We start from the raw sequence: 127,042 nt of genomic DNA on the forward strand, positions 1-127,042 counted from the left end.
TTTTTTTCATTTCCTTAACACTTTTTAATTTTTAGTTATAGCTCCATATTTCAATAATGCCTCAAGAAATCTCCTATATCCAGGATGTGCCATGAGGAAGCTGCAGTGTCGTTGTTCCAGAATACAACAGGAGGGGGAGGACTTACACTGTTCCTTGGGATCATCGCCAGTTTGTGACTAGGCTGTCGCGCAGACAAACCAAAAGCACTTGTGAACAGTGAAGTTCTAAAAACTATGGGGGAAAAAATATAAGCCATCGTGAAGTTTCATGCCTTGGTATACCGAGATACGGTTTAGCTCGAGATCTAGAGTCGTGCTTAAATGTTCGTGTTGCTTTATGCTTATTCTTGACCTTGGTTTCTGACGAGAGATTTCTCACACAGTTTAAGAATAAAGGAACAAGAAATCTGAGTTTTTGCAGCGTGCCCTTTCTGGTACAGGATTTCACTAGCGAGAGCTCTTTCTGTGCAGCAAGACAGAACCGGGTGTCAATTTACAGGACGCTTTTTTTCCCAGAGCTTTGAGTAGCTAGACCGTCATAGATCCACCCATAGAGCTCCTCTGCTGTAAAGCAGTAATTCCCTGCCTCCTCTTCCTGCTAGCATTTCAGTCCTGAAGTTAAGGACTGTGAAACTGAAGATTTAATTCCTTCGGTAGTAGTCAACATTTAGGCAAGACGGGAAACAATGCTTCGGGTGATTGTGGAATCTGCTACCAATATCCCTAAAACCAAGTTTGGGAAACCAGATCCTATCGTTTCTGTTATTTTTAAAGGTAAGCAAAACTGCCATAAATGTAGTCAGGGAGGAAGTTTTGTAAAAGATGTGCCCTTTGTAAGTATTTAAAAATCTGGGAAAACATGTTTTCTTGAAATTGCATCTGATGTAATTTTGGGGAAGACTTTTTAATTAGAGACAGGAGTTACCTGAACAAAGTCTGAACTGGGTGGAGCACATTGGTCTGTTCTGACCAGCTGTGCTTCTGTTTCAGGATCCACATTTTGCAGATTTTTGCAAAGGATTAGCCTGTTGCTTTAAAAACAAATCCAATTGCGTAAATGAACCACTTTTAATTCTATTGAAGATTACCTTGTTTTCCATCTGGAAAATCATTCCTGTCTTGATTACTTTGAACAGGCACTGCTCACTGTCCCACACATACAATAAAAATGTGATTTATTGTTGTTACAAGTAGTACACTGAATAACAGTAGTACTATTTCTAAGGGATTTGATTTTGTTTTGTTTTAGTTTGGTTTGGGGCTTTTTTGGTGGTGGTGGTGGTTTTCTTTCACAGACAGAATTAAACAGAAGTTTGCCAGCTGAGATTATTTAATTACAAGATTTTGGAAGGAAAGTGGATTTTTCACTTTCATTGCTCATCAGTTATATATGGGAGGAGAATAATTAGCTTTACATATAAATGCTAATTTTATCACAGGAAAACTGTGATAAAATTAGCATTTATATGTAAAGCTAATTATGTTTTACAGTATACTTTACCTGTTGCCATCATTACCTCACTTGGCTAGACTAGAGGAACTCAATTTCTAGTATTGATTTATCTTTAAGGTAGTAAAACCTTTAAGCAATTTTAGATCATGTGATACATCAAACCAAACTGACAAACAGGCATCTTCTCCTGGTGACCTGGTTTCCTAACTGTGCACTGAAATCCATACGGTATTTTAGAGTGGGAAAAATCCTTGCAGGGCTTTGTCACCTTTAGAAGCCAAATCTGAAATCATGACAGCTGTAGGCTGGGAAAGGAAAGCACATGCAGAATCTTAACTTTCAAAGTAACAAGTTTTCAGATCTGTTTATTTCAGCATCAGAAAGATGTCAAATCCTTCAATTTCCTTCAGTGTCCTCCTTTTTTGCAAGATTTGTTTTGTTGTGTGTGGGTTTTTTTGTTTGTTTGTTTGTTTTGTTTTGTTTTGGGGTTTTTTGGTTTTTTTTAAACCACCCTATGTGTTAGAACAAGTGGCAGAGCTTGTCTCAGTAGCGTTTGGAACTTCATAAGTACTAAAATGAGATTTCTTGTCCTGCAAAAAGTGATTATACTGTAATTTCTCTGGTTTGCTTCACATTCTGCTGCTTTTTAAGTATCTATTTTCTCTTTCCACTTCCTTGTCTTTCTCTGCTTTCCTGCCAGTTTTGCCTTTCTGTGTTGCCTCTGTTCTTGCAGTTTCTGATTCCAGAGCTGGTTTATGCCTTCCCTTCTTCCCTGTTTAATCCCTCCTTGTAAGCTTTGTTTCCTTCTATGTGCTCTAATGCAGTTCACTTTTACCTAGTAAATATAAACTACAGTTTGGTGGGGTTTTTTTCTTCTTTGCTGGATTTGTTTTTCAGTCCTTCAGTAATCCAAACTCAGTAATTGGACATCAGACATTAAAGGAATGAAATTATATTTATCCTTTATATACTCTAATTGGGATTTTTAATGTTCCCAAACATGCTTAACCAGTGTCAGCTTCATAACTGTGACAGGTTTTTAGTAGGATATTCAGTTTCTCATTATCGTGCCACTTCTATTCATGTGATGTTACTACATACCAACAGTCTGATATTTTGCTTCCTGTCCAGAGTGATTCAAGTGGGACAGAAAATCCCAGGCTTTTACCAGCTATTAAGCAGCTCTGATTTAATTTGTAAGTGGAGTGCCTGGTTACCAAGTGCAAGGGCATAAAGCAATATCTGAAATATGTTCAACTTCTAGCTGTTTATGTTTATAGGTTTATATAGACACACACACACACACACACACACACATACATACTGCTGGTTCTCTCCTCACTCTGTTAATATGTAGAGATAGGACACCAGTCTTATTTTGGGAAGATTATGTCAAAGGGCATTAATCTTTAACTTGGATCACTACCCAGTGTAAATCCTGGGAAACATAAAAAACACTTTTGGGAGTGCACATTCTAGACTTGGAAAAATTCAAGTATTTGTAGGACTGTGGCCATGGCCCTGCAGCACATTTTCATGTTCTTGTTTGACTCTGGAGTCTTGGTGAAGTCTTAGTGAACAGCACTCATTTGACAGATAATGGCTGTGGAAGTTGGCATTTCGTTAAAACAGTATTTTGTTCAAATTTTAATTTACAGGGCCTTTGCTGATGTCAGGTTCAGTAAATTTAAGCCTCCCATGGAAACGGAGTCTTTCAGTCTCAGCCATGCTGTGAAGGAAAAGCTCCTGATACCGCAGCTGTTAGTATGAAAGTGGCTGCAAATGTTTTATATGTTAAGACGTGCAAGTTAATATGGTTTCATCTATGAAAAGACTAGATTTCATCCAATTTGTTTAACTAAGCTGGTTACAGACTAGGCAGTTAATGTAATTGTTACAGTGATGTATATTAGCTGCGTATTAGGAGGAAATAGACAGTTGTTTCTGTTCTGATGCAGCAGGAGTTTTGTGCAAGCATTTCCCTTTTTATTTTTTTTTTTTTTTTTACACATTTATGTCCAATTCAGTGGGATGGAGCTTTTATTTACTTTAAGAACAGCTCACAGTTCAAAGAGAACTACACCCTGAGAGTAAACGAATATCGCTCTCTGGAATTGGGTGCTGTTCATGCAGAATTCTGAGTTTGTCCCTCACCGTGAGACAATTCATTGGTCAAATTAATGTAAAAAAACTTGCCATTTGCTAAACTGACACTAAGTGATAATGATTAAATCAATGCAATTGTTTTGTTTGTTAGATTCTTATCTCAGCCTGTAAAAATTGATTCAATTGCTTGTATGGGCAGTCAGTGCTAAGATACTTAGTCTTTGATCGTTCATGCTGGCTGCCTTGTAAGGCATGTTTTATTACTGCCTTTATGCAGTAAAAACTGAGGTGAAATGTCATTTAATTGGATTGATCCAACTTGATTCCATTTGTACTTAATCTAAGAGCTTTTCAGCAGGCCTGGAGTAGTTCAAAGCTATTTTAGTTTATATTTCATTGTATGAAAGAAAATAGTTTTAGAGTGTAATTATTCACTAGATTTAAATGTTCTGTTTTGCAGAGAGGTAAGTTATCTAAATTTAATTTCCAGGATTTTGGAGGTCTGCCCATTTGATCCTGCAGTTGCTGCTGCCATGCAATCTTAATTCTCCTTTGACAAAATTTTATGGGATACTTATTTAACTGAAATGAGATTCTCTCTTGAATCTTAGACTTAGGACTGTTATAAAAGATGTTTGCTTCTGCTATTCACCACCTGCTCATGTTGATTAAAACACTAGTTATAACAGAAAAAAACCAGGATGGGAACATTAAATATTTTGATATACTGTAATCTTTGTAATGATGGAACAGTTATTATTTAAACAGCTCATCCTAATTTGTTTTTGGACAGTGAGCCATTCAGTTCTTATTACAGTAGTTTCCACCTGAGAATATTAACTAGCATGTTAAAATATAAGGTAATATACCTCCATCAAGATAAAGTAAATAGTAATTTCTCCTATGGTACCACAGTTACTGTAGTTAGTTTTTAAAGAAATGAGAATAGAGTGTTCTACCTGTATCCACCATAATTTCTTATTTCATGGTAGGGCCACACTGAACACGGTGACTGGCCTTACTGCACAGTTTATCCTGCTGTGGTTTAGTCTTGGTTTTTATACCTGCAGTCATTACCAGCAGAGGAAAACAGCCTGAGGACCTGAAACTTTTGTGAGCTCCAGGAATAACTGAGCAATCCACCTCACCCTGCTTGGCAACGGGGATTTTTGATTGGGAAAAGAAAGAGCTTTGCCAAGAGCTTGAAAACAAACACCACCACCACCTAGTGCATTAAAATACTGATAAAAGTACAGTGAAAAGGAAGTCAGCAAAGAGAATATATGCAAAACATTTCCTCGAGGAATGTGAATGTCGCACTCTGGCTGACTAAAATTACAACTAAAACCCAATGTAAGCTGTGCTTCCCAGGGTTTTTTTCATTCAACTTTCATATAGTTGCATAACAGAAGAAGGGTTTTTTTTTTCTCTCAGTGTAATTTAGAATATGCATATTAGAGGAAACATAAATCTTGATTTTGTGAAAATGGATAATTCAGAGTGGAAAATTTGGCTCAAAGTCAAGAATTGTTCTGACTGTTGTTCAAGCCAGGACTCACCTTAGAGAGTTATATTTTAGTTTAGGCAGGATCACGGGACTTTTATCCATTACTTCCATCAGAATCAGGTCTTTGCAAACAGCGGTAGCTGTTCATTTTTTTTTTCCACTGGCAGTGAAAATGTCTTTTCATCTCCCAGCTTCCAAGGGAACTTGGAGTATCAGTGCCCAACCTCAGATATTCTGGGATACCCAGTTTTGAAAATGCTTTGTCTCCTATTAGATGGCATAAAGTTGAATTTCTTTCACTAGCTTGTTAATGAGTGCTTTGTTCTGCAAAATGTCAGGCCACAGTACGGGATGGTATGTTATGAAAGCGCTTTCCTTTGTCCTACAACGTGAGTCAATATCCTGTATGAAATGGAGACAATTGCTGTTACATAAATGGGAGCCAGTTCTTGTCCTTTGCAGCATGGGCTGAGTCCTTCAGTGCGTCCCACTCTCGAAGAGCCCCCACAGTCGGCAGCCGGGCTGGTGGGGATGTGTCCTTCCCATGGGGCATATCTGTACTCTTGCTTCCAAGGCCTTTGCAGCATTTTCCAGGCCAAGTACAGTCATAACTTCAAATACCAAAAGTGCAGTTATCTTTACTGGAATCTTTAAAGATGTGGAATGTGTCTGAAGCTTGGACTTCTTGCGGTGGCTGAGCGTTTGGGAGATCAGCGGCTGCTTTACACCCTGTACTTAAATATGCTCATTTGTTATCACTGTTATGTGCAATCTCTCTTTACAGAGCTGTGTGTGCTCTTTCGTGCTTCTGAGTGTCAAAAGACTCATCCTCATTGGAGCTATATACATATATTTTAATTGCACAGGGAAAATAATGCCAAGCTGTGTATAATTTGCACCACACCCCACGTTCTCATGATTTGTAGCTTGCCCAAATGCAAATTTTACCATGAAGTACGGGAAAATTGCAATTTTGGTCATTTTTAGGCCACAGTAAGTTCAGTGAAGTCATATCTTCATAACCTCTGGAAACCATGTTTTCAGGAAGGATTGCATTTCCTCTTACATGCGTGTGTATTTCCTCTTAATATTTGTTCATTTAAACAAGACAGTGCTGATACTGTAAGCATATCTGCTTAAGATTTTTTTCCATGTGATTTTATTCCAGAGCTAATCGTTCAAAAATATTGTGTAACTCAAATATCATAATATTTAACCCATTTTCTTTACTACTTTCGAAAGTAGTTCTTTACTGCTATCGCCTAAAAGTTACTCTTTGGTTTGATGTCTCCAGGTCTTTTAGTCTGTCTTTTTTCATCATTATTGAAGGTGAAGCTAAGGGTCATAAAAGGTTGCAAAGCCTAAATATTTATTTTTTATTTTGGAAATACACCTAGCTATGCTTAAACAAAACAATAAAAAGCCTGAACTACTAAAATTGCCCAGGGGACTTCTTGATTGGAAAACATACAACTTCTGGAAGAGATAAAAAAGAATGGGAACATTTGTTTTAAAGTTCAAACCTTCTTTAGAAAAGTGAAAGGAAAAAATATGATGTTTTTGTAGTGCTTTAGCAAAAACAAATAATCATGCTTTGTTTGTCTTTGCAGATGAAAAAAAGAAAACAAAGAAAATTGAAAATGAACTCAATCCTGTTTGGAATGAGGTAATTTTTAAAAAAATAAATCCTTGGTCATTTTAAAACGGTGCTTTTAAGGTCATTAAGGCAGTTTCAACAGCTCAGCATGTTGTGCTCTGTGTTCTTTCAAGGTGTTAGTAAATGCAGGGGAATGAATTCATCTTGCACCATTTATTACAATTCATTAGTAATGTGTTAAGGAAAAATTAGATGGATAACTGCTGAGTTTGTGGCCTGGTTTTGTTCCCACTTTTTTCAATTAAAATGATACTCAGCCATTGTTTAACCACATGTATGGGAACATAATGGGATAATTTATTGCATACCAGGAAAAACCATACAGAATTAAATGGAATTATGTATTGAAAGTCCTCATGGTTTATTTGTAGGCTTTGTCTTCTATTGCATCTTCAGTAATATTTTTCTTGGGAAAAATGTTTTTTTAGCAGTGTTTTTTCACAATGATAAATGAAAGTGAAGATTCTTCTTACATTTTTTAATTAGAATTGTAAAGAAAGGGAACACACAACTATTGGTTTAAATTCAATGGCAACTGAGTTCAGCCAGTATTGGAGTGGATTAATATCTGATATTATGGATGACAAAACAATATGTATGCCAGTGTAAGGAAGTGGAACTGCAAAAGAAATGATGGCTCACTGTTAAACAATTTAATTGTGCTATTGTTGCTAGGAATTAGCAAATCAAGTACATGCTATGAGCATTCTTTACTTTACTTTTGCAAATGGAGCTGGACTTGGTCTCTCACTAAATGCAAAATTTATTTCAGAATCATTTTGTTGTATATGCTACTCTGTTGTTAATTTTTACATAACTTGTCATTATAATTTGGATTTTGTTTGTCTGTTTGTTTGTTTTTGTTCAGATTGTTGAATTTGACTTGAAAGGAATTGCTCTGGATAATTCGTCTTCCCTAACAATTATAGTGAAGGATTTTGAAACAATTGGACAAAACAAGTATGTTCCTTCTTTCCCTCTCCCTCCCTACTCCCGCCCCAGTATTAAACACAACTTTCAATAGAGAAGTACAGGAGGGGAAATGGAACCGATAGCTGCTGTTTGCTGTGCTCTCTCTTTTCTGTCAATGCCAAGTAGTGTTCTCTTTGTTATTCTGAAAGGAAATGGCATCTTTTCTGGTTTATTTCATGGCAGATTTCATGTCTGTTAGGCAAACACTGATGTTTACTCATAGTAGCCCAATTCCATTGTTAGCTTCTTTTTTACTGCTCTCTGCCTCTTCCCTACCTGTGGATTCTGGTTTTTACAATACTCTAAGAGCTCTGTCATAAAATCACTATGAATCAAGCCAGTGCCCTCAGGTCTCTCATTCCTGAGATTCCTGCAGGTCAGTTAGGCAGGAATATATTGCATGCTTCTGACTTTAGGGAGATCTCAAAACTTGAGACAGGAAAGCTTATCAGCAATCAGAATTTTGTAATGGACTTTATAATGCATCAGAAAATAAAGGAAAGTGATTATCTAAAGCACCTAAAATGTTTCACTCTGTACATGGATTCAAAGTTAAACAGTCATGTGTTTGGTTTTCTTCAAATTGTATTTGTATATAGCATCTAGACTCATATTTGTAACTCTTAACCCCCAGCTTGTGCAAATGCCTGTTTGTTTTGCTTGGGTTTATGCACAGAAAGTTGTTCCTACCAAAGCCAGAGTAACACATTCGAAGTAATGCCCTTTGAAAATAGATCCTCAATAACATCCTCATATTTGCAATGTGTGATGTGTTTGGAAAGCATATTGGCAGGGAAACAGGATAAGGGGGTGACAAGTGAGAAACACATGGCATCCTGATTGTAACATGGTAATAGGAAATTGCATCTTGTACTTCTTTTAAAGACCCAAAACACTGTAACAACAGAAGAGATTTGATATGTGTGAACACTCACTTTAAGATGAAAGAGTACATGAAAGGAGGGAATGTGGATTAAGTTTCTCACCTAACAATTGCATGTATGCATAACCTGTATTTCTGTAGAGTTACTGATTCTATTTACTGAGTTAGAGAGAGATTTAGGACTATCATATCATGGTATCCTCTTTTAATACTTAAGAAAAAGTCTGTAGTTAGATACATGTCTGAAGTGCTGCAGCATTTCAAAACAGTGCTACGTGGAAGAGTGCAAATAACACTTCCATGGGTTGTCTGCATGCTAGTTCAGGATTGGAAAGGTGGAGCACAATGCCTGTCTTAACGTCTTTACTACTGAAAGCTATTCTAGTGATAGTTTAAGAAACCCAGTGCTTGCTTTTGACATTCACAAGTAGACCCATTAACTTGGGAGGTGTATTAGGTGTCTAAGCTAAGTGGGATTTGAGTTGAAATGAGCAATCGTCCCTTTAGATGTTTTATGTTTTTTAATATTTTATTTTAAAATCTAGATTGAATTTGGATTTAGTTTTTGAGTGTGAAGATGTGTCTAGGGGCCTCTGTTGCCTGAGAACCAGCGATGAAAAGAACCTATACCATGCCTTTGGCTTTATTTTCTTTTTTCTGAGGGAAACAAGCGGTGGGGATTGCTGTTGTCACATTCAGGGTAGTGACAACCTTCTCTGAAATGTTCTGCTCCTGCCTGTCTGTAGGGCAGGAGCAGAGCACTGTGTTTCTGAGCCCAGCCTCCCTCTCTGGCTGCTCACTCACACAGCTCCTGTACACTCTGCTGTTCCATGCGCTCTTAGTCCTGATTAGTTCCAGGCACCTGGTCTGTTGTTGTTATGCCCAAGATGTGACTGCAGAACCTGTACTACCCTCTGGAGCAACAGAGCAGAAGATTGCAAGACGTGATTTGTTCCAGCTCCTAAAAGCTGATATAACTGTTCATCCAGTCTGTTTTTAAACATGCTGGAGGAGGAGTACAGTGGATGTTATTCTGCTTTTACACGGTGCCAAGGCGCTGAACTCATTGCTTTGGCATGCTTCTGTAAATTAAGCCTGAAAGAACATTTAGATATTTTTCCATTTCTTTGTTTTCCTGGAGAGAAAATTTACTGCTTCATTTACAGGATTGCTAAACTTTTGCAGATAGGTTAATGAGTGCTCTTCATGGTGAAAAGTCACAGTAATTGGAAAAGATAAACAAAGCAAACCACTGTATACAGACAAAGCATCATAGGAATAAACCGGAGGACTCATATGATTCATGCTTAGTTAGATTTTCTGGCATAAAGACGTTTGAAAAGAGGACACATCTGTTTTCTATTACATCTAATACCATTAGTAGAAAGATTTCGAATTCTCAGAACACAAATCTTTATGCAGTTAAAAAAATCTCAAGAAAACCCGCTGTAATGTCAGTTGTCCCTGTGAAGTTAAGAGAATGAGCTGGGATTATGTGTTTCCCCATGTCCTTTGTGTAGTTAGTAACCTAGTGAGACAGGAAAAACAGACTGGGCACACCCTTTGCTCTAACAGAAAAATGCAGCTACAAGTGAGCAGTGTGGCAAATTATTTCATCATTACTAAGGATTTCTCATAGTTAAATAATTTCCAGATTGTTTAAATCCTCCTACTGCTGTACCCTTTTGTGTGGATTCTTTTCCACATCATTGTGACTGTTATAGTTGCAGGTTTTTCTTGCATCCACTCTATGCAAGATCCAGACAGTTAAAATTCAGTTTTGGGCTTTTCATCCTTGTTCAGATCAGTATCCATGTTTTGTTTCTTTTTTAAAGTATGTTCTTGCAAAGAGTATTCTCAAATAAGTAAAGATAAAATACAGGTTTTTCGTAATGAAAATAGTTAAACATAGCATGAGTAAGAGAAGGTGGGTGTTGGGTCTTGTAGTATACTTTATAATGAAATATACACTCTGAGAGAGAAAGGTTGAGTATAATAATTACAACTGCAGCAGAGAATCAAATTTGCTGATGAGAATCATAAATATAAACCTCTGCCAAAATAAATCCTTAAAAACAGATGAAAATAATATAAATGCCTGGCTCTTGAGTAATTTAAACCTTGGGGCTTCCAGTAGAAGTAGCATGTAAGCAGCTAAAGGACATGATAGGCTAAAGAATTTAGTATAGATTGCTACTTTCAAACCAAGAGGAATAATAAAATGGTTGGTACTGTGAGTTAGCGCTTCCTGATCCAGACGTGGGTGTGAAGTTTCACTTCACTTGGTTATTTAGGCACCTAACAGGAAGTGCTAACCACAGCACTAACCGATTCATTAGCTTTGGCACAAATGCAACTCAGTGTTTAATAGTTGGTCATCAGTAGTTCATTGATTTCATGCTTAAAAACTAGGTATTTTCCTTTGATCACTGTGGGGAAATTGTCATAGGCCTGGTAAGGTTCAAAATCACCTTCTGAATAGGGACTTTGCATTTATTTTTGGTGTCATTGGCAGTGGTAGACTAGGATCTTTAAACTGCTTGTGGCAGGACAGGGTTTTTGCTTTACTCCAGCAAAACTGGAGAAATTTAAAAGACCAGATTGATTGGCATTATCCCTGTAGAAGCCTTAGGGATAGCCAAAAAGGTACTTAAACATTTAAGAAACAATACTCACATGCTTTGGTCTTCTGCTAAAACAGCTGATGAACAAAGGGTCAGAGGATGCATTAAGCTATTCCAGTAGCAGAAACTGTCCCACTTGATGGTGTCAAGAGAGTAGTGTGGTCTGGAATTAAATGGGCAAATGCTGATCTGCTCAGGCAAGAGGAAGAAAGCTGAAATAGGTCAGCAAAGAACAGTGTCCTTTGACAGTGAACAGGTGGTAGAAACTCTTTTTAGCTGTGCTGGAAGAAAAGGATTCCTTGTCATCTTGTAAGTCATGACTTCAGATGGAGTTCACATACAATCCTGCCTGAAGATAAAAAGTCTTCAAAGTTCAGAGAAACCCAGGAACTTCACAGCAGCCATGCAGATAACTGGAGTCTAGTTACCTGTCAGAGGGAGGTACAGGAGCAGACCTTGCACCAAACCATTAAACATCAATGAACTGGTGATGGACGTGATCCCACAACAGCTCCTGAGATCTGTCTTAGCTGACTTAGCCCAAAGATTGAAAACCTGAGAGCAGCATGTCAGAAAAAAGAGTTTCTCTAACACTTGCACAAGTGACAGAGATGAGACCTAAGGATAACTTTGAGGCATTCCTTGTTACTTAGGAATGTATTACTTCATTAGTTGAGTAGATGTATGATCAAAACCAGACTGGACAGAGTCATGGGTAACCTGTTATAGCTGACTAAGCTTGAGCAGAGGCATTGGACTAGATGATCCTGAGTGATTCCTTCCAACCTCATCAGTTCTGTGGTTCTGAAAAGGGAGGGGTGAAACATCCCAAATCCAGTGAACAGGGTGACTTTGGGAAAGGCACAATAATGCCCAAAGCTGAAGTGGACTTAGTTTATAAACTGAATATTAAATTTCTCAGTCTTTTTAGAGTGGAAAAAGACTGGACACTGTTGTTGCCCAGCCTGCTAAAGGAGGGGGAAATAAAGGCATGTAGATATAGAGGCAGCTGGTTGCAAGCAGGAAGTCTGTGTAACTGCTTCCCTCTTGAGTCTGCTGAAGGTGATCACTGTTTTAAAAATGGTTACTCTGCATTCAGATGTGTGCAGTTACCAATTGTACAGGGCAGATGAGGCTGTAGAAATGGAAGTGTACAGTGGAAAATTTCAAAAGCACTACAGGTGAACGGCAATTCTTGAGTTAATGTCACCAGATAGGAGGGTGTGGTTGCTGAAACATTCATCCTGATGATTTGAGATTACTTTGAATGGCTTCTGAATTGATGATGTTTTTGAAATTAAGTCACTCCAGCTCATATCAAACCAAAAGGTCAAGTCTACATAAATTTTCTACAAAGATGCATAGGAAAATATTTTCTTTCTCTAGAATCAGATTTGGCCTACCTGCTTGTGAGTAATCTTGTTGGGTTTTTCCCTTCTATGGCACCTCAAAATATGTAAGTTTCTGCAGCTAAACAGAAGTTGTGATGTGTAATACCTGGAAGGTACGTTTGCAGGAAATTAATTTTTTATTCTTAGGTATCCTATTGTACTTTGCAAAAAATTAATTTATGTTCTCTTGACACAGTATGCAAGAGTAGCTATAGTAGTGCTCTTTCTCTGTGTCAAAAAATACCCTTGCATCCTTAGCTACTCCATGAAAAAGCTCTGTAACTTCAGAGGACCTCAGCTGCGTTCTCTGTGTACAGATCTTTTTTCTGCTTTGGCAGCAAGCTGGTATTTTATTTGTAACACATGTTCTTTGAAATATTTACAGGGTAAAATGATCTATTTTTCATTGAAAAAAAATCTCAGTTATTCCAGTAATCCACTTCAGTATGGGAGTAAACTGCTACTACATACCATGGGAATGAAATGCAGTGCCAGGTATCATGAGACCAGTACCACACTAAGAAAGGTTGCCTAAACTAGAGGTAGTCTCTGCAGGGTACTAAAAACACCTGAAATTTTTGTCTTTCTGGGAGGTGGTGACAGTGACAGTGACAGGTGCAGTCCCAAAGTAGGCAGAAGCAGCTCAGGAAAATCGACCGCAAGTCAGACCCCTTTGAAACCTTCCTTTGGTAAACCGCTCTAGGACCTTTAGAAACATGCTGAGATCTTAGAAGAAAGATGAACCTATTCCAAAATGCAGAGTATGGGCAAGAAGATTAATTTGGTAGTTCTCTAGTAAGCGCATTGATTGCATTTGTTCTGTTTCACTGTTTCCAGTACAAAGACGGGGATGTGTCTGGTTTTCGTGTCTCTTTCTGTGTAGTGCAACAGCTGTTACACCTAGTTTATATTCACTGCTTCTCACCTGAGAGTTTGCAAATCTGTGTAGGGAAAGAAATTTTTATATTCTTTAGTTTATCAATGAGAATTCAGTGGTGGAAATAAGTGACATGGCTGTTGAAAGTTATACAGGAGATTATTTTCAAAAATAGACAAAAAATAATTTAATTTTTAACCTCTTTTAGGTTAAAGCTGTAGCTGCCAAAAATATCATCCACACATTTGAGTGCAACGAAACAGAAATTAAAAATTAGCAGTAAACAATCATTACATGACATTTGCAGTGGTCTTTTGTTGTGCTTTGAGTTTTCAAGTCATGGCTGGAGCTACTTGGCAGACTAACAGATGCTAGCAAAATAAAAATGGGAACTTCTGTTTGATGTATATTTGCATTCTAATAATGATTTTTATTTAATTTCAGATTAATTGGCAGTGCATCCGTAGCACTTAAAGATCTTGTAGGTTACCAAAGCAGATCTTTTCCCTTCAAACTCATACCTCTGCTGAATGAAAGGGGACAAGAAACTGGAGTGAGTGACTTATGTTTTCTTATTTTACTGTATTCTTGATCAAAATGCTCCAGCAGCTGGGCTAATATCAATTTAATTCTTGGAAATTTCTAGCAAAAGTTCCAGACGGAGGAAGTTTATAACCAGACATATATATGTATATGTCTATACAATTTTGTTTTCTCTGTATATATTATGTATTTATATATATGTGTTATAAATACTATGGGCCACAGAGTATGCGTGAAAACCAGCCTGATATTGAAAAAGTGCATTTTCCAAGTTCCACATGAGCCTTTTTTGCCCTGTGCTTTCTAACAGCTGCCTGTGCCACAGCGCTGGTTCTGGAACTCACGGTCAAGCCCACGTTCACTGCCAGCTCCGTTCAGAAAGTTACACAAGAACTTGCTTAACTTGATTTAGCACATGTTTAGATTTAAATGGTTATTAACCTAATTAATAACTAAGTAGTTTTTGGAACCTGGGACCTTACTGTGTTTGTGCAGTGTAGCTGTTCAGGCACTTCATGCTGCATTCTAGTGCACTTCAGTAATGAGAGACTTGAAGCTGCAGTTTCGGTCTCTCATCAGCTGCAGTTTAATATCATGATTAGTTGGTCACAGGGTTGGGCTTTTTTTTTTTTTTTTTTTTTTTGCTGACTGCTCATGTTACTCTGGAAACTAGGAATAATAATGTTTTTTTCAAAAATCCAAAACCACGGTCAGGCACAAAAAAAGACAATTCTATAATTAGAATGGAAAATGACGTAGTGTTTTTCTTCCAGGATGGAGTTATGAACAAGCAATTTAAAAAGCCAGATAGGAAATTTTTCTTATGGTTCAGACTTGTTGGGTTGTTGATGAGATAGTGTTTTTTCTCTGTTGCCTTTGTTTTCCTGTCTGCAAAATTAGGATGCCATGTCTGTCTGCCATGAATATTGTGGAACTAAAATTAACATTTGTAGAACATCTTATATGCTTGTGTTGTGACAGATTTTTCTAGATATAAATGCAGCAACTCCATTTGTTAGATATTATTTTAGAACCTAGTCCATTAGCTTCAAGTTGTGTAATCTGTATTGTTTGTATGTGTATATAGCTTAATAATAGTTTATTAATTTATTAGTAGCTGAAACTTTATGAAACTGTTATGCCCATGAATAGCTAACTGTTCATGCACAGTGTGAGAACAACTTGCTGCTTTAAATTAACTGTTGTGAATACTGTGGTCTACATAAAATACTATTTCTGTATAGGCAACAATTGATTTGGTAGTTGGATATGAGCCACCAGCTGGACCTGCAAATCCAACTGATCCAGGAGGGACCAGTGCACAGGAAGGTATTTCAACCTTTTCTCAGAACATTATTATTGAAAGCTCTAAGAGCTGTTTAAGATAAAGAAAGAAAGTCATTCAGCAGCGCTGTTCACCAGAAGCAAGCATGTCAAGAGTGCCAGGTAGTGATTTTGAAGAAATTAAGGATGATTCAGAAGCTGAGGAAAAAACTGGCATTTCCTGACATAAAATGGATTCTAGCGTAATTTTCTCTGTTTGTTTAAAAACTTTTCGAAATGGCTTTTGCTTAGGAAAGAAAGGTTTTTGAATGCTCAAGGAAACAGCAATTATCTGCTGCAATTCTAGGGCTGACCAAAAAGCAGAGATGTCCCATCTATTGCTTTCAAGGGAGCTTGGTGAAAAAAATGTCTTGATTATTTAAACCTCATTTTCCTTGTAGAACAATTAAGTTTTGGAAGACATTGTTTTACATTAGGTTAATACTTGACTAGGCAATAAATTACTATGATCAGTAGGGAATATTCTTTGGTCTCACTCTCTATCATATTAACCAGGCTTTTGCTGAGAGTATTTTTGAGATCTGGTTTTCCAGACTCTAAAAATAACTGTGAAATAACAAGCTTTTGTAATTGATTGGAAAATAGTAAGCCTAATATCAAGGCTGTGTTTGTGGAGAAAGAAGTAAGTTTAATAAAAATTTTGTATTTGAGAAGAAGTAAATCACTTTGACCACTATTTGGTGATAGATAATAACATAAGAAGGAAAAAACTGTAATCAGAAGTCTTCTTGAGGGAAATTTTGATTGCACTGGCTTCTGTCATAGGTGCACTTGGAGAGTGTAAGGATAAGTTATATAAACACAAAAGCGGTGTGTTAAATTACTGCTTTTCAAAATAATTTTGTAGACATGGACTTGAAGGCTAAAAATACAAATTCACTTTTATGAGATTATTTTGATTGCTTTTATTTTTTTTTAATTGTAATATACAGATAAAATAAACAACGGCAACTTTTTATTGCCTGAGAATTATTTCAGTGTGAATTATCAAACACACCTTAGTTATTGTAAATACTGATCTCCCCTGAAATGAAATCACTTTTCCTAAGAGAGCTACAGCTCAATTTCAGAAATTAAAAATTAACTGCTAGGGTATGTAATCTGTTAGCTGCATGGATCCATTCAGGCAAATGCTAGAGAGGTGGGTAAGGTCTTCTGCTTACAGAATATGTCAGTCTCTCTGGTTTTATACATCTCTTACAAGGACCATGGAGGACTTTGTTGTAACAAGTGATCATCAGCCTGTAATTTTTGAAGTCAGTATACGTTCTGTTAATGCCAGCCACTGGGGACACAGCTCATTCTTCCTCTAAATTTTACCATAGTCACTGTCCAGTTAAGAAGCGCTGGAAACACAAGGAAGTGACCACTTTTGTGGTCTAGATATTTATGTATCCTATTTTGCAATACTGGAATCTCAGAGTGTGATTCAGTATTACAGAGTCATGTGGTTGTAGAACTGTCTTCCACTGAGGTATACTGATTTCAGAACTGTCAAAGAGCCGTACTGAAAAACATTCCGCATTTAAATGTTGTGGAGAATGATTCAGTTCTATTTTAGATTGCAGACCCTAAATGTATTCATGCATTCAAGATTCTGAACTAAAAACCAGTGGTGTCTTGCTGATGGGAAACAGCAAGATACATTCAACAGCAATGTTTATTCAACTGGCATAAAATTAATCCCTTGTGGTGAATCGTGAACTACTTGGAGGATGATTGCAGATGAACTTTGCTTCAATCGGTTGATTAAAAAAAGTATGGGAATTGTGTTAGCCACTCTGCATCCAGAAGAGAAACTGATCTAGAGTTAATTTGGTTTGGATGTAAATTTGTTCTTAAGCAAGCTGAAACAACTAGCTTTCAAAAGGAGTTGGAAGAATGTAGTTGGCAAAAAAATTGTTGATGTGAGCTAATAATAGAAATTTAGTGGAACTCTTGGATATCAGACTCTTACTTCTGTAACTTTTAACAGAAAATTCTCCTATTTGTTTAATACTTGCACTGTTTTTTTGCTGTGTGAGATGGAGAAGATGATGGAGGTTATGAGGATGGGTTGGATGGTCCAATTAGCGGTATCACACCAACAGTGCCAAGTGACACAAAGGAAGCCCAGCTAGCTAAACGCATCACCAAAGGAAAGAAAACACGGAGAATCCTCTCTAACAAACCACAAGATTTTCAGGTAATATATTTATTAAATACTGGATGTTTCCTTTTTCTGCTGAGCGTGACACTGCTCATTTTACACGGCCTGAGCATAATATAATGTCAGCACCACAGAGAGAATTAACCTCTTCATTTGAAAGCCAGTATTTCAAAATTATCCTCAAATGTTCCTGTTACTGAGATGTCTGATTTTGTACAGTTTTGACTGAAATAGGGATGAACCATATTTACTGAATAGTTGCATAGATTTCAAACTAGTGTAGCAGCTTTAAAAGTAAATGGTAAAGGCAAGTGAAAAAACTCTGATGAAATAATTAACCCTAACTTGGCTTGTAAAATTAGTTACTGTCGTAATTAAGCTTGCAAAGTCTGGTTCATATCTGTCAGTTACTTCAGGTATTGGCTAACATTTTTGGTGGTATAAGGAATTGTTGTGATCAGGATCACAGACAATATAGAGAAAGAAGTAGTACAAATATTTGATTTTATTTTTTTCAGATCCGTGTTAGAATCATTGAAGGTCGTCAGTTGCCTGGAAATAACATAAAACCAGTTGTCAAAGTTCATGTTTGTGGTCAGACGCACCGGACAAGAATCAAGAGAGGAAATAACCCATTTTTTGATGAAGTGAGTGGTGTAAGAACACTCTAGCTGAAATGTTGAAGCTATCAAATGGAGAGAAATAGTTAATACAGCTTTCATTATGATCAATTAATAGGAAATTACTGATATTTATGGGTAATTATGCATTATGCTATTTCCAGTCCCTTTCTTTATGTATTCACATCACTAAACACATCTCTGTCACCGACAGTCTTAGCAGATAAAACCATCTAGAAGGAAGTCGAACTTCATATGAAACATATGGAACATTTTCTTTGGTGCAGTTGGCCTGTGAGAGAATCACTTAGAGTAGTTGTGTGCTGTTTATAAACATCACAGAAAAATTAATCAGAAATCATTGTAGACGTCTATGGTGTGTGCAGACAAGTGCTCAGTGCAATGCCGTAGGACTGCTGCAGAATCTGGAAATGTCTCTGCCTTGCTACCCATGATTTGTAAAAGTACAACTAGATTTCTCTGTCTGGACAGGGGGTCTGTGCATCAAACACACTGAAATACAGGAGAGAATTCAAAGCCTGAGGGACACACGAATGATCCCATAGCTGGAAGACTAATGTTGCAAAACTAAAGTGTAATGCAGAAGATGCTGGGGAGAACTCTCATTGTCTGGGCTTATATGAAAAATTCAGGTTTTGGAGCTGCGTGGCAAGCAGGTTTAACACACACAGGCAAGACCAAGGAGTTTATAAAACACTGAAACTGGAACTAAGCTGTAGGTAGCAGTCAAGATTTATGAAGCCATGGTAAAAACAGGGAGGGCAGAAAGTCGGTTGCGCCTTATATTGAAACAATTCCTTGGCAGTCTCAATATCCATAGTAGTCTAAAACTGGAATAGGAGGGACCGTGTTTACATACCCTTCCATTTTTTTGTATAAAATACTGAATGGAATATAGCTGGGATCAAAAACCAAGCTTGGTGAGGCATGATGTATTATGAAAACAAGCTAATAAATAGCATATATATCTTCATGCTGTCAAACTATCAGATTTATTACCACGGCCTTGATTTTCCAAAATTCAAATCATTACAATCGCTATCACCACTAACCCTAAACAAAGCCTCTTTGACAACTACAACAGAGATGTTTAGACCAGGATTTAATGTTCTGGCAAATGAGCTTTATAATTTCTGAAGTTGTTCCCCTGAGAAAAATACAAAGTACAGAGCAAGGAGCAAAGGGCGCTGCTGGAAGTTTCCAGCAGAGTTTTGCTGACAGAGTTTGTTCAGATGGAAGTGTGATTGTCTTGTCTGTGTTGTACTGAGTCAATTTACTAAATTCAGTTTTTCACTCTGCACTAAATTACCACATAATATGTCCAGCAAGGAGGCAGAGTACTGCACCAGGCATGCTTCACATGCCTCTTAAAATTACGCTTTTGCATTTTATGTTCAAGTAATTATGTGTTTATCATTTTAAGACGGGGTTTTTTGTTTGTTTTTACCTTGACAGATATTTTTCTACAATTATGTGTTTATTATTTTAAGACGGGGTTTTTTGTTTGTTTTTACCTTGACAGATATTTTTCTACAATGTCCACATGACTCCTTTAGAGCTGCTTGATGAAACAGTTAGCATTCGGGTAAGACAAACCAGTGCGTATTCATTCACAAGGCTGCTGGATACCTGCAGCATCCTCTGGCCATTTCACCAGGTTGTTTGGGAGCATTCCTGTTTCATGCTCCTCTTTCTTTTTAGGCGTATGATTCTCACTCTCTACGAGCAGACTGTCTAATGGGTGAATTTAAGGTGAGTATGAAGTAAACATATCTGGGCTAACGCAAATAAAATGGGAGAAATTTTTAAGTACTAGTTTTAAATGTTTAAATTTATGCTCCTTTTCCATGGGGCCAAAGAATTACATGATGATGTCTTGCTTCTCAGGCTAGAGACCATTTGTTCAAAGCACTAGTAAGCAGGTTTTTTTATTTGAGTAGAAGACTATTGTTAAAGAAATTTGTGTGGTTTATGTACCAAGTTCTCTAATTTGCGTCCAGGTAACTTTTTCTTCTTTTGTGGTTAGGTGATTATTTGGTATGAGTTAGGGTTTGAATAGATAGTTTTATCAGGCAGAGTAGTGCTCTGTGTGGTGGCATAAAGATACACATTCTCAAATGATGTGGAGAGGTGGTCTTTTGGTCAGAAGTTAAGTAAAAATGATGGTGGAAAATTCACTTAATTGAAGTAGTTTCTGTGGTTCTGATGATACTTGTGAGATGCTCTTTGGATTTGTTATTGTCAGCTCTGAGAAATAGACATCTGCCTGCCAGGAATTCCCATGGCAATTGTAATGGCTACTGGGATCCACTGTTACCCTTCCAGTATCAGTGCTGGCTGTCTTTTCTGCTTGTTTATTTGGTACTGCACGAATTCAGTTGGTCTGTAGACCAGCTTATTACAAAAATATGCAAAGAGGGAAGAGCGCTCTTTTCTAAATGAAGCACTTTCTGCCACAAAGCTGGTAGCTTTTTGCTTCTCACTGCTTACTCTCTTTGTGATTTCTAGTGATTCAGTCAGTGGTGTACTGCTCTGTGGAAGATTGATTATTCACTAAGCAGGTGACAGCACGTCACTCAGCTTCTTTCTGTTCCTGCAGGCACACGTTCCAACAGGAAACCACAAGGGTAATTCTGTCTAGAAAACCTTTCAGACTGTACCTGCAAGGAATACAAGCCCCAACTGCCATGAGCAAACATACTTACATTCCTGAACATCTATTAAATCTGATTCAATGAATGAGGCAATCCTGTCCAGAGTTGACACACTGGGGAAAGAAATTGTCTTATTCTTAATAAAGAAAAGAATATTATTAATTTTAAAAACCTGACAAGTTTCACTTCTGGAACTGAAGGATGAGATGCTGAGCAGGAAGAAGGAGCAAAAGTGTTCTGAAAAGCCTGTCTGACCATAAAATAATGAGTGAGCGTAGGGAATTCAAGAAGCAGTAAACCAGCCCCATCTTGTGTCTCTGGTAAATGAAAGAGTTTGGGATCCAAGAAAACAAGAAAATAGCTGCAGGTGTTAGTTGTAATACATCTTTTCTTGCATTTTCTTCTTGGCTGCTCTATCCATTTGAAATTCCTCATTTTTCAATGTAAGGCATTTTGTCTTTCTCCTCCTATTCCAGTTCCAGGTAAACTGTCTAAGAGAGCAATGTACTGCCCATGAAAAACATGGGGGGGTGTTGCCCCAACCCTTTTTCTGTTTTGGTATTTCTTCAGAGGTAATACCTTTGATTTTTATTTCAGATTGACATTGGCTATGTTTATGATGAGCCTGGTAAGTGATGGTACTTCAGAACTTCTTTCCTTGAAACTACAGGTTGAAACATTTCATTGAATTTCTAAAGTAAAAGAAGAAACTTAATGTGAAGTTATTTATGTTTGCTGCTTTAAGTATTAACCTCAAAAACCCTACAATGTATAGCTCTTTTCAGTGAAATCACAATGAAGTACAAGCCTCTTTTTTATCAAAGACCTAAAATTTGAATAATAATGCAAAAACGTTTGATAACTATGTCCCTGAATTAGTGTGCCAAAATAGTTTAACACCAGATTTCTTGTTTTGGATGGCACTATTAAGACCTGTCTACAGCAGGATTATTTTGTTAAATAATTAGGGTAATTTAGGATAAAGCATACTTTTGAAAAAACTCACTACTTATATGATGTCTGCCGTTTTGTAATGCATATTACTGGGGCCAGTGGTGATGTTTGTTTTATTTCAGGCCATGCAGTCATGAGAAAATGGCTTTTGCTGAATGATCCTGAAGATACAAATTCAGGAGCCAAGGGCTATATGAAAGTCAGCATGTTTGTCCTGGGAACTGGAGATGAGCCACCTGTAAGTTTAATTTCAATGTTTTTCTTCCCCTTTGCAACCCATGGATATTTACTTTTGTCCCCCCAACATTGTTTTAATACCGTGTGGTTTGCTCTGTGAGCAGTATTTCTAAGTAAGACAGAATTTACTAGTGGTTTCAAGGGCATCCTGTACTAAGTGGCTAACTCAAAGCTTGTTTTGTTGCTCTGCTCAGTTAAGCAACCTCCACTCTTTGTGGATGCTCCACGTACTGGAAGCAGAGATGTGTTAGCCTGGTTTTGCATGTAAGCTAGTATGTGATTCTCCTTAGCACAGCTGAGCAGGCAGAGTAACTCCGATACCAGGACTAAGTCAGGAATGTCTCCGCTACTACAAAACAGAGACAAGCCCATAGAGAAACCAGAGCACCAGAAAGCTCCAAATGTTTCCTGGTAAAGATCAGACCCCTCAATAATTACAAGTCAAGCCCAAGTAATTTGTATATGTGTATGTAGATAAAAGCAGTAGGTAGTTTTTACAATCCAATCCTTCACTGTCTGCTGTTCTGTCAAGGTGAAAACAGGGATTTTTTCTTGAGATGCTCTTCTTACATGACCATTGCCTTTCTTCCTGTGTGATATTTTTGCATACTGTTACTCCTTAGTTAAATATAATGTGGACCCCAGAACCATGGCAGATTGCCTTTTAGTTTCGTATTAACTGGTCTTCTCTTCTGTCCTCATGATTCTTGAAATCACAAGGATATGTCTAGTTATTTGTGGTGTGTTTATTTTTAAATGAGGAAGCAGTGAGTTCTGGTAAGTTATATCAGACCTGTAAGCCTTTTCTAATTGTAGTAAATGCCTTCGCTTGAGATGAGTATGAAATTTGCATGAAGTTGGCATTTTACATGTACCATAATCTTCATTGTCTGACAATGATTATTTTGAAAATGTAATTATAATGGGCTCCTGCAATTGAGTACTTTAGAGATAAAACTGAAAGAAAAATAGTTTAGCTAGAATTAAATTTTTGTGGCTTGATAATTTGATACAGTCTCATTCTTCATCATGAAACTGACAACAGTCTTTAGCTAATCAACAGAAGTTTAGCTAATCACCTTAATTCGAATTCTGTACATTGCCTTGTCTTTTTTATCTGCAACTGTATTCCCCAACAGGTTGAAAAAAGGGAGAGGGATAATGAAAGTGATGATGTGGAGAGCAATCTTTTATTACCTGCTGGGATTGCACTTCGATGGGTCACTTTCCTTCTCAAAATCTACAGAGCTGAGGACATTCCACAAAGTATGTAGCTGCTCCCTACTTGTCCATTGGTGTTTCAATACCGTTAGAAATAGTTACTTGTGGTAGCTGTTGAGAACAGAATATATAGGTGACCTTTTATTCCTTACTAGTATATTTTCTCACCCATATCTGTACCAAATAGCAGTGTCTTCAAATAAATACATGTATAATGTTTTTTAAATACAGTGATGCCTTTTAATTCAGGAGCACATCAGCACTTCTTATGATGTTGAAAAAATCTGTTCTCAAAATTGCTCCCAAGCCAAAATTCTCAATTTTTACTTGCAACACTTCAGAATTTTGTTTATCAGGTTAGACAATTTATGCAATTTATTAATTAGGAATAATAATAGTAGTAGTAATAATATTAGTAATAATAATAATGCCTTAATTTAATCTTTGACACCTCTCCAGTGGATGATGCTTTTGCACAAACTGTCAAGGAAATATTTGGAGGAGAAGCAGACAAGAAAAACCTGGTAGATCCATTTGTAGAAGTTTCTTTTGCTGGGAAGAAGGTAATTTAGTAAATATCTGATCCTTTGTATTCTTATTGTAGCCCTGAGAACAGATTTCATATGCCTACATGAATTTTTAACTTTACTGGAATTATGGAAATGAAACATGAATGAAAAAGTTGACTTTGTAAAATGACAAACTTCAAGATACAATAGAAAGGGTGTAAAACTGATGACTAATGAAAGGAATGTATGACTAAAGGCTAGAACTGATGCATGCCAGATTGCTTGCCTATCAGTTGTTCCTGATTGCTTTTAGGTTTTGGTGACACAGATCTTTCTGGACAGATTAATCACATTTGTACATTTAAATAATAATGTGTTCCTTAGAATGCCTAATTTGATCTGGAGCACAATTGCACAACTTAAATTCATTGCTAGTCAATTTTTTTGTCAGTCATTTAATATGCTCTATTGTCAGGTTACCACACCCAGTAGTGCAGAAGGTCTTTAGAGGAAATGACTAGCAAATAATGCAGCCTCTCCCCTATGATATATTTTTAATCTACCCTAAAATCTGCATGAAGAAAGCTGGAATCAAGTAATTTCTTCACCTCATTTCTCTGCTGTCATAAATGCACATTCAGTTGTGGCTTGTTGAAATAACGAGCTTTATTAATCTCATTTAATTGTAGCTAGTGAAAATAAAAAGTAGTGTAACACAAATCTCATGTTTAAGCACTGTTTCAATATTTTCTTTTCCTCCAGAAGTCGTTAATGCTGTATATGCAGATTACCCTAACAGTAGTTATCAGTGGAAAACTCATTGAGCATCAATGGTTTATTGCAGCATTAATCCAGGATTCATTGACTACTACTCCTAATTTTTCCAATCAGATGATGATGTGTCCTAAATCATAATTAGTAAATACTTTTTTTTCTGTTTTATCTTTGATGTGTTGTATATATGATTTCATTTTTGGTAGGTTTGCACAAATATAATTGAGAAAAATGCTAATCCAGAATGGAATCAAATTATTTATCTTCAAATCAAGGTCAGTTTTTTTACACTTGTTTCTGTAGTAAACAGCCATTTTTTTGGAACTCGGGGCATTAACGTTATAGAGGTGAAAAAAGTAATGAGTTGTTTTACTTTCATTGCTTTTTCTTTCAGTTTCCCTCGATGTGTGAAAAAATAAAACTTTCAGTTATTGACTGGTGAGTTACGACTTTTAATCAAATTACTTAAGAAACTAAATGATAATAAGTGGAGAAAAGTATGGTTCTATAGACATCAGGTATTTTTACAGTGCATGCGAGTATTTAAACAAGTGTTTAAGTACTTTTATGGTCTCTTTACAAGAGATCTGACTAGTGTAACATGAGATAGTTTTTAATTGTGTGCAGTGAGAACTGGGCACCGTTACTGTTTAATGATAGCGTAAAAATCAGGTGACGTCTTCATGGTCTACAGCCCACTTTTGTAACTTGGCATTACTTGTTTCGTTAGTAGTATCAAAACATTTCAGGTCATAGAAAACGTGTGTACTAGTAACTTGCCATGGTGTGTGATGACCTGCATTAAACTTATATAAAACCTTTATTTTTTCCTTTTTTCTAGGGATCGACTTACAAAAAATGATGTAGTCGGAACAACATATTTAAGTCTCTCAAAAATTGCTTCTTCTGGAGGAGAGATTGAGGGTAACTGCTTGAATAGTGTGTAACACACTATCTTCTCTTGCGTTACACGGAATGGCAAAGATCAGTGTTCTAAGAAAGTATATATTTATCTACAGTTTATCAATTCCCTGGCAACAGGATTGTCTGTTCCTGAAATTTTCAAAACAATGCTCTTAGAAAATATTCTATGGGGCTTTTAAAAGTAAAGCATTAACATTTTCATGACTAAACCACATCGTTGTGGAAATAGCAGTAATTCAAGATTTGGTTTTCCATTTTATGTAAGTTAATGAATGAATTAAATTTGTGAGCGCTTTCCCAAATTCAGAAAACTATGTAATATCACAATCTACCATGTGTAAAGTATGCAAATTTACTTAGATGCTTAATAAGGTATTTAATTTCAAGCCAATCTGGAGTCACAGCTTCAGAACCACTTCTTCTTCAGACGCTGGTAAACAAGACTCCTTTTGCTACCTTGTAAGAGTATCTGTTCTGTCTCTGAGAAGGGAGCCTAAAAGCTGTGGAATCCTGAGTAGTTGGCCTAAAGGAACTGTCTAGAACCACATACTCATTTCCTGGATACCACTAGGCTGCTTTCAGATGCTGGGGGAGCTTGGGTCAGTCTCTGCTCTGATCAGTGGCTGACTAGAAGCAGGCACTGCATCTTATTGCATGAGTGCTCCATATTCCTGTTTTGTAACTCTGATTTTGATTGCACTGCTATGATTGCAGACAATTGATTCATGTGCTTCAATCAGTAGAGATGGCTGGATATGTAATTTCATAGAGCTCAAACCCAAAACTGATTAATTACACGAAAATTAGGCAAGATATGAGGTGCTTAGCATATTGTTCCCATTGGAAGATAGTTTTGTAATAAAACTATTCTTTAAAATATTCTAAGAAATACTTTTTGTGGCAATATTTTGGGAAATACTGGAAAAAATCCAACTACATTTATATTCTAATATGATCTTGTGATTACTGATCATTTCTTTGTGATCTATATCTATAATCACCTCTTTTTATAGCAAGATCTTTCGTGCAATTGGGCTGGTGCCCAGACTACAATTCTGTGTTAACTTGCCAGAAAAATTGTTTTAGCTGTTTAATGAACATAGCTTGGCATATTAGTTATCCATGCAGAATTTAAAGCTCAAGGTTAAACAGGCTTAACATGTATTTATCTGACTTCCTACACTAGTTTGAAGGACCCCGTCTCAAAACTGTTTTCACCATTGTTACAATAAGAATCTAAACTACTAATTTTTCCTGTTGTATTTATAAAATCTGCATGATATGTACTTGTCTGAGACAGAGCAATTTGTTCTTAAGTTGGTGGCCATATTAAGTGCTTAAAAACAAAGTTAGTTGAGGCAAGAATTGGATGGAACTGTATTCCCAGTCACATAAAAGCTTATAAAGTAGTCCTCTTAGAAGGACTGCTGTTGAGGTAAGACTTCGTGCAAACATTCTTTTTATATATCCTGTGCACAGCCAGAAGCAAAAGAAAAAGGCAGTGGGAAAGCCAAGACAGAAGGGTTGGGCTGTAGGGAAAATTCGGCTCTGGAGAGATCACTTGCTCTCCCCATATGAGTGTGTATCTCACACTGCAGCTGAGTCACAGAGCATTTACACTTCAAACCCAGGCACTCAGTAACTGGGGAGATTGGTCTGGTTTGCCTCTCTGCTCAGGTACTGACGTTGGAATAGCCATTTCTGTTATCTTCTCTTTAGTGCTGTGCCTGAAGCCTGTTCTGGCTCGTAAAGGATTGTGAAACCAAACTAGTCTATAGCCCTCAGTAAATCTAAATGTAGATACCCTAAGGAGCCCTGCAATACAGTGGGTTTTTTAAATGACCTTAAGATTTTAAAAGTAGTTTTAAAAATAAATCTGTATTTTGTGTAGAGGAGAATTTTACAAAGCTGAAAAATAAGCACCAAAACAAGATATTTTGTCAGATACATGCTGTTTCTTTCCACTTTGGAATTTGTACAGGAGAGTAATACCTTCATATATTAACCAGAGGCAAAATTCTAGCCTGTGTGAACTTTATTTTTTCACAGGCTTTCAACTTTATTTTAAAAGGAGATTGCTTTGTGATGTGAGGGGTTTTTAAAATACTATTGTCACTCATCATATAACTGCTTCTCTTTTCATAATATAGATTTTTCATCTTCAGGAACAGGGGCTTCATCATATGAAGGTTTATATCATCACCTGTTACTGATTTTGTCTGCCATTGCCCAAACTGAAGAGTATGGCCTAAGATACTCCCGTCAGCTCAAAAATACTTTTAATAATTGAATGTCTAAAAGATTTCACCATTGTGATTAAGGAGTATCAAACGTAACTAACTCTAGAAACCAGTTTTGGCACTGGAATTGGTTTGAAGATATTTCTGTTTGGCTGGTGCTTCAAGCTGTGTGTTAGAGATGAGCATGTAGTTGCTTCGATTACAGAGTGCTTAGACTAACAATGGCCTGAAATTTTTAACTTAGCTGTGAGATCACAGATATATTTGCACCTGCAGAGTCCTGCCTAAAATAATTAGTGGCTGTTTTGCTTATGCTTAGCAAGCTACATAAACAAAATCTGGAAAATAAAATCTGATTCTGTTACTACCTGAGGAGGTGACTTTTTCCATAGCTGTCTAGGTTGACATCCAGGTTTGAAAGACTTTCTGGTAAGTAGTTAAATAGCAAGAAATAAATACAAGTGGAGTGCAGTTGAAAGGTAATCAGCATTCATCCACATGGTACTTCATTTACTATCCTCCTTTCTTAATAAAGTAATATTAAGTCAGGCTGAAATAATTTCTCAGAGTCACTTTCTATTACACATGATCATTAGCCTTCTAAAAGGAAACAATTGAATTTTAAATTGAAAAAATAGAAAATAAATTATTTTTATTCCAGTTTTTGGACAGTTTTTTGTTGTCCATATGTTGTAAAATTTCTATTCTGTTTAATTTCTTGGCATCAGCAAGTAGTGAATGCAGTAATTTAACACATATCTGTATCTTAAACTTAGTCATACTGAGGTCCAATGTTTAGTCCTAGAATTTTTTAAAAATTGGACATTATTCCAGTGATTTTTTTTTCATTCAAATTTTGATCTGTTTTTGATTCAGAGGTAAGGATGTGAAAGTAGCCGAAGGCAAAATAGAGAACTGCAAATCTGTATTTTGTATCGTTCAGGTTTGACGTGACTTTGTGTTAACAGGAAATGCCATCAAGAGCTCACATTCACGTTTACCGTCCCCTTGTGTCACTCAGTAGTGGCATTGTCACACAGGGCACAGCCCTTTGCTGGCACTGGCTTACCTCAGCCTTCTTCTCCTGGGAGAAATCAGTGTGACTCTCTGTGCTGCACATCACTCCTGGCTATTGCAGCTGCAAAGTTGATCCGTTTCTCATCTTTTTTTCCTGCTAGAGAGTGCATCTTTTCTGTGGCTGTTTAGTTTGATCTTTGACCTGTGCATTTAAGTGATTGCAAGTACTATTTTACTCAGTTTCTTTTTTATTATTTTTCTAGAAAACGTGTTTTCTGTTAGCATAAGAGCATATTACCCTTGCACATAAATTCAAACCGTATTTTTGGAGTGGGGCATAAATTCTTATTCTGTGGGATTTTTGCTGCATGAAGTAGTATTTAGTGTAAGTGCTGTACAGTAAAGAAAGAAGTTAGGTGCAAGTACAGTCAGTGGTATAATTAGTTTAAATCCATAATCCAGAGAATAAAGTGTTCTTATATTACTAATACCTAACTAATACCTAACACTTCTTCTAATGGATTTGATAGTAATGTTATTTGTTTCTTTCTGGCTCAATATGGTAATTAACAAAACTCTCATGGTAATGTCTTCTGTTAGTAAACTCTGGAGAAACTGAAGTTGGCTTTTTACCAACATTTGGGCCTTGTTACCTAAACTTTTATGGAAGTCCCAGAGAATACACTGGATTCCCAGACCCATATGATGAATTAAACTTTGGAAAGGTAAGTTTCTTTATTAATTGTTTTTCATAAAAGAATTAACCCAATTCTTTTTAATCAATGAATTTATTAATGTGAATATGTTTTTTTCACATTACACACCTCTTGCTTTTTATTTTTGAATATTTTATATTTAATATTAATAAGGAAGTATGATAGTATTTTCCATTCCTATCTGGTTTTGTTTTAAAGGTATTTTTGAAGGAGCAGCAATGATTTTGATGATTTTCACTAGCTGCACCTTTGCATGAATTTGTATTTCTTCTTTCCTTCTTTGCATAAATATGTTTTTCACTTCTAGCATTAAGCCAACTGCTTTATTTCACTTGTTCCAATATGTACATCCATGCCTCTGCAGGAGTTCTGAGAACACTTCAGTGAAGCCAGAATCATGTACAGCTAAAAAAAAAATCTATGCTTCTTTAGGGCAAATATGTACTTTTTTTTTTTGATCTGTGTTTACGTTACAGGGAGAAGGAGTTGCTTATAGAGGGAGAATTCTGGTTGAACTATCTACATTATCTGAAAGCAAGCCTGTTAAAAAAAAATTAGAAATGATTCCTAGTGATGACTTACTGGTCGTTGAGGTAAACCCTTGTTGTATTGTCACTGCTGCTTGTGGAGATGTGCCTTGGCTGGTTGTTTTTAGAGAGTGATGGAACTCACTAAAATCATTACGATGGAGTTCAGTCTCCAGGTTAGGAGAGGTGGTTACTGGTGCCCGAGGAACAGCGGCTACAAAAATGTTGTGCCCTTTCAGAAGGAAGTGTTAATCCGAAACATTTTATAATGTCAAATACAGTAATTTATTATACACAATATATATTTTTTTGGTTTCTTCTCAGAAAATACTAAAAACATTAAAGTTACTATTTCCATGTAGATGTTACTGTTGTTTTCTGTAATTGTGGATCCTGTTTTGAGATGCAACTGAAAAGGTTGTTTTGGTAGAAATACCAGCGCAGAAGGAAGTTCTGCTTGGCCGCTGTCTTTCACTCTGCCACGATGCTGCAAGACACGGGGGAGCCCATCCAGTTCGAGGTGAGCATTGGCAACTACGGCAACAAGTTTGACACCACCTGTAAGCCCTTGGCATCGACCACCCAGTACAGCCGCGCTGTCTTCGATGGTAAGGATGCTCTGGGCTGGGGGGAAATACTCCAGAATTGGCATTTGAAAGTGCTGCTTATGGCTTTGGAGTGTCAGCCCTAACTGCGCTGAGCGCTTCCTGAAAATGTGACAGAGAAGAGCGTGTGGCTCTCCGCAGCTTTTGAGATGAAGTTGCGTTTATGGAATCCGTGCTGCAAGGCCTGCGGAGGTTATTAATGAAATTTCGGCAGAATTCAGTGAAATCTTTTGACCGTGCACTGGATATGCACCAACTTTGAAAGGAAAAGAAATCACGTTATTTTAGAGGTATCTAGAATTAAGTAGGGAAAGCACACTTTGAATATTCGGATTTAGAATAAAATAATGACTTGTATTTAAACAATACATCTCTCAGCCGAGAAAATAACTAATTAGCTAGATCACAGGAAAATACATTTTGGGTATTTTTTATTTTTTTTTTAAAATTAACTGCAAGGAGTAGTTCTTTTTTTTCCTCCTGTGTATTAAATGAAATAATCAGACTTACTCCAGGAAATTATTATTTGAATATTTTATTTCAAAGATAAAGTTATATTAATGTGCCACCTACATCAGTATGTTATGGGAAAAAATACATTAACAGTTTATTTGTTTTTTTAAATCTGTTGGATTTTGAAACAATTTGAAGCAATTCAAAGTGAACTTTTACCATTTAACAGGTGCTATAGTGGCTTGAAAATACAGATCCTTTTGTGAATTTGGAGTAGCTTGTATGTTCTTAATGACTTGTAGTACATAAACGATGTGAATGTAGCAACAGTGTACAGTATGTATTCCTGCCATGAATTCTAAATCTTACATACAAATGTCTCACTCTAGGTAATTATTATTACTACTTGCCATGGGCAAACACAAAGCCGGTTGTAACGCTGACTTCTTTTTGGGAGGACATAAGTCATAGATTAGACCCTGTGAATGTAATCCTAAACATGGCTGAAAGACTGGTAAGATATTTAAAATCTTTCTTTTTCTGATAGGCTTTTTATTTTTACTCTTTTTAATTTAGAGGTATAATCAAAAAGTGCTATTTTGAACAAATGGAAATTTTGTGATATTTTCTCTCCTTTTTTCTTAGTCAAAATTAAAAGCTGCTTGGTGTAACAAATGGCGCTGTTAATCATAGGCCTGTATTTTAGCAAGGCTGGATGCATTCCTGCTTGCATCCGCAGGGAATTTCCATGGGAAGAGTCCTCAGTGTCAGTTAGGAGCATGTTAATTCAGTGGGACAGTTATTTGCATGTTTTATTTAATACAGTGGAGGAGAACGTCAGAATAGTCCTGTTAAATACAAATTTAGTTTAAACACAAGTCCTTTTTTTGTTTGGCCTTTGCACAGGCAAATAAGTAAGATCAAAATCTTGAAACTCCTACGGACCATAAACCACAATGGAAGTTTTTAAGTGCAAATTCTTTTCTTTTAAATTCCTCAGCAATCCAACTTAGCCACCTTAAAATCAGGAATGCAGGCTAAAATGTCTGAAAACCGATTAGCTGAGATGTGGTTGAAGCTGATTGATGAACTTACAGAAGATATAAGGTAAAAGAACTTTCTTTATCTCTTACGTTATCATTCCAGACCTGCTCAGAATCTTCATTATTGCCTCTGCTAAGTCAGAAAACAAATTCTGAGGACTATAAAACTGACTAATCCCATGAATTGACCTAAGAACTGAAATTCCAAAAGCGTCTGAAAGTAGTAAAACATCATGGATATTGGCAATCAGATAATCCATCCTGTTGTGTAATTCTCCATTATCTCAGAGTAGTTTTATTACTGACAGTGATAAAACAAAAGAGTACCTCTTGAAAAAAATCTGAGGGAGGACTGTTCTGAAAATGGATATTAGGTCTCTCTGCTGCCTTTGTTCCATCCACCCTTCTTTGGAATTCCGCATGTACCTTTGGTTTACCTGTGTTTTGAATGTCATTTCTGAAACTGAAGAGGGAAGAAAGTCTAGTACTCTACTGGTAAGCCCAAAATAAAAAAGTCAAAAGGTATGCAGGGATTATGGGCCATAAAGATTGTATTTTTGAATAAGCCTTTAGTCAACATGTCTGTATGGACGGGGGTGTTCATAGAAGGCAGCAGGAGTCAGCATTTAGAGTTTTGAAAGGGAATAAATTCTGGACAGAGAAGAGGGAATTGTATGAGAAAAAGACATTAAAAAAGGAGATATTGAGATCGGGAGAGTAAACAAGTGGGTGATAAAACAGCAGAGGAAAAGGAAGGAGGAAAATGACAGAACAGTTATTGTCCATAACAGGAAATAACAAAGAACATGAAATGAGAGAACAAATTCATCAAGTTGTACAGCCAATATAAAGGAGAGCAGAGGAAAAACAAACAGTGGAGATCAGTATATACGAGCAAAGAATTACATGATAGAAAGATTACACAAAAATATAAACTAATAACTTCATAGAATGCTATGATCTGAAAGAAAGCAGAGAAAAAGGACTGACAAACTCTAGGAAAGTAAAATGCGAAGGGCAAACTGTTGTCACATGGAGCCATCTGGTCACTGTGGAAATTTCTGGTCAGTTCTTCATCCTGGCACTTATTTGCACTGTTACTAATTCAGACCATTATTTTATAAAATATCACTCAACAGTTATGGAGCAATAGCACTTAGATATAGCCACCAAATGAACTTCACGTTGCTCATGAGATACGATGCTCATATTGGGGGTTTTTTTGGTAAACTCAAAAAACCTCTGTCAAAGACATAGTTCCCTGTGTTGAATTCATAGAAGATTTTTCCTTGCTGTGCTAAGGTTTAAATGAGTTAGGAGTTTGAGAGAGTTTTCAGTGCACTGATGTGACTTTCTGAAGGGTCTGATCTGGTACATTTGATTCATGTCTAAGTAGCTCCCAGGGCAGACAGCCCTTGCATTCAGAGCTAACTGCAGTGGGAGGCACAATAGTCAGTATCAAGGTTTTACAGAATCAAAACCCTTAGAAGTTCACAGCATGTCATTAAATCTAGGTCAGAGAAGAGTTGGTCTTTTCAAACTAGGCAGTGTCTTTGGAAATTTTTGAACTTTTTGTAAAATACCGTATAGAAGACATTTTAAGGGGCTCTGCTAGAGGGATAGAGTCATTGGTCTTTGAAAAGCTACCTTTTCCTCAAACCTCCTCTCATTTTTCTGACAGAATTGGACAGCACTGTCAGGCACATGGTGTGATTTTTTGGGGGTTGTTCTGTGCAGAGGCAGGAGTCAATGATCCTTGAGAGCCCCTTCTAATTCAGGATTCTATGATTTCTTGGTTCCATTGAGTAGTTACTCTGCCCTCTGCTGACTCAGAAGTTTTGTGTCACAAATTTCTTTTAGAGTTCTTTGATGTCTTCTTGCCAGAGGGTTAGGTAAATCTAGTCATAGCCACAAGCCATTTTGTATATTGAGTTGCTGAGAATATACAGTTTCCAGTGAAGGAAAGGAGCCTAATCTTGTTTGAAGGCATTGGTTTCAGTTTTAAAATGAGATTTTGAGATGATAATTTTTTACTGGGAATATATAGAGAAATGGATTTTCCTTGGTTTGATTGGCAGCAATTACATTAAAGCAAACACCTCAAGGTGTTCTACCTTGGTGCTTGTTATGGAAGTACAGCCTTTCCCTTGCTTTCTGTAAATATCTTGTGAGGTGAAAATCTCTGCAGAAATAGATGCAATAGTACTTGTTCCAGTGGTTTTCAATCACAGGAAATGATGGCACTCAATCCATTGCCACCGTTTGCATGTCTGCATTTAGAGCTAAATAAAAACCACTTAGATTATTAACCATAACAAATACTCTCTTTTCAGTAAACCGTTTCCCCTCATAGAAGGCAAATCTAATATTACAGTCCTTGACACTCAGATAGAAAAACTGCGCCTCAAGTCTCTCAAACAGATTGGAGAAGCAGCAGCAAGGATGAGAAATGAAGCTACTGATGTGAAAGCCACTCTGACAGAAATTGAGGATTGGTTGGATAGATTACTGCAACTGAGTGAAGAGGTTGGTGCTTCACAGTACTGGTGATTGGTTTAGCAGTACCTGTCTGACACAAATGGGTGAAAAGTTCACTGCTGATCAAGCAATATCCACTCTCCATAGAACAGTAATTTTAGATGCTGTGAAAGTAAACATGTTCCCCTCTGGAATTGCAATTTACTTAATCAAAACTCACATGTTAGCTGTTCTCACTGAGAATGTGTGTTGGGTAATGATCACTGTGTGATTGGTAGAACAGACCCTGTTCTGTTTAAGTGACTGTTCTGTCCTTTCCTTTCTTCCAGAGTCACAAGTCACTTTTCTGGTTCAGGGACTGCAGGGTATATTTGGATTTCCACAGATTGTTAGCCATAGTAACCAACTTCTCACAGAGTTAAATCTGTTTCTGTGGATTTATTTTTAATTTTCAGCAGTGTTTTCTGTTTTCATCTTGGCTATCTCATAACTGGTTTTCACAACATTTTAGAAATGGTTTTATTTTAGATTTGTTGCTTATGCTCTGTAGAGATACTGATTTAAAAAAAAAAAATCAAATTAAAAAAAAAAAGAGCAATTAATTGGCCAGACTTGCAGCTAGCTTACAAAGGTGGGCACAGAACTCCAAAAAGGTGGTTTCTGTCTTCTGCTAAAAGTCTTACAATGACATACCCCTCATGTGGAAGCACCACAAGCGCTTCAGTGTGTAGCAGGTCAGTCCAAAACATCAGCACATGGTATGCAGTCTATCATCACCATTAGGGAATCGAGATGCAAAATATCTCTAGAAAAATTTATAAAATATGTAAAGATTGGTCTTTTAATAAAACGTACTTTGCTTTCCAAAAATCTCAATAGTGTTTTTTGTAATTCTTTCAGAACTATATATTAGTTTACTTGCGAAACAAAACAATTTCATTTATCATAAGTTTGTCGCGATTCTTGATTCTAAATGATAAATTCTTTGACATAAACCCTTATTTATGTTTCTCTTTTCTAAGCTCTAGATTAGTTTGTTGTTCTGTTTATTACTCTTCTTAACTCTCCTTTCCCCACAAATAATCCTCAGCCACAAAACAGTATGCCTGATGTAATCATATGGATGATCCGAGGGGAGAAAAGACTGGCCTATGCTCGTGTTCCTGCACACCAAGTGCTGTACTCCACAACAAGCCCTGAATCATCAGGAAAATACTGTGGAAAGACCCAAACAATCTTCTTAAAGGTACTATATTTATCTCCTTATGAAATAATTAACACCCTAAATTGAGATGCCATCTGACATGAGTGTGAAATATGCGAACAATGAACAATGAGGTGTCAAACTCAGGAGAGATTAGAAGCCAGCTGCATATAGCTTCTTCAAAATATCAGAGAATTTGTTAAGTTTATCATAAGCCAGTTTGAGCCGGTGTTGGTTAGATTGCTTAGAACCTATCTCTAAGAGTTTTCTAAAAGAGCTCAAAATTGTGATGCAACTTTTAAAGTGTTACTGGAGTTGGGATTTGGGGATTGGACATGAATGGAAACTTTTAGGTGGAATAATAAGTGTAAGTCAGAGAAGTTCCAAAAGCCTATTGGAAGTTTTGGATGGTTTTCTGTAAGCAATAGAGCATGTCTACACCCAGAAGTTGTCTCTCTGAATTGCGTGTTACTTATGCCTTTCTCCATCTAAGCTGACATTGTATTCAATTGAAATAAACTTAACCAGAAAAAAGAAATCTGACAGAAAAACAATAGCACTTACAGAGATTGTAATTTTACTAGTAGTTATATTGATGAATTCCTCATTGCAGACAGGCCTGCATTTTCATGGTTTTATTCAAACCCCCATTGATTCTGCTTTTACTGAACCATCCCTGCTAACCTCTGCATTTCCAGAGTCTCCCAACAAGAAAGTCAAATATCAACACTGGAGTTTTAAGTTATCGTCAAAACTTAAAACTCATTGCTGAATGAAACTTGGGAGAGAATATACAGGAACTGGGACGATACTACTGTTAGTGTGTTTGGTCTTTACATGCCCTAGGCAGGTAATATTTAAAGAATGTTTTCTTCCTGAACTACTTATTACTGGCTTTTGAGAAAAAGCGGTTCAGGAAGAGATAAATAAATATGTATTGTAACTCATATCTCTTTGTTATCATATAACTTTTACTGAAAGCTATGATACCTGCATAACATAACAAAGAATAACATTTTTGTTTGTGTGCCAGTACCCACAGGACAAGACGAAAGATGTCAAAATGCCTGCAGAGTTGCGAATTAACATTTGGCTGGGGCTCAGTGCAGTTGAAAAGAAGTTCAATAGCTTTGCAGAGGGAACATTCAGTGTTTTTGCAGAAATGGTACGTCCATCGTTGCTTTCTTACTTTGAACTTGGATGTGAGTGTTGGGAATTCGATGCCGTTGCAGCTCTTTGGAATTTCTTTGCGTGCCGGACAGAAAGAGAGCGTAGTGTTTATTGTAAGGAAACAAGTAGAACCCATTCAAGGCAACTAATGATCAAGTCCATTGTGCCTACCGGATGAATTTCAGCAGACCAGATTCTGAACTGGTTAGTCAGGTACCAATCTGGTTAACTCCAGTGATTTCAAATATGTTTATTTTAGATTTTTATCAGTGTAATTGAGATCCAAACTATTATGTTTTGGCATGTGAATAATCTCTTTTTTTTTTTTTTTTATTGTTTCTTCACTTCTACAAATTATACTTGAATACAAGTGGTTTTGCTTAATAATGGTTCTTTTGTAGCAGTGGAGAATTTACTGTTCCTGACAAAATGCTATCATACAATAACATTTCAATGAGAAGAGTTAACAAATTCAGAATACAAATGCTTGAAATAGTCCCACAGCATATAATAGAGGTTTTAGATGGTAATGGTGACTACCAGGTGTTTTATATGCCACATCACTTAATGATGCATATAATCCAGTATCAGTAAAATAGCTAATAAAAATACATTTTTACTGTGATGTCACTGTTGCACCTGTGCTTGAATATTTAGTAGTGCTGTACTAAGGCACTTAAAGCAATAGGTCTTCAAAGCCATTATTTAAGTATACAGTTTAAGAGGCTATTGAATGTCTCATTTGTTGGTCTTCAACAATCCAACAATTTTACAGGAATAAGGGCAGAAAACTCAAGAGCATCCTAACTACAGATAATCCCAGGAGGGGAAATAGACTGGGCTGACATCAGAATCATGTCCCTGGTAGCTACTATGACTAGGTTTTGATTCAGTTCTACGTGTTACAAAAGGAAATACTTTAAATATGAGGAGATTGGAGATGGAAAAGAATGACAGAATCATGCATTTAGGGAGCAGAAGGAACTTCTTTGACTAATGTAACAAAATTTATTTAACAGAGCTTTAATTTTGAGAAAATTTTACTGTAGTTGTAGGGAGGCATTAGAGTGAGAAGATTGTTTACCAAGCAGCACAGAAGAAGATGAAAGAAAGAAATTGATGATGACATTGCAGAGTAATGTGTAAAGGGAGTACTTAATTACAGAGGAAGTAAATTTATAGTAAAGTGTTTCCATTATAATAGTTACATAAATAAACCCTTTTTTCTTCCTAAAAGCTGTTTATTATTCCTAAATAATAATTGGGTTTTTGCTTTCTTCCCATACAGTATGAAAATCAGGCTCTCCTTTTTGGAAAGTGGGGTACCTCAGGCCTTGTTGGTCGCCACAAGTTTTCCGATGTTACAGGAAAAATCAAATTGAAAAGAGAGTACTTTCTTCCACCAAAGGGCTGGGACTGGGAAGGAGAATGGATGGTTGATCCTGAAAGAAGGTCAGATTTTTTTTAATTTTATGCAGGTAGGATAAAGGTATTTGTGGTGTACAGTAAAAGCTTCTTCTGTTTTTTTGGATGAGAAAGGGATTTTAAGCTGAATGTTCTCGGGTAGCAAAAACCAGCCAATAGTCAAAGCTAGTTAGTCGTGCTAAAATGAACACTACCTTTTTTAAAAGTAAAACAAAACAGGCAACATAAAGAAAACATCCATTTCTAGGAACTAACTTATGGTTTTGCAGTCCCCATGTTACGGTGGCTGTATTGCTGTATTCTCTGGGTCTCAGTGCTTCATCTTTTAAAAAGGAATAATAATAATATTTCATGCCTAGGGCGCTACTACGAGCCTTACATGTGTCTGTGTGAGATTCACAGATCCTGCTGTGATGGTTTCAGAGAAGATCCTTGGATTGAAGGGTGGAAACTTAACCCTGGCATCCAGTAGAAATCTGCAGTTCATGCTGTAGCAGCAGCATTGCAGCATTTGCATGGGCATTCACAAACACTGGATGGTATTTTGTGTTTATTTCATTAAATGTTGAAAAGTTCCATTGCCATGACTAAACAACTGATGCAGGTTATTTCTCAAACTGACTCAAGGCAGGCATTGTTTTCAGTAGAAGGTTGTGGTACCATGTGGCAGCTCCTCCCCTGGAGGACCAAGTAAATGAAGTGCCAAACCTTCCACAGCTCTAACAGGTTCAGCCTTGCTCTGCCAGAGGTTTTCAGCTCTGGAATTGTGCCAGTCCAACTGTGTTGCCACACTTAAAACCAGACTGGGAACATTATTTGTTTCATAAACAAAAACCAGCAGGAGAAAGAGGCTGTTTTCTTTCTTCCTAAAAGAAAATACTTAGCCCATTTTAAATTCCTGTGTTCTGATGCTAAGAAGGATACAGAACTGTTGCTATAGAAAAAACATGCGGGAAAAAATATGTGCTATTATTTGATCCATGTTTAAATTTTATCAGTTATAGGTATGAATGGATGGAGTTCTTTTTATATTAAATCAGTAGTTTTGTGAATAAGATGACGTGAAGGAATTGCAGCAAATCCTGTTGAAATGCATATTTTTGCCATGCAGCTGCTTCCACTGGGAGGTGATCTGTGGCTTGATTTGCCCAGCAAATAGCAATGTGGAACACACTTTGGTACCTTCTGAACCACAGTGAACCACCAAAGGATAGCAAAGGGCTTTCATCTGATTTAATGTTCTCCTGTTTCTTTTACTTGCAAATTAGAAAAATATTAGCCAACCGATCGCTTGCCTTGTCAACAGCATAAATGGAAACAAAATTAAGTACTTTTCCAAATTTTAGTTTATAAATAGAGACATGTGCTTTAGAGATGCATATGATTCATACACAGTCCATGTCTGCTACAATTAAATTTATGATGGTTTATTCCTTCTCCAAGAGGATGTATTGAAAGCAGATCCTGGATAAAACAGCAGTTAAACATTCTTGCTAGTCACTCATATTTATGAGTAATGTTCCTTCTATTGCTCACTACTGCTGGAGTTTCTTCAGGATTTTTTTCTAATTCTCTAAGTTTCCTTTGTATAGCTGGACAATCCAGAATACCCCCATGTGTGCACATTCTGCACTAGGTTTCTATGTGTTTTCTGTAGTGAACTAAAATGGATTTTATTTATCATTGTATTTTTTTTTTTTGAATGTGCAGTCTGTTGACTGAAGCTGATGCTGGTCACACCGAGTTTACTGATGAAGTCTATGAAAATGAGAGTCGCTATCCTGGCGGGGAATGGAAAGCAGCTGAGGAGAGTTTCACAGATGTGGTGAGAGTTAAATTCTTCACTGGATCAGTAAAGGTTCAAGAGAAGGAGTACTATGTTTTGCTACACTATGTATTTGCCCTAACTAATGCAGAAAACTGTTATATTTCCCTTACATAAAAGAATGGAGAAAAGGCCCCACCCCCACGTGAATTCACATGTCCTTTTGGATGGGTGTGGGAAGATGATGCTTGGAAATCCGATTTAAATCGAGCAGTGGATGAACATGGTAAGATTTACTGTTGATCTGCTGATATTGGGACAATCTGCTGTAGTTCATAATGAAGGCGTGATATTAGTCGCCCTGTGGGAAAAATACCGAGTAAATACTTGGATAAAGTTGCGTAAGGAATCAGATAATATGACATTGAGAAAGTGTTCACTGTCTGTATCTATTTTGGTTTTAATGGATTAGTAACAGCAATTGAGGGGTTTTTAGAGAAGTCAGAAGCTTGAGACCTGAAACCTCTGTAATGGCACCAAGAATATGTGGCAAAGCCAGGTTTGGATCTGTCTGGTGATTAACCTGGGAGCCTTTAGCCATGGGATGAGTCACCAAATAATGCCACAAAGTGAATCAGGAGGTCTGGGGACTGAAGGAAGTGGGCAACCAGTTTGTGTTGGTCACACCCCACACAAGTGTAGGAAGGATTCCTGTACTGCTGAGAGCAGAACAGCAGCACTGAATTTGTGGGAAGGGAGCCATGCAGGACTGATCAGAATGAAACATCGGTTATTAGGCAGTTCTGAAATGAAAAAAAAATTCAAAATCTTTCTGTGAAGTAATCAGGTGCTACTAGACAGAGATTTTCAGACTATACATATTACTAACATGATCAGGTTAGAAAATCCTAATGCTTTCAATAAATTAAGACTGTTGTCATCACAGAAAGTTGTAATATAAACAAGCTCACAAGACTATAATTTGGATTCTACAGCAACAGGAAAAAGTAGTCAGTGTATCATAGCAAAGTATTTACGGGACATTGGTTTGATATTTAAAAACAAATAAAATAAATTTTACAAAAAGGGAAGATTATGGCAGATAATGAAAACCCCAAAATTTTGCAAAACTCTAAGAAATTTTTGTTTTGTTCTAAACCAAATGAAAACTCTCCAATAGTTACTGCTTCTAAATAATAATAATAATTTTAAAAAAACTAGCTATTAGAGTAGAAAATCTTCTATTTGTCTAGAGTACTGATATCTGTCTTAATTGGAACTTCTGTTAGGAGTCTGCAGTAGTTTTTAAATGAGATTAATTTAAATGAAATTCTGAGTCTTAGTGGCTTGGCAACTGAATTATAGTTAGACCAAAAATACAGTAACAGGCTTACCAGTTCTTACAGTTTTATGATCAGAGTTCGTGTGATTGGTGTTCCTTTAAATGAAAAGCTGCTGGAGTCACGAGAGTGCACAGAGCATTTGACTCTTACTTGAAATTAAGCGTTAGATTTTCCTGCAGTGTAGTGTGAAAATGTAGTATCAACATCTGAGAAAACAAAAGTGCAAAGAAAAGAACTTGAAATTCATTGTATTTGTTTTAATGCTGAGATTTTTATTGTCACATATATTACAATGCAGCATCATTATAAAATGTCATCAGTGGCCCCCAGGCTGCTGGGCTGTCAGGGTCGGCAGTGCTGAATAGTCTTGTGTGATAAAGCTTCATCCTCTGTGGGTACAGTCACTCTGTTCCCAGGCTTTTCTTCTTTGTATCTCGCTTGTATTTCTGAAAATACACCAACTCATCAATTCTGTTTTAGGGTGGGAATATGGAATTACTATTCCTCCAGACACTAAACCCAAGTCATGGGTTGCTGCAGAGAAAATGTACCACACACATCGACGACGAAGACTGGTGCGGAAACGGAGGCGGGAACTGTCTGAAGGAGCGACAGCAGGAAGGGTAAGAAAGGAGAGATCCAGTCAGGGACTTGCACATTGTAGAAGTTCGAGGGTTTTGCTTTGGATTTGGTTTTTTTTTTCATATCTGCGTGAGATTATCCATTACCTTAGTGAAGAAAAAATGTAATACCAACCAAAAAAATCGAGAACAACCTTTTATATTTTCATTACATTCCCTTTCTTTATATTTTTGTACATTGATGTTTCTAGCTTTGGTTTAGAAGGGGGTTTTTAGGCCTGCCAGAGGAAATGCTGCTTTTTTCACTAGTTACACAACACTGTTGGATAACAAGAATTTATATCTTCAAGGGAAGGTCATCGTATGAAGATCAAGAAGGATGGGAATATGCTTCCTTGATTGGCTGGAAATTTCACTGGGAACAACGCAGTTCTGATACTTTCCGTCGAAGACGATGGAGACGAAAAATGGCTCCCTCAGAGACACATGGTGCCGCAGCTATCTTTAAACTTGAAGGTGCTTTGGTAAGGGACAGAATATCAAAAACATCTTTCAAAGGTCAACCTGTTAATTTGTAGTAAATAAACAAACATATCAGCTATTTTAGCCCCTGAATTGTTAAACTAGTGTATAACTGAGAAGCTAATATAGTGTGTATTGTTTAAATTTTTTAGTTGGAAAGGGATCATTAAAGTTGGAGTAGAGATTCTTGTATTATTACAATTTTTTTATATTTTATTACATATGCAGTATTATGTATCACATTATATGTAATTTATGTTTCATTTTTTTTTTTAATTCTACTTGTTACTTCATTTTTCAAATTATTTTTATTTTTGCATTATGTGAGATTTAGCTCAAAATGCCAAATTACTAGATGAGCCTCCTGCAAGTAAAGTGAAAAGATAGCTCAAGCTTTTCATGTTTATAATTTAGATGTTTTAACATCAGCACAAAAGACAACAGGCTTGGAAGAAGCTGCCCCAATGAATATTTGCATGTATAAACAACCAAACACAAGAAAAGATAGGAAAAACAAAACACAAGAAAAGAAAGTGTTGAAGAAGCCAGAATTTCATATGACACAGATAGATAAGCAGAATGCAGTTATTCCTCAATAACCTCTATTTACGAAAATGCAATTCCTGTTTCAGTTTCCCTTGCAGCTATATTTCATGGGCTAGTGCTGGGATTAGGCTGCAGAGCACAGTGCAGAAGACCTGTGACCTTTCCTCCACTATGAGCTGATAGATAGCTAGTACATCTCTGGAAATAAGACATTCTGGAAAGGTGACTGCATAGGGTTTCTGCAGAGCTTTAATTGGCAACAGAAACTGACCTCTGGACATGAGTTAAAACATCTCCTAAAGTACATTTACTCAGAGAAGTAAATTTCTCCTTGTGCTGGAAGAGAGATGGAAACCCATAAATTTCCCCACACAGTCCATTTCTATCAAGTTCTTTCTATGTTTGTAAATACTCAATAACTTTTCTCTATATGTAATTTCAGGGAGCAGACAATAGTGTTGATGATGGAGAAGGGAAGAGTTCAGACAAAACTAAGGAGTCTGCTACAACGGTGTTTGGTGCCAACACACCAATGGTTTCTTGCTATTTTGACAGTAGGTTCTTTAACAATTCCTGTCTCAAAAGTGTTGTCTGTTTCATTTTCTCAAACAGAATCAAATCTTTGTGGTTTGCATCTAGCTTTATATGCCTTGTACAGTAATTACTATCAGACCCTTGACTGGACCCTATTTAAGTTATTAAAGAAAAATTACAGTTAGTCATTTCAGTATGTCAGTCCACTGTAACACAGATATTTTTAAAACCTGTATGGGGACAAGAATTTTAATGCTAAGTTTAACTTTTTTTGTTGGTTCAGGTCACTTAACCTGCTCAGTGCAGGATCAGACAATGCCTGGCCCAGAGGAAGCAGTACCATGTAGTTGAGTTGGCAAAGTGAGCAAAACTGTAACTTTGCCAACCTGGATGGGTTTTAATTTCTCTGTGATCACTATAATGTGTGTCACAAAAGCAGGGATGTTGAGATGGGAGCCACCAGTGCTAGTTAACAGGAACAGAGGCCAATCCTGGGACTTTTTGAGGAGCTCTGACTGAGCACTCATCTTTATTTGAAATCTGCAGAGCTTGATCAACCTGCTGAGAATGGATGTCTAAATCTTAAATATTTCAGAACCTCGGGAACATTGTTGAAGTTTCTTTTTAATAATTACCATAGCTGGAGGAAAATGGCACTTTTTCTTGCCAGAGGTCAGAGGCTTCTGCCCAATGAGGCTATAGAGAGGCTCAGATTTTTTCAAGGGCTGAAAGGGTTACACCTGACATCTTTTAAAGAAAACTACAGTAACTTAGCCCCACACGGTCCTGGGTTTGGGCCACTCACATCTTCTTTTCAAGCTATTTCACCTAACATGTAGTGGTTCTTTTTTTTTTTTTTTATCTTTTAACCAAAGAGACAGAGTTGCAATTGGAATAATTTTCTAGACTAAGAGCTAAAAATGTGAAACACCCAGGAAACCACTACCAGGAAGTGCTGTAGTAAATACTTAAATTAAGCAAAGAAGTTCCCAGTTCTTGATTCTCTTTGGATGAGCTAGATTATCACACTGTTTCAAACAGAAATTTTTGAATGGAAGGATTTTTAGATGACAGTATGGTGAAAAAAACTCAAATAGCATTAGTGTTTTGGGTTTGTTTTTTTTTAATTTCTGCTTTGTGTTGGAACAGATGTTCTCAGGTATTGGTATTAATACACTCATCAGCAAAAATGTTACCACAGTGCTTGTGTTAAAATGTGTAAGGCATTTGTCTAAACTCAAAATGTCTTCGTCACACAGAAGAAGCCTGTATAATGCAGTTGAACTTCTTTTATTTATTTGATACAGGAGTGTATACTTACCACCTTCGTTGTTACATCTACCAGGCAAGAAACCTCATGGCTTTGGACAAAGACAGTTTTTCAGGTATGGAAAAATCCTTCCAAAGGTGCAGAAAACCCACTTATGCCATGAACTTGTAGCTTTATTTATTTGGATGTAGAATATGTTAACTCCTTAAGGTCTGTGTGTAGGTCCCAGCTACCGAAACTATGCCATAAAGAAAGTCTCAGCTTTATTACATATCATCCAAATTTGGTCACTGCTGGCCCAGAGGCTGCTGCAAACAAAGTGCTCTGTATGTCTTGTACCTGTTGCTGCTTGTGAATTCTCAGTGAGGGAATTGGATTTCAGATGAGGTCTGAATTTCCCATGACCAGGTCCTTCCTTTTGCTTTGGATTCTCCTTCTAGCTAAAGTCTACATGCAGTTTTGTCCTGCAGGAAGCTTGCACAATAGCAAGGATGAAGAAAGCTGGGTGATTTCTTCATTAGTTGTGTCACCAACCGCCTCTCAGTGTTTTTTTAATCCATTACAGAAATGACCTTGCAGAACAGTACACTGTGCCTTACTGATAAGCGTGTCTTTTATTTGTTTATACGTTTATTTCCAGCTCTTAGGTATTCCAACAGTGTCGTGTCCATCTGGCATCTTTGTAGTTAGGCTAATACCCAATCTTCAAGTTTTGCTAATTCAAATTTAAACTTCACTGGAAAGTCACAGAGAAAATTGAATTTAGATTGTGTAAGAATATGACTTTACACTTCAAGGAAGCTCAGCAAAAGAGAAAGCTGAAATGAGTTTTCTTTCTCTATTACCCTCCACTCTTTTTCTCCCTGTAATTAAGTGTAATGCCTGTGTTACAGAAGACATAGTGCTTTACAAGTTTTAGTGATATCTTCTGAAATGAGGAGGGTGTTATACAGCTGCCTGTGTGGATTTGGTCTTATTTCAATGTGCAGCACTTAAAAGCAATGCAAAGAAACTGTTAAAAATGCCTCTAAATTGCATATGGATAATTCAGGACAGGCAGCTCAGATGCAGCCATACATAAACTAGCTCATCTACATTTTATTTTCCTCTAAAATTATTTTGAAGAATTAGCCAAATTTTGTAAAACTTTGATTGTGTACCTTGTCAGAATCTATTGAAACTGACCTAAAGATAACCTTTAAAATTGCCTTTGGTCCGTAGTAATTGCAATTTGTACAGGAAACATTAACAACCATCATCAGATACCTTCTACAGAGCTCTTGTTGATTTAAAAGCTTGCAAAATACTGGGCCTAGACCACTTCAATCATTCAGCTATTTCACAAGGAGAGATTGCTATAAATAAACATGTTTGAAACCTAACCATGATCTGTGCAATATAGCCTGGGAGAATTTGTTGTTTGGCAACTAGTCAAAACTCGAATTCTTTTTTTCTATTATTTATGAGGTTGCACAGTTGTGTATCAATGGATACAACAAAAAACTAGTTTCTATGGACAAGATTTAAGACAAGATTAGTATAAACTGTGTTTCACTTTAGTTTTTTGATTCTCTTACTGCTTTGCAAGATATTTTATCATTTTCATTTATTACTCTGTTAATCAAGCCTTGTGTAAAGGAAGTGATTTAGTAATTAAATGGAAATTGCCCTATTAAATGTAAATTAGGTATATGGGTTCATTTTTGTTTTACACAGAATGACTTAAAGAACTGGTAACAGCAGTAGAAAAATAATATATTTGATGAAAAATGTTCTTGTGCGCCTTGTGGCTTGATGTGGTTTTGTTTGTCTGTAACTCTGTGCTTTCAATCTTTGTGTGATATTTCAGATCCATATGCTCATGTTTCTTTCCTCCATCAAAGCAAAACAACTGAGATAATTCATTCAACTTTAAATCCTACGTGGGACCAAACTCTCATATTTAATGAAATTGAGATCTATGGGGACCCACAGTCAATAGCCCAAAACCCACCTAATGTTGTTATTGAACTTTTTGACAGTGACCAAGTGGTAGGTGAAATCTTTTTACCCTGATTGCCTTTTATTTATTTATATTAGCTGACAGTACATTAATGGGTTTTTTTGCTATTTTCGGTTGCAGGGTAAAGACGAGTTCCTAGGAAGAAGCGTTTGTTCCCCCATGGTCAAGTTGATCCCAGAAGATGATATCACACCAAAACTGCTCTGGTATCCTGTAACAAATAATGGCAAAGCTAGTGGAGACATTCTTTTTGCTGCAGAACTTATTTTGAGAGACAAGGTATATGTTTCTTTTTTGTATGTATGTGTAATATAATATGATACAGCATATATTCTTTCACAGTGAGACATTATGGGAAGAACTGTCTTAGTACTTGCAAGGTATTTCATCTAAGAAAGATGAGATAAATTAATACTCCTGTTTGTGTCTTTAAAGGGTGGTACCAACCTTCCAATTCTTCCATCACAAAGGGCACCAAAGCTTTACATGGTCCCTCAAGGAATCAGACCAGTAGTTCAGCTCACTGCTGTTGAGGTACGATTACTCTTAAACTAATTGAATACAAGTGCAGTCTTCTCATCATCTAGACAGAAAGTTTGTGTATTTACTTACAGAAAATAAACAAAAAAATCATAATGAGAAATACTTTTTTCTCTAAGTGTTTGTGAGTTTCACTGTTACCGTTAATTTTCCTAGAACTAGAACCTCGAAATATTTTGCCAGACACATGTTATTATTGAAAAGATTTCATTTCTTCTTTCCTACTTTTGAGTGTTATGTTAAGCATATTGATATCCCTTTCCACTTTTTCTTATATTGGATTTTATTTTACAGATTCTGGCCTGGGGGTTGCGAAACATGAAAAACTACCAACTGGCACCTGTCATGTCTCCAAGTCTGATTGTGGAATGTGGGGGTGAAATGGTGGAATCTGTGGTGATCAAAAACCTCAAAAAGACACCGAATTTTCCATCCTCTGTTCTCTTCATGAAAGTTGTACGTTACAAAAACCTTTATGCCAGCTATCTATAGTAAAATAAATTCCTCCGTAGTTTTAAAGGTCAAGGATTTGTTCTGAGTAGAAAAAATCACAACTCATTTTTCACTTACCATAAGCAATTTATGAGCCTGAAAATTGTAATAAAGATCATGTAAACATGTCTGCACAGTCACTGGTTGGTTGCACAAACTGATATGCACAATCCAGTGCAGCATATATTTTTTAATTTGAAAAGTCATCAATTTGCCTATAGATGTTTGGCTGCTTTCTTATTGCTAGGATGGGCGCTGTGCAAGAGTCAAGAAAATTCAGGATTTGGGGCAGTTATTCTTACTGACATTTAATGACTGATAAGATTAGAAGTTTTCATTTACCATACAGCCATAGAACATAGTAGTTAAATAATAAATAAATGAAGTAACAGCTCTAATTCAGGGGGGATTTTTTCTTCTTCTTCTTCTTCTTCTGTTTGCATTGTAAAAAAATAATCTTTAACTTTCTATTTTTAGCTTTTACCAAAAGAGGAGTTATACAGTCCATCTCTTGTTATTAAAGTAATAGACCACAGACCATTTGGAAGGAAGCCCATCGTGGGACAGTGTACTATTGATTTACTGGAAAGCTTTCGCTGTGACCCCTACACTACTAAACAGGACATTGCACCACAACTGAAAGGTAGAAAGCTGGAAAATGAAAAGTTCTACTTTCTTGTGAGATGCTGGAATTACCCTGCTGTACTGATGAATAGCCATCTCACTATGTATACTTAGATGGAGATAATGTTATCTGAAAGGAAAAACATCTAACAGAGAGTATTAATTAGTGCAACGTTCTGTGAAGCATAAGAGGGCAAAATGCAAAGGTGAGTCCACTCTTGGACTTGATGTGCTCATTCCCTGAAATTCCTCTTTATTATCAACTTGAAAGTTAGCTGCCTGCACATCACCTCAGCACTAGTTCCAAAGAAATGGTCCAGTATTCCAGCAAATATGGTCTGAATACAGTGGTGACATTTTCTCTATGTTTTTTCAAGTTTTACTCTTAATTTCAATTCTATGTATTTGAGAAATGTTTGCATAGCCTGCACTAGAGTATTTTGTCTGGTTTTAGCAAAAAGTGGCAATGAGTTGCTTTCTGTAGAGACTCAAACACATAGCCAGTGAATTATTTTACATCTTCTGTAACTGTCTGAATTTAAATCTGATGAAACTGTTTAGTAGGATATTAATCCTGCAACACATTGTCTTAATAAAACCTTTGGCTTACAGTTAGTCTGCTCTCTGCTGCACCTCGCCAGGATACAGTAATTGATATGGAAGACACACAGCCGCTGCTAACAGCTCAGGTAATCTTTGAAATTTGATGCTTGACTTTGTTCTTAAGATCTCTGATTTCTGAGGAGCTATCTAGACAGCAGAATTGTCAGAAACACATGCAACCCTCTGGAAAGTCAGATGGGAGAAAGTTACTTAGTGACAAGAAAGAGAAAGAAATTTGTTAATAATTTTAATCTTTGTTTTCATATAGTAAACACCAAACTCTAGTATTTTGTCTTTGGTCAAATTCACCAGTAGCTTAAGAATTCATTCCCTGTTCAATAGCTACAGAAAACATGTGATAGAACATGACCCAGTTCCCACTGATGGTGGTTAGAGCAGCCTGACTTTGCACAGACTGACCAGTTCTGGCTGAAGGAGTTAGAATTAGGTGCATGCTCTGGTCCTTCAGCCCTTCGTTTTATCACAGCCATGGCTTGGCCTCTCTTACCTTGAAGCCATCCACACCCAGTACCACTGAAACTATTTTTTATCTGCACTAACACTTCTTTTCCTTTTCTGTTGTGCCTTGTCTCTTTACTGCTCTGATTCTTTTGGGACCACCACAATACAGTTTTACTTTCCAGGTAAAAAATAATCCTGCTTACAGAATTTTACTTTTGAGTTGAACATGACTGAAGACAGATTCCAAGCAGTACCTTTTTAAGGAAATTTTGTTAATCCTTCTAGGACTGTAAAATGTTTCCCTTGCCTAGAAGGTATTTTCATAGATTTCTGATGGCCTGTTACATTAAAGGAAGCAGAGAAGTTACGCCCTTTAATATATAGCAATTTTGCAGGCTCTTAATCCACAATTTTAACTTTTGAAAATGCAGAATATTGTATCTTGTTACAGCAGTCCCAGAGTAAATACTATTTAATTTAAACTTTTGAATTCTTACATCTGAGTATTTTAATGATTGGCTTGCTCTTATTTCATCTCTTCTTATTGTCATCATATTCAGACTCTAATTTAAGTATATCATAGACCATGATCTTGTGATTACTGTCATCATTCATGTAAATTATCATTAATATTTAATTTAGAACAGTCTCTAACTTTTATCTGAAATAGATTTTCTCTTCTATAAGAAGTCTAATACAAGTTGGAACAGAGAACTATTATTTTCTTTAAAAATTATAATGAAAAATATTTAGAAAATAAAGAAGGCTTAGTACTTCAAAGTCACCACTAAAATTGATTTTATTTGTGTAATTAATTTCAACTAGAAAGGGAAAATTTTAAATGCTGCATAAGCAGAAACACAATTTATTTTAGTTTGAAATCACCCAAGCCAACCATAATATTAGATACAGTGAAAGCATCCATACTAGAGGAATGAAAACTCAGAACAATCCAAATTGAAACAAGTAAAACTGCGGAAGGTGTAAGTGTTACACAGACAACACCCTGAGGACAAAAAATGCCAAAATTTCATCAATTACATTCCGATTTCCAGTGTTTAAGCAGTATGTCAACAGCACTCAGCAAAATGGCTTCTCCAACAACAGTGCATGTATGTACCAAAGCGATGCATGCAGGGGGCCAGGACGGGGCGGATGGGGAGCAGCGATAACCTATGGGGCCTTGAGGGGCGACTTCTCTTGGCAGTTCTGCCAGAGAGAGATTTTGGAGGAGATGATGCTCACAAGTCCAGTAGGATTAGTTATATTAAGGTATCCTTGTTCTGAAAATCTTACTATGTATACACAATATGTATGAACCGCTAAAAACTTTCTTTTGTGTGTCAGCTTGCTTAGAATCTGTGTGATAAAAGCAAACAAAAACCCCAGGAATTATTTCACTATGCTATTAATATTTAAACTTTGTTTAGAAGTCTACATCCTGGAAAAAAACCCTACAATTTAAAAAATTCGAACTGACTTTTCTAGGGATTCACTGCATCTCTTAGATTTTTTTTTCCATAATTCCATATTTTTCAAAAAGATAATAGTTAAATGTTAATGTCTCAACAACATCATGTATACCAATCTACAGTAAAGTTACTGGATACATTTTTAAAAGGACAGTAACATTACATTGTTTTTACCATGTGAATATTTCACTCCAAAATCTCTAATTTATCATACAGCATTTTATTCTGTGTTTTGGCAATCTGTGAGCACATCCTGATTACAACTTCTAATAACAGTAATATCCAAATATTGAAGACTGTTATTTACTCTGGGAATTTTTAAGGAAGATCTTAAGGTTTTGATTTATTTTTCTCCTTAAGTGCTTCTTCCCAAAACTACCAAGTGCATTATTTGAAGAGACATTTTGAGTTATATCAAAGGAAAAAAAATACAAACCCAAAACATAACCCCTGACTTAAAGTATTCCAACATTATGCTTTGATGAAAGATTCGGAGTTCTACACAATATATTTTGTGAAAAGGTATTCAATTTGGTCTTTAAATTATGATTGTGTAAATATGCAAGCTAACCTTTGCATTGTCAACATTACGAACAGTATTTAAACAAAGTGAAATTGAAATATGGCAAACTATTCAAAATTGCCTCATGAATTCTGCCAGGAAGTTTTGCAAATCGCTAATGATGTTGTTTCCACAAAAAAAAAAAAAAATCACTCTTAATTGTCATTATAAAATTACAGTCCCATGCTTTTCTGATAAGAATATGCTGTATTTATGATTTGAAGGTAGACAAGACTAGTAAAATACAATAGACCTCAGTATCCCGGCGAAATAATTAAGAGAACAGAAACAGAGTAAATGAGAATGATATACCAGAGTGATGCATTTGGCTTGTTATGCATAAAATGTTTTGGATATTTCTTCTGCTTTGCACAAAAATTCATTGCTAATGCTCTCAAATGAAAGCACAAGGTATATTGTATAAAAAGTAGCAGAAATGACACTCTCTAATCGTGGCTTCCAGATGGGATGCATGACGCTTGCTCTTAATGGACTAGTGGGTCGTAATTATGGTATCTGTGATTTAACAGGTGAAGCATTTTGGATTGTGCATATTGTTTTTACACTTACATGGATATATCTGTAGACACAAATTTTTTGCTTCTTTTTTGTTATGTGAAGAACAAAGCGCAGGGTAATTATGTCTTACAGTCCTGAAAACCCACTTTCTAAAATGTGTATATATATATGCATGTGTGTGTGCATATATGTATATACATATATATGTATATGCATGCTCCAATTCAATATCCAGAACATTCTGCTTTTCTGACAGCACTAAAATATCAAGTTAAACACATGGTGTCTGAATATTCTTCAAAAGCATTTCTAAATTATTAATGTTAGTAACTTACTTTGCACACTTACTATATATGAACTCCTAAATATTTAAAGCCTATTAAATGTATAAAATTCTACAAATCATACCCTTACCCTTTCTTTTATTTTGCTCTTTTTTTATGACTTGATCTTCATGAGCAGCTCACAGAAAAGGTAACGTATGCTACTTCAAAAAAATCTACGTGTTGCTTTCTCCAATTGAAAACCGGTATATCAATATTGCCTACAAATTAGCATTTTATGCATGTGGGTGAGAACAGTAATCTCTAAAAGTGTTTGATATAAAACCTACAGTGAACTTGTAGCATGGTAAATTTGGGAAAAATATGCAAGACTGAAACAAGAAGCCCTGTATGTTAAAAAAATTCCCAACAAATCCAAAACAGCCCAAACAAACCCTCACCTTTAATGATCTGCATAATACTTTAAGATTCCCCCTAAGTTCAAACAATCTTTAAAAAAAACCAGTCAGATCTACACAGTTGATGAATACTGTTCATTCTGTTCATTCATTGAAAATGAATGCTATTTATTACCATTGGAAGTTTGTTTTCAGGGGCAAATAATTATATTATGTAATCCCTGTGAATACAGAAAACAGCACGTTCTTAAACAGTGGTTGTCAGAGTTAAATAAAAATAGAGAAAACCCACAGAAAAACTGTATTAGTAGAACGTATAGATTGCTAGTATCTAGGTGACATGCAGCTTATTGATACACTATTTTTAAGGGGCAAGACCCAACTACTTTTCAACTGCATTTGGTTAACAATAAGGTAGATCTGAAACTGCCTAAATTATTATATTCTAATTTTCTTTCAAATAAAGCTTTAACATTACCTAACTGAAAAGAAGTTTTAGAGTATATTATTTCTTACTGTGCTTAATTGTTCATTATTTCTGTTGTACAGTATGATAGGAGAGAGGATTTATCTCCCAATAAAAGCTTTTCTTTTTAATTTGCTTTTCTTTAAGGAGGAAGAAATTGTTGATTGGTGGAGCAAATTTTATGCTTCAATAGGAGAATATGAAAAATGTGGACAGTACATTAAAAAAGGATATGACACTTTAAAGGTATTGCTCAGGACAAAATAAGTTAACATATTTCAGAGTTTATAGGCCCAAGATCTGTTCAAAATGGTCCCTTTTTTATTTTTAAATGCTCTTCAAAATTTAACTATACATAATTTTCTATAAAGGTTCCTTACTAATTCTTAGGATTAAATTAATATGATTTAAATGATAGTTTAATCTCGCCGTCAGTCAAAGGGAATTTTACCCTTGACTTCCTTGGGTGCCAAGCAAGTAAGCATACACATTAAGAAAGTATGAGCACAGAGAATCAGTACTTCTACTGTTTGTTGGCTAAAATTTGAAGTGAGACTAATTTAATTTCTTATCTAATACAGCTAACAAAGAAAGTAAAGATATGCTACATACTCTGGTTTTAACCAAGCCTAAATGAAGCTTTACCATATGTTCTCCAAAACATTGCATTTGCTCCCACTTTGATATAAAAATTGTTCCAAAAGCTTTGGTTCCCTAAAATATTCCATCAAACGTAAAATACTTTGCAGTGCCACTGTGGTGGAACTGATACATATGATAATTGCTGAACTTCCCTTGTTTCTTTTTTCAAGGTGTATGACTGTGAATTGGAAAAAGTACCTGAATTCAATAACCTGACAGACTTCTGTGATACATTTAAACTATACAGAGGGAAATCCGAGGAGAGTGATGATCCATCAGTGGTTGGAGAATTCAAGGTAAATTTCAAATGATGGGCAACAAACAAGTGCTAGTTGCTGACTGTTGTAAGTGGTTATTTAAGTAGATCTACATTCAAGCATTTCAGCTTAAATATGGATTTGTGCATTAGTAGGGTCAATAGATATTTGTAACTACTTAGCTACAGGCTCATCTTTTTCAAGGAAAGTGCAGCTACATGTTGCTCACACTAGATGTGCTATGTGTTACTTTTCAAGAAATATAATTCCTGCTAATGTAACCTTCCCCAGTAACCATGAGACAGGACCTTCCCAGATAACCTCTCAGGCAGAACTCAGATTCCAAAAAGCACATTTTTAGAATGATTTGGAAAAGGTATTTTGTACTGTTTCTGTGCTTCTGTGACTTTTATGGATTAAAATAACGCTAATGTAGATAAAACCAACCAACCAACCAAAAATCCTCCAAACCTTCAATGATGTTTTTGGAGAGAGAAACAGGTACAAAGTATTTGTTACATATTCTTAGCTGGAACAAAACTGAGTAATTGTGTTGACATCAAAACAGCTGAATTGAGTTAAATTGGCAAAGGATATAACCTTGTCTTTTTGTCTTATCATCCAAAACCCACTAAAATAAAACAAAAGACTTCTAAGTCACTGTGGATCAGGCTATAATTTTGCTATTCCTATATAAAACAGAGTGTGTATGTGTAGGGTAAGTAAGAAAAAACACATTTAGCAGAATGACTTCTCTACATTTGTCTTGACCAGGTCTTTATACTACTTTTTAGGGATCGTTTAAGATCTACGCGCTGCCGGACGATCCCGCAGTTCCAGCTCCTCCTCGGCAGTTCCGCGAGCTGCCGGACAGCGGGCCCCAGGAGTGCATCGTGAGAATCTACATCATCCGAGCCCTGCAGCTGCAGCCCCAGGACAACAACGGCCTGGTGAGGCTGTTTGCTTTTGTCTGGCAGCTGACTGCTCTCCTATACTTCCAATAAAGTTACTCCTGATAACTATTTCTTAACAATATTCTTTTTTCTTGTTTTAAATAGTGTGATCCTTATATAAAGATATCTCTAAGTAAAAAAGTAATTGAAGACAGAGATCATTATGTGCCTAATACCCTCAACCCAATCTTTGGCAGGTAACGCACTTTTTTGTATTTTCAATTGACGGTATTTTAGAATGTTTTCCTATTTTTTAAGGTAAAACATTATTTGAAATATTCAGTGCTCTATTCATAGTTATATACTGACAGTTAATTGTGAGTAAAATTGCATAAGGTGTTTCCTTTTGAAATCATTGGAAAACACAGATGTTTGGCTAATCCACAGATTTTCTTTGTCATGTGGGTAAATTTCACTAATGTATATATCTTAAACCCAGCCTGTGTTAGGCATATAAGAATTACAAAATATACTTATGGAATATGGAAGAAGTTTTAACTCTGAAAACTAAATGGACCTCACAAGTAATCACCTTAGCATGCATTCCCTGTACACTGTTCTTTCCATAAAAAGTTAATGACACCATTTTTTATATTAATAAAAAAATACTAGTTAGGAATGAAAAGTTACATCATCTGCATAATTACTATGAAATTCTGGGTCTGGTTTAGAGTTGTAGGAGGATTTTGATAACTTAGAAGGTTCAGAGAGGAGGACTAGAAGGATTAGGATGGGTTTGAAAAGTATAATTTGCAATGATGCGCTACAGGTTTTCAATTGTTCAGATTATGCAAAGAAATAGACAGCAAAGATACTGATTAAAGACACAAAGTCATTTCCTTGCTCAGTCCCAATTCAAGCTGATGCACAGAAAACATGTAAGTAATGCATTGTGCAGAAAGGAAGGAGGTAATATCCAGAGGAGTAAAAGGTAAATTACTTATAAGTGCAAATAGAAATTGGAGCATGAAAGATAACTGCTGCTAGATTTATCAGCACTGGAAGCATCCTTTTCAAACCTTCTAAAGGCTATTGCTCAAAAATAAAGTAGTAATTAATTTTTTCAATTTGTATTTTTAAGTTAAAAAATAAGAAGCATTTCTCAAAAGGGCCTTAATGGGGAATTTTTATGTTTAGAATGTATGAACTCAGCTGCTTCTTGCCTCAAGAAAAGGATCTGAAAATTTCAGTCTATGATTATGATGCATTGACTCGTGATGAAAAAGTGGGTGAAACCATCATTGATCTGGAAAACAGATTCCTTTCTCGTTATGGATCTCACTGTGGCATCCCCCAACAGTACTGGATGTAAGTAATTTTGTCTGTTGAAAATTTTAATCTGTAAGACCTAGTACCCAGTCTCTAAACAAACCTTAATTCTATGGTTAAAAAACAATGCTGTGGTTTCTCAAGGGTATTTGTTGTGCTTATTCTGTCATCTAAATTCCAGGTGAAACTATAAGTCCTCAGAACAGCCTTCACCAAAAACTATGGCATCAAATATTTTAATATTTCCTCAATACAGTAACATATGTATCTCTTCTGTCCAGAGAACTCACACTTCACAGAACTTTCTGACCTGCTGTTGCAAGTAAATATGAAAGCATCTGTGAATGTAAATTATTTTAATACATAAAGAAGTTAATTGAGCTGATACAAAATTATATCACTGTATCAAACTTCAGAGCCCTCAATCTAGGCAGTCACAGTGCTCTTTCTGAGCTAGTTTAATAAATACATTTTGCATGATGTGTAAATGCCCTGAAAGGTGAATAATTTTAGAATATGTTTCTTTTGCTTTCATAAAAGTTCAGGTGTGAATACCTGGCGTGATCAACTAAAACCCACCCAGTTATTGCAAAATGTCGCCAGGTTTAAAGGCTATGCTCCTCCTGTCCTCTCTGAGAATGGCAGAAAGATTAACTATGGGGGTCAAGATTATACTTTGGAGGAAGCTGGTGAGTTGTTTCACTTACTTTATATGTATGTCTTACTTTGTATGTATGTCTTAAATCCACATTGATAAAATATAAAACTTTCCAGTTATTTATCAAATTCTAGAAAAATGTCTTGGATTTTTCTCCCAGATGAACACACTTTTAGGCTCAATTTTAAGTATCTGGTTTAATTTTTTTTTTTTAAAGTTCAAATGCAAATTCTAGTTCATAAGTCCCTGTGTTTCTTCACATTTCTTTTATTTCAGAAGCTAACAAAATCTTGCATCAGCATCTTGGTCCGGGTGAAGAGCGGTTAGCCCTTCATATCCTCAGAACCCAGGGTTTGGTACCTGAGCATGTGGAAACAAGAACCTTATATAGCACTTTCCAGCCCAACATCTCCCAGGTACTGTGAACTGGCTTGGTTATAATTCCTCAAAAGCAGAAATGTAGCATTCCAGAATTTATGTCATGTTGCTGATGGTGTGGTATCTCTCAGGGGAAAGAGGGCTACAAATCATATTGCTTGGCTTAAAATGTAAAGCAGGTTAGTCTAGAAACATGATAAAACACAGCTTTTTAAAGAAAGTTCTGTAGAAACCAGAAAACTTACCTGAAAAATGAAAGGGCCATGACAAACCTATATGCAACAAACAATCCCTCATCCATCTTTTCCACTGTTGTAGGGAAAGCTGCAGATGTGGGTGGATGTTTTCCCCAAAAGCTTAGGACCGCCAGGCCCTCCGTTCAACATCACTCCCCGCAAAGCCAAGAAGTGAGTACCCCCACATACTACATACCTCTGGCAGCCTTGACAAGGCAATCCAAATCTCTTGCCCCAAACATCTCTCTTAGGTATGTCTTGCGTGTGATCGTCTGGAACACCAAAGATGTCATTCTGGATGAAAAGAGCATCACAGGAGAAGAAATGAGTGACATTTATGTGAAGGGGTAAGAGCATTCTCTCATGTAACATTTAAAATTAATAACATTCAGAATGTCCTGGGAATACCTTGACCATGGGTTTCAAATATTATTTGGTTCCACCAGCTCAAAAGCCAAGTCAGAGAAGGACAGAAGCGTTATGAGATAAAGCATGACCACTTAATGTGTTGTGAAAGATCCCGGAATTTCATCTCTTGAGACAGACAGCAACTGAAAAGGCAGAGAGTTAGCTTTGGCTTTTTGCATAACTTGGATTCTTAATTTTTACATTCCCTAGTCTTAATATAAAAAAAGCAGTAGAAATCAGAGAAATATACTACACCAGGCAGATCTAATTTCTCACTAAAAAGAACTCAGCAACTCACTGCTGATACAACACTGGTCTTAGATCAGAAATTCAGTTCAGATGTTCCTATTTACAGTGCCAAATTGGAACCAAACTGCAAAGGGGTGTGAAAAGCTCCCCAGCCCTCTGCAAGCAATTCTTACAGCTTGTCTGCAACTCCTTAATGACACAATTCCAGTACAAACAGGCACCAGTGTTGTCTCACTGCAAACACCAGACACATCTCTCCACATTTTCAGATGGATGCCTGGTAATGAAGAAAATAAGCAGAAAACCGATGTCCACTACCGATCATTAGATGGCGAAGGGAACTTTAACTGGAGATTTGTTTTTCCTTTTGACTATCTCCCAGCAGAGCAACTCTGTTTAGTTTCCAAAAAGGTGAGTATGTCTAAAGATCTCAATGCTTAGAATAGAGGTTCAAGTGAGCCTGGTAATTTCTACCTACATATTGAAAGAGACAATTTGGCTCAGTTTCATATACTTTCTCACACTGCTGCTGTGAACAGATTCATTTTGCCTTTGGGCCAGGAACAACACGCTGGCAACAACAGCAGTTTGCTTTTGGCAGGGCAAGATTAATACTTCCACCAACCCCAGAATTCACAAGTGCTAGCAGACTCTAGCTTTGAATTTCTGTAAGTAATTTTTAAAGGTGCTTGGTATTTGTTTTTTAAAATTTTAGGAACATTTTTGGAGTCTTGACAAGACAGAATTCAGAATCCCACCCAAACTGATCATTCAAATATGGGATAATGACAAGTTCTCCTTGGATGACTATCTGGGTAAGATTTTGAATGAAAATAGTTACTACTGTCTCAAAGCAGGTTATCAAAGAGAACAATTTTAAATTATTGCATAAGGATTGCATTTACAGTGAGAAACTGAGCATAGAAATATACTCCAGCTTTCCTTCAGAGTACAGGCTTGCTGAATGATTAAGCATTCAGTAAAGGCCTACTGGCAGGTAAACCACAATAGTTTTCAGTCAGGTAAACCCTCTCACAAGGCACATGGAACAATAACGTGTATGAAAATTTACTTTGCTTCTTTCTTTAAGTAAAATTACTTAAACAAGAGCACTTCAGTTCTCAATAGGAGTATTGACAATAGGATGTAATTTAGGTTTAAGCAATCTACTTCACACTGCTATTAATCCCTGCCTTTTCTAGAGATTTGAAAACAAGTAGTTGATTTATAACCATCATTAAAGTTTGCTAAGTTATGCATTTATCTGTCAGAAATTACTTACTACATTGCTCTATTTGGGCATCTTCCATTTAGATGTGTGTGGAAAAAAAACCCTCTATTAAAAAAATCAAACAATCTTGCATTAAAAAAGGGAGAGTCCAGCTTGATACCAAATTTATCAACACCACCAACACAGACTTAAACACAATGTATCCCACTTCCCTGCCTCACAACATCTTTAGACAAACAAGAATATAATGTGTCTGTTGATTGCCTTTCCTGTAGTTCCTGTATGTATATGTTTAGTGATAGAAAGGGTTGAAGTTGAGCTGCTGGTGCTGTATGGCTGGTTGTGTTATGCAGTGTTTGTCTTTGTATCTGCCTCCTAGGCTTTGTGGAACTTGATTTACATAAAACAATCATTCCAGCAAAAGTTCCTGAGAAGTGTAATATAGACATGATTCCAGAATACAAGGCAGACAGTTCTCAGAAGGCTCCCAGGACTGCCTCTCTCTTTGAACAGAAGTCCATGAAAGGATGGTGGCCATGCTACGTTGAAAAGGATGGCTCCCGTATTTTAGCGGTAAGGTTATTTACTCCTTTTAAATGTGCTTCAGACGTGCTCACCTTACTTTTCAAATGACATAGGAAGACTGTAGTTTCCTACTTAGCTGTTAGCTTTCAGTGGATAGACAGAGGAGGGGTAAATAGGACATTCCATGCACAAGTTCAGGAATTTGGTCCAGCAACAATTTTTTGTTTTAAAATGTGAGTTTAATACTTCCTTTATGTAGTTTGTTGCTAACTTTGTTTAACTTGAAAGACTTTGGTGCCAGGTTGAGTCATGCTGTCAACTATCAAAGCAGCTGATGGAGTCCTGTGAATGAATGCATAGCCTCAAGTTGTGCCGGGGAGATTTGCCTTGGACATCAAGAAAAATTTCTTCACAGAAAGGAGTGTTATGCATTGTAATGCCTGTACAGGGAGGTGGTGGAGTCACCATCCCTGGAGGTGTTCAGGAAAGGACTGGATGTGGCCCTTAGTGCCATGGTCTAGTTGACAAGGTAGACTTGGTGATCTTAGAAGTCTTTTCCAACCTAAATGATTGTGTGATTCTTTAATTTATCACATTATTGCTCAGAAGAACATCAGAGACATCCCAAATGCATTGAAGACTAAAGGAAAATGTTTAAATCCACAGGATTTTTGTACACAACAAACAAAATCTCTGTGCTGAGAATCCAGACCAGCTTCGTGACTACGTAAGCAGTCAGAAGGCCCAAAGCATTCTAACCTGTTTTACAGAGAAAATAAATATACATTTATCATTTAAGGCAGTATTTAAGTCTTTCAAAGGTGTCGTTGCCTTCTTTCTAATGTTTTTGCCTTAAAAATCTTATTACTGGAATTTAATAAATGAGGAAAAGTATTCAGAAACATTTATAAGCCACAGCAACATGAAAAATTAGATGCATGGTCATTTGGAAAATATGCAGGCCTTGGGTTGCTCTTGAAAGTGGAGAAGAACTGTTTTTGTTTTGCCAAATTGGAAAAACAAAATACAGCTTAGAGCTACAGAGGAATTAGCAGAACAATTTTATGTCCAGTGATTTGGTTTTTTCTATATGTCTTCTCCTTTTCTATGTGTTGTGATACTGTCATAGTACAAAAATCAGTATATTTTGAGGAGGAAATCAGAAACACAGGTGTAGACCATGAGCTGATCCCAGCTATTCCATGTAAGTACCAGGCAATTCCTATTCCTGCAATTTCAGTAAGATTCTTGTCTTGTGCCACTTTTTTTCTGAAGGGTAAAGTTGAAATGACATTGGAAGTTGTCAATGAAAAAGAAGCTGAGGAAAGGCCAGCTGGTAAAGGAAGAGATGAACCCAACATGAACCCCAAACTAGATATACCAAAGTAAGATATTTTTTCCCCACTAGCTTTAGAAATACCCAATATCTAGCTACTCTGACGCATGCAGTAACATATTAGTCATCAGTTATCCTTTGCAAAACTCCATTTATAAAAGCCAGTCTTGTTTCCTCCTGCATTCCTTCCTTCAAGCATTAGGATAAAATGCAAGGTGAGTTCAGTACTAATGGCACACGTTTACTGCAGCTGCTCTCTCGCATTTCCAAACTGTGCTTTCTTCAACCTCCAGACCAGCATTTTAAAGTTTTAAAGTGTTATAATCTCATGCTTAAGTATTCCCTGGTCTTAGAGTATAAATAATACTTACTTCTTTCAAAATGCAGCCGGCCAGATACTTCCTTCCTCTGGTTTACAAATCCCTGCAAGACCATGAGATTTATTGTGTGGCGCAGGTTTAAATGGGTCTTCATAGGCCTTATCATCTTGCTGATTCTCCTCCTGTTTGCAGCAGTGTTCCTCTATTCCCTGCCGGTAAGAATTTCTGAATGTTACTGTTCCTCAGCTGTGGGATGAGCTTTGACAGGAGTCATCAACAGGATACACCCCTGACTCTGACAGAGTCTATCACCTCTGTTTCAGCAGGAGACAGGGGTTATATCCTTAAAGCTATAAAAAAATTCAACTGATTTTTATTGAGAAACAATTTAAATTTAGGTTAAAACTAACCTATTAATTAAAGATGGAACAAGAAACTGCTTTAGAAGAGTTAATAACCTACACAATGGAAATAGCTAATAGTTGGCCTTGAGTCTACATTAGTCTGAAAAAAATTACCTATTTTCACTGTATTTTAACTGAAATTATCACACCCTAAATACACTTCGATCCATTTTAATATTTAAAATATCTCTTACAAAACTACACTGAAGGATTTTGTATGCATAATTTTACTTCTCTTGTTTCCTTCCTCCTCCTCCAACAGAATTATTTGTCAATGAAGATTGTGAAACCAATGTCATGAAGATTTTTTTACCTTATTTTTTTAAATAATGCTGAAATTTCGCCCTAAGCTGTGGACCAAAATCAGCAATGCTCTCCATCCTTTGTATCTGCTTGTATTTAGAATGGTAAAATGATAATTAAGACTTTCAATAAGGTTATCCAAGGTTCAAGAGGTCATGGAATGTGCTTTTTAAAAACAAGGAATAACCCAACACCCACCCCCCCCCCCTTTTTTTTTTTTTTTACTTCAGTGGTATCTATGCATGGTAAAGTTCTGACTGCTTTTAATGGATTTTTCATAAAAATTACTCAGAGGAGCTGCCTGCTATTTTCTGTTTTTTAACAGATCTGGTTTTTAGCAGATACTTTGTTTTGAGAATCCTTTTTGTTGGGCACACTTTGAAACTCTGCATTTTAAATTAAAGGAAAATAATCACTACTTACAGTTATGTCTACCAAAGAAACATCACAGTGCAATCAAAAGGTTATACAATGTTTCTAGTTCCACATCTAGTTCTAGATTTTCATCATCATGCTGCTTAAAATTCTTATTTGCCATGCTGTAGGCTTGACAACACTATACACATATCCTGACAAGTTCATAAACATAGAAATGAATTATACATTGTATTAGTATATTTTTGCATTGTACATTAGTATAATTACAAAATTTTAAATAAACTTATCCACAAGTAAAATGCAAGCTTCCAGTTTTCTTCAATTATTACAAAACCACAGTGTATTAGTGTAGTGTCTGTCAAAGGATGTAATGTCAGACTTGGAATTTAAGGTATTTTACTGTTATCTTTACAGTGAAGAATAAGGAAATACTTCTGCACAAAGTTCTCATTAATTTATTCATTAATCAGGAAATTAATAAATATGTTGACTGGTTTCACTGTACTCCTTGTATTTAGAGATGATCATGAATCAAAATGCAGGAGGTTACATGACCTGGAATCAACCCTTGTTTGAAATCTGATCTGCACATGAGAAGTATCTCATTTTGCCTCAATCTCCTCTCCCAAGGCAGAGTAAAATATAATCTGCAGAAAAAATCAGGTTACAGTCTGTGATTCTATCTCACTTTCACAGAGGGCTGACACAGAAACACCTCTGAACCTCCTCTGGTCCTTGAAAAAAAGGAAATCTGCAGCAGAACCTGAAATCAGCATTTGGCATGATTGTCACATTTTTGATGGGGTAAAGACTTTGGCTGTCTTTAAAAAGATGTGAAAAATAACTACAAAAATTAATTAGTCTTTTAAAACTTCTGTCATTGTATTTAGTGACATCCTTAACACTTTCTTATAACACAGTACTGTAAACTAATAAGCATGTACTTGTCGGGCAAAATAAGTAACCTTATTTGGTTGGAGGAGTTAAGGTAAAGGTCTAACATGAAATAGATTCCATCGTGTGAAGTCCCAGTGGCTCGAGTGGAGCAGGCAGCAGCCATCCTGTCGAAAACGTAACACCACCCTTAGTTTTTTGTTGTCAAGAAACTCTAAAGCATCTTGACCCTTGAGTGAGAGCTTAGAGCTGGAACTAATCACTATCCAGATGGATTGGCCCTCCACTAATGATGAAATAGCAGTCCAGAAATAACCAGCAATTTGCATGAGCAAATGTTTGATCATCCACTATTAAAATCTGTCTCAATCAGTGCCATAAATCTGACAAACGGTAAAAATCACAGCATACTTATTTTTGTGCAAGACAAGAAAGTGTGTCGCTTCTGAGAGTTGTAATTAGAAAGCATTTAACTTCAAAGAGCATGGAGCGGAGATCCAAGCAAGCCTGTTCACAGAGCATTTGAAGAGTGGCAGGTACTGCCCTTCTGAGTGGAGTTCACCCTCTTCCAGATGCCTTTTTGTTCAAGCACGCATAGACTTGATCGTTTCACTTCAATTAGGCAGTGCTATTAAAATCATAACTGAAAAGTCTGAGAAGCCATTCCATCTGCCAGCCTGCCCCAGTAACAAACAGAAGACAGCACATCTTCACAGGAAAGAAAAGGTGATCATTTATATTTACATACAGTGCTAGTCAAATCTGTAATCCCTGGTGCAGCTGCTGTGCGTGACTCCAACATGCAGCAGGTTTTTGTCCGGCTGGAACAGTTAGCAAAGGTTTAGCCCTGTGTCAGGAACAACTTGGTGCTGCTCTCATTGTGCACCGATGACCGGGATGTTCTCTTCGGCCAGTCCAGCTCTGAACCACGCCAGTCACCAGCAGCTGAGGCAAATGGCCTGTGAGGCCACAGAAAAGAGGACAGAATGTAGATGTGTCTGACCGTGATAGCACTGCTCCTTATTACAGGAAATTACTTAACCCCAAGAGTTCCTCCTATGAGTTTGTTTTTGCCAGCCAGCTGGAACAGCCAGGGAAAGGCTAAAGCGAAACTGAAAGTGCTTATTACAGAAAATGGGTAACTAGGAGCAGTATGTCAAAGTCCTCCTGCCTCTGCCATCACGTAGGTTCAAACACCAGTGGCTGCACTCTTTGATGCACTCAGGTATCCAAGCAGCATATGACTTCTTATCACAGCTTGCTGTAGTTGCCCCAAACCCTGACTACTGGCATGGGCTGTAAGGAAGTTAACAGCTACTGTCGTGTACTTTACAAAGAAAGAGCCATTGCGTAATTCAAGATAAAATATTTGGAGAAACTTGCACCTATACCGGCTCAGTGTAAGGAGGCAGTAAACTCAGGCACACTTACAATCTGTTCTTGCATTTCTTTGAACAACCACAAGATGACATCCCAAGTCTCGTGTGTTCGCAAAGGTCTTCCAGCGCTTCTGTTTCATTCCTACCCTAAATACATTTCACATATGGAGATGAACAAGATATATTTGTCAAGGGAAAACAGTCCCATCAAGTCCATTGCTTCTAAGTGTATTTGAAAAGCACTACTGTAAGCACCTTTGGGATCTACCTATTATATTCGGGGTGACTCCAAGCCTGGTCCTTACTGACCTCTATGCTGCTGTATCCACTCTCTGCCCCTACATGCTTAAGAATCTGTTTAGCAATTTGAAAGCAGTACTAAAGTGTGAAATGTCAGCACTCAGTGCTGCGTCTTGTGTCAATGCTAGCTCAGGTAGTAAATACCATGCAGCTTTTTACACAGTACTTGCCATTGCTCAGAGCTGCCATGTCATGTGTACAGACAGGGACCTGAATTAGACAAGTCTTTAATGGAAAACCATTAACTTCTTTAAAAATTCATATTTTAAAAAATACACATTTTATCTGTCAAATCTGACCATGCTCTGACCACAAAGTTACTCTTTGAAAAATTTATTTCCCTTGTAAGCTTTACTGTGGCTAAGAGATCGCTTTCACTGACAAGTGCGAGATGAGGAACTCTGTGGGGAAAAAACACCTTCCTGAAGCCTGCAAAAACCCTGAATGCATTGCAGGTGCTGATAAAAGACTCCAAGACAGTTCTGTTCCTTTCCCAGACCTACAAGGTGTCAAGACTTGCAGCAAAAAGCACGGGGGCATTGAGAACACAGCTGGAGGTACACAAACACCCTGGACGAGCACTGGGACTCCCAGCCACCTCACAGGGATCCTGGAGTGCCAGCACAGAAGGGAGTGGTGCTCCCTGCATTTAGGAGAGGCACCCAGAAGTGGTCAGTGAGTGACAGTGAGCCTCCAGAGTGCCTTACACAGCACCGGGCTGCTGCAGGGTGCCAGCATCCACCTGGGGTCTGCAGACCAAACCACTTCCTCTGCATTCCTCTCTGCAAGAGTGGTGCTGCTGCAGCAGCAGCGCTGGGAAGTGACCGCAGCACAGCGCACCAGGAACGGCCCAACACGCTCAGCCGTGCACCAGATTTGGGGTTAAACCTTTCAGGCAGAGAAGTGAGCTGAACCTTTGCTTCCAGTGTCCAGTGTAATTCTTGTCACTGTTAAGCAAATACGATGAAACAAAAGACACACTTGGCACCATCTTCTAAGAGAAACTGTGGACAGTCTGTGCCACAGACAGATGTATGAGAGAAACTGTCAGCCCAGGCCTTTGGAGATGCAGAAGCTCTGGGTCATGATGCAGGTTCAATGCCAAGCTGGTTAGCTATAAAAACATACACATACTTACAGAAAGGAAGAGATGCAGAACCGAGAGGGACTGGAGAGTTTATATAAACCTGAAGTGCTGTTAGGCAGTAATGGAACAGTTACAGATTTGCACCTAAGCACCTGAACTCCCAGTAGTGCCTCTTCACACAGCTGTGTGCTGTTGGGTCATGTCACTGCTCTCTACGAAACAGCAGTTAGGAAAATTAATGGAGTTGGATGCATCATCAAACAGGAAACAATTAATAAACCCAGGCTATGTTAACAGTGTTCTATCGATCATAATCCTCTTATGCTCAAACCCTGTACTTTATTTTGCTACAGGTCTCAAAAAAGGTGCATTATAAATGAATAAAGATTCAGATGTGTATAATGAAAAGAATCAAGAGCAAGTAGGAAAAGGCTTCCTGTACAAAAAAAAGCTCGAGACATCAGCACTAGCCTGGAAAGTGGCAGAGCAAGAAGAAAATAACAAGTGTCTAAAGTAGGCTACAGAGAGGTAGAGAACATAAATCAGGTGCATTTCTTTAAGGACTATATTAAAAAATGCGTGTGCACACATGAAGACTTCCCTTCTCAAAATTTTCAAACTAAAAGCCAAAAAATTTACAAAAATTAAAGGAGGCATTTTAGAGCAGATTTTAGGTGACTGTTGGAACATACTGGCAGAGCATATTATTTAGTTCAATAGGGACAGAGAAAGCCTGCAATGCCTCCCTGCATTTACATATTAGGACAACATTATGAAATAAACTAGCACTGATACTTCACTGCATCCCATCCTCACTGGAATCCCCAGAACAGTATTCCACTCCAAGATAGCACTGTGCTTCCAAGAGGAGGATGATGCACTCACAGCTGTGAAGGATGTCCTTCCCTGTTGAATTCCCAAGTTTTCCAGCCTAACTGCATACTGCTTAGTATTCATCTTATCAGAAAAAAAACCTTGAAGAGCTAATCATGGACCAGCCTCAGAGTCACCATTCCAGTTGGGCCATGGCTTCACAATGCACTGGCACTGGTGGCATAACTAACTTCAGGTATATATTGCCATTCACTATTATGTGCTTGACTAACAAAAACTGAACAAAAAGAAACCTTCCTACACCCTTTCTGAGTTTTTGTTTAGTGTGAGACAATCCTCTTATTTGCTTCCAGCCATAGTACTATGGTGTGTTGAAAGAAATCATGGGTTATGGCCTTGAGAAGAATATCTTAAGCTGATGCAGTCATCAAACAAAATATTCTCAAACTGAGTCGCCAAGTCAAGCAGGTTCCTTTGCCACAAGACTTCACTTCAAGACTGCAGACAAACTCAGAGAGACAAGAATACGTCAGCAGCACAGGAGAGACCCTCAGAAGAGTTTATTCACTCACAGGAGGACAATTATAATAAAGAAAATAAAACTAAATAAAATATAAAATAAAGGTAACAAAAAACTCCTTAGCCACCAGCTCACATACGTACCAAAAATGAGGATGGACAGCGTGAAGAGGACAACTTATCGTTTGAGATAAAGAATGCATAAGAAGGCCAAGACTAAATGTAAAAACAACGAAGGCTCCAGTTAGCAGCAAAACATTAGACAACATCTATCTTGTAGAAGAGCACCAGGTTTCTACAGTAAACTACAGATTTCTTAACACTCCTTTCCATGTTTTCAAGGGGAGAAAACTTGAAGAAGTATTTTTTATACGATTCTGCTCTGATTTTACTCCGAGAAACATGAAGCCTTTGCTTTAACTATGATAAGTCCCTGGCTAAGAACCGATAGCCCAGTGAATTAGCACCTTCACTCCAGCCCGAACACCTCCTGTGCAGGCACCCAGCAGCCTCCAAGGGCAACTCACGGCACCTCTGGGACCAGCCATGAGCTCCCTGGCCTGGCAGAGGAGATCCATTTCAGTGGGCTGCTTTCAAAGCTGAAGAGTTCCTATTTCGGTGTAGGAGGCAGTCAAACTTTTAAAACTAATCCTGCCCACGTCAGAGCAGTCTAGCCCCAAATCTACACATTCTTCCACATAATCCACTTGCCCTCATGCAAAAACCTGCATGCATTATATATGAATAACTGCTACTGTTAGAATATGAAGAAAGCTTAAAAAAGAACAAAACAAGCCCCAGAGACAATAATTTATGCAAGAAAGACAGGAACTGGAGCACCTGGCAACATCCTCTTCAGGTGTTGCCATACAGGGACTTTGTTACAGAGGATTTATTCCAAGTTTTTGTTATTTCTTGCCTTGAAATATCCTGAAAAAAAATGGGATGGTCCCAGTATGCTGTGAGCTTAAACACACACACACACACACACACACAAGTAGACAGGTAAAAACACTAAAAGCAATTAGTCCTAAGGATTTATTTTTACTTCAGTTGCGCAAGTATATGTGAGTGTGCTTCTAAATAGACATAAAATGTCTCCACTCATCTTGCTCTGATCCATGCTGTGCCAACTTAAACCCTGCCAATGCATCTGAATAGTCAAACAAACCTCTGTCCCTCCCCAAACATCCACCATTCACATTAAATAAAACACATAACAATGGAGGGAAAATAGACCTGAAAAGAGCTTATTTCCAAATGCAAAGGTCTAACCTGAGGATAGCTATTTTCATGCAAATCTGAATTCTTCTTGCTCATAGACATGAACCCAGAATTATCTGTTCAGTTAACATTCTTAGCTTCTCTTATTTAATTAACAATTAACAATTAGCAATTAACAGGGAGGAGAAAATTAAAGGAAAAGGGAATGGAAATCCCCCAAAGCAATGAAAGAGAACCTTAGTTCTGTTGCTCCCAACTAGCAAAAGACCCTGAAAACAAACTATTGCTCAGGGCAATAAGGAGAGGAGAAAATGGATTGAAACCCCAAGTGTCTCTTGCACAGCAAAAGCCAGGCCAGCCTGCCACATCATGGGAGAGTCCTGCTGCCAGCACCAGGTTAGTGACTGATCTGCTCCTCGTCCCTTTTGGAGCATGGGGGAAATGCCTTCAACTCAGGCAGCCTCCAAATCAGTCTTACCTTTGCAAATGCCAGGCAGTACAGCCGCTGGTGCACCACTGAAACATCTTCCCACAGCAACTCTGCAGCACGTGGCCACCTGCTCCGTGAAACTTCCACTCTGTTATACCTATCTACTGCAGCATGCCACTACTGGCTCAAAAGCTGGGTTTCCAGTTTGGAAACTGGAAATACCAAATTTCACCTCTGTTTTGTAGGGTTTTTTCTTTTCTTCATCTGAACGCAACGTTTTTCTTTTTGTTTTATGCTGTGAAAATTTGCTGTGAAAGCAATTAAAAAGGGGGAAAGAAAAAATCCATGCCCATCCATTGCCAACACTCACTTTTTGGTTTTGCTATGAACAGCAGTTCCAGTGAAAAGCAGGAGAAAGCTACCAGAATTGCCTGTTTAGTGACATCTAAACAAGCTCAGGGCAATGCTGGAGCTGTGGCAATGCTGGAACTCTCAGAGATACAAGCTGTAACAGACCCTGTATCTGTAGAATGAGCAACACCTTAACTGAAATGTCAAGATCAATGAACTCTTTTCTTTTTATGCATAACAAAGTTATTTAATTTTACCCCACTTGTGTTTCTTAGTTCCTTTAGGTAAGTACTTGTCTCTGCATATATATGCCTGACAAATATGACAATTTTTAACTGATTTTAAAGCAAAATGGTGAACTTCAAACAAATCTCAGCTCTAAACTCATTTGTCTTACCTCATAACTCAGAATTATCCCATTAAAATCAATTACTTGGCATAGGACAGAATCACTAAGCAGCCGAAGGAAGGATGTATGGTTTAGAGAGGACTTGAAGGAAAGGAAGAATTTGACTAACAAGCATTTGTAAGAAGAACATTCATAAACAATAGTGTCCTTATGCTACTAGAGGGGGGGAAAAAAAAATAATAAGCATTTGTAAAAAGTGTTATTAATTTCCTCCTCTTTCCCCCCGTTTATTTCACAGAACAAAATTTCTAACTATGCATAAAGCTAGGCCGGAAAAGGTCTAAGGAGGACATCATTACTCCTAAGGATGTTAAGGGAAGGCAGAGTCAGGGTAAGAGGAGTTACCAGGTCCCACAGCACACTGTTTAAACACCAGAGTAGAAGAATGACCTGACCAGGTGCCCTCATGACCAGGCTTGTCTCAGCAGACTCAGCTCCCAGGCAGCTCTGTTAATCTACAGAGCCTCCACTTCCCTTTGAACAACAATTCTCTTGTATTAAATGCAGAGAATAGCAGTGATAGCATCAGGTATACCTGCTGAGAACAAAGAGCTGTGTGGCTAAATTTAATCAGCATTTCCTCCAAATGTGTCAAACAATCCTGTGCTTTCATTGTGTAAACCATCTACAGAAAGCAGTTCAACAGCGGGTAATGTATTTCTTAAAGATGTTTCAAAGTGATTAGTAGATGCTACCTTTACTGTGCTACCTGACATTTATAAAAAGCAAGATTACTTCAGACTCTCTGTGCTTCAGTTCACTTATCTACAGGAATTCTTCCTTCACTTCTCTGCCCTCTGACATGGAGACTGGAAGGGTCACCTTCATAATAAAGGACAGCATATGTTAAATCCACTTTCCTATGTAATAGCTCTCAGAAGTAATAAACACCTGAATTGTGAACTTTACTCAAATTTTTCAGGAAATAATTTTGTCCAACACAACCCAAAGTGGTGAAATTTTGAGAGACATTCTTTTACAATGGATTATCTTACATCTTGAGAAATTGCAACAGAAGAGCTAAACCACGTTCATTAGTTCTCCTAGTTAAGCATCTGTTGAGGTTGGGAAGGGACTTTTTATCAATTCAGAATTCTGCCTGTGAAAGGCCTGAAGGGACTCTCAGGATCCATTTGGTCTTGTCCTGAGCTCAAACCCACATGGAAACTGTCCCAATACCAAACTGCTGTTCCAGTATTTTAGCTTTTTGACCCCAGGGCTCCATCCTCAAGCCCAGTTCCTTTGGGCTGGAAGAATGGACCACTGGAACCATTATTATCAGACAGGTGTTCTCTTATCACCCAGCTACCTCAAGATAAAAGCCTTCCTGTTTAAAATGCAATCAGCATCCTTGTTTGAGCCCAGCCTGCATGCACTAAAAAGGGTCTGAACTCTAATTAGTGCCAAAAGCAGTTTTATACTTTCAAGTACTTATGGCACATAAGCAAGTGCTCATCTCTGAAGATGGAACATTCAGACTGGATTCATCACCTCCTACCTCTCTCCAGCAAAATTAGTCTGCAGCCTCACCCCGAGCATGTCAGGCACAGCTCGTGATGCCTCACTAAGCACCCTGGGAAATTCTCATCCACAGCTGCCCGTGGCAAGCAAAGCCTCATCTGCTAATTTTGCTCCTTCTGCACGAACATTGTCTGTGATTTCTGCTCCACAGGATCCACCCTGCAGTCTCTGGATTTTAGAAAGCTAACAGTCATTCCATTTTGCTATGAAAGGAAAGTACCATCTTTAGACTGCGCAAAGTGCTTTGCTAACAGATAGCTACAGGCTTGATCTCACTGTTGGTGGAAATGGGTAAGACCCTCCTAGACAGCATCAATAAATAGTTTGATATGTGTATTTTAAAACAGTATTTCCAGACACTAAGAGCACTGTTTGTCAAATGAAATATATTTGTTTTAAAAATCCATTATATGTATTTCAAGGGAAAGAAATTTCACTGCAGCAAGTATACTACTAAAATGTTTCTAAGGTACAAATAACTCATCCCCGGTTCTTTTAGAAACTGCAAACAAGTAATTAGCCCTTCTGAACTCCAGAGTCTGTAGCCTGTAGCTAATGTGATGTTACTAATGCATTTATAAACATCAGGCTCCAAAGCCAACACTGAGATGTTCCATCATAATTTAGATCTCTCATTAACTTCACCACCCTGACCAACATGCTGTCACTGGCAGAGTGTTTGACAGTTTACATTACCTGCAGACATGAGTTCATGTCAATTCAATTAAGAAAGATTAATTCCAGAACTGACAATGCATAAATATTTTTAAATTACACCTGGCCTTGTTGGCACTGCTTTTTCCAAGACTGACTTTAGAAGCGAGAACGTGTCTTTAGCCTCCTGGGCAGAAAGGAAAACTCGAAGGAAGGTGAAAGGAAGAATTTATTATGAGTTCAGTATTCCATCATACTGTCTAATCTGTCTTTCCTGATTCCCCCTCCCTCCCACCAATTAAACAAGCTTATCTCTCACTGTCTGTTACGGAATGAAAGGAAACAGGAAAGATTCGATGCAAACAGGCACTGCCAGAAAATTGTCTGCAACATCTTTATGATGATCATTTGCTGACTGGTTTAGTCTACATTAGTTTACACTAATTTGTGTACATCACTGCTTTGGAAGGCATTCAGTTACCATGGTGAGAGATATCATATGAGAATGTAGATAGATAATATTTGACATTTATCTTCATGAACAAAGATCTGAGTAACTCCCCACTGATTGCACTTCTGATGAGTGAAGATAAATGTCACATCAGACTAAGCCATCCGGCATTCTAGTGAAACACTCTTACTCTCGGCTCTGATGTGTAAAAATATCCAGCTTCAGTGCATGTGAACAGGTTTAATTAGGTAAGCACCAAGCACACAGTGATAAAATGATTTGCTCACCGTTATCATATTGGTCACGATCCCAAGTAGCCAAATTTATTAAATTCTGGTCCAAGGTTTAATCTACTAGAAGAAGCTTTCTCAGATTTCAATGTAACAATTGCACAGCCATTGCCTGAAAAGTGCATTTTAGGAAGAAGTAATCTCCTATAGTCAAATCTGTGCCATTCCCAAATAAACAAACCATTGGGAAAGCAAGGAGTCCCTCACGGGCATCACACAATCCTGCTTTAGAGCTTTGTTCTAAATTACAGTGAACTGTGCAGATCCACAACTCCAGTGCCATTAACACGAGCTGGTGCTAAGCAAGGCAGGCATCCTTAGTGCAACAGGAGTGGGAATCTCTACTAAAACATAAACTGGGAGCACAATGGAGAGCAGTCAGACAGCAATGGGAAAGGCAGGGAGAGGTAACACACTTTTACTATTTATAACCTGATGGCTCATCACATGGACTATTTTTTCTGTCCTGTTGAGTGATCTCGGGTTAAATTAGGGTTAAATGAGACGGAAGTAGTCATGGAATCCAGAGCTACCTGACATAAGCATTCAAGATTTCAATACTTTGACATGACTTTTCTAATTTTTTCTGCACCCACAAGTTGATAAGCTGAATTTAGTGGGTTGCAAGGTACCTTAAACTCATCAAATTCGAGTACTCCTATACTAGCCAATGACTTTTATACTAGTCAGCATAAAAAAAAGAGACAAATACAGCAGGAGAAACAAATCCAGAAAGTAGTAATGTTTTCAAATCCCGTCTAAGGTACAGGTTTGAGTAGATATTAAAAGACTGAATGAAGTGTGTAAAAAGGATGGTCTCATGCTTTGTTTTGGGATTTTTTAGTATTTTATTTAATTTTGAAATCCTGGATTTTATTTGCGAGAGTATTAATTGTTCAACACTTCTGTATTAATTGTAAGTTATAAAAACAACAGATTTTCAGATTCTGTCGTCATCTTATGGGAGAACTCTAAGTTTTAGTTAGAATTTCAATTTTTTCAAAGGCTGATGGTTTTCAGATTGTGCCAGGAAAAACAAAATGTTTCAGAGGCTAGACCATTTTAAAATCCCTTCAAAATTAAGACAGAGGAATGCCAAACCCCAAACAAAAAAATCCCAAAGTCTTTTCATATATTCAACTTCACCTCCACCTCCCCAAAACCTAATAAAACTGGGGGAGGGGGGGGCGGGCAGGGAAAGAGCAGTTCATATAGGGGGTCTTCATTTGAACCAAAGATGCTTCAGATTGTCTGGAAAACAACATATATATACACATATTACAGTTCTCATTTACCCAATCAAGCTTTACTGTCACACACTACATCTGCCCCGGTCACTGCACACACCAGAGCTTTTTCACTGGACTCTGTTATCCTGTCAGACAGAGGCACCCACCTGTGGGCTTCCTGTTTGTGAGGAACAGAGATCTGGCCTTTTGAGCACTAAAATTCATTAATCTTAGCAAAGCAGAGAGAACTACAGCTGAATACAATTTCTTTAGAGGTCTTTAGTTTGAGCAAGATTTAATTAATTTGTATTCTTAATTCCAGAAATGCACTAAAGAAACCTGGACTTACTGAAATTCTGTGAAAATAAATTTGAAAACAAAACCACCCAAGCTAATAGGTAATGCCAAGTCTTTAGAAATATGTAGCTGTGTTAGGGAAGGAAAATTGAATTAAAACCACCATTGTGGTCCTAGGAAATACTGTCCTTCCATGGAAATAACATTTCTATGTGGAGTGGGAAAAGACAATCATAAACTGCATTGAAGACAAAGAAGGCAATGTTTCAGCTGCATGGAAGTTATTAGCCCAGGAGTCACAGTCCAGAAAAACAAGTGACAATTTCTGTGAGAATTTTTGGTTCAGACACAGATGAATTTGTATTCTTTTATCTAATCTCCTAAGTTAACAGAACAATTGCTTCAAAAACAGCACTAAATTAAGCTGAATTTCAAATCTCTCTAAATAACCAATTTGTAAACTAACTGTTGCTATATTCTCTGATAGTAGCTTTGAAGGGGATGGGTTCCAGACTGAATAAAATTTTGATTATATGCTGAATAAATCTTTTGCCTTGTTGGTTTTTTGTTTGTTTTGGGGTTTTTGTTTGTTTTTGTTTGGTTTGTTTGTTTGGTTGGTTTTTTTTTTAATTTTAACTAGAGCACTTTTTTTTCCTGTCTCTCTTTTTTTTTAAGTCACTTTATTTTTTAAAAACAAACCACCTACAGTGGAAGGACAATAACCTTGGGAGCCAATGTACAAACTGTTGAGGCCACTTTTAGGGGAAGTCAGAAGAACTACTGAAATAGCATTTTATTTTCTTTTTTTTCAATTTGATAAGACATTCTCTATTCTCACTCTTTCTTCCTTTCTAACACAGCCATTTTTAGACAGCTGACTTGCTCAGCTATGCTATCTTTCCCTGGAATATTGCCTTTACTGGAGCAGAGCCAACATCATCACTTGATGTCTCAAAGTGAGGGGTGCTTACACTTGATTTCTGTCAAGGATCAACAACAAGGCAAAACTTGGACCTTTATGGAGTTGAAAACCTGTTCTGAGCTTTGGGCCAGAAGTCTTGACTCATACCAAATTTTTCTTACTGCCAGTAAAGTAGGATGCCTGATAAATCTCTTCTTTGATTCAAAATCATAGGAAGTGGGTTTTTTTAAGGACTTCTGAGTTCTAAACCCTTTTGCATGTAATTTCCATTTACTCTGCTCCTTGCACTGCACAGTCTGTGCAGGTCATACTGTTACTGTTCTTGCAGCCAAGTGAAAGAGGTTCCAGGCTCCAACACCCTGGGACAAGCAAGCACAGAGCAGATCAGAAGGAATAAGGACAGCACGATTTTCATTCTCACTTTAGGCTTATCTTTCATGATCACAGCGGAGATACCCAGTGACGCTGGCACAGCAAGATCACCAGCAGTCTAATCAGCATTTTCAGCAGGAGCCTGTGGGCTGGGAATTGGCTTCTCCAAAGGCCTGTGACAAGCAATTTGAAGCAGAATACAGGCTAATTTTGTTTTACAGCTGAAAGAAATGTATATACAAGTGCAAAAAACCAGAAGAAAGCTCAAACAAAATGGAAAAACTTGTAAAAGTTGCATGATAGCTTAAGAGTTAGACAAGAAACAACAAAGTGTGTGTGAGCAGTTAAATTCCAGTAATAACAGGAAGCAACTAGAAAATAAGAGTAGCTACAGACAACAGCAGAATGGACAAAACAAACCAGCTTCTTCTTTTTTTTTTTTTTAAAGGGCAAAATATCCTCCCTCCCACTTGTTTAAGATCTTTAGGCACAGTGTTTTTAACTCCTTGTGTTTTTAACATCTATACTATAGCCCAAACTTTTGGACAGTAGAGAAATAAACAGTGCATGAGAATCCCAGTGGAGCATGTGGCAGATGGTGCAGTGCCAGAACAAAGAAGGCACTGAAAGGCCAATACATTTAAGGTGTCTTAGAGTGTGGTTTTGGTCATGGAGGGGTGGTTTTGTTCTGAGTCTCTTTGAAAACAACATAACCTGCAGTGCTGCATGAGCAGCCTCTGCATCAGGCGAGAGAAGACCTCCCTCTGAGATGTTTAGACCCCTCTATATTTTCCTGAGTCAATCCAATACACAGGGAAATTTAAGTTCCCTAGAAAGAGGCCATGAATGACATCAAGGAGCATACTTCACTGCCAGCTTTGAAAGCAGCTATTTAAATTCTGTATAGGCTTTATCCTAATAGTTTGGTTTAGTACAGATATTTTCTTTCTTTTTTACTATTAACAAATGACTGTGATAATTTTTTGCATTTATGTTTTTAAAATCCCAAAATATGAAGAAGTTCCTTAAATTAATGCTGTCCCTCACATCTTAAACTATTTCTCATCTGCATGAGCCATATTGAATAACATCTTCCAAACACAGATTATCTTTGTCATCTTTTTTACAACGTCCATTCTAGGCTACGTTGAGATAACCAGGTTTGGGTTTGTTTTTTTTTTTTTTAATAAGAAAACTAAGTATTTTGTTATTTGCACTTCTCCGGTTTTAGCAATTTTCTTTCTATACTGCAGGCATATTTTGTGTTTCTAAACATGCCAGAGCAAGAGTCAAATGTAAAAAGCTGCATTAAAATATCACACTGATTAAATAACACCGAATGACCTAGATTAAAAAATACCACAAGACCTGGCCTAAAAGAAAGTAGGCAGGAAATTAAAAGCCACATCTGACACTTCATCTTTAACTCAAGCGACTGAAAGAAGATTTAAAGGACGAAGGTTCTTTTATCTATGAAATCAATCGGAAACACTGAAGAGTGAGACAGAAGGTAATAGACTGTCTGCAAGTTGTACCATCACAGTCACCTAAATAGTTTCCTGTCAGCCTGGACAGGCAAGAGAACACGCAGGCAATCCAGGATGCTGTAAGCAATGGAACCCTACACTCAGCTGCCACAGGCACAGCAATATTCCTGATCGCTTAGGCCATTAAATGCTTCAGGGCATTTATATGGGTAAATATATCTGTTCCACTGCACAATTCTATTCATTCTTCTACTCTCCTTACAGCACTACAGAGCCCGTATCCTCTGTGCCCTTTGTTGGAAATTGCATGGCTCCGTTTTAAGAGCAGATGAAGCAATTTCAAATTAATTTATGAATCTCTTCCAATTGAAAAGCATTGTCCTACTCAATGTCCAGCAATTTCTGTCTGATGTGTTTTGATGTTGTTGAATGGAACCTCCAAAACTTGGTAAATTTCAACTGCTCTTAAAGAAGCAAAAACATAAATGGAAATTACAAGACAATCGACAGATCTAAAGACCTGCTCTTTTTAGAACAGTCCAAGAGAGATTTCTGAAATTAGTTGCAGCGCTCTGAAACACCACCATGGTAGCCTTGGTTTCAGTGAACTCGAGGTTTGGAAAGCACTGAAGACCAATGAGCTGGTGTTCAATGAACATCATGAGAGTTGAAGAGAAACGATCACTCATCAAAGGCAACTAAGAAATCCGGGTCTTTATGTTAACAGTTAAGATTTCTTAGATACGTCTAGCTAAGCAGGTAACCAAAAAAGAAACCAGCTCCCCAGTGGAAAGCTGATACATTCCACTGACTCATTTAATAATGAGATGACAAGAGGTTATAAAAAAGAAACCATAAGATGTTGCCTTGAACCATAAAAGCTTTTTAAGTGGAAGTGTTGCCCTAACAGTTAATGAACTATGAGGACATATCCAAAAGGTTATGGGTGAGCTCAGCTTTCTCCTTAAGTGGAAGACAGAAATCAGTCTCCATCTGCCTTTGCACTTTTCTTCTGTAGGAGATCCTCATCCAGAAGTTGAGAATATTACAGACAACATGGATGACATTAAACAGTTGCAGTGGATGCAATGGACACACTTCTGTGGGGATGAACAATTTCAGCCCTGGCTCAGGGCTGAAACTGGAATATCCATAGGTGCTTTTACATGTCCAGAGGAGCTGACGATTGCTGGATATGCTCAGTAATGAGTGGTGTCCTCTCTGACAGGGCAAAGGATCATGATGTGATGCTGCTGAGAACCACAGAACTCAGTGCACCTGAGGAGCAGAAAGTGCTCTTCTGAGACAGAAATGCATGTACCCCAAAAGCAGAGCACTTGGACTTACCTTCACCAAAAACGAACTAAGAAGACTTGAACGGATGACTGACACAAGAGAAGATTGACAACCAAAGCTACTAGCAGAATTTTCTCCAGGTTTTGTGTTTGGGTTTTTTCCCCCAGCAAGCATTTACACGAGCTGAAGACTGATGACAAAACAGCAGCAAATAATAGTAGGACCAAAATCTTCATGATTTCTCTACATGAGACTTACTCAGCAGAAAGTTTTATCCTGCAGGCAGCTGAGAGGAATTGTGATGGATGTACTCCTCCTGCACGTGAGGGATAGCAGAGCATGAAAAAGACCACTACTTTCATGTGAAGGCAAAAAACTGCTCAGTCTCAAGAACAACAGCACTTGCAGTGTTAATGTACTTACAGACTATCACTTCAAAAAGAACATTGTTGGGTCCAAGTATCAGATATGATAATGTAGGATCCTGTATTATGTATCTATGACCCCAATGCCACTTACTAATAGTTAAAAAAGATGAAATCTAAAATATTATCACTCTCACAGAAAATATGAAATGCATAATTATTAGCACTGTGACCAGACAGGAAACAAAACCAGAAACTCTGTCTTGAAAACAGAGAAGTCAGGAGTTCAAAAGCAGAGAACAAAGGCCTATTAAGAGTGAAGACCTATAACATAAGCAAGAAAAGAGGGCACAACTGTCAGGAGAGGCCAGCAGCTAAATGAAAACAGGCTGAGTAAAGACCAGCTGAAAACAGGACAGATGAAACGTTTGAAAGAGATTCATCCCCAAGAGTCCAGCTAGAGAGAAGAGCAAGAGACAGCTATGGTCTGTGTTAAGCATGACTCCATGTCATACAGTAGAGTCACAGCTAAGCAGCTGCCCAGTGTCTCTCCCCCTTTCTTCTCTGCTATAATTGAATTTGCACCAGTTGGGCAGTAGTTCAAGAAAAAAAAGTTTAAAAAAAAAAAAAAAATAGATAGTCTAGTTTAGTGAGATTCTGACCTCTATCACGTAAGGCTCCTTGATCCCCTGGCAAGCAGGCGTGAGTAACCTAACGGAGCAATGGGACCAGACCAAGCAGTGGAATTCGGAGAGCTGAGATGTCAAGTTGAGTGGCCTCCTGTGGGCTTCTTTACAGGAAGGGCAGGGGAAAAACCTGGATAAAGACGACATGAAATTCTGTGGAGTAGGGAAGAAGACACTGAATGCAATGCACATTTCATGAGCAAAGGAAATACAACAGATCAAAGAAAGTATTTCTCAGAAATGTAAAGTTTTAGCTTTTGAATTATCTTCCCTCAAAAAACACTTTGACAGAAGTACTTTTTGCTTTCCTAACACTAAAAGACAAACCTCATCTTCAGTAAAAAACACCTCAAAATCAGTGGGTAAAGGAAATCAACAAATTTTATGCAGATTTAAAGTCAAACCCCACATGGCTTGAATGAATGAATAAGTTATAAGGAAAACTATCAATGGAAGATAGTATCAGCTTATCCCAGAACAATATTACACATCTCCAGCCAGCAGATTTCTAAGCATAGAAGAACAGTTTTTTCTTTCTCTTTCCCCCAGAAATTTCTTAATACACTCCCATAATGCATTTTAAGAGCCCAGAGACACATTCCCATTACTAAGTTTTTAACAACCCCACAAGAAATTTAGGTCAGAGAGCAAAACAATTATCTGAACATACTTGTAATCTGAGGAAGATTTCTGGTTTACTAAACAAATATCATTAATATTGCTACTGCTTGGTTCATATTATATTCTGCTTTGACTCTAAAGTTTTTTGCCACAAATCTCTGTAATTAAATGTATCATGGCAAACATGCACACATTCCTAATCTCCTATTTGTATTTGATCATGAAATCTTAGGGACTCTGTATAGCCCCCCAGGAAATGGTAAAGGATCTTATATCTGAGTCTTGTTATATGGGTCATGAATAACATTCGAAAGCACTGCTGTGTCTCAGAATTGGACAACAACAAACAAGGGAGCTACAGAAGAGGAATAACAAACACAATAGACCAAAAGAGAGAAACATACATCCAAGGCACTATGTCACTGCCCTACTTCATTTATAAAAGAGTTGGCTAATAATGAGCATTAATTTAGTTTACCTTTTTTTATGGTATGACATTATTCTAGACATACATCTTCAAAACAGAGTAGTGGCACATTGGCTACTTTTGTTACTTTTACATTCAGTCCCAATTCCAAAATTAGGTAAAAAGCAAAACCATTTAGCAAAGATATGAAACTCAAATAAGACACACAAAATGAAAATCTGTTTTAATCACATGGCTCCCCCAAAAAGTAGTGGGAAATCATCATAAACAGGTCCATTTTCATCTTGACTCTCTGTAAATGTTTAATGTGAAAAAATGTGATAATTAACGTTTCTATACTCTTATGCTTAAGGAGTCATTACAATCAGCCTTTGTTTGCTACAGAGCTGGCAGCGCAGACCTGCTGCATTTGAGAAGGGAATGTTTTAGGGTCATTTAACATTATATCACTCTTGGTGATCCAAAAGCTGCTATAATTCTGCCAAAGAGTATAGAGGGTTTCCCAGTCAAGTTTCATCCTGATTTTGATTATTGTTTATCTCTAGTCCATGTCTGAATAGTTGTAGTAAAATAGAGGAAGTTTTACTCCTGAATTTGAGGTCAGCTCGTAATGAACCATGGTTTCAATCGCATGAACAGCTGCTTCTTTTATAAGCAAAAAGGGTTCACTTACAGTTCAGGGTAACACAGTAATAATTTAAGGAACAAGGAAGCTTCTATTCATTTCTTTATTTTTTAATATGTTTTTGAAACATTTTGACATCTGAGTGCCTATAGTGGACTTGTCTCAATAGAATGTAATATTCACACTATTCTGCTTTACCAAAAAAAAAAAATGAACAAAGTGAATTTTAAAACCAGAAATACAGTAGACCTATCAATCACCATATAAAAGCCTTTTTCATTGAGAACTTCATTTTTCATAACAAGAAAAACTATTATTGATCTTCTAAAACTTTGTAACTCAAGTTAAAAGGGACATAGTAAAACAGATATGCTCTCTGGAAACCAGACCAAAAATACCTGGAAATTGCAAGAAACCAAAAGGGGAAAAACATCCTAAAACTAAGACATAATTAAAGTCAGTGGGACATAAAATTTCTTACAACTAACCAAGATCTCATCAGAAATAAAGGGGTTGGTGAGGTTTTTTTCCTTATCTAATTTGTAAATATCCTTCTGGATGAGCAGAAATAATTTCTACAAATTACAGGACTAAACAGAAGAAGATTAACGACAAATTTTTCATTTGTTTTCTGTTGCTCGCTTCTCCAAGAAAACACAGTCAGGCAGACACAGGATTAAGCCATTGTCCCAACTCACGTCTGTCCTGAAGAGAACTTTACTCATTTTTCTTTCTAACTTTCACAAAAGATTTGACCTTCTCTGCTCCAGCCACTGTGACTTCAATCCAGCTTGGACTTTTCCAAGTTATTCCTTACCTGTGCTATGCTGTTCAGTGGATCGGTTCCTTACCTACAGCAACAAAAAGGTGAAAAAACCCTGATGCTTCTGCTTTACCTGGTGCATTTCATCACTCAGCTACATGCATCCTTTTTTCCAGTGTTATTTTATTGATATAGCAAATGCCTTGATTTCCACCTGTCCTTTTAAACAAGATTTGTCTTGCCAATGCCAGCACACTGACTCACACCAGGCTTGCCTGCATAGGGGCATTTATTTAAATGTATCTGACTGCTTTGTAATGCACTTCAATTTATGTTCTTTTCTCTGTTTACTAAGTAGCCATCATCAAGTGTGGCATATGATTTCACAAATTACTAAAATTTTACTTGAATTTAGTGGGAGTGTGATTGGCTTCTTTGTAATGCATTTTAGCATGATGATAGCAATGGGAATCCAAATCCAAGACTCAAAGTTTTATTTACCAAGGAGACAAAGCTGTGCCAGCTTCCAACTCATCTGCAAGATGACTGTCACAAGGAATTGTCAAACTTAAACTCAATTCCAAATGGTCCTGTGTCCTGAATTTAGAGGTAAATTGCTTGTTTACCACTTGGTAAATACTCAGCTGTTCACAGCAGAACTAGCTGATGGAGAGAGAATCCCAGGAGCAAAGCAGTGAGAACTTCAAATATACAAAAGGGCACATGACTTTTACACTGTGCTGCTAGTCCTCCCTCATGGTTACTTCTCTGATAACTCAAACAGGCTCTTGGCTCCTTTCTGAAGTGGCTGAGGCAGAAATGAGCTAATTCAGGATTTTATGTGACCTAATTCAGAAAACACGCAGCTATTTCACTTCAGCATACACTGTTCTGCAAGTATTTTTATTCATGTCTGTGTATCTCCAAGGCTTTGGAACTTGGAAACTTACATTTCTGAAACCTGCTGCTCTCCACATGTCCTCCTTCCTCCCTAACATTTGCTGTAATTCACCTTTGTACCAGATGAAATAGTAACTGATTGGTCAGGGTACACTAACCTCAGATTCCTTGTTGGACTGGCCATTTTTAAAATGTCACAGCAGAACAGCAGGACACACTTCCTGCCTTACACTCAATGGCACTACATGCCAGAAGGAGTAAGTAGCATGATGAAAGCAATCTTTCCACATCTCCTATCTGAGCAACAATTTGTGCCAATTCTTGGGACACACGTGTGGCTGCTGGCACACTGGATTTATGCAAGTTCCATATTTGAAATATTATTTATTCCTTCATTTTTGACAGAGAAGTCAAGAGAAGTCTTAGGCATCTCGACAATCCTAATTTACACCATTGCTTCTTTTCATGCCCAATTAGATTTGTTCCCATTATTCTTCTTCCTAGCCTCACATTTTTCTATTTCTGACATTTCCTAAAGTAAGGATGAATTCTTCAAGCAGAAGCATGACCAGCAAAGCAATGCTGCTCATCATTCCCGTTCAATGGTTCATACTATGCATTACAATTTTTCTCCTTTCTCACTATGCCAAACTAAAATTTCTTGTTAAGGTAGATGCTCCACCCCACGGGTCTGTATATGCCTTGTTATTTAAAATTTAGCTTGGGATTCTTGGCTTGAACTTAAAGCAATATACGCTTACATATATTTGTTCTCCTTCAACTACAAGGCACACTAGTATTGATTTATGTAGCAAGTTTTTAACCTAATAATTCTTAATCTCTTCTGGTAGTTAAAGTAGAGATATTTTACTTTGTCAGCCTTGAACACACAAAACCTAAATCTAAACCTAGGGTCATCCCCTAAAGAAGTAATGAATAAACAAGTATAAACAAAATAAGAGGGAAGAAAGCAGTAGCTAATTGTATTGTTGAAATGGGCCTATTTTGTTTTGTGAAAAAGAATAACATACGTTTCCAAGGCTGGCAAACAAAATAAGGTAAAATTTCACCTCTGGTAAAGGCACATAAAGGCACAGACTCCTTAAGAGACTTGAAAAGATTTAGACACATGTTTTTCTTAAGTCTTTTAAAGTTTCCCTCGGAATTTGGTTAACAAACTACTCTGCCACATTCCCCAGTAGTAATACAAACCTTTTTACCATCAAGAAATGTTCCCATCAAGAAATATATTCAAGATAATTTAGAGGGTGTGCCAGGGCCCAAACCTGAATTCTAGGGGGGGAAAAAAAAAGAAAAATCACATTTAATGTGATGCTGTTTCATTTCTGAGCACTTCACCTGTACTTCAGGTACTTTCAGGCAGCAAGATGCCCTCTAAAATGTTCAGTTTTCATATATGTCAATTTCTAATATTCTGGGAAGAAGAAATAAAGAAAACACCTTTTTTATGAGATCTGGTAAGTACATCTAATATTTTAATCCATAAAAAACCCTGTTTATTTCTCAGTTATAAACAGCATACTATAAATAGGCAAATATCCTGGTGATCCAAAGTTTAGTGACTTGTTTTTATTTCCTTTTGAATAATTCTGCATTTTTGTACTGGTTTAAATGCTCATGATCTTGTAATAATTCCAGCTAATACAGCTCAACAGGTAAACCAACACACCTTTGCAAAGTAGTTCCCTACTTAACTAATTGTAGTTGTTATGAAAGCCAGGGAATTTGTGGTTTTACCAGGTACATTGTTTCACTGAGATGTTTGTGATGGCAAGTCATTAGCTAAAACCATTGCATTCACACTTAAAAGTGAATTTTTTCACACACAGTATTAAGGCTCATCACTCATTCTTCTTTTCCTCTTTTAGCTATTAAGTTTACTCCTGTCTTTAGTTCTACTTTCATTACCGCTTGCTTTTCATATTAATAGCTCTTGAGTTTAGCATTGCTCTGAAGGTCTGCTTTTCCTAAGATAGCACTGAGGTAGACAGCTGTTATTCTGAGGATGCAACTTACAAAATCAGGATGAGAAATCACGCAAGGGGACAAAGCAAGTAAGCCCAAAGAAACAGAATGCAAGCTGAACAAAACCTGGGATACTGTTGGTGGGTTAGTCATACAAAGCAACGTGACAGAATACTATTACAAGTAACTAGAATAAAACACATGGGAAATTTCAGGTGCAAAGGGAAACTATACTGTGAGCTCTGCTGCTGGAATTCAGAAAGCTTCACTCTATCCTGCTCTCAAAGCACAAAGCACATGACAGGGTATCAAGCAGGAGATGCACTTGTGTGTCACAGCAGGGAGAGGTTTTTTAACTAATCATAGCACTTTAAACAGCATTTTGATGCAGGATACAATCCCAGAGGCAAGATAGCAGTGCTAAGATGTAAGGGTGAAAAGGAAACTTTAATAATATTCTGTGTGTATTACAGTGTCAAGCATTGCACTTCCACATCATGCCAAACATGGATTCCTCTGGATTTTTAAGAAATGGACAGCAAACATACACCCACATAAAATAATGAGAACTTTTTAATCATTCACACTTTTTAAAAAGTGCTGAAGTCTCAAACTTCCTGCAGTGAGTGAAAAAATAACTACTATGCACTGGGTTTGCTTTCTAACATTGGAAGTTTCTGTCGTAGTTACAACTACCGTTTGTGTAAAACCAAGGAAACAGCAGCTCACTGACTTTCTGAGTGTAAGTCCATAGAAGAGTTAACAGGTGTTGCAGCAGCCTAGCTTGTGGCATCTTCAGTGACACTGGCTAGTTCTACAGAAGAACATTTAAAAACAAGCAAACAAACAATCAGGAAAACAAATTTTCAAGTATTACAGAGGTTAGTTATCTTACTGGACTAATGTGAACAAGCAGACCCATCCTGGCCCAGTATAAACATTTTTTCAGTCAGATGATGCTTAATTTATATGCCTCTACTAAAGAGGAGTTTCCTTTCTACAGATAAGAATGCAAGACGCACACGTATGGATGTTTGCATACGCTCAATGGAATGTGTCTCAGCCATGGAAATCCCATCAGACTGTAAAGGTTTATGAATGAAATCCAAAAGCTACACAGAATACCATTGATGATGAGCTATTTTATAAACTGGGAAATAACAACAAGACTTTAAAAACCCTGTAATGGGTAGCCAGAGACACCCTAATGTAAAACAGATTGCTTCTTGAATTGTACACTTGATAGAGCCACTCTTAAACCTTCTCTCCATGGATCCATTCACAAACTATGCTCAAAGTATTATAGCGCCTGCCAGTATGCCATTATGCAGCTATTACACTTAAAACAAACAAACACCTCCAAAATAAACAAACAACCTTCCCCTCCCCCCATCCCTCCAAACTAACACCAACACGATACCAGAGGTACTAGTATTGCCATACTTTGCCCTCCCAACCTGCCTAATACCACAAAACGTAAAGCAGGAGCAAAAGATGACAGTTTAACTTCTGTGGATACACTCAGGTTATCCAGACTCAGTTTTCTGCCAGCATATTTGGGTCAGTATTGTGTAAATTTGAGCATTGTCCCATCACTCTGATCTGTTTTAGAAATACAAAATTACTAAACCAGGACTCCGCTACAACCATCTTTAGGGTTGTAAAGTTACATAAGGAGGAATAGAGACACTTGATGTAACTAAATACTAGCTGAAATAAATGGCAAGCTGCTTTGTTTAAACAGGTCAAATCCCATGGTCAGCATTCAGAAAAAAAAATCAGAGTGAAGTTAATGGGATTCCTCCCTAGACAGTTGTAGCAGATTGGCCCCATGATAATGAAAATAAATTAATTCTGTAATTTCAAAGATTTGAAGCAGATTAGAACCAGGACATGGTTTTGTACTTTCATCTTAATACATGTCTGACTGCATTATATTTAGAGGATAACTGTTTCTTCAAAGTTATGGAAAAACATGACAACATTGCCAGTTTCAGTCACTAGTCAAGTTACTTCGTTCTACATTGTTTACTGGATCACAATGATCATATCCTTCTTTTGACCCCAAACCTTGAAAAAATACCACAGACTGCTAAAATACTTATCGTAAAAGCATCTATCTAATCTTTCTACTAGAGCAAAACAGTATGCTCTATCAGGAATGAAAAACTGGTTTCACTGAGGCTCACTTGACATAGGAATGAACCCACTGAGTATGTAAGGTAAAGACAAAGGGTGTTAAAATAGGAGTGAAATGTTGCAAAGAGCGTTTCCCCTTAATGAATTACTGGGAGATTTGTAGCAGGCCAGCCAGGGTAAGTCTTTCAGCATGTGTATCCAGAAGTGTCATGGACTTGCTGCACTATATCGTTGCTGCCCTTTCCATGAACTGGGCAGTTTCCTTTCACCAGTTTATTTTCACTTCTATTCTGGCAGCTGTCTACAGCAGTAGGCATTTATCTTAAATAATTTGCTACTTGTTGAAGAATTCATGGAGGGTGGGGGGAGAGGGAAATAGTCATTCTTGGTGCACCATGTCATAACTGATTAAAAAAAAAAAAAATCAATAAAGATTAAACAGATTTCCCACAAATTTTCCCCCTCACTTCACAGTAAATCTTACACATATAGGTACTTTCCCCTTCCCCCAAACAAAACACCACTACAACTTGCTGAATTTATCTTTCCAATTATTGAAAGTAGCAAAATTTGTGGAAGCTGTGCTTCCACTTAATTAATTCAAAGTATTTTCCTTACCAATTAAACAAACAAACAAACAAAAAAACCCCACAAACAAACAAAAAACCCACAAAAAACCCCCAAAACTCAGTGACTCAGTGATAACTGCAATAAAAATTAAGCTTGGTAATAAAAAAAAAGTGAGTGTTTTCATATTATTAACCTTTTTCAATAAGAGGGCAGACCCTTTGATGCAAACGACCTCTTCCTATGTTTGGCAACTAACTTCAAGAGCAAAGTTTCTGGAACAAAAAATTAGATAGTGGAAGTTCAAATGTAAAGGCATAATTTAATGGGGAGTGTTACTAAAATGTACTTTACCTTATCTTAATCTGTGTCATGAGCAAAATTATCATTTGCCCAATTAGCAGAGTGCTGTGGAAAAAGGAAAAAAAGATGTTATTACTAAGTGCCACTGGTAATCTAAAAGGCTGATCCAAAAAAACAACAGAAAAAAGAAAATAAAGAGAAAAGTAAACATTTTCATTCTCTTTATTGGATACAGTTATGGGAGACCGGCAAAGTACATTGCAATGTAGACCTTACAAAGTGTTCAGTAATTTTTATTAAATGGGAGCAAAAGTAAAATGGGAAGGAGTGAAAGTCAAATTATATTCTTATGTTGCATATATGAAACCCAAGGGAACAACTGGTATTTCGGTCACTGGTAGCTACCAATGATTTGATGGAAGACCGGTAGCTGTAAAACTTTAATGCTTTTCTAGGCTTTACACAAATTCTGTGAAGTCAGAAGTTCACTGCAGCAGGTGAAAAACTAGGCAAGCCCCCCTAGCCCTCATTTTCTCTCATTTGAATGCAACAGTTTACTCTGCAAGTTTGCATACTATAGCCCCACAATAAAGCAAGCAGAACTGTAATTTGTTATTTAGAGTAACCTATCTTTACAGACAAGCTAGCACTAAACCAAAACGTATTTCAGTTACAGAGACAAAAAAATTCATTTGCATTACACCTTCATCATGTTTCCACTCCACTATCTCAGAAAAGTTTCAAAAAAAAACAACAGACAATGTTGAAAACCAAAATATTTTCTTTTCACCATAAAGTCTGAGTAATAACTAAATGGCATTCTTCAAATGGAGATTAACAATGCTGAACCAGATGTTCTCCATTTCACAAGTGTCTACGCCTCCAAAGTACCCAAGACAGATATTCTTTGGAAAATCCTACATCCAGAGTTGAAATTCAAGTTTATACAAAACAAAAATCAAGGGGAACCAAGACTCCCTCCCTTCTGCAGTATGTGACACTTCCTCACTCTGCATATATAAGTGTAAACTGAAAGAGAAAACAAGTTTAAAAAGTTATGTGTGCGCATGATTACATGAAGTCAGAGAAGCATTATAATCAGGACCTTGACTGTAATGCCCTGATTCATCTAACATTTCAGAAAAAAATTAGCTTCAGCTATCAGTCAGTCTCCTTGAAGTTGTTCAATACTGAAAGAGCAGCTTTGACTCTAGTTAAAATCAAAACCAGACAGATTTTCTTCAGTTCTAGTCTGTTAGTAGTTGGTTGAAATTTTCATGAGAATATGAATTTCCATAAGGATTGAATTTCAAAGAGCAGACAGACATCTTATAAGAATTGCTAACCTTGAAATATTTCCCTTGGAATCTTATGGCATGTGGATGCCCTTCATCTGTGCCCATTTTTTTCAATGTAACCTTAAATTACACTGGGCCTAAACCTCTTTACTAGTATTTTTAGGAAGCAGCAATGAGAGCACCATTGGTATTTCCCCCTGTAGAGACTTAAAAAACTATTCACATTTTTAATTCAAATTTAAATTAAAACTTAGCTAACTTGCATGTATGGAGGAAGGGTCTCAGATCTGCTACAGTGATGTTTACCAAGAAGAGATAATCTAAAGGGAAATGAATATCAGTATTGTATTACAAACTCCAATTGTCAAAAAAAAAAAATTGATGTAGGAACCAGTGATCTCCAGGACTTGCTTAGCTAACCAGAAGCATAGAATCACTGAATCGTTTTTCACTATAAAAATCTCTTTTCAACTGCCCATAGTTTCACTGCTCTCTTTAATCTGAATATTCATGCTCCTTGGATGTGGAAGTGTCTTCTGGAAAGCTGTAGTGCAACTGTACCACCTCTCCCTGAAACAAGAATACCTTTGCCCCCTCAATACATTCAGATGATAATGCCCAGCACTAGAATGCCTAAGAACAAAGGCTTAAGACTTGGCTTGAGAGACCACTATGTCACACTTCCATGAAGCCAGCTTGGAGACTAGGATGAGGAGCAGTGGATAGGGAAAGTAAACAAAAAGGTTTGATCGGACCTCAGTGAAAGATTTCCTGTCTGCAGAAGATTTCATGACGTTTTCACTGAGTTAGACAACAAGCTATAGGGGCTTGTCAGTCCAAAAGCCATGACAGAAGTTTCTGTAGCATCATCTCTACCAAATGGCATCTTGTGGAAACACGTAGACATTGTTCACAAAGAAGTAATTTTTTTGTATTCTGTTTTTACTGAATACAAACAGCCACTAACAGCCGAAATCTTTTAAACCATAAGCAACAACTTTTTTTTCAGTTACTCAGGCCTAAATACCTCAGACTGGAGTCACAAACTTAGCAGAAACTCTTGAACCAACATCCCTATACTTCTGTCATACTTCATAAGATGAGGGTGTATCCTCCTCACATTATAGAGCTTCTGTGAAAACAAAAGGTCTTAATTAAGATATTAGCTAAGCATTCCAGAAGGTACCCTTGGGAAAATTCAATATATATCAGAAGATATATAAAGAGGAGGATTTAAGTTCAAGTAATAAACAGCAGTATACTCTAATTAAATGGAGGAGGCTCTCAGCTACAAGCAGCTACAAAAAGAGCCAGTCTGTCCAAAATACCTGTTAAATCATGGCCGCTGTTAGGCCAAATATTTCTAGATTTCTTCCCTTTCATATTTTGCTTCCTGTTAGAGCTGCTGATAAAAAACATTTTGCCACTACTTAGCTGGGCAGAGAAAGAGACAAAGCCAAAACCAAAAAGCCGTTACATAGTTTACTTACTTAAAAAAACATGTTTTCATTGTGATATGAACAAGGCTCAATAACTACATTCTGGGAATTAAAGATTCAAACTCAGTGTTCTTAATTTGTGTTTTTCCGTAGAGCCAATCCTTTCAGAGATGCTGCATGGTCTAGTGATGGTCAGAGGAGAAGACTGGGAGCCTTTAGGATACTGGGTACTTATCCAAATTCACAGCACTGACTCATAGTCTGGGACAAGTCACTTGACCTCCTATGCCTCAAACAGTCCAGCTGGAAAATACAGAAAGAAAAGCAGCAACCCTGAATGAGAAACAGTTATTATGACTAAGATCAGCTCCTGGATAAATCCAACATCAAATAAAATGTGTTTTCCATATGGAAGCTGCTTCCCTAAAGTGGAATAAAATGTAAATGCCTGTCAATTATAATGATCTGAGAGACAAGTGGTGAGAAAAGCAGCTCTGCAGAGAGACCAACAGGAAAGACTCTGCTAGGAATGAAGGACACTTCTTGAGGCGCAGAGAGAGGGGAGATGGAAAGCAGTCAGGCATCTGGCAGCAGCAAAGGTGAAGCCATGATTTGAGGAGGTCAGAGACAACAATGTGTCTGAGTCAGAAAAGGTCACTTATTCAATATTCCAGCTGTAAGATGAAAGAATGCAAGTGCAGATTTTTCAGAGCAGAGATCACAGATGCAAGAACATCTAAAAGGTGGACTGTTTGAAAGTGCCACTGACAGATATGATGAATCCATCTTCTCAGGCCAAAAAATTTCTCAACTCCTGATTTTACTTTTCCCTTCTCCTATCTTGCACTTTTCTAAGCAGCCATCCCTGTCTCCCAGAGTTTCCCTTCCACCTGCTTTCAAGCAAGCCTGCTCCAAGCACTCCAAGTCTGTGTGAGGGGATAACCAGCTCCCAAAGCAGAGGTAGATGACATTCCCCGTGTTCTACTCTGCCTGAGCTGTGCTTTCTGTGCATTTTTGTGACAGCCATTCCATTAAAATACCATGCTACTGAAAAAGCTTATTTCCTATACTAACAGAACAGCTGAGGTAGCTGTGTCATTCCCTGTTGGAATTTATATGAGGCTCATGTGAGAAGGAATAAAAGGAAATGTTAGTAAAGCAGATGGATTATAAGGAATTATACCTTATTGTTTAATACCTTATAGAAGCACATGGAATCCAAACTGCAAAAGAAACAAGTACAGCATTATTTGACTTTGGAACAGGTACTGATCTCCAGCACATCCACAAACTTTCAGATTCACCAGCTGAGATCTCTTTATTTCAGAGAAGACAAAAAAACCTACAAAATTCACATGTCCCTGATGTAGGCTGAAAAATTAGTGACAGTAGGGAATTGTGAACCAAATGAAAGAGATAGTCTGAGAAGCAGTCATCTACAGATTGCACAGTGAACTGCTTGAAGAAATTTATTTCCTTAGACTGACTTTACCAAACCAATTATGGAAGTGTTGCATGACCAGCACTCCCCAGTTCAAGCTGGAAACATGCCATCACAAAGTCCACTACTTCCACAGCCCCTGTGGAAATTGGTAAAGCTTGTTCAAAGCATTAAAACCAAATGCATGCAGAACTTGAGTTTAAAGAACTGGCCATACCACAAACTGCAGCAGTGGATGCCCTGACATTTTAGCAGCATTGACATTTCAATGAAGTAGTGAATCTCTTGAGTTTTTGCTGGAGTGGGATAACATCCTTGGGCACAGGACAAGGCAGCAACAGTTCTGGCAGCCCAGTGTGCAGACAAACAAACCAGCAAGGAGGCCACGGTACTGTGTGGCCTCGGGCAGGTCCACAGGGTACAGAGCTGCACCCTGGAAGTTTCCTACAATAGTACATTTTCCAAAATACTGTGGTGAAAACTATCAATAGCACAGAGTCTTTTATGGGCTGTGAAGCCGGTACTGACAGTTTCTCACTTCTATCTAGCCAGGAGAATATCTAAGCTAAAAAAAATGCTTTCAGCAGTTATAGTAAAAGCAATTTGAAGACTAGGGGAACAGGGGGTACCAGCTGAGCAACCATATGAGAGGAGGCAGTCCTGAAGGCTTAGGCAACCTATAGTCTTGCAGTCAGCAAACAATGCAAAGCATTAGACCTGCTAACCAGAACTTGGCCAGGTACCTGATCTGATGATGGTGAGGATATGAAATGTATGTTAACGAATGGCTAGCCTGCTGTCAGTGACTCTCCTTTGACAGGAAAAGGGGAAATAAGTTCAAAACAAAGATCTCTCTTGACAGTATCCTTAACAGGATATCGAAGTACTTGAGAATCCCAATGCAGACAAAAACCAAGACAGAATTCTTGTTGAAATTCTTACAACTAACATTCTCATTTATTCCCTATTTTTTTCAAGATCTATTTTGCCATTCACAAGTATGCTTCTGTGTATTTCATCACTCCTGTTAAGGCAATTAGAGACACAAACATTTGGGCAAGTCATAGAAATAATATCTCACTGCTCTTTGCAGACCAATGACAAAACTGGGATTCCTGCAGCTGCTGTATCTTTGCCCAAACTAGCTCAAGACTTGACCACACTGACTTAGATTTGGGACTGCAGCTTACCACTTCCCACTTCCCTTCTGGGAAGGCACCGTACTACCAAATTATTTTCAGACTTCTGAGCAGTCAAAGGATCAGGTCCCTGCACCTTTGATGTGTTTTTTGTTAGCACAGTAAAGGCACACACTGGTGCACAAACCCGGCCTCAGTGCCTGTCTGAATCTTTTTGTTGTTCAGCCCTCAGGTTAAGTGACTTCACTTTAAACTCCATGTCAGCCCCCAGAAGACCAGTAAATCTAACAATTAACCAAAGTAACAATGCGTTTATGAAGTAAAAAGGTAACACTAATATTTACTCTTAAAGGACACTATTTGAAAAAGAAGTTCAAAGCCTCTACTGCATTGTACAGATAAGACCAGGAACCACTGAATTAATAATTGTTCAACCACTCTGGGAAAAAGTGTACAAATTTTCCAGCATTATCATCCAAAAATATCTTAAATATTTTTATGTCAAGTCTAAACAGAACGTTTCTGAAATCACCTTAATGGTTTTTCAATATTACTTAACTTGCAAGCAGAGCCAAAAGGATAAAATACCACTGAAAATTCTCTTTCCCAAATATGTGCAGAAGAACCGGTAAGAGGTTGGTATCCAAAACCAACTTTTTCTTTCAGGTTTTCAAGTCAACATTTGAAGTCTCAAGAAGCTTGAGAAGAACTGACACCATTTTAGGTGCTTAAATCAACAAACCCCAGAATTTCTGCATTCTCAAAGCAGGCAATGTGCTTTTTTTTTGTGCTGATCATGAGTAACCTAAACAAAGTTATTGATACAACTATAATTAATAGCAAATCTTAGTAAATGTCATAGTTGTTAAAATGAACAACAAATGATAATTAACTAGAAAACCTAGTCGTTCAAGCTTTAATGAGCAATACAATACTTATACCTGTCTTTCTCCCATCCTGGACTTATTTCCAGTCACTAAATAATTTGATCACTCCCATTAAGAGAAGTCTGAACAGAAAAATGTATTGCATTTATCACCACTATTATTCTACTTCAGTCAAAACAATATGAGATGAATGCAGTCTAATTTATGAATGGTACTAGAGAAGTCTGACCTTTTTCACATAGCTTTAGTAATTAATCTCAGTGACTATCAGTTTTTTGTTGTTCATACCCACACAGAACTGAGATGACCTAAAGGAAGAAGCATGTAACAAAAAATGAGTTGCACTTTTCTTTTTTCTTTCAGGATTTTGATTTTCTCAGTCTGACTCTAAAACACATTAAATTCACTGCATAGCAATTGCTACACATTTAAGAGAAGTGATGATAAAAACAGGAGCCCTATTTAGCTTTCACCTGTTAGAACACACCACAGTGAATTAGATCCTGAACATCTATTTGTGCAAGACATATCTAGAAGTAAAATTGTTTTATTATCTCACTAAAGTTGAATAAAATAGACAATACAATGAAAAATATGGTGTTGCATTAACATTATCAGTGCTGCAGCCTGGTTTCAGTGGAATATTTTTCAGTAAAGCTCATGATCCCAAATGGAAAAAGAAAATGGTATTTAGAGACACTGTAAATACCAGCCATGTTCAGAGTAGAAGAAAAGCAGCCTATCCTTCCTAGCTATTCAGCTGCTACACCAGCCCCAACAACTGCAGTCAGTGAAGGGCCACTTCATCTTTAGCTGACTCTCCCTGCAGTGGGAAACTTACACAGGACTCTGGCTACATTGCACCTTGCAAAAACAAACCAACCAAATAACAGCCACCACCACCCCTGAAATTCTCTTCAGCTTACAAGTTATACAGCACTTTAGGGAGGCTGTCCATATGCTGTTCCTCCTCTTCAGAGAGCTCCCAGAGAAATGACAGAATGCTCAGTTGGCTTAAAGCCACCTCTGAAGCCAGTCTGTGTCACAATTTCTGAGGTCACTTGCTAACCACGTTGTGGAAGGCTGCCCAGATGTGATGAAGTGACTTTCCTACTACCAACCCACCTCCAGAAATGCTGGAAGACAGGACAGGAGAGCTCTCAGAAGACAGTCTTCCTCACCTAGTTCTAAAATCGTGAAAGCCTGTTGTACTGCTCTGTGATTTTTACCCACCATAAGGGGACTGAACTTACATGCATATATAAAAATTAGGTTATAATCAAAACTTCTGGGTAGGTCTGTGGCTCGTGCTAAAAAATCACCGGTGCGTTACATAAAGCTTCCTGCCAGCACTAGTAGGAAGCTATTGCCACAGGAATGCATGGCTTGTGTTCTGGAAATTCTACTTTTGTTTCCCTGGCTCTTTCCATGACAGCCTGCCAGCAGGAAGAGAGCTCCTGCCTGCTGTAGCAGAGGTAGCCCATGAGTTAGGTGTCACTAATCCCTGGAATTGGTGCACTTGGTCAAGATGCTGCAGCACAAGTGCCCGGGATAAGCAACGTTTGCAACTATCTGAGATGAAAGGCAATGCACTCTCACAATGTGTATTTTTTCCATTCAGCAGACACAAACCTTTAGAAAGAGGAAGGAGACAGGGTGGTGATCCTAGTAATAATCACAGCTTGCATCACAAGCTCAGTCACAATCTCTGCTACAAGTATGGGCTTAGCAGCACAGCTGGTGAACTGTTGCAGATGTCCACTAAATGTGATGTTTCCTCGCTCTCTCTTTGCTGTTCACAAAGAACACGATTGCTGATTTCTTCTCTACGTTGATATCTGTTCTTTGCTGAGTAACAGAAGGATACATTAATTACTTCAAACAATTAAATTACTCCTTCTGTCAAAAGCACATGCTGCATACAGAGACCAAATTTTATCAAGAATCTGTAATTATTTTGCTTTCTTTAAATGAGAAGTTCCTAGAGGGTTAAAATCAAATTATAAGCCCCCACAGGAGGTCACAGATCTCATACAGCACCAAGAAAAGTGCAAAAATTCAAAATTATTGTAATGCAAAAATCAGAAGATATATGTGATACTGAAAAATGTATTTCAGATAATGTCCTGTTGGGTTTGGAGGTTTTCTGTTCTGAGGCTTGAATTACAACTTATGAATAGTCAGGGACAGCAGCCTAAAGTTACTTATAATTCTGAATTGAAGTCTGAAAAAAAAAAAAAAGCTGCTTCTTCCTAATAGATTGAGACTCCAGACCTGCTAGGAGGAAGAGGAGAGTATGCATAAGGAATTCCTTTTCATGGAAAAGAAGATGGATTTATTACAGGCTCCTCAGTTTCTGGTAAGTTTCCACATTTAAAAAATAGTTTTGCACAAACCGGTTTTGTCCACACATTTTTATATTCTAGCAAGTAGGTAAAAATTGCATTGACTCATTTTTCATTCCTACCAGTCTTATACTTCACATAGGCTTGTAAAACCTTCTCAACTCAAGACTATATCATGAGATGACATAGATTCAAACTTAAAACAAATACATAAAGCCATGACCCATTTGTTTTGATATTCTGCAATGTTCCAGACAGGGAGAAAAGCCATCACTGAAACCATGAGACGTACAAGACTTCACAATTTATTAAGAAGATTAGCTGGGTTTAGTTTGTGCAGTAATGATTAGTCACTGAATATGTGTTGGTTTGAAAGCCTAAAAGGTCAGGGATCAAGGAATTATTTGGCTTAATTGTGTTTAGGTTTTTTGTCTTTTAAATAGTTAAAAGGTTTTTTAAAGTCGAGTAGAACTTTGCAAATGCGGAACTCCAAGTATATTCCACGTAGAACAACAAACGCACCTTAAATATATCATGTTTTTTCACTTTCGGATTATATTTGTAGAACTGCCTGCTGTGAAATGACAAAGTTCATGGTTCATCTGAACTTTTGAACTCAAGTGAGTATTTGACACAGCAAAACAATCTAAATGAACCTAACACAAAGTTTTCATAGTTTAAACCTAGCTTTCAGGCCTTTGTCTGGGGCAATTGGGTAGGAAAGTTCTTTATTGATGTTGTAAAAACTACCAGTTTAATAACAGGCAGAAAGAGTGGAGCGAGCAGTGGAAAGAGCACCTTAGCATTTTTGAAATAGTGCTGGTTTGGTAGTTCATTGAACTTTACCTGACCCCATTACGAAGGCTTCCCCAGGACAAGTTGTAGCTGCATTTGTGACAAGACTGAAGCTTCCTATCTTACTTCAAATAGGCTCCAGGGCTGGGAGTTCACAGATAAAGTTAGTTAAAAAAAAACCAAAACAAACTCGGCACACATGAGTTCACTTGGCTCCGTGCACTGCTATTTCATTTTGATGTTCAGGCTGTAATTATTTTTATTATGGAGAGGTAGAGATACTTTTTTTCCAAAAGGAAAAAGCTTGTTACTTTCATTCCCAATATGTAACAGCAAAAGCCTTTGAAAAAAACTGGGAAAACACAGTGCATTTAAGATTCCTATGCTGATGCGCCTCCTAAATCTTGGCCTGCCTGCACGTGATTACTGCCATCCCTTCTTAATGTTATTAGAAATTCTACAGCAGTCTTTCATGCTTTATCAGTTCATGCTTTATCAGTTTTAGACCTATCAACCAACAAAACCTGGAAAATATTTTGAGGCTTTTAAAATTGCTAAGAATACAAGATGTTCTGTACTTCAAGTTCACAAGCAGTTTCATAACTCACTGGTGCATATGAATGACAAATATTTCTGACCACATTAGAAATGCTTACTGCCTAGGGTTCAAACAAGCCTTACAATATCCAAAGAAGAACGATAAACTTCTACAACTGTGTAAATTCCCTCTGAAAATAGTCATACCACACAAAGCCCTGTATTTCACCAGCCTGTAAGGCTGAAGTCACTCATTACTTCCATCCAAAAGAATGAGGAAAAGCGACCCAGAGATTACTTACAAAGAGCAGCTGTAACGATCACTAACAGTCGTACAGTTAATATCACCTCTCTCTTGCAGCTCACTAATGCAGTTGTATGTTTTTAATCGGCTGAGCTATGACAGGAAGACATTTTCAAGATTTAGAAAATTCTAAAGCAATTTCATGACAGTTTGCATTACTAACTTTCTTTTCTAACTAGGTCTTCCAAATATACCATTTAACTCCAAAGCCTACTTATACAGCTCTATTTCTAGCCCTTCCACTTCCTTTGCTGGCAAGTTTTACGTCCAAGATATCTGCCTTTTTTTTTTTCTCTATTCACCCAAGAGCTGAGCATTCAGCAGGAGTGAGGAAAGGAAATACCTATCTAGCAGCATTAAAAAAAAAAAAAAAAAAAAAAAAAAAAAAAAAAAAAAAAAAAAAAAAAAAAAAAGGAAGAAGTAGAAATAAAATTTAACATAAATAAATAATTTTTTTAAAAAAAACCTAGTGAGAGAAGGGTGTGGGAGGCGGGCTGGCTCTGCCGGGACGGCCAAGGCGCGGCGGGTCCCTCAGGGTCGGCGGGGAATGCGCAGCCCCAGCCGGGCGTTCCCGTCCCCGGCTCCTGCGTGTGGCCCCGCCAGGGGCTTTCCTTTCCCCGTAAATTCCCCGTAAATCCCGCAAGCGTTACCCTCCGGGGTCTCGCTCCGCTCCTGGCCGGGCAGTTAGCAGGTACACAGGTGCAGATAACCGTGAGGGAGCGCCTCAGCTGGCTCCCGCAGCCCACTGCCGACCCGCTCCGTCCCCAGCAGACGAACAAACGCTGGGGTGCCCTGAGGTACCTGCGGATCACGGTCCCGGCATCTTCTCTCGGCACTCGCAAAGGCACCGAACCCGGCAGGCCTTGGCTGGGGCCGGCCCGCGGGGCACCGGCTGAGCAGCGGGGACGGGCATGGGACGGGCACGGGACGGGAACGGGACAGGGATAGGACGGGCGTGGGACCGCCAGCCCCGGACCCGCTCCGGCCGCCTCTGCGCAGCCCGAGCCCGGCGCGGGCGAGGCGTGAGCAGCGTCACCTGGAAGGGATTGTGCCACCTGCGCCTTGAAACCAGCCCTCCGCCATAACCAGCGTGATGGCTGAGGATCCTCTTCGTTATTATTTACTTGTTTTCTTTTTCGGAGCCCACCTGTGCTCCTAAAATATGTGAAGCAGCTGACAGCGAGGCACTGTTGAAGGGCGACACTGAGCTGGAATTCCATACAGGACGTGATCTAAAGCAATAACATTTTGTACACACCGCTAATTATATTGTTACCAGAGATCGGAAAAATAATCACCTGAATCACCACTTGATTAGTACTATATATTCTCCATGAAGCATCTAAAATGACATCTCAGATGCTCTATGGATTAAACTTCTGAACTTTCCAAGAGATAAAGCTGAGTTTCTCCATTGCCCTGCCCAATTGTTGAACACCCTGAGCATTCCCTGTCAAGAGCCACGAACCCTACCAAGCCTGGGCCCTGGGTGCAGCATGCACACCCTGTAACTACGCCATCACTGATACACCCCACGGTTTTCAAGCTGGCTCTGCTAAGTGAGCCTTGCTGGGCAGGGCTTTCCAGTCAAGCCTTTTGACATGCAAGAAAGAGAATTTATTTTCGTCTCAAATATTTTGCTGCTTCCTGCCCCTCTCTGAACTGGAAGGATGGCTGTTTGCATCCATTTTGTGACCGAGAGAGAAAGCTAGCTCTGGCATCTGAAACGATAATGGGTAGGAAAGATTGTGTTGCCAGCACTCCTGAGGCTGCTGTTACCTTCACAATGACAGGTGTGGATGACCAATAAGTGTTTAATCCCTCAGATCCCCACGTCCTTCTGGGAAGTTCGGAACAGTATATCAAACCCATTCCCCCACGGAAACACTGAATCCTCTGTGAGACTTAGGAAGTTGACCCTTGCTCTGTAGACCCTGTGTGTGCCCCTGCTCTCTCATTTCTTTCTAATTTGTTGTAGGACTTGTACTGGCAACCTATTACAGAAGCATCAATCAAATCAGCTCCTAAAATGGTTTGTCAGACTGCTGTGTTGATTCATGCATTTTTAAGAGATTTGGAAGGAGAAAGTTAGAAGCAAACAGTGCCACTGAAAGGCTGGGACCAGTTTTATTAATTCTGAAGAAAGCAGAAACAAAGTAGCTAATGTGGGCAGAAAACAGTGTTTGGAACTATGCAGCAAATGCCGAAGGCTTTTAAAAAGTCTGTGTTTAGATGTGACATCTTTAATCAAACAGAATCTCCCTGCTTGATGCTGAAGAAAGGTTGGATATCAAGGCAATTCAAGATAGCCAGTAGATCATGCAAAAGTTAGTATTTCCATTTATGGGCTGGTGTGTGTACAAGTTTTGTACACGTGCTGTTAATTGTTCTTCTGTTGGCATCACTGCAGGCCCAGAAATGCAGCGTAAACGCAAAGCAGAAAAAGCTCCCGAGTCCCTGCCAAAAAGAGCTATACCATTAAATAAAAGAGCACAAATTATAACAGAGCTTTACAAAAGAACACCAGAACAATACTCATCAGCTTGAAGAGCAGGCATCTCAGGACCCCAGCAGTCTGTTGTTGGCAATTTTTTTGTAGGCATTGTATCTAAGGGCAATGAAGATAAATAGGTTGCATTTCTTTACAAGTTCTCAAAGAAGCTTCTGCCAAATATATGGATGAAAGCACTCTACTGCTCTTTTGAAAATGTAACAAGTGGAAAATATACACTGGCATCATTAATAGGTTAAAAATAGGAGTCAACCTTTAGATGCTGAATGAGAAGGTTATATAAACTATGAAATTTCTAAAGGACAAGTCACATCTGCTGACTTAGATTGTGGAGAGAATGATTGTGAGACAGGTAAATGAGATAACAGTATAAGAAAATAATATTTTAGCTATCTTTCTGACAGGAATTCATGGGGAAGAACTGAATTTGTGAACACCAGACAAAAAGATGTGTTAGAAACCCATATGAGGGGGTGAGAATTTCAAAGGTTTTAGATATGTAGATGAGGAAGAATCTGTAAGTTAAATATAGCACCATGGTCAACACTGGTATTAATTTGAGCATGTGGTGCCGTGCTGACAAATGGGTGAGGGTTGATAACATGGAACTCAGCTGTGTACACGGTCTGTAGACCAGTTCCTTGGACCAGACTCCAGCCGTGATCACCTCCTTGGCAGCCAACCCCAATGATTTGTTCTTCAGATTGTATGTTGCCCTGGGCATTTGTTTTTTCCCTACCAGTTTTGAACTGTTTCAGGCAGTAGTAGAAGTTAAAATGCTAACGCAGTAGTAGAAGTTAAAATGTTAATGCAGGTAGAAATACAGACTTGGCAATGAAATAGTTCAAGGCTATAAACTCCAGGGCAAAGAATATTAGGTTTTATAAACCTAATGATGTTTTTATGGCTAGGATTTGAAAGAATTTGTATTAGGTCTGTGCTCAGATTTTCTGGAATATAAAATCTGAAAAATATTGTGTGGAGGCTAATTATTTGGTTCCTCCCACTGATCGCATTGCACTTCTCTAATCACCAATTATACTTTCTATACCACTAGGTTTAAGGTACCTGAATCATGCTCTAAGTCGATTATTCTAAAGCACAGAATCAATACATTAAGAAAAAAGTAAAGAAATGCACTAAAACCATCCACAGTTACCATCATAACTACAAAGATGTATTTTTCATACATTTAAACCAAATATTTTTTTTTTAATCTACTCTTCTGGTATTTCCTGTGGTGCTTTTATGTAATGAGTACCAGCTGTACTGTTAATACAGTTCACAGCAATGTAGATTTCCAGCTGAAATAATTGACAGCTTTCTCCACTGACCTCATCATCTACTGAGGCATCATCTATAAAACACTTTCCACAGACACAATCCTACTGTTTGCATACTCTCAACTCCAGCTTCTGGTTCCTGTACTGTCAAGTTACATTTGAGCCTCTGTCCATCCATTGTTCTTCTGAAGTTTTTAGAAAATTAACGGGGTGATGTTGATAAATTATTATGCAATATTTTCCTGGTCCTCCTGACATCCACTGTAAGACCATTATATTTACAGAACATACTTTTTCATTAATGTTCACGCTTTTTTTGTCACTAACTGTCCTTCCTCTGTCAGTATCTAACTGCAAGAGCAGTCTCCTGCGTAACAATCTTAATAAAAACTCTGGGAACTTTACAGGTCACTACGTTTCTGGTGAAATGACCATTGACTTTAGCCAATTTGTGGTCTCCTCTATTGATTTTGTTCTGGTTTCCACTTTCTTAATTCTCTCAGGAATAAGGTTACTCTCTTAAGGACATATTCTGCTCACCAGGATCTGCCCTCCAAATGAGTTTTCAGTGGAAATGGTACCACTGGAGTCTCTTCAAACCCTCTATTTGTGGTGCCAGCCCTGCCCTTGCTGTGCCAGACTGCTCTGATATGCTCTCAGATAAAACTCTTAAGAATAGCTGATGTAGCACAAAATAGTTTCTCTGCCTGATCATTCAGCAAAGATTCCCCACAAGATGATCTTATGTCTTTTATCTGTACTGGTACAACTACCTACCCTAACTTATTTGTAGCAGTAGCTTTTCTTTTAGGGCCTTTGGCTTATGCATTTAATCTGTCGCATGTTTCTCCATCTCATCATGTTTGTTTTCAAATCTGTGTGCAATTTTTAGAAGCTGTCATCAAAAGCAGCTAGTACCAAACACTGTTAACTGCTGCCTCCTTTTGCAATGAGCCATGCTGTGCTGCCTCTGGGTCTATTGCCCCAATATACATCACATCTGTGACCTCAGCTCGTTCTCTTCTATGGACCTCTGTGTTTCTCTCTTGGGAAGCACATTTCTTTGCGAAGGGGTTTTCTTTACCCTTTGAACAAAGTTTATCATAGTTCATCCTGTGCTAGCAGTTTTGATTTTAATGAGATGATTGGTGCTCCATATCTTGCACCAATTCGTATTCATACACCAATCAAATTAATTTAGGGGCTGCTGTTTAGCGTAATCATCCACTTGGCCTTTCTATCAGATATCACCTTGTCTGACCTAAGTGAATCCTGGACCGGACTTCTTAGTATTTAGTATTTAACCTGACCAAGTTAGATTGTACCGTGCAGAGTAGCTGATGACAGAGAGTTTTCAATTTTTTTTCCTGTATAGTGGAAAAATAATAGTGACTCTATTTTAAAAGGACTATTTTGAAAGCCAGTTGCAAAATCAAAATTTATCCTACCTCTCTCAAAAAGGGAAAAAACCAAAACAAAACAAAAAACCCAAAACAAAACAACAAACAAACAAACACACACACACACACACACACAAAAAAGAAACCCCCAAACCCACACCTACCACAAAAAAGCCAACCAAAACCTAAACCAGAAAAAAATTCCAAATCCTTCTGTGAAGTGACCTGTGAAAGCTATACTGTTCATATGTATCGTTGCTTTTCATGTAACAGAATTCACTTTGATCCATGGATTCTAAGCTGTCTTGGCACAACTGAAGCAGGATGTTGTTGTGAAATTAGTGCCTGAAATACAGATTCCTTTGTGCAATAGGATGAACCTCTTGCCTTACGACCTCTGCAGTGTTGCTTAAAGACAGCAGGAGTACATTGTGGCATTATCTAGGAACTGCTACTTGAACTTTTGCAAACTTCCACTGAAGTAAGTGAGATTACTCACCTGAGTAATGTAAGCAGAATTCATTACCAAATTAATGTTTTCAACAGATCTGTATGTAGACCTCCAAAAAGACTAACTATTGCAAGACTTTTCAGTGCACATCCATCAAAACTTTACGTATTTTGCTGCTGAATTTTCTATTTAATTTTTGAAAATTTCTGTTTAGTATTTTACCGTTTTAGTCTATCTAAAAAGTAAACAAAGGAAGAGGTGAAGGTGTTTCACAGACGCAATTGCTCCAGGCAACTGTCAAATGTAAAATTCATTGGAAAACTTCAGCATGTCTCTAGTTTAACTCAGTTGAGGAATGCTGCAAAAACAGGTGTTGTCTGACACAAGCAATAATTATCTTTCACCTTGATGGATGTTAGTTTAATCTGTTTTTTACATGGTAGCTAGGTCTCAGCTGGGTTAATGCCAGAAAGCAGATGAGATGTTTTGCGTACTTTATGATAATATCCCAGACTCTTTTTACTCCCCTTTTTTATTTATTATATGGAACAGTTTTAATAATCTCAGTGGTATATCCATTAAATTTTAGCTCTAGATTAATTTTATTTTACACTATCAATGTATTTGAAATGAGCTTAAAAATTAAACTGCTAGCTATTGAGTATTTTACTTAAAGAAAAGAGACTAATGAACAGAACGTTCTTCCAACATATAGATGGTTACCTATGCAATATTAACAAAGAAAGATCGTTTAAAGAACAAGATTAAGGGAACAAAATTAAGAAAAAACCCCACCCTCCCCGACTTCTTGTTATTCCTTTGCATATATTTAAACTAGAAAATAAAAACATGTAAGTCCTACCTTTAATCTAAAATGCATTATTACTTTCTAGCATCCAGTACTTATATCACATCCTGCTTAATATTAAGTCACTCCAAACTAGACTACACCCCTCCTATAGCCTTGGGCAGAATTTCTAGCCCTGTGGGCATGGGAATAGCCTGTAAGCCATGCTAACGTTGAACTTGGCACACAGTGTCAGGGATTCTCTTTGCATAAACAGCGTTTTAACAGTTTCTTAGAGGTGTTAGGCAGTATGTACAGCAATTTAAACAAAAGGCATGTGGGGCCTCCTGACTTGGCAATGTGTTTTATTTACAAAGCTTAAATGTACAGTTATGTGGTACACCACCCCAATATAAGGTTCTTTCTGATAGTTCTCAGTTGTGCACACCCATGGGGTTGAAATTATTTCAAACTAATGCAGATAATGGTGACTTCCATCAGAACAAACACAAGTAAGTTTCTACCATTTCCTGTTGTTAAGCTCTTAATAGCTCTCATCTGACAGAATTTCAGCATGACAGGAACCCTGTGCACTGAAAATGGTGGGTTAATGTTAACAGCGCCGGTTTCTTCTGAACATACACTGTACTTTCCCCACTGTGCAGAGCAGCCAATGGTTGAAGTACATTCCTTGGCCTACATATTCTTTTCTCCACAGTCTGCACCTGAGAGTCTCATTTATTTCCTCTTAGGACAACTACCATTACTCTTCTGTTATGACTTTATGCTAAAACAATAGCAATAAACTGTTTCAAAAGGACAGCACACAGCAGGATTTAAAGACATCACTACCTGAAAACCTGGGTTGAAAGCAGACTGTATTCTGCAGAGCTTACAGATACACAGTGGAAATTTGTCTCAAAGTCCTATTTCTGAAAGAGAATATTAAAAAGGATTTCTTAGCCCTCACAAAAGAAAATCAGTAAAGGAACATGGAGGTTTTCTGTTAAGAGTTACCAGTAAATCTGAATGCTCCAGGTCAGTGGTAAGTTTTGTAAATGGGGATTTTGCCTCATGGAAAACAAAAGTCAGGTAACACAGAATAAAAGATGAAAAAGTGCAGAGAGCATTACAAGAAAGACCTACACGGAAAGGCAGAAGGCTATCCATTCACCATAGAATAGAAAACCAGAAAAAAAATGAAGCAACCTGCAGTGTTGATTAATTTGATTTCATTCCTTAATATTAAAACATGGGTAGCACTTAACTCTCTAATATACTCCAGAAAGGAATGATTCTATGATTATGTTTTCACTTCTAGAGAGCAGCACAAGACAAATAAAAGACAAGTGCCTGCATTTTATGTATTGGATATACAAACATAGTTTCTTAGTTGTATATCCATTTTTTTCACGTTTCTGGTCACTCGTTTCAACATGACCCCCAAACCACAAACTTTGCACAGAGTACAATACTTGGCAGATAACTTTACACTCTATGGAAAAGAAACAAAAGATAAAAAGAGATGACCATGTGTGCTTAGGTATTTAATAAAAATACTTATGGATATCTTTTAATTAAAAGTGAAGAGTAAGTCTTATAACAGGTGCCCAAGAATTTCTGTGAAAGACATTCATATGAAAGATTGGCCAGCTTTCAATATGGAATCTGGTTCTATTTTGTCAATGTTTTTAAGATGGCATTATGATTTATTTAGCAGCAGCTGGAGATATCATTACTAACATGTGTGCCCCTCCCAGGGTAAGTGTCGGAAATGCTCAGCAGGCACCTCAGATACAATATTAATGTTTTTGGACATTGCTACAATAGGCAGAGAAAGTCCATACACGTAAAGCCAGAGAAGAAAAAAAACCCCATGCACCTGTATAGACAGAAAATATGACAAAGCAGAAAGACTCAAATTTGTAATCAAATTTGTAAAACCATGCATAAACATTTTTCATCCAAAAACCCAGGAATTTCAGACTATGAAGGATCCTATGTTCTTAGGAGTTTTCCTTTGAAAGTTGGAGTTGGAAACCGTACATAAAGCACAGTAACCATACTGAAACTGCAGCAGTTAGGACGTGAATTGAGGAGTTGAAAAATCTGTGTTGAAGTATGCAGGCAGTCATAAATGGAAGCATGCTGAGCTGTATGTGAAACAAGAACAATGACAATTCCTTTCCTCATTAATAAAAACATAAAGAAAATGCATTGGGACTGCAGTACTCAGGTATTACTTTCATAGTGGCACTACAGAGGACAGACCAATCTCAATCTACATCTCAAACGAGGCTGCTCAGGAAACTTCCTAGTTTGGGAGTTGCAAAAGTTGAAAGTTGCAAAAGGATGATGGAGGTCTGTGTAGTCATCACCCAGAAACACAGCCTGCTCACTGAATTAATACATCTCCAGGTACAGATGGCAAATGTGGAGGAGTTGAAACCTCTCAAGAGCATAAAATATTTAACTTTAAACAGTTACCAAAAAAATTATTCTAGCCCTGGGAAAATGCCATCCTTTTTGAAATAATGGATCACTAAAAGACTTAGCAGAGTCAGTGCACTTTGGGTGAAAAGGCAAGTAAGGAATAACTCAAGGGGACAAATACAAGGACACGTGGCACCGTTTTTAAAATATTTTAAAATAAAAGTTAAAAGACCCAAGGAAGAAAGAAAACCAAATACCACTCAGATGTTGGCTCAGAATTTATGGTAGAAATACACAATCATTAAAATTAATGAAGAGCGGGGAAAAAAACAATGTGAGAGATATAATCTTGTATGTATATTTTTATATATATTTTTAAAAATAAATGTATATCTACAAAGAACTAGAATATATTGTCAAGCTAATCCTACTCTGCGCACTGTTTAAAGAAAAACACAATAAACTCTTTATTCAAATTAAACAAAATTAGAATGGGGAAAAAATGAGAGAGTAAACATTATTTGTAACATTATTATAAACAGTGTGAGAACTATAAAAAATAAGCAATAACTAACATTTGTGACAAGTAATGTGACCAGTCCATGTTTGCATGCATGTGCCTTGGAAAAGCTGACCACTATTCCTGATTCTATCTTAATATAACTTGACTGCTGAATATTCAGATTTGAATTAGATTTTTGGTGTGATATACCTGATGAGGGTTACAACCTTCTCTTGTTTCCCACCATTTAAAGAGACATACGGTAATGAAGAAAATATTTTAATTATATAACCTTGTCTTATTATAGTTTAAAACCAGCAATCTTTAAAATGTAGCTGAAATATAATAATTTCTAGCATTTTTTCCATAGTACAGGTCTCATTATTGATTGTAGATCACTTTATAAACTGAAGAATGTCATGTAGGAATGAAATGTATCTATAATCATTATTTTTAATAAATATATGCTAATATTTCATGTTTCTTCTGCCTAAACAGCACATTTTTACCAAAACCATAATCTTTGCTTATTTAACAATCTTCATCTATCTGATTAACATCACTGGCATTTTATTACTGAACAAAACATACAATATAAAAGGAGAAAGATTTTTCACTTAAGTGCAAACCCCAAGGAGAAATATATTTCAGATCGTTTTAAAGGAGGAGCTGCAGCATTACAACAGGAACACAAATGTGTGATTTTTTTTTTCTTCCCTTGCCTTGCAACTGACCTACTTAGATGGGTCATTTTGGCATCCCTATGAAAGGTATCAAACCCCTTTATCAGTGAATTTGCCTATGATTAAGGGACATTAAGAAAGGATGCTTAAGCTTTTTTTTTTACCCAACTAACACATTACTGACCATCAAGAGTTTTTTACCCTTTCTTGCTAGAATGACAGACTTCCTATTAAAAAAAAAAAAAAAAAAAAAAAAACAGAAGAAAAGGAAAAAAAAACAACCAAACAACTTATCTAGTGTTCTTTATACATTTCTCTTCAAGCACAAATGTGTACACAAACACTAGAACCAATTATGGAATCTGTTTATGCTACATTGATTTACTAACTATTCAGAAATTACTTACCAGTGATTTGTATTTTATTGAAAAAAACAACATGTGTGCAGAATCAAATTGCATACCTGCTAAACATAGGAAGCACATACATGGCTGAGTAAAAAACTGCTACAGCTGTATATCTGTAAGAAGTAATCTGGTGTTCAATTATTTTTTAATTTTTGATTTTGACTACCAAATTTTTTTATTTTGATCTCGTTAATATGAGGTACTGTTTTACTAGAGGTGTTACCAAAAAACCCAGTATATTCCATTTTTTTCATGTTTTGCCCATATCCTCACAATTGCTGGCAGATCCACTAATTTTGAGTCTGCTCTACTGAACTCATCCCATTATGGAACAAGTTTATATAGGTTCACTTTTTGTGTGACTGCTGAACATGATGCCTGTACATAAGAGTTTAAATTACCTTAAGTTTTTTTCTGTGATTTAATTTCATATATCTATCACAGATCCAGTTGCTTCATGTTTTTAAAACACTTGCAGGAAAAAATACTTTGTAAGATTTGAAGAGGTAAGAGGACAGCAGCTCAGATTGAGCTTCTAGAAATCACAGGAAAACTGTTTCCCTAAATATTAAATGCTCACATTTTAAAACATGATAATGACTGGTTTTGGATGATGATTTATGAGTCACATTCAGAAACACGTAACAGGAAAAGATCAGTTTTCCTTTAACAAATGCCTAAGAAGAAAGCTAAGGCTTGGTCATTCTGGAAAATGGTTATGTAGCTAATCCAATAAGAAATAATGGAAAAAGACAACTATTCCTTCAGCAGATGCAGGTATTAAAGATTAATAGTAAACAAGATGCTGTTAGACAAACATTTATTTTCTCAAGCAAGTCAGATGTTTAATAGTGCTATTACAGCAATGACACACTACCTGATTTCTTCTCCCTTCTTTTTGGAGAGAACCTGCAGATTGAACAAAACATCCCAAAAGGCCTCAGCTGCCTTTTAAACTATTTGCCTTCAGCTTGACTATGTTATTAAATATACTGCCTTCTGGAGTAAGTGAAGCTGGGTCAGGCAGATATAAAACCTCACGACTGCTGTTTCATAGCCTTGGTTTCAAACGTCCCTGAGTTCCAGAAGCAGGACGTTTTAAAGAGAACCACTCATTCACCCCATACTAAAGGCCCAAGACTAATATTTTGAAAACCTCTAATTCAAAGACCTGTTATCTTTGCTTGACCTTATTTCCTGTCATTGGCAAGAAGTGAGCTGCTTCTATTCACTCTAATAGCCATATAGTATAACCCTTGCTGTGAACAACTGCTATTTATGCGTCCCTTTGTAGGGAGCTCCAGCCTTGGGAAGTCATACCCTGCCTCGGAAGGGTCATTTACAAACAGCCTCGTTTGACCTACGGGATACATCACATTGCCTCGCCCTGTACTTTTTACCTCGTGTACTGTACTTCCTTCCTCCTGTGTTTAAGGCTGCACAGGTGGTTCTGTGCTGCAAAACCAGGTGTCTGAGTCTCAAGTCACCTGCAAAAAGGCTTACCTTCTTATAATTTTCAGCTGGATTTCGGTAGTTATAAACGTTCTGTTGGGGTTTTTTGTTTCTTTGGGTTTGTAGTTTTTTTGTGAGGTTGGTTTGTTTGTTTATGGGTTTTTTGGGGGGGTGTTTGTTTTGTTTTGTTTTTGTTGTTGGTTTTGTGTGGGGGTTTTTTTTGTTGTTGGTGGTGGGTTGGTTTGTTTTTAAGGAGGAGAAAAAGCCTATTTATCATGGGTCCTTTCCATTCCATAAAGAAAATATTTTGGTGTCTTCCTACATGTATTTCTCATCTAATCAAGTATGAGTCCAAACCACCTACTTATTCCTTTTTCCAAAAGATATTAATGAATAAGTCATTGATTAAAAAATATATAGGAACAAACAAGAATTAGGAACTTATATCTGGGAATTATAAATCTTTTCCACTATTAAAAGAATGGCTAATATACAAACTACAGAAGGTATTTTACAAGAGATTCCAAGCATGAAAAAAAATTTGAGGCCTCTCTACCTTTAATTTCTATTTTTTAATAGTATATAAATAGTTTTATCTAAGTAACTATATCTGCTTGAAGTTGTCCATCCCAGGAAAAGAGAAAATACCTCTTCTTCTTTCTTCATTCCATTGTGCTTCACAAAGATCTAGGTCTCAAAAGAATGTAGTTATAAAATGGTACAGAATTGAAGGCATTAGTTTATACATTAAGAAGTTGGTATATACGTAATCTCTGTGTAATTAGGAGAATATTAGTATTTCTTCAATCTTGTTTTTCTGTTAGGACAGATCAACTATGCCAGGTCTGTATTCTAAAGATCTAATCAATCAATAAATAAAGTTGATTTTTTGCACAACTGCAGTCATAAAAATGTTTTTCACCCACTTTGAAAGAATTTAATAATTTTGATTATCAGTGGAGAGACAGACAATAAAAGCAAGTCAGACAAGCACTTAAAAAGAATTATCCTGCTTCTTCTGCATTCTATCCCCTCTGTAGTGGGAGGAATTAGCTATTGGATATTGCACTCATGTATCACAAAGCTGCAGATGTTGACAATACCGTCTCCGTATTTGAAGTGCATACATTTTTAATTTTTCCTGACAAGTTAAGGATTGTTTCATAGGATGTTTTACAGAACTAACATATGAAGCTCAGTTCTACCAGTGGGAATTCATGGTAAATATATCAGACTGGATGAGGTGTTTCATGGTGGTTTCTTTTGAAGAAATAACAGAATTTCTGGGCACAGAAAAAGCCTGCAGTGGAGCACTTGATGCTGTGTTTTGTAGGTGTTGCTAGTTAAGGTAGGAATTGAGAGCTGTGAGGTGGATGAGGCTTTTGCTAGAGGGGAGGGTTCTAAAAGAAGTAATATTTGGTCAGAGGCAGTTGGGTGAGAAATTGCTACTGTAATTTCACAGTGATCAGTTTTGTGACCATCTCGTTTCATAAGACGGCAAAAAGTCAAAAGGGTGGTGGTGTCCAAAAGAGAATGGCACTCAAGAGTGTGCTAGTGGCATGAAAAGTAATGTGTAAAGGGAATGTTCAGCAACTAATAGCAAGAACTGAAATTAGACTAAGATGAGACCAATAGTTCTCATCAGCTGGAAACCACTGAAGGAAAAAGAAAAGGTCAGGAGGTATTACCTGATCATGGAAAGACTGAGTTGCCAACATGATATGGCTGTGAAAAGCCAAAAGTGATCCTGGAATATATGAGGTGAGGCACTTCCAGTGGAAATAGGCAAACATTCATAACACTGGAGAAGGTGTTGTTCAAGCTTCATCTGGAATACTGTTCACATTAGCCCATATTTTAAATCCATCTTTGTTCACAATTGAATGACTAAAGAGAAAACTCGCTGTACTGACAGGACCCTGGAGAGGAGAATGAAAAGGTTTGTGTGGTGCAAGAGTGAAATCTGCTAGAATGGTTCTCTGTACTCAAAATGGAAAAACCTTTATTAATTTTAAAACCAAATTAGTGCAAAGATAAATAATTATAATCCAGCTCTGAGCAATTTTTTTCTGGATTTTGAAGAAGGCTTTAACTATTAGAAAAGGGACATTGAAGGAGAGTTTTCCTTTAAGAATAGTAGAAGCAAGTACCATACCTGTTCTAACGGCCAAGTTTGATATATTTTGAGATAGAGCAGTGCCATGAAAACATATATTGCTTTTGATAAAAATTACCACATTGTTGCCAAAGTAAAACTATCTGTAAAATAATTCCTGGAAGAAATTGACATTATTAATACAGTTTCTCTCAAAATTAAAATTTAAAACCAAGCTCTTTCTCCCTCCACTTCCTCCCCCCCCACCTTGCATCAGCAAGTAGTAAACTTTGCAAGAACCAGTTCACCAAGCAATAGTAATGGTAGGAATATATTATACATTACTTCCAAAAGAAAACATACCTTAGGATGTGGTGAAGTGTAGAAAGATATTTTTATGGTCAGTGTGAATATTTTAGTTTCTAGTTTTTGTGGCACATGATGATATTATGTTAAGAAGTTATTATTCTGCAGTGTATGACTTACTGCCTGGTCCTGCTGTTTTAACTCAGACCTTTCACAACTTGTTTTCAGACAAGGGGATTCTTTTACATTAATTGTGCATTTGAGTAAGGAATGCAAAACTGGATCTCCATTTACTACATTGAAATAAAATGAACAAACCAATACAGTATGAGAGAACAAGGAATTTGTATTTTGCATTGATTCAGTTCATAACACAGCTGTTTTCCAGATTTACCCCTCATATTGAGAATTCCCCTACTACTTGATTAATCACTCAGAAAGGTTCAGGTCTCTGACTATCTTTTATTCAATTTCTCTTTCCAGACAGAGATAATAAAGTGGACAATGCTCACATTCAGACACAGAAAAGGTGATAGTCCATTAGGAAATCTGAGCATTTCTGCAGTAAGTCAGTGTTGTTTTTTCTTGCCTCATTTTTGTCAGTTTTAACCGCTATTCCCAGGACTGCAATGGGCAGATATACTCCCCAGTGCACTGGCCCGTATTGTCATCCCAAGAAACAGTTGAACTAAGTCAAGGAGGGTAAAACCTGAGCCTTTGGAATTAGGGTTCCTAGGAGCTTAGCTTTCGTCTTTCAAAGTATTCTTCTCTCAAAAATCAACATGCTCATCATTAGAAAGCTTGGGTTATACAGAGCTAAGGTTGCAGGTGGCACTGTGGAAAGCAGAGTTGAACACAGCAGCTCCCCGCTCAGGGAGCCATCTCACCAACACGGGAACCAAATTGACACCAAACTCATCCTCAGCCTAATCAAGCTTTCTTCAAAAGACGTACAGCTTCATTAAAGGTTCAGCCAAGTCCCTCACTTTCAGAGAAGCACTCCAGCTCCTGTGATAGCATCCTGCTTCCTGACCAGACCAGTGAATATTTATAATCGTGGTCTGGCACAATTCCAGATAGGGTCAAACTTCTGCCCTGGAGCTGAACACTTCACCGTGCTGCTGGAGGCTCTGTGGTTAGGAATACCTTCCCAGCAAGAGGGTGAAACGTGTCACCCAGCCAAGGAATGACTCATATTTCCTATGTCTTGGATGGCAACTTGCATTAGTAGGCAATTAGATGAAAGGGAAACATCATGCTATTTCCCCTCCTCTGAGTGACATCCTGAGCATATCTAGTAAAAAATTAATGCATCTAGGCCCCTCAAGATTTGCAGCTTATTGAGAACAAAGGTGTGTCAGAAAATGCTCTTTTAGACTCCTAGTTCATGCTACAGATTCCTAGATGCTATGGCATTTTAAATAGTAATAAAATAAATAAGATAGTCTCTTTATAGGACACCTGCATACAGATTGGGTTGCTAGAGAAGTCCTGCAAGATGTTTTGGCTAGATACAGCCTGATTTTTCAAATTCAAGTGGAATTTTGCTTATCAACTCAAATTATGTTGTCTTCCGAATTATACCTTGCTTTTGTACCTAATATTGCATGGTCCCTGTGTTAGACAGTGCTACCTTGATATCGTATCACTATCATTATTGTCTTCAATTTGGTCTGCAAAAGCCCTCTGCATGGTGTGGACACTGTGCAAGGACAGGCTAACATGCAAAGTCTGGTCAGGAGAAGGATGCAACACCCTCGGTCTTCCTCTGCAATGTGTTTGTAGGAAAGACCCTGGCTTCTTGTGGAAACTGTCAGCCTGGGGAATAGAAGCTATACAATACCAATAATGTAGAAAAAAACCGCCCTCTTTGTGAGGGAAAGGGTCTGATGATCAATGTGCTTCCTAAGAATTTAACACTGTTATCAGGAGGCTGAGTGGATATCACTGTCATGTAAAACTAGAGGGAGTATTTGTACTTAACGTACACCTAATATATCCTAGATTAAAAGCCATCCTTAACCAGCCTTTCACACACTTATAGGTGCAGGTAGAAGACACCATTTCTTTAATAACAACATACAATTCCTCTACTGAATGCTTAGTCACCCATAATTCTGGATACATGAGCCTACACCATGATTGGCATGTACAAGACAGAATGTCCATCTGAAAAAAAATATATGCCACAAATTACCCATAGCATGCTGACATTTTTCCTTACCTTTCCATGCACTTTGAGCTGAAAACAATTAGCCAGCTAAACTACTAGTAGTAATGTTGCCTAAATACTCTGTATACTACTGGTTGTGCAGGAGCCCTGAGAAATCATTCCGCCTTTTGTCTGAAAAACCCAACCCACTGGCTTTTTCACTTTCTGCTACCATAAAATGCTTCTGTTCTGGAATTGCCAGGCACCCTGTGCCTCCTTAGTTAGCAGGCAGAGCAAAACCTCCCTCCAGGTGCATAAAGAAGGGTTATATATAATATTTCTTGCACAGCTCTGCTTACAACGGGCTGACTGTTCGTGTAAGCCTAGGCACCTTCCCTTCAATGAATCCCATGTATTATTCTTCTGACAATTTAACAGGCAACTGATATTGCTACCATAATTTTACATTCAAATAAAGTACAACACGTATAAACACGTACTTTTTTGTGACAACATGTGTAAAGGACTAACAGAAACATAAGTTTCACTGAAAGTTTCACCATCCCCAAAACAATTCAGTGGCTCCATTCCTTCGCCTGGCGAGAAGAAAAGCTATACGAATCCAAGATGGGTGCTAGTGTCATTGTTCAATGCACTTTTGGAAGGTGCTTAAAGTGATTAAGACAGCAAGGAAACCCACAACAACACAACAGATGATAATCTAGCACAGAAAATAAAGAGAGCTCTGGACTCAAGCAGCTAATGTGATAGAGCTGCTGGTGCAGGTTTGCTGACAACAACATTTTGGTCATTGGCTTGGCCTGTACACACCAATCTCCTCTTCCTAGTGTCAGGACAGTCTGACAGCAACATTGAAAAGAGAAGGGTTAACGGTCAGGGACATTTGAACAATGTTTGAGACCTCGTTTTAGTCATGTCACTGCATTGTACACCAGTGATAATAATGCCCACCATCCAGTTGCTTATCTTCATAGGTCTTATGCTTTCCAAGGAGAAAAACATTTTCTGCCAGGGCACAGAGAGCTGAAGAGCCATGCTCCAGGTGACAAAGAAGGAATCCACAATCGCAGGAAGGGAACTCAAACCCCAGCTGAGCAGTCTGGGACCTACTCAGAATATGCAGAAACCTCTTTTTTCTGCAGTAAAGAGTGGTGAAAAGGGTACACACATTTGTCAATAGATAGTGCTGCACTCCATGTCATAATGGTGCTATAATTGGCATCCAGCAGCCTCTGCATAAGGCCACATGGTCAGAAGAAATTGCTAAATTATTTGACTTGTAAACCCAGTTTGAAATGCTAACTGCAGAGTTGTCTGAGTGATAAACTATTTAAGGAGAAACCTTTGATCTCCGGTCAAGTAAAGACCTTTAAAAGTCCTGAAGTCTGGAGTAGCCAGCCCTAAAGACCTTTGTTTGCAGCCATCACTGGAAGAGGGGGAGGGAAAAACCATTTTGCAGCGATTGCCCAGAAGTTTGGCTTTGCTTGTAAAGCTGGAAGGTGAAAGGCCGTGCAGCTCCCTTCCCCCAAACAAACAAACAACAAAAAAAAGGTTATTGAGCTTTATGGTATAAGGCGGTCCTTAAATTTAAACTAATGAATTTGGTTTAACAAAGAAGATTGCAATAATCTGAAAAAAAAAAAAAGGGTTTATGGACAGTAAATTTTCTTGTTCCTGAAAAAACCACTTTAAAGATCAAATTTGAAGTGGGCCGTGGCAGCCTTTAAGCACAGCATGTTGCAATAGAGTTACGGTTTCTAGCACTGAAATGGGAAAGATTTCAGCCTGCACACAATTTCTGCTCGGGGCACTTACTCACTTCATCACCCAGCGGAGCTCCGCAGCGCCGGGGTTTGCACGTGTGCTCACCGCCATCCTTCAGCATCACTCCGGCTAAAAGCAGCAGGGTGTTGGACTGCCACTGCAGTCAGGGGACAGTTGAACCAGATGTGAACTCTCTCCTGCCACTACACAGGCAACCTCTAGGAGAGGCAGGAGGGGTTACTAACCTTCTCTTCCTCGCGAGTTTATTCATGGTAATACCCTTCCTTGCCAACATTTCTTCTGACAGAAGGAACTCGAGTTAAAAAATCCTGACCGTAAATTGGTAAGGCCCAAGTGTCACTCCTCCTACTTCCTCCTGTGTCCTTTCACCACCATCACCCCCTGGATGAAAGTTCACAGCTCACTAGCAGTGTCGGTAAATGGCAGATCTTTTACTGCTAGCTTTAGCCTCTGCTGAGCTCCCAAATGGGATGGTGTTGCTTGATGGGGTCATCTGTTTACTTAAAACAGGACTGGGATCAAAAGTTCATTTTCATGGACCATTAAAGGACAACGATAACTGCGCCAGCCACTGCTGAGTTGAGCTGGGTGTGACTGGAAGGGGAATAACACCATATGCCAGCCAGCCTGTTTCTTATAAGATTTATTTCAAGTGCCTTCCCTGTACCTATCGGGAAATATGGAAACAGCCATCTTCCATACCAGTCTACAAGATGTATCTGTAGGCAATCTCTGACACATTATCTTCCCCTCAGAGGTCACTAGTGATTCATTACAGCGTATTTACAGACATTCCAACAGCCGCTTGGATTTGTTTCAATGAATCAGTAACAGTCAATTTCTGACCAGCAAAATCTTACTCATCTTTCACTTTTTTTGCTCGCAGGAAAACCCTGAGAGGCGTACTGTTCATGCTGAGCATTAAAGTCAGCACTTGTGATCCGGAGAGGGGGTGAGGCAGAAAGAGAAACAAAATGAGAAGAGGTGAAAATGAAGGTGATTTTCAAGTCTCCATATAGCAGAACTGCAAAACTGATCCAAAATTCACATTGCCTCTAACAAGCAGCCCCACGAAAAGTAGAAGTAGTATGACAATGAATCATTTTTGTTGTAAAAGCCCGAGTTATTTAGGCTTTTAAATTGACAGTGATTTTGCGTAATAACCATAAAACCTCCAGTCCGATCATGAATTAAGCCTAATTTCTACAGGAACACAAAGGAAGACTTCCTTAAACAAATAAAGACACTCAGATTGTGTTGGTGGTGTTTGTTTGTTTTTGGTTTGTTTTTGTGTGTGTGTCGTTTTTTGGGGGGTTGTTTTGTTTTTCCTAATGGCAAGTTTAGGTGCTCAGGAGAAGGTAAGGGCCTGGGCCACAGCATCCCAGCCTCTCTCCCCAGAGCCAGCCCCAGTGACCAGGTGGCTCCAAGCAGGGCCAGAGGGAGCCCTGTCTGCAGCTCCATCCTCCAGTCCTTCCCATCCAGGAGAGGGGCTGCCAGCCCCCCAAAGACAAAGCCTCAGGTCTTTGATAACAGGCGTATCGTAAGGCCTTTGCTCATCTCGGAGCTGTAGTACGGTGTGGTTTGACTACCCCGTCAAATTCATCAGAAAATGCCAAGGAATGGTGCCAGACCAGCGTCGGCCGGATGAAAATTTGAAAGCTGAGGAGGGAGAAGTGGGAAGCCCTGGTGGCCTGGGCAGTACCAGCGCTGCTTAAGGGACTTCTGCTACGGTCTGTAGATCGCACACGTGTCTGGTGGCACCCATTAACTGCTTTCAGCATAACAATGGCCCTTTCTCATCCCTGCCCATCCTCCCCGTCCCAGTTAAATGAGCCATTTCCCAGACAAATAAAGACTGGAGAGTCTGCCTTCACTAGGGGTAGGAGACTGAGGAAGGCAATTCAGGCGGGAACGGTGGGACACTACCGACAGGGACTCAGGGCCACCGTGGGCAGTGTTTCGGGACACGAGGAGAAAGGAAAGCCCGGTACGGGGGAGAGAGGCGCCGGGAGCGCGGCGGGACGCGAGCTGCGTTTACCCTCTGCGCGGTATCTGGCGGGAGGGGAGGGAACACAGTGCAGCAGCAGATACACGGGATCAGAGACGTGCGGGAGATCAAGGGAAGATGGGAAAGGAGGAAGGTGACAGGGAGGTGACCCCGGTGCCAGCTCCGGCCGCAGGGGCTGCGAGGCGCGCCGGTGCTGGGTAGAGCCAGCAGCAAAGGGCTGGCTTTCCGTGCGCCCCACGGCAGCTGGCCCGGCGCGCCCGTGTCCCCCCCGTCTGAACAAGCCGAGCAGGCACCGAGGCTCCTGTGCTCACCTTCTCACAAGCTGGTGGCCTGGCTGCACTCCTGCCCCTTTCTGCTGGGGCTGCAAGGACAGCGTGTCTGACCACGAAGCTGCTGCTAAAACTCTTGTTCTTCCTCCAGCCTTCAGGAAAAGCAAGCAAACGAGGAGCAGAAGCCAGGTGGGACACACACTGTGCTTTAAAGGTGACAGGTTAAGCTTCAAGTCCACAATGCATCTGTATTTCTTTGCCTAGTGTAGGTACAATGAAGTTAAAAATAATTTTTCATATTTCTACCTCATTTTATACAGCTAGATGTGCAACTATATACATTTGCCCACATACATATTCCTATGTCTAACCTGGCTGCAGGCTTCATGCTGCCAGATAAAGAAATCAGCTTTAAGGAATTCAGGAATACAAGATTTCTTTATAATATCTCAATTGTATTTTTTCCACTTGTGCTGAGAACAATGGTTCCAAAACCACAGCCAGCCATGCTGATAGAGCAGAGCCCAGAAGCTGGGCTTAGAGAGCATGAAGTACAGTATACAAAGAAAAAAATAGCAAGACAAATACTCAGTTTGTTAAAAGACATTAGGCCAAATCTTCCTCTACAGCAGTGTTAATTATAAGAAGCCACTTTCAAAATAATTTTTAAAGAAAACCCAACTTTGAGCCTGCAACACCCACAACCCAGAGAGAACAGAGAGCCTTGCACAAGACTGGGGAAATATACTTGGGAGCATTTTATGGTAGACTTCCTCAAGCATCGTTCTGTGCAGAAAGGACGAAGCTGATCAGCGCTGCAATCAGGGCACTGCTGACACGCACTGACTTAGCCCTTCCTGGATATCTCCCCCCAGCCCAGCCACTCCGTCACTCCCTGTTACACGGGTACTGATGCCTCTGTGCGCATTTCTCAGCCTTTCTGCAGGCTGCAGGAGCAAGGAACTCAGCTGAGGGCACACTCAGAGGAAGAACACCCTCAGCAGAGTCTGTGGCACAATTTTCCCCTCTCCCAAGTGCACTCTCTTCAATATACCCCTTGTTAATATCGCTGTGACTTTCTTTTCCGCCTTGTGCTTAATACTGGTGCTGAATTTTGATGAGACAAAACCAGGTGTAACCCGTGGCATCTATTTATTTAGAAGCAAATACAAAATTTCAGCAAATATTTTGGGGTTACAAAGAAGAATGATAGGTCAACTGCTTCTCTCAGTCCAGCATGGGTTCTTATATCTTTATCAGTCAATTAAAGGAAATAGTTGCCTTGAATCCACAAATGTATTTTTCCTTTAGATATTCCAGACGCTTTTGGTCTTACATTAAAGTTAGTGTTGGCGCTTTATATAATTCATACAAGTAGCCACAGGCACCAAAAAAAAAAAAAAAAGTTAATTTCTTAAGTGGAGCTTTCTGCTCTTTATGTTTGCAATTTGAATTAACTGTTCTAAATAACTGACAACATGGAATATAAAACATTCCTGCAACAATGTAGGTCTAACAGCAATTACGTTGATTTACTCTGGACCATGTTAAGTTCAGGGAGTAGGATAAAGAGACAAGAGTTTAAAACTTCTTTCACACTGATGTAATAAATTCAGTACATTGCTTTAAAGTTAGGGCAAAATAGCTGGTAACTGAAAGTCAAAAAAACCCCCTTGTTTTGTTTTCCACTGTGATAGAAAACAATAGATTATGGGAAAGTTCTTCAGAAGGTGATCAGAGGAAAAGTTCACCAGCATCTATCATGGACTGTGTCTCTGTGGCCTGCTGGGATAGGAGGGAGGGACATAAAGGTGTCAGCAGTTGAACTGGTACGGTAAATCACAGTAGGGCTAGTAAAGCGCGATGGCAGCCTAGTGTAAATGCCTTCAGCCTTCTATTTCTTCTCCGAGGTTGTACTCGGGACACGTCCCCTCTTTGTGACCTTATCTCTGGGGCAGTGGGTTGTGCACTGGTCTCTTCTCTTTAGTTTACGAGGACTAATCCATTTGCAGGTTAATAAAAGGTGAAAAGGACAATCACCAAGGAGCCACCAAAATAAACAAGTACCTTTGACTGCTTAAGGATTCTTGGTTTTCCACATCAGCGTGCTCAGCCTGTCTCCTTTCTCTCCTCATGAATACTTTGATCATAAGTACATCTGCAAGCTGCCGATTTAGAAAATTACTGGGAGAATGCAGAAGAGGAGAACAATGAGACAATTCCATAAAAAGTGGATGGTTCAACTCTGCAGGCAAGTAACTGGTCTCTGTAAATGTACTCTGCTGTGCATGTCCTTGTGGTTGAAAGTTGTGATTTATTTTTAGAAACGCTGACTGACAATTAGTGAATTTCAGCGACGAACATGCTCTTAGTCCCAATTAGAGGAAAAGTTCCCTCAGAAATGTCACAAATCTGAGCCATTTCATGTCATAAAATTAGCAAAAAGACCACAACATGCCATCACTTCAAGCAAAATTAATAAATTTTTCCCTTTAACTCCTGGGTTTATAATGCATGCGCTAGCTTGCTGCAGTGCTGTAGGCAGCATCATTAACATCAATAATATATATTTAATATAGTGACACCAAGAGCCAGAGACAGTGGGACAAGGAGGATGACCAGGGTGGAAATCACCTGCCAGGCAGCCAGGGCAGTAGTGTGGTGCTGGAGCAGTGGGACTGTTTGTCTCACTGCTGGTTCCCCTTTGTTCCCACCCTATCTCCTTCCATCCTTGTCGAAGTTAAGGACAATTCACAGAAGAGGAGGCTACTGCCGGGTCAGGGAGCAGTTTCTGGCTGCTCTCTGGTTCCTAGGCTTCCAAGGGAAGCTTTGGAGAGAGGCAGCATGTTTGATGAGTAGGTGTATGATGTAGATTTTAAGTAAGGGGAAAAACCTCAACTCTATTCACACAGGCAGGCACACTTCTTGCTAGGAGGGCAATTTGCAGTCCCTTCCTTGCTCTCCCAAAGGATACAAGGGTGTGAGTTCATTCAGAAGGGCTCAGATAGAAAATAAAGGCCATTAGATAAAGCACACCACAGCCTCTTTAAGTCAATTAAGTCAGCAAGCCGAGGAAACCAAGACCTACTATAATTCCATGGAAAATTCAGATTCGGTCTCGAAAACATTTGTTCTGCTGATATTTTACAAAAGCGGTATATTTCTGAGACGAAGATACACCAGATTGATATTGACCCCATAGAGCTCAAGCAGAAAAAAAAGTCTCAAACCTAAGTCGTTGCTTTTCCCCTCAAAACAGCAATTCCTGGAGAAAGCTATTTCATTTAAAGCAGCATTAACAAAGATGACTTAACAAGTCTCGGTAGATGCCTTTGTGCATCTCCTCAAACTCCACTGGAGCACTGCTCAGGACCCACATCTCTGTATTGACACCAATCTTTCCAGCTGCCCACCACCTCCGAAAGCTCCGAGCCTGCCTCCTACTCAAGAGTGCGAATGGCACTGACTGCATTTTGGTTACTTTTAGCTCTAGAGAGATCCTGTGGGAGGCTCTCAGCTGTGGAATTTATTCCCCCTTTGCTTGAAAACAGCCTCCAACAATCTTTGACCTTCTGCGTAAGCTGTGAGGCCCAAATCCGAGGATTTGCTTTGGGAGAAGCCTAAGAAAGGTTGGCATTTGTGGGTGTGGCAGGAGAACAAGTTGTCTGTGCCTGCTTTAGTCCTGGGTTTATAATTTTCTCATGTTGTGACAGTTATCCTGCACAGCAGCGTAGTCTTAACCCATGGATTTTAAGGCTTTCCTAAATGGTCATAAATTGGGGAAAAGAAAAACATTGAAATCTAGCAACATATGAATGATTGTGTATTTGTGGACAAAATGACCTGGCAAACAAGTACACCATAAGTCACTTTAGCTAAAATGATCCTTCCAGCCTTGCAAATCGCACAAGTTCCGCATGCCTCCAGGGCACTAACAGCATACAAGTGAAACTGCAATGTTGGGGCTGCTGATAAAGGGACAAATAACACTTTAATTAGCTGAGAATACCTAATATCTTGCCCTGCCTGTGTTGCAACTGAGAGGCAAGCTGTAACATCTATTAAAACAGTACTATTATGTCCTACTACGAAAGTTCTCCTGTCTGTCACCTTTTAAATATTTAAATCTCAGATTCTTTAAAAGCTGTTTCCGCTGCTTTTACTCTTTGGATGTAAACAGATTTGTTAAATATTTTATTTCTAACCCACCCACGAAGCTACATTCATTTACATAACTTAATGAAGGCTGCATTATTCATTGAACTTCTCATATAACATTTTTTGTAAGACATTATTAAACAAGTGAAGCAAACCAGTCTAGTAATGAGTCTTCTCTAAACTTGCTGCCAGTTACATTTCCTTTCTCCTAATCTATCACTCTAATGGTTGCAACTAATAAACTTTTTGAATTTTCGCTGCTAATCTGTATATGTTTTGCATTGCATGCTGGATGTATAATTTGACAGAGAATTTACAATACAAACCACCTGGCAAACAAAACTATCTTGATTAAATGCTATCCAAACCCACCCCACTCTTTTTTTGTTATAATAGAGCACAACTACGTGTAACATAGTACCTTTAAGCCATAAATAAATTCACTAATTTGGGCCTGGAACATACCAGCAGTATATCTCAAACACAAGATTTGTGTCTGCATTTTAAAAATTCTGAATCTTTGCCAAGAGTCAGTAGATTGAAGTTTGGTTTATGCAAATGTCCCGCACAACCTTGTAAAAGATCCAGTAGTCCTGCATACAACCCTGTCAGACTGTCCTAGGAAAGGTGATATGCAATCATTTTCAGGTAAAGAAATTCAGCACTAGGTTCCTTACACACGGGCTGTTGAATCTGTGTTTAAGACTACATCAAAAGTAACACTGGATTTTCAGGGAGTCTAAGCAGTGCAGCTCCCCTTGAGATAAATAGCAAATTTTCAGAATTTATACCTCATAAAATCAATTCCAATGACTAAAAGAAAAAAAGAAATAGAGAGTTGGATCCAGGGTTCTAATTTTATGCACATTAGTTTTTAAAAGACAGGCATATTATTTTATCAATGTCCGCCCTGAAAATCTCTGCAGATGTGTGGAATTAACAAAACACAGCAGTGTTCTGTTCTCAAAGATGGCTAGACACAGATTTGTAAAAACATTTTCAAAACTTCCTATAGCACTTAGGAAAGTACAACTTGAAAATCAAAGATGAAGTATTTTACATATTGTTAAGTATTTTTCTTGGTACCTCTCCAAAGGTTATTTTAAATCACTGAACAGAATAAACTAAGAAAACATACACTAGATTGAAATGGGGTAGAAAGAAGGAAAGCCTTTTTGTCAGCCTCTCATCTTGCAAGGTCTTTAAGGAAAAAAATAAAATAAATTAAAATAAAATAAAATATCAAGAAAGTAAGCTCAAAACCTTAAGCATACAAGACTTCAAATCATTGAATTCCCTTGAATAGGTGCTTCTATGAAGCAAAACAAAAGAAAATCTTTCCCAGCTCTACTGCTGAAAGCAACATGCAAGTAACACATCTTTGTTCCACAAAAACAAAATAAATAAACCAAATCAAGTTATTTTTAATCATTTCCAATGAGCCTTCTGCATTTTTTTTCTTAGCCATATAACCACTAGCAAAATTCACTTTTACCTGTTTTGACCTTATCTGGAAATGTTCTTGCCTTTTAATCAAGTACTGATTTATCAAGTAGCATTCCTCAATGACAATTTACATCAGCACAATTCTTAAATGTCCTTTTGATTAAAGAATAGATACAACTGTGTGTTGTTAAGAACAACACACTTAGCACTGAATAGATAGTTCAGAAATTCTAAGCTTTAGAGAAGCTTTAGAGATGCTGCTGCCTGGCAGGAGCTGTTACTCACATGGTTTTAGAAGTGTGGGTTCTATTAACTCATCCTCAGGGAAGAACCAGCATGCTCCATATAAATCATGGCTTTTTACTCCAGAACTGATGCATGGCACCTTCTAAATCGTGTGCGATTTTTCGAAGAGAAACCTGGTCAAATATTTTTCTCTTAAATAACAGGCTAACCAAGAGGAGGAATATGAAAGACCCTGCCTCCTGTCTCAGTGCAGCGTCCCAGCACAAACTATGCTCATGTGGGGAGCTGGAATGAGGACCTGGTCTGCCCAAAAAGCAATTAGTTCTTTGATAGGTAATTTTTCAACAAAATCGGTTCCTGGATCCAGCATAACAAGAGGGGTGGGGGCTCGGGGTGCAGCAGACAGGCAGCACCTAAAGAGCAGCCCCAGCCTCTGCTGAGCAGGCAAAGCTGCCCTCACACCAGAGCTCACCTGAAACTGCTCTGCAGCCAGCATCCAAGCTGTCAAAATACAGCTGCATACAGGAGATTAGCAGGGGTTGTAAAACCTGCTCAAGAAGTTGGGCAAATATTTTTGCAATTAACCCACAGCGAGCTCCGTTTTACTGTAGCTACACTGCTACCATTTCTCAAGATAGCTGGTTCAACGCTAGCTGCAGGATGCCTAAATTGCACAGCAGTGACAGACTGCTTAGCTGCAGAGATAAATTATTGCAGGGGCAGTACCTAACATAGGTTATGTTGTCATGATTTACAGCAGCTGAGGATGTGCCCCCAGATGTCCAGACAAAATCAAATTAAGTATATGATTTTTTTTTTTCTTCTTAGAACATAAAAGCCATGCAGACTTGACTCAAAACCAAAAACAAAAGACTTGCACGTATGACCTTAGACTTACACTGTGAAAGTGTTCCTATTCTGTATAAAATTAGAATATGAACTAAAATAATTTGAAGACCATGCAAAAAGTTCCCACATGCAAAAGGCTTTAATTAAAACCAAACAAAACATTTAAAAAATATCAACATCTATTTGGATTTGGAGAATGTTTTGATGTTACAGAAGAAAATGTTAGTAAAGAATACCAAGACAAGAGTCCTGCTCTTCTCCAGACTCCAGATCACGTCCACATCAGGTCCAAGGTTCACAATTTTCCACTACTATATAAAGCAGTCTTAAACTGAGGTTATTTGTCAAGTCCCTGAGAAACATAACGGTACAAGAAGTTTGCACAGGAAAGATATTTAAGGTTTTAAACATTGCCAAGAAGACTTAGGTGCAATCTAAAAAGAATGCATTTTGAGGCAACCAAACATTGAATATGAAAAATTCTTGATAGGTATGCTCATATGTAGGTTGTATCTAAAACCATATGTTAGAAGCTCCTGTGTTTAAAATGCTAGCTGGAAAGATATCAAATGAATTATAGAAACACCCCTTAAAAAATTATTCCAAAACTCATAGATGCTATTAAGCACCTGCAGCTATTTTGGGCAACTTAGCTCTGTCCTTAATTTTGATCTTGGAAGAACAAAATAAAAAAAGTGACTGCTTTCCAGAAGCAAACAAAAAAATTAAATTATTCTATATGGTGCTACAACTGCTCATGACACTGAATTACATTGGTTTACTTTGTAGATGTTTATAGAGCCAGCCTATGTTGTTTGACTTTTGAGGGAAGACTAATAGGTGTTGTAAGCGGGGGTGGCCACAAAACTCCTCATGGTTAAGCCAAAATAGGGGTCATGCCTAGGGCATTTTATCTGCCCTGCTTACACACCCCTGGGGAATTGCATCTCAACAGTTGATTCTCTGTTAATCAATTCACATTAGTGCCTGCCGTTTAGTTTTCACTTTGCTGGATTCCAGGAAAGAATTTCTTAAACCAAATGCATGCTCTATCTCTGACCCAGTCAGACCTGTTGCATTTCAAGGAGAAATAAGCAGATTTTATTTGCTCTACCAGCTGATAAGAGACACCTTCATAAGTTAAGCAGGCTCATTCATAGCCAGCAAGCTCAACACAGAACAAGATTCAGTGGTCTGTTTACACAGGTCAGCAGTAATATGGGAGGAGAGGACATTTATGAATTTTCTTCCCTCAACCAGCTCCAGAGAAAGACTTATGTGACACTTTTCTTTCTTATTTACTGTGGCTCAGCATGATGTGGCTTCATAAGGAGACCTGTAGCCCTTGCCATCACTCCATGCAGTTTTCAACATGTGGTTTTGTACTGTTCTTGCATTTGCAAACTAAAATTCATGACAATTAACTACTCACAAGCAACTACACATGAAAGAGG

General features: G+C 37.9%; 1 protein-coding gene and 1 long non-coding RNA gene across 4 annotated transcripts; one reads left to right on the forward strand and one right to left on the reverse strand.

Moving 5' to 3' along the window:
• Positions 1-602: 602 nt before the first annotated feature.
• On the forward strand, positions 603-63,129 carry MYOF (myoferlin). 2 transcript variants are annotated; one of them, XM_040071015.1, is made up of 54 exons: positions 603-774; positions 6,677-6,732; positions 7,592-7,683; positions 13,915-14,023; positions 15,258-15,342; positions 17,382-17,542; positions 18,025-18,153; positions 19,670-19,732; positions 19,849-19,899; positions 21,399-21,429; positions 21,878-21,993; positions 23,132-23,258; positions 23,673-23,776; positions 24,703-24,771; positions 24,891-24,934; positions 25,338-25,420; positions 27,571-27,609; positions 29,278-29,402; positions 29,870-29,986; positions 30,351-30,528; positions 31,368-31,492; positions 31,979-32,085; positions 34,355-34,547; positions 35,590-35,745; positions 36,737-36,868; positions 38,162-38,325; positions 40,009-40,123; positions 40,244-40,349; positions 41,887-42,029; positions 42,338-42,511; positions 43,498-43,609; positions 44,897-44,974; positions 46,709-46,890; positions 46,982-47,140; positions 47,297-47,395; positions 47,696-47,857; positions 48,371-48,536; positions 49,130-49,206; positions 52,598-52,609; positions 53,431-53,529; positions 54,096-54,221; positions 54,977-55,132; positions 55,241-55,332; positions 56,273-56,443; positions 56,945-57,093; positions 57,339-57,478; positions 57,759-57,847; positions 57,928-58,023; positions 58,603-58,744; positions 59,049-59,148; positions 59,944-60,137; positions 61,365-61,474; positions 61,813-61,960; positions 62,412-63,129. In XM_040071015.1, the coding sequence occupies exons 1-54, from the start codon at positions 687-689 to the stop codon at positions 62,448-62,450; spliced, it is 6,180 nt and encodes a 2,059-aa protein (XP_039926949.1). In that variant the 5' UTR covers positions 603-686; the 3' UTR covers positions 62,451-63,129. The 2 variants fall into 2 exon arrangements, with proteins under 2 accessions (XP_039926949.1, XP_039926950.1); XM_040071016.1 differs by having other exon boundaries at positions 57,342-57,478.
• A 12,323-nt stretch (positions 63,130-75,452) lies between these two features.
• Positions 75,453-99,282, reverse strand: LOC120756049 (uncharacterized). 2 transcript variants are annotated; one of them, XR_005701996.2, is made up of 6 exons: positions 99,145-99,282; positions 88,210-88,263; positions 84,523-84,598; positions 82,318-82,351; positions 79,804-79,957; positions 75,453-76,166 (listed from the first exon to the last, which is right to left on the reverse strand). It is a non-coding gene; the product is annotated as an uncharacterized LOC120756049 (long non-coding RNA). The 2 variants fall into 2 exon arrangements; XR_005701997.1 differs by lacking the exon at positions 99,145-99,282 and adding an exon at positions 95,995-96,190.
• Between the last annotated feature and the right edge of the window lie 27,760 nt (positions 99,283-127,042).

Source organism: Hirundo rustica, chromosome 8 (genome assembly GCF_015227805.2).
Source record: "Hirundo rustica isolate bHirRus1 chromosome 8, bHirRus1.pri.v3, whole genome shotgun sequence".
Taxonomy (NCBI): domain Eukaryota; kingdom Metazoa; phylum Chordata; class Aves; order Passeriformes; family Hirundinidae; genus Hirundo; species Hirundo rustica.

What these genes read in the sequence shown, in the direction of transcription:
- MYOF (XM_040071015.1), top strand. Translation starts at nt 687, where the DNA reads ATGCTTCGGGTGATTGTGGAATCTGCTACCAATATCCCTAAAACCAAG. An exon ending in GGTTTCTTGCTATTTTGACA is followed by an intron (nt 43,610 to 44,896) that starts GTAGGTTCTTTA and finishes TATTTGATACAG; the next exon opens with GAGTGTATACTTACCACCTT. An exon ending in ACTCCCCGCAAAGCCAAGAA is followed by an intron (nt 57,848 to 57,927) that starts GTGAGTACCCCC and finishes CATCTCTCTTAG; the next exon opens with GTATGTCTTGCGTGTGATCG.